Below are 114953 nucleotides of genomic sequence, written 5' to 3' on the forward strand. Positions count from 1 at the left end.
TTGACTACCATATAAAATGTCAATGCTGCTTGCCATTGTAGTACCACTAATTTAACATGAACTAATGGTACACTTAAGTACAAACAGGTTTCCCCAATGTAATATTTTTAAGTAACAAAATAGATGTGTAAAAGCACAACTCAGTGATGTATTGCTTTAACTGAGCACAAAATTGGCAGTTAGTAGAGATACATAAATTAGCCAAACAGACAAAAAATATATATAAATAGGGTTGGTAAATTGGGTAAATATTCACTTCGGGTCAAATAGCGGCTACGTGTCTGCTGGTTTATTATATTTACAAAGGCAAAACGCAATATAAATCCGCTTACATACGTGCAGTGTATGAATCACGTCACGCTTTTGTCATTGGCAGTATTCCATGTTCTTTTCGGTTTCATTAAACTCTATAACCCACGATTCATAATTAAACACAGGCGTTGTTGGGGCTGTACAGGTTATGCAATACAGATTGAGATATGCCTCCTCAAGACTCACCTCTTCAGAAAGCACCTGTAGAACTCCTCTGTTCTTCGCCTGGGACACTTATCACCCTTCCTTAAATGCGCTTTACTTGCTCTTATCTGCCCCCTATTTTACTGCATTTAATCCTGTTCGTCAGAGTACTGTAATCTGCCAAGTGTTTAATCTGTAGTATTTTGTATTTAATCATATCCTGATTTAACTATCACTGACACTTATCTGCTGTATCATTGAATTGTATTTTGTCACACTTGTACTTGCTTGAACCAAAGTCATTGTATTTATCTTGCTCTTAATTGTATTATTACTTATACTGTGATACTTGAAATGTATTTGCTTTCGATTGTAAGTCGCACTGGATACGGCCGTCTTCTAAGAAATAAATAATAATAATAATAATAATAATAATAATAATAATAATAATAATAATAATAATAATAATAATAATGCCAGCAGAGATTATTTTTTTGTTTGTTTTGTTTTTTACTGTGTATTTGTTAACTAACCAAACTGTTCTGGGTCAAGAAGTGTGATGTGTTTCAACACCTCTGACAAATGTAATATCTACAAGAAACGCGCCGCTTGTGAGACCTGAAATACATTTTTTATAACGCAGCACAGCCCCTTTAAGAGCACTCGCCCGCCTCCTTCGCCGTGTTACAGTAACTGAGCAAGCCGCTTCATTTGTTGGGTAAGAAAAACAGGCAGCTTGTGCAGCATATGCTCTCATTTAATTATTACTCATATAGATCACATCGAAACCCATACTGCAGAATTACTGTATTCGTCTTAATCCCTTTGGAGGTTTTGGAGGAATAAACCATTCTTTCTGGAGAACACGGATCTAAGAGAAGGTGAGAACCAGAACAGACGTGTTTTTTTATTTTTTTATTCTAAGGCACAAATGGAGTGCTGCAGTGGATTTCACCCAGAATCAATGATTATTTCGACACTGAGATGAATGAAAGCAGTACAGTTTCGTAACAAAACAGAGACCGTTGTCTCAGTCTGTCTTCTGTATTCCGTTCCCTTCTCTTGTAGGGGTAACAAAAGCGTTCAAAACGGACGGGGTAGTGGAGCACAGGGGTAAAAACCGGGGTAATATGAAGGACAGGGACTTAATGCCCAATATGGAGAGGGGCAAACCTGCCACATACACTGGGGATAAAAAGGCAAAGATGGCAGCGAAGACCAACAAAAAGTGGGTGAGACTGGCCACTGTTTTTGCCTATGTTTTGTCCGTGTCACTGGCTGCTATTATCCTGGCAATTTATTACAGTCTGATTTGGAAGCCCGTTAGGTCACAAGACGCCACAACCACTTCTCTGAGGCCCGGTGGTTCAGACGGGACTGCCACCAACATTTCCAGTACGAATTCATCTCAGTCGAACCTATCACCTGCTAATGAAACCAGGTCGACTGGGGAAATGGGGAACAGAGAAGCCCAGCAGAGGAATTTACAGCAATGGGGGCTGAGCAGTCCTGAAATAATTTCAGACAAAATGTTGACCCAAAGTGCGCAGACTGGGCCACCTAGACACAAAGAAGTCGACACAACACATATGTATAAAGGCACTGTGACTAAAGGACTGGCTGCCCATTTAAACACACAAGAACATTTGATGATAACAGAGGCTTCCAACATCAAACACACAACTGCACAGGATACTGGAGAAACTGAGGTTTGGAAGCCAATAACTGTGGATCGAGTTCAGCAACAGCAGCTGGATAGGACGGGGTCGTTTCCTTCTGCCGATCCCGCTGCAGGTGGTCCTACACAAAGTCTACAAGACGCATCTAATGAGCACGCTGCTCTCACCGAAGCTCTGCAAGGCTTGCAACGTGCTGCAGAAGCGGACTAGGCTACTAAAAAGCAAGGGCTTCGGGTTTCACAGATCTGAACCGAGAAATCATGGATATAACAGAAAGGTCTTCCTCGTTATTAGAGGATCTAGCTTCGCAAGACTTAGTGGATGTATCAGAAACAGCTCCAGTGACTTCATACTCTACACTGAGTGAAACCGTATAGAATTAAAATATATATACCATAAATTCTTATACTTCTATAAACACCCTTCCTCCTCTGTTACGCCTTAAAACCATTTTTGACAGCTATCCTTCTTTCTGATTGACGGTTTGTTAGACGTTTCTACACCCAGCACCAAGGATAAAGAGGAATCGATTATAGCTATATTACATTTTATAATGTCTAAACAAACTTTGACATTTTAGAAGTCGAATGGGCCTGTCAATTGTCAACACAATACGCTGAAATGCAATTTTCTTTCCCTTAAATTATGAGTAGAGACTTGCATTTTGTTTGAAATAATTTTATAAATTTACCAGGATTCCACAGGCTTAAGAGGAACACCTTATATTGAGTTAAGCTCAGGTATGTGCATAACTAATTATAATAAATATGTAAATGTGAAAAATACTGTATGTGGGTATTGCGTACATATATAAGGAATATTGTAAATGCTCAGTACTGGGGTTCATTTTTAGCCTAGATACTTTGGTAACACTATTTTCAGTTACTTTAAACTAAAATATAATTGCACAAATATTTGTTTTTTGCATTAAGAAAATATTATTTAAATGATACATTACACACTATGTTTCTATCCCGTAAAATACAAATACGTTGTTCATTTAAACCGGTGATAGAGGTGCCTGAATCGCTAGGCCTATGTATATTTTGGTCAAACGTGAGAACCAAAAACTTTTGAACGTTTCCTTTTTTTATTTTTTATTTCCATTGATTTCTAAATCGTGTTTAAAATAAATAAATAAATAAATAAATAAATAAATAAATAATGAGTTTGAAATAATGCAGGTAGTGTAAAATGTATAATTACTTTAGGGATTCTTCGTGTAAATAAAAGAAAATAGTTGAAAGTAATTTGTTAAGTGTATATAACTATACACTGTTGTTAATGGAACCAAGGGTTTTATTAAAAGTAATAGCCATATAACAAATCCAGTCAATGTCTTGCTAATTGCATTGTTGTTTATAAAGGTTTTGTAAAGAGAAAATGGCAGGCAACGCTTCTTTCTGATAGACATTTCCTGAACCATTAAACTATTTTATTTATAGTTATCGAGTACCATTATTTCCAATGCAAATGTAATAATAATACTGCTACACGTGTTTGTGTCTACATTGGTAATTCATTTTGATGGTTCTGTATGAAAACATGTATTAAAATGCAGTTTGATATTTAAAAAAATTTTTTTAAAGTGAACGATTTTCGGCCACAGTGGACCTAAACTAAAAAGTAGGCTACATCATTTTAAATGCTAATCGTTCATGAAAACCGAATAAAAAAATGTTCGGCAATAAATGTTTAATAAAAACAACATTAACTGTATGCTTTGCCTAGAACATAACTTGTGTTTATATTTTACATATTAACGGTAATTTGGCAAATTCAATTTAAACCAACACAAGATCTTAAACGCGTCCTGTTTGACAAGACCCTTGCAAGACTCGTTAATATGAAAACCAGATTCCCGTCTACAGCAGGATAAAAGCATGCTAATTGTCTTTTTGAGGCTGGCTATGTTTTACACTACAATAAATTACATATCAAAGCGCTGGGGCGCAGCAATGACGTTAGCAATTTCAAAGGCAGCAACTGCATAATGTTGACAGCAGGATCAGATTCGAAAGGCCGGCGTGTCAATTAGTAAACAAAAATATATACAGTAGCTGTTTCAGGTTGTGCAGATATCTTTCAATGTGCATTTGTTATCAAAGTATATATTTTTTTCATGCGGAAAAGCCTGCAGAAAGCTTTTAGCATATGTTGGCCTATAAAAGAAGTTTGTGGCAAACATGCATGCGGCTATTACAACTGTGGAATTTCAAGCTCTATTACAGCACAAGAAGCACCTTTTATTTTACTGGTAACATTTTACAGGAAACACAAACACAGCCAAAATATTTAACATTGCCTTGTAAGGTAATAACCATGTAACACTTCTCATTTCATTACTTCGATTTTTTTAGAGATGGCAATTGAAGCAGATCTCATAACAGTAATGGTTGTAAGAAAATATAATACATTATTATAACAATGCATAAACCAACACCCCTTTAATGGCTTCTACTGATGTTGCCAGGCTGCAACTAATTACAGAGATATGTTTTTATCTTTTTAAAAACAGCCTGTCATAAGAAGAAGTAAAATATTGATTAAATAAGAACATCTGTTAAGTAAATTAATATTAATAAATGTTCTGCTGAGTGAACACATCTTTAAATGTAATCACTTCCACCTTTAGTAAGGTGCAGACGTGTATATCAATAGAAACCTATACTCAAAATGGGAAATTACATGTAACAATGATGGGCTCAGAAGCCCCACATCGTTTCCGGTTTTCTAACCCCATCCACACACTGTATTTGGAATGCATTGACGATCCTGAGATTAAGATGCATCGAAACTCACGAGGAAGAGGAGAACAATCTCTGGAAATGCACCATCAACCATTTCTACAATTATATTTCCATAATTTCCATATTATATTTTCCTCAACCTGATCAGCTACATTATTCTGTGACTTGAATCATGCTTCATACTGACACATTTGTTGTTCTTAGCCACCTGGTGCCTTTGAATCACCAGATTTATGTTAAAATACCTACTGTGCAGTTTAGTCAGAAGCAACCTGCTGGAGGGCTGCTACGTCCTTCAAACAGTAGTCAGAGAAAGACACTGCAGTATTAACTAAATGTTATTTAAGAAACAAGCATGTTTTTATCATAAAAAAGTGTGACTTCAGTTACATTTTGCCACCATCCTGTTTAATCTCTTAACCGCCAAAGTGTCCCATCTGAATGTGTGCATTTCCTGTAATGCACCCTGCTCTCTTTAAAATCATGATCTCTCATGCAAACTGTTCATAAATCTGTACAAGATGTGGGTCCCAATTCATTAAGCGTTTATCATGTTACAACATACTGTAAGCATTTGACTAGGAAAAACAAACTGGTAATGCTACAGATCTAGCAAGAAACTACAAGGGTACAGTATAGTTATGAACACACAGTAGTGGGTTATTTCATTAGTGATGCAGCAGATGCAGAAATGGTTGCAGATTAATGACATTGTATTGATGTTGAACTTGGTTCAGGAAAGACATTTTATTGAACGGTTTAAAAAATGGTTGCAACACTTATTGAACACTTAATGTTTCAAACAACCAATATCCACTGAAGCACCTACGAGTTTTTACATAATGTCCAAATATGTTTCAATATTTTAATGTACAGCATTTCTTTAAAAAAATGTCTAAATCGTATACAACTTCAAAGATCTATAATATAACACATTATGTAACTTGTAAAGCACAATGGTTTTTAAAGCTGTCAACGTTTTTACTGTAGGGACACATGCTGTCTGGTACATACTTTAACTTCAAAAACACTCAAGTATAGATCCTTAGGTAAAACTTCCCTTACAAACATTTAGGTGGTAGAAGTATGGTAAAGTGTATTGTAAAGCATTGCCAAAGCATAGTGGTAGCAAGGCAAAGGTAAATAATAGATGAGCATGATGTCATTCCAGCTTTAAAATGATACTAACATGGAGAAGAATACGGTCCAAGGTTATCAAAATGTGCATTTATGCAGTGCACACAATACCTACCCTGGGACTCTTTTCACCTTCATGTATCATCAACCACAAATACAGGGGGGGGGGGGGGGGACTGAATATCGTCCACTTGAGCTGGAATGACCCTGTGGTAAAGAACCACGGTCTAGCACAGTGAAAGCCAAGCATACACATGGGAAACTCATTTAGTTGAGCACTCATATCACAACAAGCTGCAGGCAACAATAACTGATCTTGTTTCTCTTTGTTTCACCACTGCTGCAGATAATTCACCCCATTGTAAAACACATTGAGGTTACTGGAAAACACTGATATGGATCGATTCGCTTTTAATGATTTAAAACATATGTCAGGTACATATTTTTAAATGTGGATCAGGTGCATTCTGGTCTTGTGTTTAAAGTAAATATTAGTGGAGTATCAGTACAGTATCAGAAGTTAAGCTGAAGTTTTCTTTTGTATAATGGGAGTGTTCCCCAAACTCAGTGACACAGCTCAGAAGAGTTGCCGTGGTGATTTTGAAGGCCACATCCTGCCCCAAAACATGTACACGGAGGGTTGGGAAGAAAGCACGTCTAATGCTTGCCACCTGAACACACAGACAGGGGTAGATAAAAAACAGGCCTATATACAGTATATACTATATTAATATGATTGGGTTTAATTTTTAGTAAACAAAGGCTGCATGTTTTTTTAATACAAAGGTGTTAATGTTTTTGTACTCAAAAAGGAGGGATAATCGTACTGCTGACAGTGCCAATAATACATTGACAGCTTCCCCTCCTAGGACCAATCTGTCCAGGTCCTTTTCAATTAAATTAATTATTGTTTGACTATGATAAGCAGCCCACAGGGTCCTGCATCTCATTTACAACTGGGTCCTGGAAGACAGCTTCCAGACACAACCACACTCGAGTATAAAGGACTATAATTACATTGTTAACCTTACACTATCAAGAATATACAAATTTGGCTCAAGTCACCAACTCATTTATAACCCGAACTGGATTCAATCCCCAGCTTTTAGAGGTGAAGGCATGAGAGACTCATTAATCTTCCTTCCCCATCACAGTATTACATTCTACCCTACATGAGCAACCCTATTGCACACTTTCATTAAATGATGCTTTCTTTCTACAGTACTCATATTAATAATTTAATTCCTGGAATATTATACAATTAGAATACATGATGGTCCACCACTGTGACGTTTAAAAATGGTTATATCACGTACCAGCTTCTAATGGTACAGAAACGCATCTCTCTGTACTCTGTTTAAACTTCAAAGCACATTGTATATTGGTGGTCATATTTGATTAGACAGACATTACACAACTAAGACTTAGACCTCGATATTGCAGTTACCGGTAATATGTATCAGATTTCTTTAAATAATAATAATAATAATAATAATAATAATAATACAAAAAATTAACCAGCCTTTATATATCTTTTTTTGTTTTTGTTTTTTTAATTGTGATGGAGTTTAGCGGTCCATGTCACTGCAATGCTATGCTTGTACACTACATCGTTGTTTACAGTCTATATACACTTGCAAATTAACAATTTAAATTTAGAATTGAAAATGTGTTTTCCTTCGAACGCAGTCTTCCAAAAGGCACTGCTCAGTGCAGGTGCAATCTTGATGTGCAGCAATAAAAAGAACACGGTGGCGCTTTAATTGTAATCTACAACTCACCGTTTGCTTTCTTTAGGCACAGGTGTATTTTAATTGACAGAATGGAAGGTCACTCAACCTGGGCGCTTGGGGCAGAAATTAGAAATCGTTGCGATTTGTCCACGATTTACACCGTAGAGTTGTTTAGTGTGCATAATTAACGTTTCATGAGGGGAAAGTGACTTTGGCGGGTGCTTTAGGCACCTGCCTATTTTTTTTTAGTTCACCATTTTTTGTTGTAGAAGACATAACTTTACGGAAACAATTTGCAACGTTTTTAAAATGTATACTTGCATGTAAACATAATGCTATAATATAATAAATACATTGCTATCAATATTCACAACTTAGTTGGGTTAAAAGGTGAACAATACAAAATTAAACAACAAATAGTAACATTTAAAATGCTGTTGGACAATAATGGTGCGGAAGTGGTTTTTGATGTTAACCTAACGATGCCCCTGCAGATTCAGGTAGGTGTGAACAGAAGGCGTCCTGACTAATTGTGTGTTTGGCGTGAACCTAATTGAGCATCTTAATTTATATTTGCAAGTGTGAACCACGGGGAAACATTAGATTCAAATGTGTTGCATGGTAAACTATAGCAAAGCATGGTAAACTATGTTAACTGCTTAGTATAACCATTGGGAATTGCACTGTGCAAATGTAAACCTTTATAAGGGAAGTGCCAGCACTAACTAGTGCGCAGCTGTGTTTAGCCAATACTGTAGGAAACAATTGGATGGCACCATCTTTTACTTCTATGAAGACATGCTGGCTGATCTAACCTTGGTTACAGTACATGGATCAATGGCAGGAACTGGAACTGAAGAGCAGCTCCTGAACTCAGGTGAAAGAACTTTGACACATCCTTAATAAACACAATATTTGAGTAATTACAACCACATACTAAAATATAATAAGCAGGGAAGGAGGGACCTCTCTCTCATTTTTATAATGTTGAATACTATTTATACACTACAGCATGGGACAGATGGAATACTTAGCAAAATTAGCAGAGCTCTTAAAAAAACACTAGTACAACTGACACAAAACCGTTCCTTTGATCCTTTGTTCTCTTTGTCAAATCAGCTGTTAAGGAAAAACAAAACAAAAAGCATGTCTCCCACGGTTTCTGTTGAATTGTTATGCCCCTGGTCATAAGCTACTGATACAGCAAGTTTCATCTTTGCAGTGCTAGCTAACTGCTATAGACAAATGTAGTCCGGATGTGTTAATATGCATGTTAATAAGCACCAGCACCATCTCGTGCTCAACTATGTACTGTATTTTCATCAATACAATACGAAACTTAACCCAAAATAACTGATCACTAGATGGAACTGGCTCCTCCTTCTATAAACACATAACTTGATGTAGGTTATGTTATGTTGCACATGTATATGACAGGAAATGTGAACTTAAGAGCAGCTCAGGACACAAAGCACTTTGACACAAGAATAAAAAAAAATAAAAAAATCTGCAAAAAGAACGATTGCAAACATTATAAAAAGGAAAATGAAATTTAAAGGTACTTATTCTTTAAATGACATAGTGGAAGGACACACAATGAGATAACACTAGAGAGACAGATGGTAGCCAATGTTAGAAGACTACAGGGTGTTTAAACAGTTCTGGAGGAACATATAATAATTACTCAATGGTTACCACTTCTACAGCAAAGAAGATAGGTTACCCCTTTTGTTACTGTTCCTTGTCAATAGTCATTTGTGCAGTCTTGTGTAGAGAAGCACCTGCCAACTGAGCACTTGTGATCAGCCCTCTCGAAGTCCTTCAAATATGCTGCCTGGCTTGCATTAAAAATTAACCAGCCATTTGATGGACAACCCATTTACACAAAAACAAAAGTGTGACCTTCATATCCCTGGGTTTTTCTTTTCATGAGAAATTGCTTTTAGCAGTACATGTCTAAGTCATCTGCAAAATGTGTTTTTAAAGCATCTTTATTTCCACATGGGGAATTTTAGGTTTCATTGTGAGGGTTTAGTTCAAATCCCAATGGAATCTTTAATTGGAAAAAAAAAAACCTTGCTTGTGAAAGAACCTGGAATATACGTGCTGTTGGGAAGTCAGGGATTTAAAAAGAAAAATGATATTTGTGCAGTTTACTGTAGAACAGTCCCCCCTCTGTCTGATCTGTTTACATCAAGCTGCTTTCTGCCTCGTCTGCATTAAACAGCAACTTGGTTTGCATCTGAATATCACAGTTTTCTAATGAATTATTCTTCTTGATTAGATTCACTTTGCATATAATCTTTTGTTTCAGTCAGCACATCCTGGTGGCTTTCTAAAAGTTTAAAGCACCCCAGTGGTCTCTCTAGTGATCTCAAACATGTATTCTAAGTTCTCTTGTCAGTGTAACCATTAACCCTGCAACACTCTGCCTCCCAGTGGATGCACTCATGTATTTATGCAGGGTTAGGGTTAATGGTGTACCAACTGTGCTTGGAGAGAAGACATGTTTTAGTCCTTTTGAGGCCACAGGGGCACTAAAAGTCTGAGTTTTAAAAAGTATGGGACGATTGAAACAGAAGCTGACATACAAAGTAAATCTAAATATTTACTATAATGCATTAGTTAAGATAACTGTAAAATCTCAGACCTACTGTATACCAAGTTACAATTATTGGTGAGATTAATTATATATATATATACAATCAACTTTTTTTTTTTTTAAACATATAATTTTATAATTATTTTATAATTATTTTTAAAGTAATGTTTTCTATCTGCACCCTTTGATCCAAGGGATGGAGAATTGTATTATACATAAAGAGACTGTATGGTCCCCAACTGGGTATTTCAAATTGGGCAACAAAAAGGTATTCTTTGGAGCAACACACTTCTAAAAACATCTTGGTGAATGAGATTATTGGATTTCCTATAGAATCTAACAGCTCTAACATTTTGAACCAATTCAGTGTTCCCCATGCCTTTCCAGGGACAATGGGAAACATTTCCCTGGAAAGATGTTATTGTAATATGCATATACCTAACATGGTTTTGTTACTTATTGCAATATTCCTAATACGTCTCCCAAGTGGCTTCATAACAGGGGAGTATAGAAACAATACAACAGGTTGGAATGAGCTGCAAGATGAATCATGTGAGACAGGCAGATGTCATTTCAAGTACTGGCACATAAAATCTGGTGTTTTAAATCCCCAAAGAGATTTTGTTTTTTGCTTGATTAACAGCAGCCAGAAATCTTTAGTTATTTTAGTTTCTAAAATTAAAAACAACTTTGTGCAACTTCTCTAGGTCTATTAAAAAAAAAAATACAACTTTTTTTTGTGGTTTTAGTTGGTAAAACAGATTATTTTATAAATACAAAATAACACCAGAGATAATACCTGTTTGTCTTCAAACTTGTGTTGTGTTCTGTCTGTTTCCCTTACACCAAATAGCGAGACAATCTTTGATTTATTAAACGTGCTTCCAAGCCACTGCATTGGATTTACTTGCAGTTCTGTTGAAGTCAGAGTGCTATCCTGGCTCATCCATGTCTTGCAACAGCACTTCTTTGATTCCCGGCAGATTTGAAATGGACATGCCCTTTTCAGCTTTTATCGACTTTGATCTTCTTGCTTCTTTGATCTGAAAAGGTTCCAGCAACTTGAAATCTACTTTTCAGCTGTGTTTTGCCTTTTATTTTCAAAGTTTAAATGTGTTGTGCCTGTACAGTTTTAAAAACATGTTTCACGTATTTAAATCAATATATTTGTGTTTTCCTGAATGACAGACATATTTGCATAACCTTCTGCTGCTGCAGGTAAAAGCATGTCTGTTTAGTTCACAGCAGAAGTTTTGTGTGTCTGGGTTTTTGTTACAATTGTTTGCTGTGTTGATTTGATATGTTTTAGTTTTCAGAGAAAAAGTCACAAACATTGTATTATTTGACAGAAACAATGGGCTTGATTTTCCACTGGGGGGAAATTGCCCATGTAATACATTTACATGTGATTTGCCCATGAGGGGGAAAATATAGGCCATTCTTCTGAAGAATCAAATTAATTCGACACATATTTTGATCTAGGCACCAGCAAAAACAATACAGTTGCAATCTAGTTTAAATCATTTTCCAGATATGGTACAAATTAAACAGCAGCCTCTTAGTGTTTTAAGCTTACACATAGAATAATGTAGTCAGTTTACATTTCTGGGCTCCAGGGTCAAACAGAGTATGATTAGAGCATTGTGAAGTACATGATTTGTTCCCACTGGCTAATTTCCCAGATATGCCTGTCTAACACAATTCTCCAAGAGCAAGACATAACTCCCACTGGGTCAGGGTTAATGTCTCAATCCTACCACACATCCTGTTTTCCAGTAACTGCACAGTTCAAGATGATGGGCAATACCATGTATAAAGTAAATACTTGTCACAAAATGCTGGAGTATGAACTCTGCCATTAATTTCCCTACCATATCATAAGGGGATACTTTATATAATTGTCAGAATATTTAATATTGGACCTGTTTAATAATCTATAACATGTGTGCTGTTAATCTATTTTGATGGTTCTGCTTCGATCATTGCCTGCTATTCCAGTAACCACTAGGGTTTCTTCTGGAAAGCCTGAATTGGTGACATTTCTGTTATAGATCAAAGTAGTGCTAATATATGCAGGTATGAGAGTGAATCTGGACTATACTGGATTGCTGTGCATATTGAAATAAATCCAGTTCACACCATGGCTGATAAACTTCTGCAAGACAGGAGTGATTCATTCCCCTCTTTCTGCCTCAGTTACACCTTGACAAATCTGCTCCCGAGCATGAAATAACAGCTCCCAAGGTCAGATTTGGTGTGGCGTGCCCATCAGTTTAATAGATATACAGAAATAAAATGAGTCTTGATCGGTCATACTTTATATTAAAGAAGTTCTAACCAATCTTTTTAAATGTCATTATTAGCTTTATCAACACTAGAACTGCCCCTTTTGGTTCTTCAGCCTATGGAAATATTTCAAATACAACACTAGATTAACTGCTGAATCTTGATACTTTGGGTGAAGGTATTTTTTATTCATTTTTTTTTGCTGAATGCAAAAAAAAAAAGCAATTTTAAAATTACAATTAGGAATGGGGGACTACATTTAGTTCAGTTAAAAAGCAAGTTCAATAGAGAATTTTTTTTTTTTCAACCGGATGAAGGCTTAATGATCATAAAAGTTACATTTTTACCTCCGTGCAGCTGTGCTTTAACTGCTCATTTAAAGTAGAAATGCATGTTCTCCCAGAGGGAATTACTGTTTGCAGCACCGCTCTTTGTCACATAAAATGTTCTTTTTATGCACCCACGTATGTCATCCACACTAAAAATGTTTTTAAACGTTACACAGCTTATAGCCTTAGAAAGCTTTGAATCAAAGTCCAGTGTTAGAGAATGGAATACGTACCAACTTTCACTATCACTGGCCCCTCTGTCACTGTGATGAAAAGAGCTGGGGTACCTAATCTCAATTTACCAACAACCGGGAATCAACAGAAACATTTGATCTATAGTGTTATTTTAACTGAAAGTCCTGGCACTGTAGGTTTGTAATCGTGTTCTTGGAATTACCAAGAGACCACCATATGCAGATCTAAAAGTACAAGCCAGTTTATAGGGAATAAGTAACTCTTACAACTAGGCAGGGCCAGAAGCATGAATAGTGAGGAGCATAAAACTGTAGAAATATGGCAAATAGACTGTGTGTAAGTATTCTTGCTGCAGCATTTTGGGTTAGCTGCAACCTATTCAATGAGGCACCAGGGAGACTAGCAAAAAACAGGGTATACTGATGGGCAAATTAAACACAATTGAGGTTAACTTGCACCACACCTTTTTTATTCATAAATATAAATTTGGAAAGTCTTGGGGGAAAAAGATGTAAATGTTGGAGATATGTCTTGATCTGCACAGAAACACAAGAATACTGGAATTCTAGTAGAGATCTCATGGGGCCATAGTAGATGTTCTTCACTCTATACATGCCAGGTGATTCATAAACCATAGGGGGAAAAAAGACCCTTTCCTTTCAGGTTTAAAAATAGAATTTGACTGTGGATTACTAAAAAAAAATCCCTGATATGAAAACACTAAAAAAGATACTCATTACTGAAGGATAAGACACAATTAACACTTTGAAAAAAAACAAATCTTTAATACAAAATGCTCTACAAATGTCATGTACAGGAAATACAGATTTCAGAATGTCAAAACGGAACATCAGGTAACCCTTGTGCGATAGACTACATATAGACTGTGTAATAACGTACAATTAATATGAAGTCTATGGCCCCTTATCTTTCAATGAAAAATAGTCCACAAATCTGTAAGATGTGAAAAGAAAACTTTTTTCTTTTTTTTTTTTTATCACAATTAGACACATTTTTTCAAAATTCAGTTCTACATTATGAAAATAAAATTGCAGGTATCTGTAATTTAACTTATTTTGGAAGACATACTGTAGATAATCAACAACAGTAAATGTTCTAAGTAAAAAGGTAACACTTTCATAACAGAAAAACACTGCTATATACTAGAACACTGAAAATCAAAAAGTATGTTTTTTTAAACCATTTCCTTTGATACATGTATGTATGCATGTATGTGTACATTTGTCAATGTCTGATTGTGTGTGGTTTAGTGTATGGATACACATTTTTATGATTGTAATGAAAGGGACATTTCAATGTGCCCCACTACAACAAGATCCAACAACATGAACACATGCAGAATACGCCTGATTATAAACCAGTGGGTCACTTTGCACTGCCTATGTGAATACAATACTGTCCACAGAGCAATGGAACGTGTCAGAGGCACTAAATAGAGGACAACTACATTCTAGGGAAAAAGAGGAAGCGGTAACTACGGCTACAGAAAACATTCTGCATTAACCATCACCTTGTCTAGGTGGGGTTCCGTCATTACCCAACAATTTTAAACAGCAGAAAGCGTTTTTACTGAGAAACACGCCCTCAAGAAATGACATCCCTCAATTTGATTTGTCAATTTGTAAAAAAATAAATAAAATAAAATTGACATCCTTTTTGCAATCCAACTGCAATCCACTTGAGAACAAGCTGACTGAAGATCAGCAGGAGGCCTCCCTCTGTGTGCTGTCAGGCTAATAATCTTTCCATCCTCTGAACCTACAGGAGGCAGCGGATGTTACGAAGCTACTGAAACCTGGTGGCAGGTTCTCAGTGTACCATATAGGGGTTGATGGAGCATGATGAGGCAAACTAGCTTCATTCAATTTACTACCCGAAGCCTGCAGGCACCCAAAGGGTAATGAGGCTCTCCCTGTGGGTCCCAATCCAGGATCTAGCAGCTTAACACAAGCAGGACTCGAACCCTGAGCCAGTTTTTAAATGACACAATCTGCGTAAAGAGCCAAAGTAACTTTATAACCACCATTTATATTGCTCAGTTTTAAATTAGATACCACATGTCATACATACAGTGCCTATGGCTGTTTCAAGATTTCTTTTGTGCATCTTGTACTAAACACACATAAAAACGCACACCTCTGCCTGCCTCAGTCATTTCCAGTCATTCTGCTTTTCTACATGAAGCCTCGCTAAGGGATATTATTTCGCAGGGGGGGGCATGCTACATGTAAATCCAGAATTAATTAACTACCCCACCATTGCTTGTGCGCATTCAAGATATGTAAAACTTAGGAAGAGTAACTAATTCCAGAAAGAGGAAGAGAAAGAGAAATGGACATTCTGTTTCCTTTATGTATTTTTAACAAAGTAATATAGCATTCCACTCTAAACATCCTGAATTGTACAAACAGCCAGGCTTAATCACAAAGGCGACAAATAAGTTGCCTCCCTTTTCTATCGATGCACATAGACTCAGGGCAGCATCCAATAGCACTGGTTAAGCCATCAACAACAAGAACAACCAAACCATATGAGTAAGGCTGGTGGAACGTTGTCCAGTCTAAGAACCCTCGTGTTGGAAGAGCTACAGAATAATATTAGCCTTACGGCTCTGATTTGGTGGTAGAGGTCTCTATATTTTATGATACTAAACATTTTAAACTCAAATTAAGGAGGCGAGATAATTACTCCTTTAAAATAATAGTGTTTCTAGTGCAGCTGCATGATCCTGTTAACCATTTGCTTACCTTGACAAGAGTTACAGTACGTGGGCTCCGTAATGGAGTTATAAAAAGAAAAAAACAATGTACTAAACATTATTAAACATATTATTAGCAGGACTCAGAAGTTGGCAAATAAATTATTAAGTCACACTAGCTTGGTGTGGGCAGCAATGACATCCATCCAACCAACCTGTTCTTCCATCTGTAACATTATAACCAGCATTAGGCACTATTGAGCAATAAGGCTTTTTTAAAGGAGTTTCCAGTATACAGTATGTGGCACAATCATGTTTTTCTCTATTCTATTGGAAGTTTTACATTCATAAAATTGCATATAAAATTATTTTTAATCAAACAATATTTTTCTCCCCTTTTCTGAGCACTTATTAAGGCTCATTGTTAAAACAGGCTAACATGCAAAAAATAAGAATATAATAAATAGATAAATAAAATCCTATTTTGGACAGAAAGCCTTTACAGAAAAACAAAACAAAACAAAAAAATGCATTAATTTTATTCGAGGCAAATGTTACAATTAGTAACCTCAAAATGTGCTGTTTACAGTGGAGATAGCTGTTGTAGAATTGTGGTCAGCACTATGAAAACATTGTTTCCCCCCTTACACTGTCACCAGAACTGGCATTGACTATGTTGGATTTAATTGATCTTTCACCTCAGCCACTGACTCATTGTGTGACCCTGAGCAAGTCACTTAACCTCCTTGTGCTCCGTCTTTCGGGTGAGATGTAATTGTAAGTGACTGTGCAGCTGATGCATAGTTCACACACCCTAGTCTCTGTAAGTCGCCTTGGATAAAGGCGTCTGCTAAATAAACAAATAATAATTTAAACTTGTCCTGGCCTTTTCCCATGGGCTACCACCCCCAAAATTGACAGCTGGCTAGAGCACCAAACCTTCAACTCGCATATAAAATGATTTCTTTCTATGAACTTGTTAATGAGTTGTTGTTTGAAAAACAAAATGCTGACAGAGAAAATGGGGGATAACAAATATCTCCCCCTTAAACAGGGCTGACTAAAATGGTCCTTCAATTTTTACAAATGTTTCGGTTAATGCCTTCATCGGTGTTACAATCTGAAATGTTTGCATGTGACTCAAGGGATGATTTGATCCACCTATAAAATATTTGATAGCATTCGAAAATCACCCTGGATTCCATCAACCACTTATTTTTAGGATAACCTGGGTTAATGCCGGGTAGATTAAAATGCTCTAAAATAATCGATCTGTGGCTTGTCCCAGCAGGGTAAGGTTGACTAAATCTAATAGTTACTGTACCTATGACATCATACCTTTCACTCAACACCAGAAGAATTAGATATTGTTAGATATATCTGTTTAAAAGACTGTGTTAAATGTGTAGTTGTGAGACTGAAATAGTCCTACATTACTGAAATGCCATTGGAGGACAATTAAGTTATAGTAATGCTTTTAAGTTAGCATCTGCAAATCAACATGAATTCCAACAGAATAAGTGATACTACTGTGACATTCTATTGGAATTCATTAGGTACTTACAGTCACAAAAATAACTAAACTAACCCATTATCCTTCTGGTATTTTAATTAACCATATGAATTTGCCTTATAAAGTGTGAATGAAGAAACTTGATAATATACAATGCTCCCTCATTAAAATAGGTAATAATGATACCTAATAAACCTATAATGCCACACTAGCAATTGGAAAACAAAATACTCTTAACTACAATTTCACACTGTTGTTATAAAGGGGCAGCACTAAAACAAGATGCAGTTTCAATTAAAAAAAAAAAAGTATCCCTTAATATTCCACGTTTTATAGTAAAAAATAAATGTTTCCTACTTTTGTAAAATATAATAAATAAATAAATTTGTAGCAGTGTCAGCCAGAATGCTGTGCATTCAAAATAATGTTCTATGAAAAAGGGGTGTTACACTGTCACCAGAACTGGCATTGACTATGTTGGATTTAATAGATCTTTCAGCATTTTAAGTGCTTTTAGCCAAACCAAAAAGCCCCCAAAAAAGAAACAAAACAAACCATATACATTTCTCTCTTTTTGGTTTCACTTATATGTTGTGTTTAACTTTTTTTTTTCCTTTCACCAAAAGATAAATTAAAGAACAGTAGTTTTCAATTTCTTCACTTAAAAGACTTTCCCAAGTTTTCCACCTGAAAAAAGACAAAATAAAACAAACAAGAGAAATGAATTAAATGGTCTGGAACTTTTCAGTAGCCAGGAATGGGAAACCTCTGCAGTGACGCCAGTTCTGCTTGGGTCATTTACACAAGAGAAACAGCACCATCACTAGCACTGGTGTCAAGTGTTAAATTGGTATCTTAGTGATTTAGGTAGATCACAAAACCACCATATCCTAGTGCCACGCATAGCAACCTTTTTGTTCAAAAGGTAAACCTTATGATTAATTGATATTCATGATAGAAAATAAGTCTCTATTGCACTAATATTGTAATTTGCACCACACAGTACATGTACAAAAAGGAAATTGGGCATTGAGAGAATATTCTCAATGTGTCCTCCGTCTATTAATAAATATTTAAGCCTAGAGTCAAAGGTTGCTCATTGCTGTCCAAGACAAATTAGGGATACCTTAAAACAAAGTCTACCATAGTAAAAGCATAGCAAGTTGTAAAAGCATGTGAAAACATGGGTAAGCATTGTAAAACTCAGTATGGGGTATGGTAAAGCATATTAAAAACCATGGTAAACACACAGTATAACTGGGAAAATCATGGTAAAACTGTCAAATTACAGTGCAAATATACTATGGTAAACTTTAATAAAAGGCAAATAAAAATACATTTCAATATGTAAACTTTACTTCAGGTCCGCTACTACCCATTGGAGCCTTAAAAGCTGTGGGAAATGATGAGATAAATAAACTTCACTGCTCTGGCTATTATGAAAAGAGAAAACCATAAAGGCCAACTGTAGTAACTGGAGGGATTTCTACACACATTCCTTGTCTTAAACAGGAAATGTTATCTTATGAAATGGTCGTCATCAGACATTCTGCCATTCCATCTGACCACATTCAACACATTGAAGACCCCATAAAATATTAAAATATAAAAGGGGCTCCAACAGTTATTGGTATTCTAAATGTGGTAGACTAGTAAAAAAATGTATTGCAAGGTCATGTAAAGGCTTCTAACCCATTGAGAGATTAGTCGTGACTAATAAATTCTTCCCAATAACTTCAAAACTTAAACATTAATGTGAAATTCAGGTAATATAGTTAATTATGGCATTAGCTACTGTAGTAAAATTTGGGGGTGCAATAAATGTCCATGTTCTATTCTTTTTCATTAACATTGAGACCACTTTATAAAAGGCAATCTGCTCTAAAGCTACCTTCCCTATTGACTTTCTTAAAAAGTCCCATGTCTGAAATAATTGACCTCATGTTGATTCATACCTCGACACTGCTAGTCTCAGGGGCTATAAGTGGAGCTCCAGAGTCAGAACCCATCATGGAAACACTGGAATCAATACTGCCTTCTAAGAAAGAGAGATACAAACGACTAATTAAAAGAGTTTCCTAAGACAGTATCAATTAAGAAGAACTGCTAGGGGAGACAGCTCTGGTCTCTTCAGCATGGCTGGCATTATCAGCAACCGTTTCATCAATGAGTTCATACGTTCTGAGTTAAACTATCAGGTGAAAGCAGTAGCTGTGAAATGTTTGTCTACTTACTCATAGTTTCAGCTCTTCATATTTGAAAGAAAAGTAGGTGGAAAAGGAAGATTTAAAAAAATAATAATAATTTGCTGGCATTTAAACCAAGCAAAGTCAAGTCTGACCCTGTACTCCAGAATTATCTGGGGTTATTCTGGATCTACTTTAAATTAATTTTGAAAACACATACATGATCAACTACTACAACTATGAAGCTTTCCCTGAATATTGTGACAAAGCCAGTCTTTGTATATCTTATACAGTACAGTCATTATAACTAAAAATAACTGAACTGCAATTGGATACAGAATTATTATGCTTAAAAAATGAGGATTAAATTAGTATCAAATAATTAATAAAATATTTACCCGGACTTCTTGTATTATTCTTTTTATTAGCGTCTGGTTTCTCATCCTTGAGCAAGTGAAAGTGTGAATCGTCACTAGTACAATCCCTTCCTGGTTCTTCTGGAACTTCTATTTGAAATTCACAACTCTGCATTGCTTTTTCAGTTTCTGCAGTTCCGGTGAACACGGGAGCTTCCCCTGTCTCCTCATTCAACTTTCGGCTGCTTGTCAAGTCATCGTCTTGCACAGCACCCGAGGTAGCATTCTCCTGGATCTTACAGTCATGCAAGCTTTGTGGGTTTGGAGGTTCTTGAGCTTCCATTAAGGATTCACATCTAGTATTTAAATCGTTCTCCAATATCTTCACAATCCCAGTGTCTACAGAAGCATTGCCATGTGTCTTCTGGGCTGAGCCACCATCCACCATATAAGTTTCAGAAGGTGAACTGCCAACATTTCCCCCTCTTGTTTGCAGTAAAGCTTCACCATCCATCACACATCCATTTGCCTTGGCCTCCTCTTTGAGGACAGTGTTGCTTGAAGCCGAGTCCTCTATATCAAAAGCCAACTCTGTTAGGTTTTCACTAAAACCATTTTTAGGTTTTGGTATTCCTTGTACCAATTGTTCTTTATGAGTTTTACCATTGGAAAGGCCTGTAGTTTTCTCATGGAACAATTCATTCTCAGATGTTTCCCAGTCCTTACAGTCTGTATTCAGCTGCCACCCTTGCAGAATGTCATCTACTTCTGGATCTCCCCAAGCCTCCGGGTCTTCCTCTCCCTTGAAGTCTTTAGAAAACTTTTCAATAGACTTAATAGTAAACAACACAAAACATATGACGATGAAAAAACACACATATATATTTTAGTAACATACATATCGCCTGCAAAGCAAAGCTTTTCATAAAACTGGATCTACAAAATAGAAAAGCACATTGTAAGAAACAGCCATGTATCCGTAACACAATCCTGTATACTCTTTGGAGTAACATAGTTGCATCTGTATGCTCAGCAAATGGAGTCTGGCTCTTTTGGCATAATGGACTGTGAATGATATACAAAGTGATTCTAAACAACAAGAAGTTAAGATAACTGTGGTATTGTTGGTCAGTAGGGTCCCCGAGTGGTTGACCTGATGTGCAGGGTAAGGCATATAGTCAGGGGAGCACAGGTGCACGTCCTGGCTGTGTGAAGTCGCCAGTCTTCACTGGGGATTCCGGAGGGAGCATTTCATTGGCTCTGGCGCTCCCGGCAGGGACTTTCTCCTCATCGTGCTGCAGCGGACCCTACTGGCCAGGCAGCTAGTGAGCTCAGGCGGACACCTGCACCTGCAAGGTCAATAACTTACCACTGACAGAAAGCGCCAGCTTGTTTAATGAAGAGTTAAAGATTGGTGGTATTTAGATCCACCATTTTTTAGACAAATAAAATAGTCTTCAATAACATTGTACAGTATGTCTCTGTAAATTAAATTAATCTGTATTAACAAGACTAAATGCACTTAGCTAGAAATGTGTATATATTTAAAACATGAACATGGCTTCTTTACTGTTGAGATAAGCAAGAGCTGGTTTAAAACTTGCTTTTTTTATAAACAAATAAATACAGTCATAATAAATGTGTTCTTACCTGCAAATGTTCCTCTTCCTCTTTCGAATCCCACCTGAAACAAAAAAACAAACAAGGAATTATAGAAAAGATTTATTTTTACTATTCCTAGAACATTTTCATAGGGTCTCAACTCCCAAATTTTCAACAATAATAATAATAATAATAATAATAATAATAATAATAATAATAATAATAATAATAATAATAATAATAATAAAATGGGTGAACATTGAATAATTATCTTTTAGTAAAAAATACAAACAGTAATTTATGTCTAAATATAAATTACAGGTTTGCTTCTACTTTAAGACATTCATGTTTTCAGTATCTGTTTTTATTTTGGATGCTTCAAAATGCTTCTACAGTCAGGTGTGTCAAAGTCAATGTTAGGCAGACTTTGGCACTGTTTCTCAGAGCTGCTACAGCATGTTCACTATTGAAGGACGCATGTGTGAGCCTGGTGGGCCGCAAACTTCACAGTGCCCATCTTACTGCTCAACCTAAAGGACAAGGTCTATAAGATGGGAATGTTGCCTACAAATATTCACTATGGAAGCTTTAATGGAATATTACTATTTGCAGAAATAACCGTGACTATTGCCACATTCTTATTTTTTTCTATATTTATTGTATCCTATGTAGGCCCACTTGTAGGTCTTCTTTCATGCTTCTCACATCTCGTAATGCTACAACAAAATGAAGACTGACTTTAAAGATGGCAGTCTATTTTCACAAAAGTATATGCTACACATTGCAAATGTTACTAAACCCTGTATGGAGACAAGATGGTTTCAGTGATGAAAATGCTTACCAACTAGTATACTCTGCTAGACAGTTTTGTGTCTGAGCGTGCTGTGCTGACCCTTTACAGAGATGTGCCCTGTCCAAGTGGGAACAGGTATCACATTTAATCTGAGAAACACCCTGATGTTATTCAATCCTGACCTTCTCAAGAACAAAACAGTCAATTGTGCCAAACAGTACTGAATTTTGTTGCAGTTTTGTGATGTAGACTAACATTGACTCTGTACTACCAATTCTAGCCTCCCCATTTCCATTTTCTTGCAGTAATGATTTCCATTACATGAGAGTAGGTGTTAAAACTTCATGCTGATATTGGACTCAGTTTTCGCCAAAATAAGCACCAACTAAAACATAGCTTCTTTTACTGTAAACTAATGTGATCCATCTGCATTTCCTTCCATCTGATGATGTAGATATCCTTCTGCCTGGTGTTAATAACTGAAGTGTAATGCTGGCTCCAGGGATCAGCCTATTTTGCCTCCCTGGTGCACCAGCAATAAGTAATAACTGCAAATGGCCCTTGGGTGAAGATGTTTTGCAGCTTTTTGTCAACAGTTCTTCCCACACTTGTGGAGATCCACATTACCTCAGGTATTATTTGAGCCTTGAGATCGTCTTATTTAAGAAAGCATCAAGGTTTTTTAAACACTGCTTTAACCTAGTATGTGATTTCTGTATCCTACAGTAACACGTTGAGTTGCTTCACACATTTCCATTAGCCGACAGTCCTGTACTCATTATTAACAGGGCTGTTCATCCGTACCAACAAGAATTAAGTGCGCTCCATGTGCTGTCATTGGGGGCAGGGGAATACTATGAGAGCGATGAACAAAACAAAAAATAATATCATTGGGTTTTTGTTGTGAACAAAAAGAAAGCATGTAAGTGGAATGGCAGCTCAGATGGAATATTTTGTAAACAATAAGTAAAATCAATTTGGTAAAAGAGGTCATGTTCACGGTCCCCTACACATTTATCAAGTGAATTACAGAATTCAGTTGTGTACCGAGTATGAAGCCAATAACCTGAAAGCTTCAGGTCTTTATCATCTGGTAACCAAAAAGTCCTCAGTTCGTCATTCATCTTAGATCACGGGTCAAGGTTACGGTTAGATTTTGTCTGAGTTTCCATAACAACGGAAATATGAATCAGGCATCTCAAATGTTTTACGAGGTAAAATAGTTGCAACATTGGCAGACTGATGATATATATATTTTAAGCTTCTCTCATGGGGATGCTTAATAGCATTCCTTTTTATCAAAAAAATATAGGAATCTATGAATTCACAGAAAAACATTGTTTAGAGTTGATTCACAGAAGCAAAACAGATCCTTTATACTTCTCTTGAGGTACATCTGATTTCATACTAAAACACTTCAGTGTATCCGTGTAAATGATTGGGTAGGTAACAAATTATTAGTAGCTAGAAAATGCTTAAAAAAAAAAAAAAAAGATCAGTCTGTCTTTATTTTTTCATGGTATTGCGCTCTTTAATATCTGCATTTACAAATGCAGTGCAAGCTCAGCACACAGGAGGCCTATCCCTAAGTAAATGCTTATCTCATTCTGTTAAAGTGAACAGAATGTTTTTTTTTCAGGGAGTGGGGGGGGTTCTCTTATATGGGTTCTGGATTCTAATTACATTTAATCTCCTCCGGGAAGCCGAGGACAGCTGCACGCTCACATCGGCTATGAGTCACAGCACGAGGCACGAATGTAGTTAAGTCTTCCATCAACCAAGACCTGTCCCCCAATGATCTGGATCTTAGAAATAAAACTGTCTGCGTATTTAAAGGACTAAAGTCCATTTCATTTGGTAAATCTTATACGGGATGGGGGTGGTGCTGGGCACTGAAAGTCTGGTGGGGACCCAGTAACACAAGAGGACTATCTTTATTTTTGTTTTTTTACAAGTACAAAGTAGGGGGATAGTGGCGACTGTATGCTGGATACCAGGTACAGCCCCAACAGAAGCAAATAGACAATGTGCGTACGCAATGCCCCGGAAGCAGCAACGTTCACATGACCACCCTTTCATCTGTTCAGCTTCTCTGGATTGAATCGTCGGCCCAAGTGTTGATTAGAGCAAATGTTTCTTCATCCCTGCAGCAATCTATCTCATGGTGTGTCTTGATCAACAGAAATATGGCTGAACAGAGTAAACCGAAATGTTCCCTGTGGAAGTGAAACCTTCATGCAGGCGTGGCTGTCTGCTTACGAACACCCATCATGCATTTTGTCTCACTCGACCTGGGTCAAGGCGTGTAAACCCACATCCTGAGGTTGGTCACTGCCAACCCGGGTTATGACCCAGGTACGTGGTTTCACACTACACAGGATTGTGACCCGGGTAGCCAGAACCCAGGTAGGAGCGCCAGTGTGAAAGGGGCTTACTATTTTTTATATATATATATATATATATATATATATATATATATATATATATATATATATATATATATATATATACTATTTATATTTACTATTTTATATATATATATATATATATATATATATATATATTTTTTTTTTTTTTGTATATGGGGGGAGAAGCGCAAGTGTTTTTCTTTTTGAATGCATTTGAGTTAATGTGTCACACCAACAAAATGGCAGCATTTTTAGACATGTTGTATTTTGTCTGCTGCAAACCAGCATCTGTGCTTTATACCGAGCCTGGGTAATGTGCCTTCATTGACAAGTTTTCTGTTGGTTATTTATGTATGTTTATTGTTGATTTACATGCCATGCAATAATAAAAAAAAAATATGCCATGCAATAAAAAAAATAAAAAAAATTACCTTTGTTTTGTATACAATAACGAGCACTTACTTCAAAATATGCAGAATAGAAAGTGCAATTTAAAAATCATTCCAGAAGTTCAAAATATATTGTATAAATATTTATAAACATGTATTTTGTTTCGATTTATTTTGTAATTTATCCAAGGTGTCTTACCTCTTTGCCCTGCCTGTCAGCCGGTCCTTTCCCTTGGCTTTGCTGCTTACTGTCGGCACACCTCTCCAACCCTTCCCTCCACTGCGCTGCATGCCACCTGTAACACGGACAGCAAAGAGCATTTATTACCTAAATAAAAAAATGAAAGATCCTGCAACGCATCTTGAAAACAACCAGTCAAAGCTTCATTAGAACTGTACCATAACACACTTTGAATATAGTAAAACTGAATTATCTTACAGTTAAAAAAACTGTGAAATATCAAGAGCATGAATTAGTGAAGAGTCCCTTATACAAGTCAGAAAGTTATGCAGTTCATGTAAAATATAACAAGGGAACAGGGTATAAACAAAATACAGCTTTAAGAAGTTACTTTTCAATGAGACAGCACAGGGATTAAGAAATTTGAGGTACTGTGGCCTATATTCCAATTGTGTCATTTCAATAGTACTGGACTTTTTGGTTGACGAAGGGTTAGTGACTCGAAGCAACAGCCTCCCCTCCTTGAGAGTAAACACTCCTGTGCTGTGAACTAGCCTTTTACCTCTAGAAGCTTGAGTCCAAATCCGGTTAACAAGAAAAAGGAAGCCCACAACAAAACTGCTGAAAAGCTTGTCCTGACCTGGCACTGCAGTGTCCAATCAATATGCTTTTAGCATGAAAGGGGATTCCTTTTTCTCTGATGAGAACCACCACCTGAGATTTATTATTTTGCCTGTGGGGTCCAGCTTTTGTAAGGTCAACTGGTGATTTAGTGACTAGGAAGGTTAGCTTCAGTTACAGTTGATTTACTTCTATTGAAGCACCCAGAACATTTCTCATTGGCTACTTAGTAGAAAGCTATCACCGAGTAAACGTTTTATATTTAAAATAAATCACCCAGTAAACAATGGGATTGTCATGTCTTACAGCAATATTGAGAAACAGCCCTCGAGTCTGAATGATCTCTCAAAACAATTAACTTGAGCACCAACATTAGAGTATTGTTTCTGAATGGCTGTCAGTACCTCTTTAATTTCAAGAAAGCCATTCTCTCAAAAGCAACCCAGAAACTGAACTCTGACATGCACGCACACCTTAAAGCAAGGGAGTGAAATAGTTAGGGCTCAAGTAGGAATATGTAATCTGTGTGGCTCTTTACAAAAGAATTAGCTGCACAGGACATTACTCTATTTTTTCCGGGCTGTTTTTGTAGATAATGTCTTTGCCCTTGGGAGCAAGGTGTCACTACAATAATGTTTGTAAGTACTGACTTAATTAATGCTAGCAATTACATCACTGTATCTCTCATAATACTAATACTTAGAGGCCTTTATTTCATACTATTTCGCAAATACGAAATAGCATGAAATAAAACGAAATGTAACACATAAAACGATATGCAAATATAAAACGAAATAAAACGAAAAATCATTATAAAGCAAACACAGAAATACATTTTTAAGTTAGAAGGTTTATGCAAAAAATACTTTAGATTTTGCAACTGTCTGCTGGAATGGGAGTCGAAAGATACAGTTGTTTAGCATTCGCTGTTTATTCCTTTGGGGGAAAATATGGCTTGTTTGCTTGTGTTTTGTATTAGTATGGTAATTCTTTGTTTTATTTCAAGTGGTGCAAACTTTGCACTGTAGCAAATGCTGTTTTGGTTTTGAATGGATTTGAATGAATGAATCTGCTTTGCTTAGTGTTTAAATACTGAGAAACCCTAAGCTTGTTGTATACTGCTTCAGTGCAATGGGATTGAAATACAAATCCTATTGTTTCTTTTTATGGGTAGATTGGTGTATGTGCAATTATTAGGACAGCCCCACAATAGTAGGGCAGTGTAAATATATATATATATATTTTTAGACTCCTTTAGAGTTGTTTTATTAACGTGTATCTGTAATAAAACAATGTGAGAAATAAAACAAAAAATATATAAAAAATAAAAAGAATTTCACAGGGCTCTACCAATACTTAACCCACTCATACTTGGGCCAGATAAATATATAATGGCATGAACATTTTTGCTGGTACTTACACCTTGCTTCACAGTTGGGAAATCTTGTTCTAAATTTGCTTGCATTTCTTCCCACTGAATAAGTAAAATAAAAGATCTGTCAACATTTAGGAAGTGTTTTACCTGTGTTTCTAGACAGGGGTGATCCAAATTGACACACCCAAGAGTTTCAGCAAACCAAGGAGGTCACAACTCTTACATACAATAAACAAGATGTACAAAATTAACCCTACATATCATTCAAGTTTTTTGGTTTCCATTTTTCCTTTCCTTTTTTAAAAGAGATTTCAAGAACGGAATTTAAAAAAGCAAGCAATATAAGAAAGGAAAACTAAATAACATGAATGATACGAGGTTAAGAACATTTCTAATTTACTCAATGTGGCACAATCGTATTAGATGTTGTCAGAACGATAAGATTACCTTTAACACTGTTTTATGGTGCTATTCAATCAATTTACCACACACTGGACGCCGGTCGACTTTCCTCCCTACCCTGCAGGAATACAAAGCCCCATGCAGTGCTCCCTGTCATCGCTGCATTTTTTTTTCCCCTGAATCTGTTAATTGACCTTTTTCTGAAAAATCAATCTGAAAAACTCAAAACAAGTGCTCATGCTGATCAGTTTGGGTTTGGCCAAAAGTTTAGGTCCAAGTTCAAACCACCCGTTACTGTATTTAGATGCATGTTTCTACTCTCGTGAACTTGTAAGTCATATACAGTATACTGCTCTCCATCAAGTATTGTCCCAATACCTGTTGACAGTGTATATTTCTGAAAATAAACATATCTGACACACAGACTTCAGCCAAATTGGGTTAAAAGCCTGTGGCATCACCACATTTGAAATACCAAAACACATTTAATGGTTACATAAAAACTAATACCACCAACATAAATACATATTTATATAGAATTAATGTGAAAATGTGTCATTTGGGATTCAACATGCTCGAACTACCTCATACATCAACTTAAAACAAATAAACATCCAAGAAGTTATTATGTAATTATACCAAACACTTTCTGCTTTTAATCTCTGAATTATTTAAGGGTATGTTTAAAATATGTCATTTCTGGGGAATGCAAGACAAGTTCGAAGTACTGGACTGTAAAAAGTGATAGAAGATACAATACAAGTTTATAAAGTGCCTTCTGTGAAACACCTCAAAACACTGTTCATATAATAATAAATAAAATTAACAAAAGACACTATTGTATTGTAAATAGTGATGCATACAATAAAAAAAAAAAAATTGAGCAGTTTCATGTCAGTATATGATGTCCCATCAACTTGTCTGATCAAACCTTGAATGAATCACAACTAGTCCCATATTCACTTTGACAGCATTCGACATTTGGAATTTAGCAGAGCTTGATCTTGTTAAGCGTGTTGGTCCTCGATTGGATTAACAATGCAAAGTATGATCAGCACTGACACACACAGTCCTGGAATAAATACGAGTCAAACAGTGTGCTGGTTTCAAAGAATAGCACTTATCTTGCACTATCCACTAGGTAAGGTAGTCCAAGTTTAGAGTCCGTGATATCCGTTCTTTTTACATATGGGCACCAAACTACCCTTTCAGCTTTTTCAGAGTACGGTCCCTTCAGGGCAGGGCAGTAGGAAGCTTGCACTAGATGGCTGTGCCAAGCCTGCACTACGGATCTGCTTTGTCTCCACTGCAGTCAATCAGACACTTTTTCACTATCAATAAATGCATGTTTATCCATTACACAAGTCTTAGGTAATAGCCGAGGGTTGATATTTTTTTCAGATAAACAACCATCACTCCTATACTGTAAATTGCGGAAAATTGCATTTGCCTTCGCTACATACTGTACAAAATAGCCCAAATTTACAGGGTTTTGCTAGAACAGTATGATGCATGTGTAATGTCACTTTAGGTGGACACAGGCTTTAGGAAGATATAATTAGATGTTGCTCATTTCAGCACACTGTTTAAACTGAAATGGGCCCAACTTCTAAACTGGCATGTGTTTTTTTAAAGATGTCTCAGTCACACAGTTGTTTCGGTGCAGCTAAGGGTCCCCTAAACTGTTGTTGCTGAACTATACCTTTACCTGAATGACTAGTACTGTGTTGGTTTGTCACCAGGTTGGTATTATTTGTCACAATCACAATGTTTGTACCGAAGCTAAAGCCAATATAATTGCTCACTAAACACTTCTGTGCCTAAGAGCAATATTCTTCTGATGCGCCGGATTACTGTAGATTCATCCATATAGTAGCTATAAAATACTAAAATGTAACAAGTTGAAATACTAATAGAATTTGTAAAAGACTGGAAGTCTTGATAAAAAAATTTTCAGCGGCCAGTAAATGTCACCTGGCAGAGTTCAGGCATTAAATTAAATTGATAAAAAAAAGATATTAAAGTCACTGCCTAGAAAAAGGTGTAATTATGTCAATGCAGCTGCATGCTTGTTGTATTAATATCACAATGAATCACTCACCTCTAGGGTCAACCTCCTCAAGAAATTGTTCTCCATACCTAGGGAACGAAACAGAGAATTAAAGTACATCAATTCAAAAGAACAGACTCCAGTAACACTTTAACCTTTTATTAAAATGGAGGGGAAAAAAAACATCCACCAAAATGAAATGTATTAACAAACTTATTAATACATTTAAAATGGAAGTCTTCATTCAATTTTTAATTATTTTGTATTACCTTTGGGTAACGTCAGGAAGTTTTGATTTAGAGTTTCAATATCTTCTGTACATTCTTACATTTGCTCCAAATAAGGAATGGTAGTCATTCAAACCAAAAGCTAAAAATACACCTAAACACTTCAATACAGAACATTTGCTGCACAACTGTTGACAATTAAAAAGTAGTTGATGTCTTCCAGAAATGTAGCCCCCTCAACAATCATGATGGTTTCTAATACTTTGGCTGCAACTACATATTTGTATGTGCATGCTAGGGATTATGATGCCAACCAAAAAAGGCCAAAATCCTGACACTCTGCACAACATGAAAGCCTATGAATTTTATCTAGTACAGATAAAACAAGAGGAGTATGTCTTGATTCTGACAAATGACAGCAATGTGCTTTGTGTCAACAGCTATGGTCTGCTCTTTTATCTTTTATCAGAAACAGGCACAGTAGAGTTACTGGCAGTGACCAACTACCAATGACGTTTTCTGATTGAATAGAAATATTTTATTATTAGGTCAGCAGGATAAGTTCATAGAGCTCCAAACCATCTTAGTTACAAAAGCACCCCAGGGAAGAAGAGGTTCAATATTACCACTGTGCATTGGCGTCTGCTTGCAAAATGGACCCGACACATTCAATGAACCCTAGTACAGTACATTATTCAATTATGCAGGTGTATTCAAACTGGAATTAATGCATTGCAAGTCTAGTTTTGCTTTTAGATTTGGTTCTGTCCATAGCATGGTGATTTCTTGATGGATTGAAATTAATGTTATAATAACCGTTTCCATAAATACTGTTTCTGTAGTCAGCTTACTGGAGAGGGAAGTTTAGACTAGAGTAGCCTAATGTCTGACAGCAGGTAGCCGACGCTCCAATTCCCATACCATACAGAAACAATAAATGGTGTTCATGTTTGCTACACTACAGTACACTATTCCGAGGTATGAACAGCTAACATGAGGTTTCCCTGGCTTCTCCACCTCTAGCCCTTTGGTCAGGGGGCTTGACTACTTCAAGCCTAAAAAAATTAAAAAAAATAAATCCACAGGAGCACACAGGGCCTTGATTTAATGTCTCATCCAACAGCCCCTAAATGATTATGTTGTATGGATAGAAATAAGACTCATTTCATAGCAGTTTTATGCAATTCTAGTCTAATAAGACACACATGAACTTGTTAAAATACCTATACACTGTGGATAATCAAGCTCGTAGTAAAATCTGGAAAGGGTGAAACTGTTCTGCATTAAGTCTTATTTCCATCCCTGATGTTGGGCACCGAGTGTCTGGATACAAGGGAGAGGTCTCCCTGCAAAGCTGTGAACACCACTTCATACACTGCAGCACCTGGTGTTCAGTGCAGGTCTCTGTCATTGAAATACTGATCTGGTCCAACCCTACATTGGAGACTGTATGACAGGATCAGGTCCCAAAGTGGCGACGGTGCAAAAGAAGGAAGAGCAACCTTACTAGGTTATCCCTAAAAGTGTAGATAGTGTTATTGTCTCATATTTATTGGGTGTATGATAAACTGTTTCTCAAAGCCACCAGTAAGTTTATTGTTTAAGTTAACATCTAATCTTAATCTCTCTTTTTTTGCATTACTAGACTGTACAGCACTGCTGCAATCTGATATCAACATTAGTCATATTAATGTCAGGCTCCATCAATTGCAGTATGTACTTGCTGTCTGGTGGAAAATATCTCTTGCATGCTTCTTTAAATGCCCTGTGCTACTGCACTCATTCATCTGCTTGGTTTTGCTGAACCTGCAATGTGTTCACCCATATTCGATTTAAATTGGGATAGATTGAATTATAAAATTGCCCCAGTCTTGGATAAGGCAGCTGGTTAATGTTCCAAAGTTCCTTCTTCAAAGCGCTGTCTGGAGTACCCTGTATTAAAGATAGTATGTAATAGATCTAACATTAAACAAATGCAAGTTTTAAAATACAAATACACAAATGGCCATTCTGTTTTGTGGGTCATTAAAGAAACGAAGAGTTGAGAAAAAGAAAAATGGCCAAACATAAGATTGCAATTCTGTAGTCAAGACTTTATTCACACTACGGCCATAGGGATGTTACACATACACAGAACAACATTGTGTATTCAAAATATTTAAGGAAATGTTTACGTATGAAAGACAATTATTTTTTATTTTTTTACAAACAATACAGCATTTTTTAACTTGCAGGGATTGATTGTTGTAATAGTATGCTGTTTACAGTTGTAGAACAGCAGAGGGACCCTTTACATTTCTAAGGCTGCTTTGAACAGCCATGAGAAGCTGCAGATCTGCCAAAATCCTCATTACTGATGATCAACTGGTGAAGCCAAAATGTCAATCGGGGGATAGTAGGATGCACTAAAAAGAAAAAAAAAAGCCAACAATCTGGTTGAAAACCTAGAGTAGCTTAGGAGTTGATTTGAACGACCGATTCCTTACTGGGAAGCCACAGCTCTTGTGTTTTGTTTAGAGCATTTTACAGTACCAGGGAATCCACAATTTCCCAGTGCTGTATAATGCTCTAATAAAATCAGCTCTGGCTTATCCCAGCGTGGTCTAGGTTGTCAAATCAACCCCTTACTATTAGTGCAAGTAATACATATATTACTTATATTATATATAATGCAATATTTATTTATTTATTGAAAATTACCCAAACCACATTTTTTAAATTATACAAAGGCATAAAAAATAACGTGCAATAGTGCATTTTTTTATTTTTGGGATGAATATATACAGTACTGTGCAAAAGTTTTAGGCAGGTGTGAAAAAATGCTGTAAAGTAAGAATGCTTTCAAAAATAGACATGTTAATAGATTATATTTATCAATTAACTATATGCAAAGTGAGTGAACAGAAGAAAAATCTAAATCAAATCCATATTTGGTTTGACCACCCTTTGCCATCAAAACAGCATCAATTCTTCTAGGTACACTTGCACAAAGTCAGGGATTTTGTAGGCATATAGTCAGGTGTATGATTAAACAATTATACCAAACAGGTGCTAATGATCATCAATTCAATATGTAGGTTGAAACACAATCATTAACTGAAACAGAAACAGCTGTGTAGGAGGAATAAAACTGGGTGAGGAACAGCCAAACTCAGCTAACAAGGTGAGGTTGCTGAAGACAGTTTACTGTCAAAAGTCATACACCATGGCAAGAGCACAGCAACAAGACACAAGGTAGTTATACTGCATCAGCAAGGTCTCTCCCAGGCAGAAATTTCAAGGCAGACAGGGGTTTCCAGATGTGCTGTCCAAGCTCTTTTGAAGAAGCACAAAGAAACGGGCAACGTTGAGGACCGTAGACACAGTGGTCGGCCAAGGAAACTTACTGCAGCAGATGAAAGACACATCATGCTTACTTCCCTTCGCAATCGGAAGATGTCCAGCAGTGCCATCAGCTCAGAATTGGCAGAAAACAGTGGGACCCTGGTACACCCATCTACTGTCCGGAGAAGTCTGGTCAGAAGTGGCCTTCATGGAAGACTTGCGGCCAAAAAGCCATACCTCCGACGTGGAAACAAGGCCAAGCGACTCAACTATGCACGAAAACACAGGAACTGGGGTGCAGAAAAATGGCAGCAGGTGCTCTGGACTGATGAGTCAAAATTTGAAGTATTTGGCTGTAGCAGAAGGCAGTTTGTTCGCCGAAGGGCTGGACAGCGGTACACGAATGAGTGTCTGCAGGCAACAGTGAAGCATGGTGGAGGTTCCTTGCAAGTTTGGGGCTGCATTTCTGCAAATGGAGTTGGGGATTTGGTCAGAATTAATGGTCTCCTCAATGCTGAGAAGTTCAGGCAGATACTTATCCATCATGCAATACCATCAGGGAGGCATCTGATTGGCCCCAAATTTATTCTGCAGCATGACAACGACCCCAAACATACAGCGAAAGTCATTAAGAACTATCTTCAGCGTAAAGAAGAACAAGGAGTCCTGGAAGTGATGGTATGGCCCCCACAGAGCCCTGATCTCAACATCATCGAGTCTGTCTGGGATTACATGAAGAGAGAGAAGCAACTGAGGCTGCCTAAATCCACAGAAGAACTGTGGTTAGTTCTCCAAGATGTTTGGGCCAACCTACCTGCCGAGTTCCTTCAAAAACTGTGTGCAAGTGTACCTAGAAGAATTGATGCTGTTTTGAAGGCAAAGGGTGGTCACACCAAATATTGATTTGATGTAGGTTTTTCTTCTGTTCACTCACTTTGCATTTTGTTAATTGATAAATATAAACTATTAACATGTCTATTTTTGAAAGTATTCTTACTTTACAGCATTTTTTCACAAATGCCTAAAACTTTTGCACAGTACTGTATATATTATATATATATATATATATATATATATATATATATATATATATATATATATATATATATAGTATATATTCATTCTAACGTCATAGGTTCTTGTGAATTTAGTGATAATGAAAGATGAGGGATGGTGCCAACAGAAGTCTGCAATCAAACTTCAATCCTGACCAAAAGAGGGGGCACCCAGGGCCCTTTATAACAAAGACATAAAATTGTCCTCAATTAGAGAGTATGTCAATTAGTCACCAAACTCATTTCACTCATTGCTAAGACTGCCATCTTTAAATGTGCAAACGCCTCAGTTTAGTTTACTAATAATGAACGTTTAGAAAATCCATAATCTAACATTAAGCAGCTGACAAGTCCATCACTTCCCCACAATATATTTTGCATTATGTTGCAATCGCATACTGACTCAATGGCAATCTGGTTCATTATTAAGCAACCTATCCTTTTTCTTGCAAAGACTGGCTGTAGATGTTTTTTTTTTATTATTTAAAGCTCCTGAGAAGACTTCCAGCCAAATGAATACTCAGAGGCTGACACTTGTAGAGTAAATTGCGTTGCTGTACACCATGAGTCACTCAGTGTCAACATTTTAAAATAATTATTTTCGTCCCCATTGGGAAAAGGTAGGCAGTTAAATTAAGAGTTATTGTTTCAAATGATGATACATAACCAACCTTCAAGACCTCGCTAATAATATTTAAGTATGTATATTTGTCAATCTAAAGCACTTTAACCAAAATAAGATTATTTGTATTCTTAGTTTGCTTGTATAAGTTACCTGTAGATTTGCAGAATGTTTGATAAAAGTGCAACATAACCAGCAGTTGGGGTGTGCTTAAGAGCCTGCTTTAAGTTACTATGTATCCATTACGTTTTCCAAATGCTCTGCATTCCAACACAGAAGCACATGTGTGCAAATAACTTTTTTTCTACTTTAAAAGAAGAGTATTTTGTACTGCTTAGTACAAGGCCTATAGTAAATGTGAAATGCCCTATTAAAACTATACTGTTTTTTTATACTAATTTAATGTACCACTATTGTTTTTCTTGAATAAGCCCCACCCATCATTTTAAATGGTGTGGTTTAGTTTACTGCAGGCAGTTTGTAAACGTGGCAGCCGTGCTCTTTACCCAAGCCACATTTGAACCCAAGCCTCCAGATGTAAATTGCATGAAAGGAGACTGTATTCCCTGCTGCAGAACCTATAGGCCCTTCTGAATTAGGATTTTCAATAAACATTTCCAGGACTCTTCAAGGTGTGTTCTGCATAGTTTGTGGTACAGGAGCTTTGTAAAAGCAGATGATCCTCGTCTACAAGTTTTGTAAGATTGTGTAACCCACAAAAGACCAGCTTGTGACAGGAAGGCATGCTAATTAATGTAACTGCACCTGGAAGCACAACTGCTTTAGATGGAAATGTAGAACAGCATTAGTTTCCGATTTGCCACAGAGCCGAATCAATCCTGGCAAGGAATCTAACTCACTTCATATAGATCCACATTTATTCATATCGCTGAAAACTTCCTAAGACTTTATTACCCTAAGGGGGAAGAGTATTGCAAATGTAAAATAAATACATGAATAAAACAGGCAATACAGAAATGTTACAAAAAGATAAATGTGGCAGAAATGTAATGCTTAAATCAGTGCCAGTTCCTGACAAATGACAAAAAATTTCTATTTTGAACTACTGCATGTGGTTTCTGTGTTACTCTATGTTACTGCTGGGACCTTGATTTGAATAGCAAACGCAATCTATTACAGACAGAAAGCATGGAGTGTATTTTCAAAGCTACATTTATTCATTAATATTTAAAGATTAATAACCTTTAAAATAATACTTTGAGCTGCTGATGCAATACGGGTTGCAATGTTATCATGGGTTATTACTTTTTGATTAGATCAAAAAAAATAAAAAACTGCATTTCCTCTAATTTTCTGCTAACTATTCCCTGCCCTGTGTTTTAAAGAATAACTCAATCACAGCTGCACTAATATGTGCTATTGGCTTTTTCTTTTCTCAAATTTCCTTCTTGATTTATCATACACATTAAGTTTTAAAAAAATACAAACTGGTTGTTTCTACAGTGCTTTGGTAATGGTTAACCTATCGTAATTAACTATACAACACGGTTACACCTTCAGATTCTAGTAACTTTTTCACTGGAATTCACCACACTACTATGTGCCTCCTCTGACTGAGACAAGGTCCAAAGGGAACGAGTCATTTGTACAGTGGTTGACATTTGTTTGGGAACCATGGGGTTGCAACTTTGAGAACCGCTTGCTGCTTTTACATCAGTGCCATGATCTGGATTCAAATGTTGTGGATCTCGGAGGTCTCAAGAGGGAGCCCTGAATGATTGTTATTCAGGGCTAGAATCTCACACTATTACTGCACCTAGTTCTGCTTTTCAGGACTACACTCAATTAGTTACCAGTATATCATTCTGATCAGGAGCCACAAGTCTGAGCAATCAGGCCCCCGTTAAATAAACTGTTCCTCTCTTATAGCAGAATGAAGAACACCTAATGGTGAACCTACACTCATGCAAGACCTCCTCATGCTGTGATAAGTGTGTACAGTGCAGATTTAGCAGAGGGAGATTGCCCAAATTCATGGCTCATGGTCAGGACTGGAGCAAGTTTTTAACCCTGGTATTGAATACATGTTTCTTCACTTCAGACCCCCTTATCAACATGTAGGAGCCACTGTCAAAATCCAGTTACATAAATGTTTGGTTTCATTTCTGTCCAAGGAAAAGTTAAGATTATCAATCCATTTTGACCAAGAAAAAGCAACAATAGAAATGCAATACTGGACAAGAAAAGAAGAATATGATAACCACACTGAGATAACTCCTGTTATATCAACTATGCCAGATTTAGAAGACAGAAGAATATAAGAAGGGACAGAAGATCACCAGACTCAAGCAAAAAGAAAAGTCAAAACACACATCTTCTGGGTACTTCATCACAAGGCACTGCCTAGATGGCAGTTCGGTTGGTTTACAGGCATCTTTCTGCCCCCTAAAAAAACTGCTTGTGACTGACTCTCTACATTAATATGCAAGCCAAAAAAAGGAAGTGTGATACACATACAGACAGACAGTTTCCTACATATAATCCCCCAGTTCTAATATTGTGAAACCAGTAGAAACTGCTGGGCAGGATCAAATGTATTCATGGCACATTTCTCCCCCCTGCTATCTTGTCAACATGTTCAATCGTGGTAAATGCCAAGTTATTTTATTACTCTAACTTGCACTTCAGATATACGCTTTTCATCTGCAGCCTTCCTTAGAGTATGATTCTTCTAGCCGTACCAAATGTATGATCAAATGGTTTACAATGTATGGATCACAAGATCCACTCAAAACATGAGAATAAACTTCAGACACAATACATTATCTGAAAGCTTGTCTACTTGATGTACTTCCTAAGTTTTACCTGGAAAGAAACTAGCCTATATAAGCAAACATCTGTTTGGTGGTCACCCTACACTTCATAAATGGTGCATTTTTCAACTTTTCATGCAGCTAGAGCCAGTTCTCAATCATAACCTCCCCATCAACTTACATGTTTTCTGCTTTATCTACATCCCAGGCACGTTTCCATTCACCCTTGGTATTCTTGTGGCGTGCCACGCGTTCTCTATCGATCTGTTCTCGCTCTTTTTTCCAGCGACTGTACTCCTCTTGTTCCTGCCTGGACGTGGGTACAGACAGGTCTGCAGGGCTCTTAGGTTCATGCCACCTTGCATCCTAAAGGGAACATTAAATACCCAAATCAAGCTGGGCACTATTGGGTTTTCCTGCCATATGGATTCTGAAAACCAAGCAATGCAAACACTTTAAAAATGAGGCACATTCCAACAGTTGTAGCACTATGAACATTTGAACACATGCAATTAAAACAACAAGTCGTACTGAAAAAGCCAATTGAAGCTTTCTTTTGCACCACAATTTCAGAAAATTTACACACATTTCTTTTTTTCCCTTTTGGTATTACTGTATAACTTTACTATTATGTATGAGTGGCACCTTGGCTAAAAAACTAATATGATCGAGGTCATTTGAATATGGTCATTTGGGTTTTCTTAAAGAGCATGAAAACAACATTGAAATGTACCACACTCTGATTAAAACACAAACCTTGTGATTCCACTCTAAGATTGGTCTTTCAAACACTTTCAAATTCACAAAGGGCTTTTTGTGGGGGTTTACTTTTACAAATGAAAACCTGGATTTTGTGGATTTCAGCAGTCCGTTCCATTGTGGCCTGTCGAGGCAACTAAACTCACTGCACTCAATGCCAGATTTCAGAACTGCTATTTAAGATGTTAACTACCGCAGTTTTTCACTCTTGAGTGTTTTATCCTTACTTGAAAACAGAATACAATCTACGATTCCAACAGAAATACATAAACACAACAGGTCAAAGGATGACAGTCCTAGTAAGTTAGACAGCGAAGAAACACTATTAAGACCAAATAGAACAGATGCTAAAATTACAAACAAACCAGCATACCAACAAATGGGATGGATGTTATTAATATAAATTGGCATCATTATCCAAATGCAAAGGTCCCACATTTTTATCCTAATTTCCAGATCATTACAGAGCCAGAAGCAGACCCCTGGTTGACCTTATTTTACCATCCATTACCAGATTCTAACGATCAGTGAACCCCTCATGACCTCTTGTATTTCATGACAGACATGAATATGAAGAGAGATGTGCTCTGGCAGACAGCCTAGAGACAATACTCCCACACACTCTCTGCTTTCACAGATCATATAACACTATGCTTTACCATGGAAAAAAATGGTAAACTGGATAAGAGCCCCTCACTAGTTTAATGAGTTCAAGAGGACATGTTTTTTGCAAAATAAACCGGATGCACTGTATTCAGTAAAGGTAGTCTTCCTCAAAGCCTCATCGCTCAATGGCAACACAGGTAGCTGGGATGTGTCCAGGATACATCTTAAGGCAGGAATACATGTGGTTCCTGGTCTGGAGGTGAGAGGAACACCAGCAGAGACACCAGCACCCTAATAATAACATAATTAAAACCAGCCATGCTGCTGTGAAGCACTGTCTATGTGAGGCTTGAGCATTCTAAAATTACCATGGGAAGAGTGTTCTTTTGATTCTGGTAAGATGATTCACTAAGAGATTTTGAGGTTTATTTTTGGATGTTATTTTAACACTCATGACTGCAGAATGTATAATGCTTTGAGAGAACATGACCTTGACAACAGAAGCAAATTGAAACATTTAAAATTACAGAAGCATCTCATTGTTTGACCTGTCACCCAAGTCTTAGTGATTTACACTACATTCCAATTTCTAGCATTCCATTGTACCCCTTTCAATACACAGAGAGGCACGATTTGTTCCCCCCCCCCCTCGAACATGGTCACATTAATTATCTAAACTTTTACTAACGTTGTTACTCAGACCACCTGGTATGCTGTCATGTGGTGTACAATATATTTCAGGTATGAATATTACTTCTGGAAAAGGAATGTCATATTAACAACTTTACAGTCATAAGTAGATGATCTCAACACACTGATTTTACAAACATATATATTTTTAAACCGCTGTCACATGAGGTATCATTATATTCCCACCCCACCATTTTAACATGCAGCCATCTGCTTTCAAACAGTGTGCTAGTGGCTCCTATACTAGCTAACCACATACCTGTTGCTCCCTGTCCAGGTTCAGTTTCTGGAATTCCTGTGCAATATTGTCAATGTTGGAACCTCCCCTATTTCGCGCATTCCCTCTCCCGCGTTTTTTCTTATCGCTTTCCACTTCAGGTTGCTGTAGGTCGTCTGAGAATCCACATCCTGGACCCTTCTCAGCTCTGCCATGCTGAAATCAACAGCAAGGTTAGTCAAACGAGTCGGAAGTCTAGACTAAAATGTACTAAACAGGCGCAATCCTGTTAGCGACTTTAGGGAATGCTTTGCGGCAGCAGTTTTTCAGCCGTAGATTAACATGTAATTATGGGCGCTCCTGCATAACTTCGCAAAAAGGAGGTGGAGACAGTGTAAATGAGGGTTCTCAAATATTATAATGAGATGTACTAAAGCTGCTGGCAATTGCAACACTTACAATTACATCAATTTGTTAAGAACTTTTGAAAGCATGTTTTAAAACAGTCGCAATTGTTGCTGCCATTTCCCAGTCCGCTTTTTCTCGTGCGTTGCCAGTTGTGCTCAATGCATGAGGTGAACACCCAAATACCTATTTTTCCCTAAAAGCAGGGTGTATGTACAAGCCTTGAAAACAGATTTCTAGTTTCCCCCAACATGTTAGGGGCAATAGACTGCACACATGTGCCGCTAACCCCTCCAGCTCATTCCGAACATCTGTAGGATATGTGCTTTATGTGGGGTAACTACAACAAAATGCTATAATGATATATTAGTAATTGAGACATTTTGTTTTGTTTTTTGAGCATTAGGTGAAAGCAGGCATAAGTATAGGTTCAATACAAGTTTCTTGCATACAGTATACAATGCACAAGAGACACAATATTGTGCCCAAAACTTAATAGCTGGACCTTGGAGGAGGAGAGGAGAACAAGTCTAGGCCCGAAGGTCCCTGAATTACTGAACAAATACCATGCAGTATATTTATACAACTCAACCACAAAATGAACACACAATTCAAAAGCCCACAGGAGAAGGAAAAAAATAAAATACATGTCCTCGTAACTACATAAAGCCTGAAAAGGTTAAATATTTGTTTAACAGTTTACCGGATTACAGCCAAATTCAATCTAAAAGGTGTAGGAGGCTAGGAGTTTATGATGAGTTTCGTGAAGATGCTAAATTAAGTAAGTAATCGCATTTACCATGTTGAGTATGACATAAAACAGACAGATACAAATCAGTGCATAAGAGTCCCTATTTTTTTTTTTAAAAACGAGGACACTATAAATGAAGAGATGTGGTTAAACTAGCGCACTGGGTCTTATGCAATAGATACTAAACATTTCTTTCTCCTTGCAAGCCTTTGAAACTTGCACATATTTATGACGGTTTAGCATCTCAAAAACCAGACCATCAGAGAAAAGGATCTCCAGTTCACAGATCAAAGCAAACAAACTTTTTCATACTTTAAAAATGATAAACAAAACTGGGCTTGACACTTCTCACTTACCAAATGTTTTGTTTTTTTTTGCCAGTCCTGCTGTGCTTGAGACAGGACAGATGCAGTTTGATCTCCTAATATACAACCACAACCAATTGTATTTGTCTCAGAACTTAATTAAATGGGCAAGGAGGATGCTAATCAATCAATCTGCCTAAAACAAACCTAATTTTCAAAACCTATCCGTCAAAGTTTATGCAACATACGATTGCAAGTACCGATTGGATATTGACTACTTTTGATCAGGTCATTATTCTGTATTTTTTTTTTTTTTGCTTTTTATTTTTGTGTATGTTCATAACTTTTACTGGACAGAGAGCTGCCTAATATGTTCCGACAACAAGGTTGCAGCTGTTGCTAAGGTAACTAAGATACCATCTTGATGTATGGAAAACCTTTGATAATTATATATAAAAACCTAAATAAAAAAAGGTATTTCATAGAAGGGTAAAGTCTGTTACTTATACAAAAAAACTACAGCTACTGAATAGCACAATATTTTAATTTACATTAATTTCTGGCTCTCATCAGATAATGATGAAGTCAGATGCGAGTGTCATCTTAACAAATCTGTTGAATCTTTCTGTCCATAACAGTATTTTGTAATTGAAACTGCAACTATGCTGACATATATATCAGCTGAGTATTATCTGCAATGCAGGCTTTCCTTAAATGTAACAAAGTACAAGGAATGAATATTTTTGAAGCAGCAAAAGGATGAAAACATCCACTACTGTTTCTTCACAGCGCATTCTCCTGGGTTTCATTAAATTGTGTGAACATTTGTATTCTCTGGGGCGTTCTCCACACCTGTGCCACACTCCTTTTTTATTAGCTTCACCATATGCGAGTTCAGGTGATGCTGTAACAAGCTCCTAATTGCCACAAGACAGCGATACTGTGATGTTGTTTTGTTCGGAGGTGACAATACTTATGACGCTGTCCAACGGGGGACTTCCCACCCAGAGGCCCAACGTGCTGGTTGAGAACACATCACCTGCATGCAATACAGTGTTTTTCATTAGTACCTAGTAATGGTCTCAGTGTGGGACTACTCATTTGTTTTGCGAGTAAACCACTAAAGATGTACCAGATCTCTGATTAATTAACACTATCCATTTGCTCTTGTGGGAGCAACAGCAGCCTGTATTTCTCTTTCAATAAGTGGAACTGCATCTTTACGCATAAGCAGCCAATTCTACAGCTAAATAATAATTCATAAGACTGTTTTACAGAATTGGCCATAAAGTATTGTGAAAACTAGAAAATAAATAAGGAAGCATTTAGCTAGCTAGCTTAGCTAGAAATAGCTCTCTATAACTAGCTCTCTTGTAACTAAAAGCCTTGCAACAGGGAGGAGCAGCGTTTATACAGAGAAGTGAATAGAAAATCAGTGAATATAAGTCATTTGCAAAAAAAATAAATAAAAAAAACCCAAAAAATTATGCGAGAGACTTGTGTATTATAAACCTTTCTTTAAAACAGAAATGAAATAATGCTAGCAGTATGTCTGTATAAAAATACCACACCATGGGGTTCTTACCTTATAATAAGGGTGACACTGTGCAAACCATTCAGATTCATCATTCAGGTCCTTTGGGCATTCCAATAAAAACAAAAAAAGCTTTAATTATAATTCTGTTAACAAGGATGAGCATGTCACCGTACAAAGCCATACTGAAGAAAACATCAGGAACAATTAACAAGGCTATTTCTTTATTAGCCCCAAGGATAACCACCGCTAATTAACTCAAGACATGAATGACATGAATCAGGGAACAAAGTTTTTGTAAAAAAACAAAAACAAAAGGATGCAAATGCATTTATAAAATCAATACAATAAAAACAAACATAGTTGCTCCTATGGCAGATGATACGGTCTTGAAAACTAGTGCATTATAATGCAATAATAAATACTGTATACAATTTACTGAAGTTATTTTGTACTTGGGTTTGTCGAATGTTCTCACTCAACTTTTATGCCACCAATGAAGTACCAAAACCCACTACAGTGTATGGAGTAAAGTTGCTTACTACCAGAAGTTAAATATGTTGTTTATTACATCCTACTGATGCAAGTAGTAAAAGGAGCATACCTCTTTTGGCATGCATAGTCATCTTGTGACAAGCACGTTTTAAAAGGGTGAGGTTGCTGGTTTACCTCTGCCAAATCTTAGGATAATGTAAAAGTAATTTTTAATCCAATGTAATGTCATTTTTAATGTAAAAAAAAATATTTTGGGACATTGCCCCTTTAACAGAGTAAAAAATAAATTAAAAAAAATAATAATTGCTAGTACTAAATCATGATATCAGATCTCATTGCTGAAATAACACATCAAATCAAAGACTAACATGGACACGGATATACAGCACACAATGCATCCGATTTATCTGTGGATATCTGAGGTTTGTTTTTCTAATGGTTCCAGCGAACCACCAGTTTTATCCAAACATGGTAATGCAATGCTTCAGTGCTTTAGGAAAGCAGAGTGATCAAAGTGTTTCAGTTCTGGCAACATTTCCATACAGAGCTAAAGGGTGCCACCTTGTGGCTGATACACCAGTGTGTCATTTGTTATGAAACTATTTTAAATGACAATTAAAAAAAATATTTACGTAAATAATGTCCCTCATCTCCAAGCTTACATCAAGCACCGATTAGGATTATTTAATTTCATAACAATGTAAGAAGTACAGTACATGCACATCAGTCTACCGTAAACAATACAAAGCAGTAGTTGGCCAGTCAATCTACTTCCCCTGCTCGTGTCTTAAGCCTTAACTAATAAGCAAAATGCTGCCTCTTTATTCCAGCAACGGCTAGAATGCTTTTTGAGGCTGGCACACAATGAAAGCAGGAATTGACCATCAATTATACTGGAAAAAATATTCTGTTCCCTATTCACTTAATGAAAGAATTCACAGGGTATAGGGAGATATCTACGGTAGATTTCAGTATTGTCTGGGAACAAATTTAATAATAATGTACATGAACAAAAAAAAAAGGTGTGATTAACAGACATGCTTAAACAGTCCTGTCAGTGTTCTACAATCAAGCTTGCCAGAATTAATTGCAATCCCCCAGAATTATTTCGTGCAATATTCCATTGTTTGTGGGCTGCAGTCTTTGTTCTGCTGTAACAGTGATTCTACAAGGGGCCCTGGCACTCTGCCAGTCTGGATCCATGGCATAATGGAGCAAGTAGCAATAAACAGTGCAAAATGTTAATTAGATTGAATTCTTTTCAGCATAATGGGAAATAGAGTACTGAAATACATTCAAGTGTAAGGGCTAGGTAAAAAAAATATGCATGCAAGTGACACAAGCCTTTGCAACGGGCTTTGTTCTCCCTATTCTGCTATTATTCTTCATACCCATGCATCCTTTTTCAGATAACTAATGAGTCACACACCTTCACACAGACTAACATACGCTAAATATTTTGTGCTAAAAAAATGCCATTGCCAAGTTGCATCAAACTTGGCTAAGTAGAACTCTAAATACATTTTTTTTTTTAAATATATTATAATAATAAAAATATTATTCATGGGCACATTTCTATATTCCTTGGGTATACATTTATAACAAAGATTCTATATCCATAAATAATAATTGATTTAGGCAACTAGAGAACAGGACATCTTAAATATTGAGGAAGATAGTATGGCTTTTTTTTTTTTTTTTAAGCCAGCATGCAAAGTGCAGACAAAGAAAAACATAAACTGGGTCGATGCAATAAATGAGTGTAAAAACAGGATTTTAGATTGCGATTAATCAAGGTAATTTTTAGCCGATAACTGATAACCTGGCATAAGGGAAGACAGTGAATTAAGATAGAAAAAGAGTGGAACTACCTAACCACTGCACAGTGTTTCTGTGTGCATGCTGACCCTTGTTAAAGCCACAGCAAAAAGTCTGCAGGGTTACAGCACCTGCAGTACAGGTGCAGACCTGTATTTAAATAGAATCCTGTGATCAAAAGGTTAACTAATGCAACAATTGATGGACTTGGGAATTGTTAATAGGACTGTGAACTTAGAGGAACTGATAATTGACAAAACAACCTATAAATGTAATTTCAGAACAATGTGTTCTTGTTTTATGGAGATGTCTGCGGCAACTGTAACTTAACTAATTTAATGAAATCAATGGAGTTTTATGGAGTTGAAAATTGTCATGTGACCTCCATTACTGAAAAAAAGTCACTGTTCTCCAGATGCACAGCTTTCCTAACAAGTCTGCAGAACTCATGTTTAAGATATTCACCTATAAAAAGTTACAATTGGCCACAGGCAGCGTTCTTATCTACAGCAGTTACTGTCAGCCTACACCTCATGCATCTCCCCATGATCAGATAAGGATGGTCTACCCCGGTTCTCCAGCTCCAAACCAGATGTGCTGTAAAGTAGTGAATGCTTCTTTATTTTTCTAGAATACCCAGTAATGTGATGGATGCAGGCACACAGCCAAGTGCATTTTTCTGTGCTACCTAATTATGCAAAAAAGACAATCTGTTTGCTAACACTGCATGCCATACAATAGGCATCACTGAAGACACTTATGTTTGTTTTTCTACCTGAATGAGAGTCATTTTCATCAGTTGCCTCAATTGGCAGTTTAGCCTTCATCCCAGGTCTACACCCTTCACTGGTCCTTTATCTGAAGTACAAAGTTTCGTATTGAGGGAAAGTACAACAGATTGCAATGATGCCCCCACTTTGGCATCTTTTTACAGGTTTTACCTTTGCTCTGTGGTTCGGTGTCTTTGTGAGCTGGATTTGTTTTCCTCTACCGATAGACAGTCTGTGTTCCTCTTCGTCACTGAAGTCTTTTAGACCCCCTGGGCTGGGAGGACAGTTTAGGCCTTGTTTCTCACTTACGATTCTTTTACCCTGCATTCAGCAAATACAAAAAAAATACAAACCACTTGCATTCTGACAAACAAAAACAACTCCCCCACCCCAACAACACACATGTTTAGAAGCTGTATTCAAAAGCCAGTAAATACTGTGACCCTGAGGCCACGTCATACCTTACAGTCAAGCCTCCCACATTCACTCAAGCATTGCTTCCCCACGTGAACAATTCGTTTTAATAGTTTTGGGACAACCTTGGGAACAATTTTTCATGTTTTATGAATATCCTGTTATTCTTTTCAGGGCAAAACTGCTTTTTGAGATATTTTCAGGTTATGAGATTCTCAGTTTTCTGAGCATTGCATTATTGGTTTGTTTTCTTGAAAGTGACATATTATGTTATATAGCTCTGTATGAAACGAGAAATATATTGAGAGGAGAATGGAACCCTATACCTAACAAAATGAATGTGTATAAGACAGAAACAGTTCTGTAAAGGAAAATCTGTTATTTATTTCAGCAGGGATATCTACTTTAAATTATGTTTGACACTAATGGTAATTTGTGCTTTGAAACACATTTCAAGCAATATTAATAAGGTGCACCAATCCTTACCTTTGTCTTGTTCGCCATCGTCACCAGCAGCTGCATCCTCTTCCCTCTGCCCAGAGTCAAAAGGTCTCTAACATCAGCATCCTCAAGCTCATTCACACCTCTCGGACTGGGAGGACACCCTGTCCCCTGCTTCTTCTTCACAACTCGGGTCTCCTGTTCATTTGAGAAGCAACTAATGAAACTACTGATCTAAGACATCCTGAATTCATTTTCACATCCGAAAGGAGATGTGGCAGTAAATGGCCTTCTCTCTTTTTTTTTTCTTTTTTTTCCCCCAATACCTTTTAATAGGATCCGGAATACGTGAATAAAAAAAGGTGTTAAAATAATGGCACACAAAAAAACAGTGTAATAAAGTATCAATGCAAATAGGATTGTTGAGAAAACACGTTATGTACAGCACAGGAGGCATTCATTACAGGTACACAATCAGCTTATGCTAAACACTTTACAGTTTTAAGAAATACCCCAGAGCTGAGCCCATATTATTAAAACAAATAGGATTTTAAAATGATTTCCAAATGGCTTGCATGCAAAGCATATCGTCTTTGCAGCTGTATTGTCTGTGTCACAATCCCAATACAGGTCACAACTTACATGGGGAGACTTTTTAATAGTTATTGTCAGGTCCTCTGCTTTATTTTTTCGAGGGGTGTAAGACATTCCCTCCTGTTCTGCCCTCTTCTTGTCCTCTTCTACTTCCTGTAAAGGGTCAATATTTCAGTGTTAGTGAGATGAACACAGCACCCAGTTCAAGGTATAGGATACAAATATAATACAGTATGTTAGAAACAGCAAAAGATTAAGACCCACTTTACATTAATACTACTGAACCATCACATTTTCAACCATCGTAATTCAACACCCCCTCAAATTCTGGTAGTCATACTCCAAAACCTACAAATGCACAATCAAAACAAGGTTCAGTTAGTTAGCTTTTTTATTAAGCAGTCAATATAATGCATTTGCTAAAGTTAGCCTACCAAAAGCATTGTCAAACTTTAGATTTAACTGAGACAGAATTATGATATTGCTGGACCATATAACATACAATTCCCTTAATTGGGGGTATCTAGATTTGATGGCCTATAGTACATTTGTATACGTTTTCCAAGATTGTCTCAGACACTGACTAAACATGAAAAGCCTACTTGATATCTCTTCATCAAGGCCTCGTTCTTTTTCCTTAATGCCACAATCTTCTTGTCCAGTTCTGCATCCTTCTGGTCTTTCTGTTTTAGCATGACATCCGCTGGATTATTCTGAAAAGGAGTGAACACAACTGTAAACCAAGAACCCAGGAATGCTGTACTCATCCAAAGTCCACAGGGATGTTATTTTTTTTTACAGTACTACCCATGTCAGATGACTTGTCGAGATGTGCTTCTTCCTTTTATCCCGAATAACGAGTGTCTATTCACTTTAGCTGTAGCCTTTAACCCAAATGATCACAATATGGCAATCACATTAGGTTAAAAGACAAATGTTGCCCATAGTGTTTTATATAACTGCAAATATGAAGTCTGTATCTCAAACACTTTCTAAACTACTGTATCGCAAGGTGCTGAATTTTTACTTAAAAAAAAAAAAAAAAAACAACAAGCCACAACACATAAAAGTGGTTAATTCAGAAAAATTAAACCGGTTTTCATTATTTGGTTAATTCAAGCAAGCAGAAATTTTAAATTTCAAGAAACAAGACACTTAAATATTAGAGTGTGTCAGGTTACTAGGATCTAAAGATTCTTGCAAAATTGCACTTATTTTCATTCTTTGTGGACAAATCAGATGTACAGTATATTAGAATTCAAACCCATTATATTAAACATGTAATAATTCAATACTATAGTCAATTGTTATTACTGGGACACAGTGCAGAAGTATATGGAACACAACAATGCCAGCACATTAATTTACATTTTTATGAAATCATTAGGCTAAGGGATAACTGCAGTTGCAAAATGATTCTGCCCCAAACCTACACACTCAGGAGAGAACACCAAGCTGTCAGTGCTGATGTATCAATCACCAGAGAATCCACCTAGAACAGATATGTCATAGTATGAAATGTCTTAATTCATTTGATAAATGTAAATTCAGAACCAGTACCATATTACAGAACTGAACTTCAGGTGCTACAGTAAGTTGCCTTGGCAGTCACATATATTCACACAGGGAAGATTGGAGGGCTGGGAATTAATTTAAATCAGGAAAATATTGGAGGAGGTAGGTGCATTCATTTATAAAATTATAGAAATGTGCAATACAGACAACAGCAGCCCAGTTTGATAAAGGAATGAAAAATTGAGTATATATATATATATATATATATATATATATATATATATATATAAAAGAAAAAAAAGAGTAGCCTAGTTTCATGGTGTAAATGGAAACATGGCATTTGTGAACAAAGAAGTGGATCAATTTCCATGGGAAGAGAACCCCCTCTTGATGGAAAAACAATAGCGTCTGTCCCTTTCTAGAATCAATATTCACCTCTCATTTACATGAAGAATGTGTTGTTACAAGAGACATTTTTCACATTATTTGGCGATTCAAATTACCTACCAAGGGAGAAACGAGGTAAATTACACTTTTTAGCAAGGAAATAAAGTGAACTCTGTTCTTGTAGGGAGAACTGTAATAACAAAAAATGTATTGTGTGAAGATCATTTTCTTTTCACTGCATGCAGGGAAATGCTTAGAGGGAATTTTAAGATGCAGAAGAGAAGACACAGTTGTATGCATTTACAAAAGATGCAGACAAAGTAGAGGCCTACTTGTGAATTCGTAATTGAACGTTTTTGAACTAAATGTATGTTACTGAGTAGTACAAACAAAACAAGTAGATTCACTGCATTATTTAGGTTTATACACTTTTGGGAAAAAAGCAAAGCATCTACTGTGGTACTGCATAGAACTTTGCAACATATTTACAGATGTATGTGCACAACTTAGAAAAACCTTAAAACAAATGTCCATTCATGTTTAAACTGTGCTTCCCAAGGTGTAGCCTTCGACAGAGCTCAATCAGGGGTCAGTACTGTCAAAAAATAGGTGGCCATGACTCCTATGATATACATTCACAATTCCATTGTTTGGTCTCCGTCAATCATCTGAAAGTCACAACTGATATTAATGGTGTTGAAATGCAAGTCTCTCTGTATGCGAATTCATTTACCAGGTACTTCAGAGCAGGGAAAAATGCTAGGATTACAATAAAATAGGTACAGTGAGTGTACTTTTATTTAGTGGCCAAGGCAAGAGCTTAAAAGTGTTGTACTGTATCTATCCAGTCACATGATTTTGCCCAATATGTTTCTATAACTGTGAAAATATGAAGACAGCATCTCAAATAAATTATGATACAGTGACAGTAGCAGTAGTGACCCAGATTGACAATTACATAGCTTCCTTTACTCGGATACTTAATTACCAGAGTGATTTGAGCAGGTTGCTTAATTAAAAGTACAACACAGAGATGATACCAGTGCGCTGTGGTAAGAGAACACTGAAACATTGCTATTTTAAGTATTGAGATTAGTCACCTCTACTGAAGCCCACTCATACCATTATTGCTCATAAGCAGCAAGACTGTTAGCAACAAATGTCCCCCGCCACAGTCGTACTGTAAATACAAAATTAGAACTATTCGCATCACGAAAAAGTAGACAACCATGTTGATCTACATCGTTTGCACATGTAAAAAGGGAGACATCTGGGCACACAGGTTCCTCCATTACACCCTACTGATTCTGATGCTCTTAAAAAAAAAAAAAAAAAACATTCTTTTAAAAAACACAGTTGGACAAGTGATTCCCTAGCAGATATAGTTACAGTAAAAATGCAAGTCTGACATGCATATGCTTGCCTCTACTATATCTCCGTCGCGGGGAATGTATCCTCAGTTGGGGACAATTAAGGATTGTTTTGTATCTGTGTATATGGGAAAATAAATCATAATTTCTAATTAACCACCAACTGTGCATTTACTAGTAAGGCAAACCTACAGCTGTGCCTACCCCACCTCTTCCCACAAGTGTTAGTTGTGAGAATTGCCAGGATGAGGAATCAAATCTTTTTAACAAGCATTGCGCGAACATGCATAGAATTCACACTAACTAAATAACGTCACTACAGTGCTGTTTAATAGATGTTGACTATGCATTTTAAAACCAGTAAACCAAACATAATTCTATAAAGATTTAAATAAATATGCAATGCAAGGTAATAAAATTAAGTGTTCCGATGGTTAAAGTTTAAAAAGGGAAGATTTACTATTTTTTTACTCCAATGCAAAGCTTGTGGAATAGTGCAATAGTAACCCTAAATCTTTTTAAAAAGAATGCATTCTCTTTTAGCCCCTGAAAAACAAGGCAACTGCCGGTGAAAAAGTTGACGACACTGTATTCTTCTCATGCAAGTTACTCTGCCAAAAAATAGTACCTTCATGAGATACAGAACTCTTACCAAATTAGCAAGACATCCTACAGATATTGTCCCCTCTCTATACCACCAAGTACTCCCCAAGTCAATGGGGAGTGCTATCGAGTCTGCTGGTACTACAGAAAGCCTAGGACACCTGCCTCTTGCCTGCTACCAGTACAACAAAAACACCACAATAACTACTTATTAAAACGCTTCCCCAACTTTGTAATGACTGTCAAGCTTCACTCTTTAACAATATAAAACACTGCATAGCACTGTTACTGTATGGGCACAATATTGATGGCCTTACCACTCTAACCTTTAGATTACTTCTAGTGTTTCAATGTGCGTCTTTGTACTGGCCGGAGGTTGTGGTTTAATTTCCATGCCGGGGGATAACCTAGAAACTGGTCTGATGTACCTATCTGGTCTTACAATTGAAAATGAAAAGCATCTGTTGTAGCAAAAACTACACTGTGGAATTTGCCACTAGGTTCCTGAGGATGAAAACAATAAAGGCTTTAAAATTCAGCAAGCGAAACTGCATCTCAGAGCGACAGAGGAATAAAGAAAAAAATAAGACCTTGACTGCCGCCTTTGTTGCCTAATTGCAGAAACAGAATCCCATCTGTGCCATTGAGCAGTTAAACTATGTTTAGGTATATGCACAATGTTTTCTAACTTCTGGCAAATGTTTTTCAATAACCCCTTTCTTTTGCAACCACAGTACTTAAGGCTTATAAAGCAGTCACCAATTTAATTCCTTATTGAATATATAAATATAAATGTGTGTAAAAACATTTACCAGCAGGTTTAATCCAAAGACGTCCAGCGCTATAAAAAAAATAAATAAAACTTTATGGAATGTGCAGGGGGAAAGGTTTAGGTAGACAAACTTTCACTGGAACTCTTGTTTTTACAGTTAAAAAACTGAGATTTTGCCAATGTTTTGCAGTCAGAACAATTAGGCCTCTGCGTGGTAAAACACACAAAATGACAGCAAGGTAGCTGTGTCTACTGACACATGGTTACATCAAGACGATATCACCAATGTTGAAAGGAAGAGTGACGCTTTTCTGGGCGAATGGCATCCCTCCCTACAGCGCTAGATACTTTCACAGTCAGCTGTTACTAAAGTAAAGAAGCCGAGAGACATAAAAGCACGTCTTGAACTAACATCGGTTGGCTAAAACACACAGAGGTGCTTGCAGTCCGACATTCCCAACATTCAGCAGAACAGCTGTGGGCAAAAAAAAAAAAAAACAACCAGCTCGGAAAGGCCACTCTAGACATGGCTGGCATAACCACTCCCCTCCCCTCCCATATGTAGCTATCCGACATTTAAAAATGAAGACACAAATTGCAAATGAAAATAAAAAGAGAGCTCATAAATGCCTCCCTGTGCCTTTCTAAATCTCTATTGGTACAATCTTTAAGATTTACGAAAAAAAAAAATAGAGTAGCACTCACAGCTCTGTGCATTTGAGATGTCAGCGGCGAAAACTGGGCTTCTTCCAAATGAGAGCTAGCCGGGAGAGACATCAGGCAGGCTTTTGCACAGCTTGCTGCATGGAGTCCAGGAACATGCTTTGATTACAAAAAGCCAAGTTGGGCTGGCAGCCAAGAGCCCAGGCTGGCTTTGACAAATGTACGAAGTCCTGTGAGCATATTTCACACTGCCTGCCACTCCTGCAAATGCTCTCGGTTAAAATTACCCCCAACCACACCCCCCTCCCCAGCTACGTTTTAAAGGGACACTGAATAATTCAATCCTTAAATTAAAAGTTGTCTCTCAGAGATGACTCATAATGAAATGGTTGCATTCCTGATAAAAATGTGTTATAATATTTCTATTACACATCAATAAAACATGCCTTAAAATACCTTCAAGACCACTCAAATTCAGAGACAAAAGTGGTTTACTTACAGTATTACTTGAAATGTGTATTTCTTTTACGACTTGAACAGGTTATTAATACACAGGCAATAAATACATACTGTACTTGGTTCCTAGAAGAAATCCAATGTATGTCCTGGAAGCTGGTTTCCCATCATTTGTATGTTTGTCAGCTACCTAAATACACTATAAACAATCATGCATTTATTTGATTAGAATAGCTTGCTTTCCCTTCAAAGGCATTTTAGGTGGTCTAAGCACAAGGGGGCTTTTGCTGTCTGTCTGTCTCCCAGGAGACACAAAGTGTTGATGAACTGGGTCACACAGGATTTCCCATAATAGCACAAACACAGTTGCATAGCAGTTTGATCCATTTCTGGTTTTACTACGGGTTTAATCAGACATACCTGATCTTGTTATCTATAAAGTAGCTACACTTTGGCTAATCAAGCTCAAAGTAAATCCTAAAATGGGTGAAACTGCTACTTTCCATCCCTGCCAAAATCAAACAGTAACATGACCAAAGTGTGCATCTGTATTAGGTCACATGTATACAAAAATGAATAAAAAAATGTAATAAAAAAAGTTAAAATTCAAGGGTACTGTTAAATGAAGAGTGTGAAGTTTGAATCACAAAGATTTAATTCTAAAGAATATCAGTTAACCCAGGCAGAGAAACAGATTACAGATGATAGAGGGATTTGGTAGAATTTCAATCTTAATATTTGCTTTTCATTTAAAAGGTCTCCACTGGATCTTCAACTGGAAGCTTGTTCTTAATATAAATCCTCATGCATGGTTTCTGATTTCCACAGGGGTGCATTCATTTTAAATACGAATGTCTTTCAGATCTGCCATGGCAGGAAAAAGGTCTTGTGGCTCCTCAGTCTATTTAAACCCCTGAAGAACCAGGCTGATGAAAAACAGGTCAATTGTATAGCTCTTTGAACCATTGCAGGCTTTACTTTGAGCTTGACAGTGAAAAATCAAATAACTACACAAGTTACAAGCTAGGTTTGTGATTTAGCTTACATTACAATCTGGAGTGGTTCAAACTGCTCTGCAATGGTCATCCCTCACATAGAGAAACATTTGGTCAATAAAAATGGGTATTTCACTACATTTTAACAAGTGTACTGCTCTTTTTATGACTGGCCTCTGTTTTGTTAATCCTGATGGCGTACGGAACTGAAAGGTTGATTTGACTTACTATTTTTTTAACCTTGACATTGCAAAATAAAAAATATTTTGGTGAACAAATCCTGAGTGAGGATATTCTTTGTTGCATATATATATATATATATATATATATATATATATATATATATATATATATATATATATATATATCGAGCACCAGATTCTAGCGAGTGTTGCAATGTACCTTGACTTTACTACTTTTTAACAAAATGAAAGTATATTTTGAAAGAGCAGGAGATTTTGTATGCTACAAAAAAAAAAAAAAAAAAAAAAAAGACTACTGTAAATGGCAATATCATCAGAACGATACCTGCATAATAAACCTTTTCTCAGGCATGGTCAGCTCCTTTGTCCACACCGCTGTCTGATCTATGGGGAGGGGAAAAAAAATACATTTGCAATTATAATGGCTAAAACTTTACAGAAAGCAAATACTCTAGGTCCATTTAAATGCATAAATTGTATTTTTTTGTTAATAGAGATTTAACTGCCATTTCTAAGAACTGTAAGTCTTAATTAATGTCATTCAGATACATACTGTATGACTTTACTGTGACATGTTACAGTATAGCCTCATCAATCAATCAAATTTACTTTATATAGCACCTTTCATGGCAAGGCATCCCAAAGCGCTGCACAGTAAAAACAAGTATACAACATAAAAATAAAAAAACATTAATACTAAAACATTTTTTTAAAAAGTACAAAAAAAAAATACATTTTATATTAAAAAAAAAAATCTAAAAACAATCCAATACACAATACAACAATATAACTGACCACGTAAACAGCCTTATACACAAAGCAGTTCAATAGACCATCCCAGTCTACAAACAGGCCTTTGTGTAAAAATGCTGGAATTAATTTCAGCATCAGATTCATCAGCAAGATACGGACGGAATTGAGCAATGTTCCGCAGATGGTAATGTTACAGACTTAACTACAGCCGATACATGAGGCTTCATCAACAAAACGCCAAGACTTTTCACAGTTTGTAGTCATGTAAAATATTGGGTGGAAATGCCGCTTTGGCAATAACAGTCAAATCTATAATGGCCACTCATAGGACAGTGTGAAGCCAAGGAATCACCAATCACTAGCAGTTTTCAGCAAGTTGCTTTAATAAAGAGTATTTTAGCACTCTCACATCGGCAATTTATTTTTTAAAGTCTGAAATAACGGTCCTGTGTTTCATGGGCTTAAAATGTTCTGAAATTGTAGACGTTTAATGAAAGACGCATCATATTACAAAATTAAAAAATCCAATCGTCATTACACTACTTACCCATTGAGATGGACATGGGCCATGTTGTTTGGGGCAATATCAGTGCAAACTACTTACAGTAAAACGCACTTATAAAAGAGAACCGATCAACGACCAACATAAAGGTTGGCTTTAAAATATTTCTATCAACTCCTGCTTGGTTTTGCTTGCGTCAAATACATCACGGCCCTTGGAAAATCGAGCTGTAAATAAAATATATTCTGTATCAATGCTCTAATGTACTTCAAGGGTTCGGAATTTTTTTTAATTTTTTTTTTTTTTTTTGGGGGGGGGGGGGGGGGAAGCTGGTCAGATGGATGCATTTCCCCCAATTTGTAAATGCATTTTTATTTTATGCGGCGTTGTATGCTGCTAAGGTCTTTTAGGCCACGGTTGCTCGTGCAGAAAAAAAAAGTTTTTATATATATTTTTTTATCCTTATTAAAAAATGAATTTTAAAACGGTATGCTTATTTACCTGGCTGCCAATAACCCACGTAGTCGTAAGGCATGGAGACGTAATGCTGAAAAGCACCAGGCCCCGCTTTCAAATGCGCGTACATTTTTTTCTCTAACGACTCGCTCGTGTTCTTGCTTTTTTGAATTTGCCTGGCAGTGCTGAGTGTTAGTGTGCACTATTGGGTATTTAAAGGTGCAGTGCCCCACTCTCATGCACGAATTGACACTGAAATGATGCATTCTTCTATAGTTTAGTCACATGGGCACTCAAACGATGCACATTTTGTTGAGCTCGTTATAATTACCAATCCCATTCTATAGTATTGCCTACATCATCAGGGTTACTGTACAGCTCAAAGCTCTTTCCAGCTCAGGTCGCAATTAATTATACATTGTACAGGAAATACGTTTTTGTTTTGCTTAAAATACACTACTAGCGCACTAGTATGGTGATGACGCTTTCTAGTAAAATAATTAATAATCAGTACTTGACAATGGCAATAAAAAAAAAACATGCATAATGTCGATTGCAAACGTCGTATAAATGCAAGGGGACAGTACAAAAAACAATAACAATAATTATAAAAGCTGAAATGGTTTTGAAACAGTAAAATTACAGCTTAGTAAATATGTACATTCTTTGTTTTGTTTTCTCAACATACCTCAAATTTAAATCAATTTTGAACAACACGCAGTTACTGATGTGTTACACTTTTAAAAAACAGGTCTTAACATCCCTTTTCCACAAGGTGGCGCTTGATCAATCTTTGTTTGCAGCTGAAAAAAATTGCATTATGGGGTGCCATTTAAAAAACATGTGAGTAAAGAAACAAGAGACCTGAAACTCTGAGGTAGGGTCTAATGATATAAACAGCCCCTGTCATTCACTTTTGCCACAGCTCTAGTTCAGTAAGCATTTTCTAATGACGTCTGCCATTTTTTTGTTGCTTCATAAAATACACTTTACTGTTAACACACATAAGACATGTTTGTATAAAAGCCATGTGTCCCAGTATATTGAATTGTGTGAATTGGAAAGCTGAGGCCCCTTTTTCAGTGTAAGCCCTGATAGGCCACTTGCCCCTAGAAAGATTATGGAGGATCTATTTCTATCTGTAAATATTTTTGGTCGCTATGCCAACAGTCACAAGGCAGGTGGGAGTGACTCTACAGCAACATCACCAGATTCTTCACTGACTTCACAATAAGAAGTTATATAGTATGATGAGGACATATCCAGAGGAGAATTATCTCTCACAATTCCAACAAGCAAACAGAAACTGAGAAGAAAACACTTTCAATCACTCCCAACAATTATACACAGACCAGGAGGCTGAATGAAGATTTGAACTGTGTTTTGAAAGGTAACTGAAGGTAACTGCACCGTTTCATGCCCTTCCATTTACAATATGCCATTGTCCCGAACCCAATCGGGGGGGGGGGGGGGTCGTGTAGGCGTTTCTCTTGACAGCTTTATTTAGTTCACAGACTGCATTCTGTAGAGACAGCACTTTTGTCACAAGGCTCTTGGGCATTGTTAACAGAACAATGCTGCTTTCTTATAAGAGGCTCTCTGCTGTCCTCCAGTTCATTGGATAGATTTGAAATGTTAGTCCACTTGTCAGAAACACTGGTTTCATTTCAATAATGTTGTCATTTTTCTTAAGTGATTCATTCTAAATCTCAACTTAATTCTGCAAAATCATATTTAGACAGGATTTAATACAGGAATGACCTTATACGTTATACTGTGGCGTTATACTGTGGCGTACTATGTTCAAGCACAGCAAATCACAGATAGAGAAAGTATGGTCAACCATGTAACTACACTTCAGAAAATGGTTAATTGCATATTAATTAAATACTTATTTATGACACTCAAAATTAAAAGCTACCACGTGGTTAACTGCAGCAAAGCACTTAAAAAATAATAATAATCCATAGTTAACAACCTGCCTGTCCATCTTTAAATGATTATTCTTGAGGCACACTAGGGAGTGATGGGATCGAGTTATTTATCCTGAAAGATAAATTCATACTGGTACTAAGATTAATGAAAGCACATGCAGAAAGGAGCTTGACCGTCTTGTCTTTATGAGTGAAATCATTGCAGTTTACATACCACAGTGGGATGGAAAGCCCTAAAATTGGGTTATCAGTTAGATCTGAAATTCAAGGCTGGAACATGAAAAGAGAACTCCACCTAGTTAGTGTCTGTAAAATGATCACGTTGAATTGTTTTCTCAGTGCTTGTCTAGTTCCTCCAATATATAAAGACCTGGGGCACCTGGCACAGTGAATCATGCAAATAATATTTAGAGACTTGGTAAAAGAGCCCTAAATAGCATATTGTTGCTGATGTGTTTTTGCCAAACTTTATAAGCCAAGATATGAGGATGTGGAAACACCTGCTGTAGTTTTTTCATCATTCAATGGAATGAGTAAAGGGTCATTCTCTTATAGTTTGTCTCAGAGGATTAAGATTTTCATGGTAAGTGATGTGTGCATTCTTGTTGACGCATGTGTTTGAACTGTATGAGTAGATGCTGTGTACCTTGTTTTGCTCTATCTTTTTCTTTTACCACTAAACTGAACTTGACCGCTGTTCTTCAGTCCATCTTTTTTCAGATGAAGACAATTACTCTTACAGATGGTTTTAGATTTAAAAAATCCATAGCACATAAAATATGAATACAAATAAGACTTATAATAATAATAATAATAGAAAGAACATCTTTGAATGGCTACTGTAAGTGACCAAATGATGAAAACAGCAGCACTATTTAATTATCCCCTATCTTGAGACCTCATTAAAAAAAGATGACGTTGGTCAGAGGATGCACTGTAGAGAGAAGTTAAAATATTTTGCTCATACTTCAATGGTGGATGACATTGCCAGGTGAACCCAGGACAGGGACAGGCACGCATTAAAATGTAGATCATCTAACTGGGAGATGAAGGCTGCATGGTGCAGCTTCACCTAAATGCAAAACATACTACAGGGCACTGGTGCTATCATCAAGCAGGGACATAGCAATACCATTTTCACAAATATTTAACTCATGTACTATTTAAAAACTTCATTAATAAAGAAACTGTCGAAGACTCTAGCCTTCTTAAACACCAGTCAATGGTTGTTTCATGATGATCAGCCTTTACTGATTTTAATCATAAAAGCAGGTTTTGAAAAAAAACATTCAAATTACTCCTGAGTTAAAGCTTAGTGAAAGGGGAGCTATTTGTTCAAATTGGTTTTAACCCACCATCTAATATGCATGCTGTTAAACTGCACTATTTAGCAAATGTGAACCTTTACATAAGCCACAGATTTTTGTTTTTTAACATGACTACTGTGTACCGTACAACTGGCTGGTGCATCTCTTGTAAATGTCACTTGGTACCAAAAAATGACCGTAACTTTCAATGCCCATATGTCTATATATTGCAGTTTATAAATCGCATATGAGAAATCAACCAATCACCATTAAGGTGTCAAAATTCTTGTACATCTTATCTTGTATCAGTGCATAGAAAATACAACTCAATTAAAAAGTGAAAAAATAAAATGTTCCTGTCCAGTACCAGCTTCGATTTGCTGTCCTCTCCTTCCAACTGCACAAAAGGACTCCTTTGCTGCAGTAAGAGGCACCCTACACATGATGTACAATGATAACTTATTATTTATTGTAATGTCTACATTTTCAGAAAAGAACAAAAAAACGATTCTTTATGAGGAGGTTGACAGCTGTGTAACATAGCTTGTTACATACTTAACCATGCAGTACTTTCCTGGTTATGCTTTACAGCATTTATACCATGCTGCTCTATGCATTACTATGGTTTTTTTTTTTTTAAAGTAAACTTATAACCTGTTTCATGATGTTATGTACTTTTTACACAAATATAGCTTTATAATACACAAAAAATGTAAATAAGCAAACCCACTTTTAAAATGTGTTTCTTTGAAGTATATCGACTGAGTTTGAATATCTTTGAATATGCCGTGCCAGGCTTCCACAAAACATTGTTTGTCTAGTTTTTAGAACGAGTTACTGTACTCATCCTCAATCATTTGAACTGCATGTGATAAAAAATGAATAATGACCTCTGTGGTAAACTTTTCATCCTTGCCATGCTGCTCTGAAAGTGAATTTAGAAAACAAACCGCTTATTGAAAAACACCAAAAAAACAGAAGTGAGCTGTGCTTTTAGGAAAGCATTAGCACTTTGACATACCAGTGACTTGAACTCTTGTGTTTGTTAACATTCAAAAGCCAGTTTGCCACAGTAAATGTGCATGGTAACCTTGCAGTTTGCCAAGTTTATTACTTTGCTTTATCATACCTGTCTATGCTTTACCATGCTTTCATTATGCATTATTACACTTTGCTGTGCTTTTACTACGGGAAACTTTTATAAGGGCATTGATATTAATGTATTCTATTTATTTTTCCTTATATTCCATTTAATTTTTTGCTTGCTCATGTCACAGTGTGAGGAGAGCTTAATTCTTAAGAATATGTGCAAATGTACTGTATTATAGGATAAAAAGAAAACATGACTGCATAATGCAAAAATATTACTTTTGGAGTAAAGATGTAAAACACTTGTGATTATATCCCTTGCTGGCATATGATTTAACTTTCCATCAGACATTGTTCTTTGTTTATTCTCTTAGAACCATCGCATGTCCGCTTTTTTATCTACTCAAGATCCTGCTGGTGTTAAAAGTGTTTACTGGAGTTTGAGAACGTGTTCCAAAATGGTCAGAGATATACTGCTTCAAAGAGCAACATTTCTCAATTACAGAAAATGATGAAAATTGTGGTCACATTTGCAAATGGTTTTATGGGTTTTGATTAGCAGCTGAACACTCAAGACTGCTTGACAATTGTAACCACAGCATATGCTCTGTTTCTCCCAACTGGTCCCCTTGCTTCTCAGGCTAAATATCTCACTGCCTTGTGACCAGCGGGCGGCCTCCCTCTTTGACAGACCCTCTGGGAACAAGCGCTGTCTCCCACAACTGAGGTTCATTTTAGGACATCAGCACCACCCACAGAAAGAATGAGAAACTTTACTAGCAAAGAAAAAAAAACCCTCATACTCAACTTGTGAGATACATGCCACAATGCTTTGGAGGAAGAACATTGTATTGCAGGCAGGGTTCAAAAACTGTATTGCACCGCCTAATTGATTTTGCTAGTGACACGTTTACCCAAGGGGAGGGCTATTCAAATTCCACAACAACTCTTCAGATGCTCTGCGACATGTATAAATACAAGAGAGAAACCTGGCACAAACTAAATCTAACCAGTTTTCAGGAACAGGTAAGACATCTATCTCATAGCACTTCAGCCACTGTTGTTAGGATTTTTTTTTTGTTGTATTTTTTACATGATAAGAATGTATTGTCAATTTGTAGCCTGAAGTTTTTTGCATGCAACTCAACTGTTCTATAACTACAAATATAATTTTGTAATACTAATCTGAAATTAGAGTTTGTGATTGGGTATGGGTTCGAAATGTGTGAACTCCAGCAATGAACAGCACTGTTTTTTTTCCTGGTCAATTGGTCATGTTGATTTAAGAGACAGTATTGTTTATCAAAGTGTTGATAAATTGGACAGTTTGAATTTAGTGTTTGTTCTCTTCTCTACACTTGTGTAAACTTGTGCTAGGGTTTTAAATCCCAGCTGGGTATCCAGTAAGAAACAGTATTGGGGAAGTTACTTTTAAAAAGTAATCTGTTACAGTTACAAGTTACTGGAACACAATTGGAACTAGTTACAGTTACAAATAGTTACTTTTTAGGCACAGTTTACATTTTACAGACACATTTAATTCTGGCTGTAGCTTGAATTATTCTTTGAAGATCCAGCTATGAAAACTCACCTGTTCCTTCCTCTGATGCCGTTTTCTAGAAACATGATAGGAAAAGCGTGTTCATGTTACAGTATGGGTTGTCTTGCACTGTTGAAACGCTTTCTGATTCCCATGTCATGCATTAGACATTTTTTAAATGTCTGAAAAGGCAACCATTAAAGTAACGCATTACATAGGCTGTCTTGAGATAAGTTGAAATAAGCTTATAAGTTTATTGAGGGTTTAAAGCATATGAAACATTCAATATACCAAAACCCCTCAAGATACAGCAAGAAATACAAAATAACAAGGGATATCCATCAAAATGACGTATATCTGTTTTAACTCACCGTGGGACCACAAAATGGTATACCAAATACAACACAAAATAATTTTCAGCAAAAAAAGTGAATGTGAACATCACAAGGTCTCTTTCATTACAAAAACTAAAGACCACTTTTTATATTTGAAATATATATGATTACAAAACATATGCTTCAGGAGAACCCCTGAGTTTGTACCATATGCAGCTGCCTGAAATCTGGGTGTGGCATGCATCTGAAAGAAAACAAATGTCAAACTCTCAAACATCCCCATGTAAAAGACATCTGTAAAAGACATCTAATCTATCAATCTATCTATCGATATATATATATATATATATATATATATATATATATATATATATATATGCAGTATCAACTATAAGAAATGTATTAACATTTATTTTATTTCCACTGTTGCGTAATCACTAGAAAAATGATCGATGAGTTAAAATGGAACAGTAAACAGAACAATCACTATATGATTAGGCACTGTATATACAGTCCTACTAGTTATTCAATAACTGCTGAATGCTTGAAAACAGCCCAACCTGCATCCACTGTGTCGCAGTCAGTGTTGGGGAGTAACGCATTACTGTAATCTGATTCTATTGTTCAGTAAAATGTACTGTAATGGTTACTTTTTCATACAGGCAATGAAATGTGGTAACATATTACATTTTATGTGAAAAAGTCACATTTGCAAAAAAAAAAAAAGGAAATCAGAAAGTGCTTCAACAGTGCAAGTCAAACCTTACATGTCACATGTATGTGCTTTTCATATCATCTTGCTAGAAAATGGTGTCAGAGAAGGGAACAAGTGAGTTTGATAGCTGGGTGTTCAAATAATATTTCGAGCTGCAGCCTGACAAAACTGAAGAAAAAGATCTCTGTAAAATGTGAACTGTGCCTGAGAAGTATGTAACTATTTATTTTCAAAGTAATAAGTTACTGTATCTAGTTGCAATTTTGTTCAAGAAACTTTAATTTTAAAAGTAACTTGGTGGCACTGGTGGCAGTACAGAACAGCTCCAGGATATTAGCAGGCAAAATCCAAACACTGGGAGACACCTCCGAACTGCTCTTCTGTTTCAGTTTTGGGGAATTTGTATTGGAGTGGCACATCTATCATACAAATATCCCCTGGCCTGCCCTTGTCTGAATGATATTTAACACTGACAGTTTAAACATGCCTTTTCTCTTTCTCTTGCCCTGCAGAATACTTCTTTATTTGTTGTAAACCCCAACTAGCAAGTCAAAATGAGCGACGCACCAGGTAGGTGTGAGTTGCCGTCATTTTAGTTTGCCTCACTGAACTTTTAAAGGGGTAGATCTAATTAAATAAATGCATAGCTCTTAGTTGTTGTGCGGTTTCATTCGTGGTTTCATTCGCTATGTACTGTAGGTCTCACATATACAGGTTTGAACACGTTATAACCGCGTTGTTGATGCTAAATCATTGGCATACGTTTAAGTACAGACTTGACAACGTTTTTGGATCAATCCGCGACTATGAACTGGATGAGCATTGATGGGCCGACTGACCTAAATTTGTAAATTATGTTTCTTATAGCAATTTTTTTTTACTATTATATCTGGTACCCCTGGGCAAAGACAGCTCTCAGTTTGGATCCCATACTTTCAGAAAGTCTGTTTCTTTTGAACTTCATAGGTAATTTTTTCTGAGCAGTGTCTTTGGGATAAAAAACATGTTTTATACATTGAATATATGCAAAAAATGCCTTGGAGCAGGATACCAAAGAGGTTTGGTACCATGTAGACTTTGCTTGTAACATCACTCCATGAGCACTAACTCTCAAGAGTTGTTACAGAAAATGGTGGATAATCTTAAAACAACACAAGGTGTTGTGGCTTGCATTAAGCCTCTAAAGTGAGGTTACCTGCTTCAAGCACTGAGAGAGACCCAACCCTCCCAGTCTCTTATATTCACATCAAAAAGTTTTAAAATGATTATGAATGAAGTGAATGGCAATCATGTGGTTCCAACGTGTGTTGATCGCCCATTATATCGGTAGTGTGGCTCGGAATCAGCACACTATACTTAGAAATACTATATTTTTTCATTTTGATTCCTTGCTGGTGTCTATAACTCCTAGTTTCAAATATTACTGTCACTATCAGAAAAGAGAACCACTGTGATGTAGTGCACTTGTGCATAATGTGTAAATATTGCTATACAAGCCTGCATCCTTATCAGACTACTGAAGACCATTTTGGTGATTAATTTAAAAAGTAAATAAACATATGTATCATACAGGTACTTGAATATATTAGTTGTTGTTTTTTTGTTTTTTTTTTAAAGAAAGTTAATTGCGTCTCTCACTTTTGTATTTACAGAACTCCCAAAAGCGGAACAAATAGTAAGACGATTTAAAAAATCTTTGTGCAGATTGTTTGTTATTATTTTTTATTTTTTTTTGTCACAAGCATCTAATCGTGTCTGTCTCACTGCATCATTACACAGACTTTGGCTCATCTTCTTTTCTTTAATGCTAACAACTGTTCTTATTTTTTTTTCTTCAAAGAAGGAGGAGGAAAGTCATGAAAAAAAGGTAATTTTCTTTGTTATCTGTATTGCTAATACAGGACATGAAAAAAAACCAATAGCTGTCTACAGTAAAACAAAATAGTTTATTTAGTCTGGAGTAAATGCTTGGAAAATACAGCCATTAATGTATTCCTGTTTTACCCTGGCATTGTTATGTACTGGGTGTGCATTATTCTTGATTCCCTATTTTTATGCTTTTATAGAAGGGAAAAGGAGAGCACGGACATGGGCCTGGTGAGCACAAACACGGGAGTGGTGAACACAAACATGAGCACGGGGTAGGGGGACACGATCATAGTGAACATGGAAAGGGAAAAGGATGCTGCAAAGACTAATGAAGACAGCAGGAATAAACCACCCCACTGCACCCCTACACTCAACAATGCACTCTCTGTACCTGCCTCCTCTCAGTACTTCACAACTTTGGTCACCAAAACTGAATGGAAATGGCATGTTTAAAAAGAAAAATAATAAATATTTAACTATGGCTGGTGTAACGGTACAATAAACTTCATAAATCCTTATCTTAAAAATAAAAAAATCTGCTGTGGGTTTGAAGGTTTTTTTTTTTTCCTTTGGCAGGACTGTCTTCATTTTTGCATTTATGCACCACATTTTAAAATAGCGATATGTATTTCCACTCCACCTGCTGGTAATTTAACAAAATGACTCGCTGGCATTACTTACTTCAAGAAGGAACAAAGCATGTAAATCTTCCCAATCCAGTCTCAATCCCAATCTGAATGCTCTATTCATACTCAAGAGGATTGGCTATTTATTGTAACATGACAAGTGTGTTCAAAGCACCTACAGTAACTGTTGAATAGCAGTGGCAGATAAAAACTGCATAAAACATGGCAAATCACAACAATGTGTGGAAATGATTTTGTCTTAATTAGTGGGTAGATGTTGTTGCCTTATTGTACCAATCTGCAATTGTACTTTCATACTTTCTCCCCCGTTATAAAATATTCAAATCAAGCCAACATATCATTCACAAGTTACTGTATAAGCATCACATGCTTTCGCAGATACAAACGTACACATATCTATACAAGAAAACACATAACAACAGTGCATGCTTTGAAATGTAATAATCTCAAAATTGTCAGCTCATTTTACAGTTCAGTGGTATTAATTATCTCTTCAAAAACGTGGCGGTGTCGGTCTGTTAGGATATTGTCTCCACATTCCATAATGGGGTGGTGAAAGGCTACATAACATGATTAAAAATCCTTATTGGACATGTGTAAAATTCTTGAATGCATTGCTTCTTGGATAAGTTTAACCTCATTCTACACATAAAAGCCAGTTAACTAAACGTCCTGGTTTACATCCAGCTGCCACAATATCAATCAATCAATATTTATTTTATATAGCGCCTATCATAGTGGACCACCATCACAAAGTGCTTTACAAGATAGTGAGGAACAAAGCACAATACATTAAATACAAACAGTAAAAAACAATGCAAATACATTAAATACAGGCATACGACATTAAATAAAAGGCTAGGATGTGAATTCTAAACATTGTGGATGCGTGTGTCATATAGAATCATACGAATAAGATGGAGTGAAAAACTGGAAATAGCAATTTAGACAACAGTTAGTAACAGATATCAGGCTTAAAGAGCATTGAATGCAAGAGAGAATAAGTGGGTCTTGAGAGTTGATTTGAAGCGAGCGACTGTGGGAGCACACACACTAAAGCTGGGAGAGAGTTTCAGAGAGTAGGGGCCATGAAGCTAAAACTCGTTAAAATAAGGGTTGGAATGCAATAATGGAGCAACAAGGTGGGTATCTGGTGCAGCAATACAACACACAGAACCACAGGCCACATAATTACCAGCATGCAGCATAGCACACTAAATTATTTCGAAATTCATAAAAAAGGTAAGGGAAAGGTGGTGAAACAAAATAAAATGACATTTGAATCGGTAAAGTTTATGTTAACCCATCGAGGTTCATTATTGGTAGCAGACCATTTGCCCCACTGCAAGTACATTATAACCTTGCTTTAAGGTCTTAGTAAAAAGGCCACCTTTCAATTAAGAGCACTTTTTTACCACTCACCATTGGTAACCATATAAGCCACCTTCAATATTAAAGCTATCCATGTATTAGTAATTAGGCCTTCATCAGTTGTCCCCAACATAGCAAACCACTGTCGAAGAACATTGCTGTAAACAATAAAATTAAAGTCACGATGGAGCATGGTACTAAGCAACTTTATCACAGTACAAAGCACAGGTAATTGCAAATAAATCCTGTTTTAGCCCGAGATTTTACAGTATTCTAAAACTGTAGCACAGATTAGTAAATGTGGTAAGTTTTTGGCTCACAGCTGGCTTGAAAAGTGAAACTTCTATAAAAACCTGAAATATTTAAGTCAACTCATAGCTGACAATATGCCCTTCGCTGAATTCGTATTCATTTGACACTTGTCTAAGAAATATCTGTAGCATTGTACCTAAAACATTTCATTTATTTTTAAATTACATTTCTTGAATTTCAGTGACCTCTTTTTCCTATCACAACTGAACCTATTGGTACAAGTACTTGCTGCCATTTTATTAAACAAACCAACAAAACAGTCTGAAGTTTCTGACCAGCTGCGACTTCGGTAAGAGGTACCGGGTTCTTGGTCTGACATAATTACATGAATACTGAAGGCCTCAGAAGGCCTTATGTTATGCAGCTGCACTTGAAGCCTTAATTTGCATTAACTACATAAAATGGCCATCGTTCGTTGCAAATTGGGACTCGAATATCCCAAAATGTTTTTAGAAAATCCAAATGTAGCATTTTCACAGGTACATACAATACTTCTTGGTGAATGACATCCTCCATTTTGGAGAGATACACAGTGGTGGTACAGTACCGCTGTTTACGGCTGCTACTCTTATCATTTCAGTGCTGTATGAAGTTTCTTTGAGGGTGGTGTCCCGTTGGTACAGGGCCATGCATCGATTACACTTTATTAAGTATTTTAGATTTCAGCATAGATATTACAAAATGTAAAAAATATATAAACAGGAAACTGAGGGCACTTTTCAACTGAAATCTTTATTGACATTTTTCAACCAAATTGTATTTTCACAATAATTTACAGTAATATTATTATTATTATTATTTGTTTATTTAGCAGACGCCTTTATCCAAGGCGACTTACAGAGACTAGGGTGGGTGAACTATGCGTCAGCTGCAGAGTCACTTACAACTACGTCTCACCCGAAAGACGGAGCACAAGACTTGCTCAGGGTCACACAATGAGTCAGTGGCTGAGGTGGGATTTTAACCAGGGACCTCCTGGTTACAAACCCTTTTCTTTAACCACTGGGCCACACTATGTAAGTGCATAGCAACACCTTGAAACTTCCAATATATAGTGAGTTTTTAGAACATTCAAAAGGTTAGTGGGTCTAGTATTAAAAATTACAGTTGAGTGTTCTAATAATTAGCTGGTCACTCTCAATCTGCTTCCACAGCAAATAAACCTACAAGCACAGATGGTTTAAAAGTTGCAAAGCAGTTTTCTTTTAGAGTTTTGGTTTTTTTTTTTTATTAATATAAATAATTTAATCTGGTCTGGATATGTCTTTCTTGGGGGCCATGTCCAGAATATCTTACTAGCCTCTGTAAGAGTTTGTAAGTACAGTAACACTTACAAACCAGTACTAACCATGTTTATAATTATTTGTACATCTTGCTATTTCCAGAATTACGTATATCCTTGCTGGGAGACATAGAGGAGGTGGGCATACATACATAGTATATCACAGTTTTGCATATCAAGAGAATGGCTTGTCTTACTTTAATACTTGCAAAGGACCTTAATTAGTTCCAAGTTATTAACTGCCTTAAACCTCAGGGTATGCAGAGGCCAGTTATTATGATGAAAAGAACGATTATCAAAATGTGGGGAGACTGTATGTGAAAGCTTATATATATTTTTTTACATGTGCACACAGTGGACTTAGGTCATGGTAGTCTAGTTTTTTCCTGTTACTAATATTGTATCTACAGCTATACTGTCACCGACACACATTTCAACACCAGCAACATTATCACTAAAAGACTTTCATCACAATGAAAGGGGGTCCAGCGTTGAGGTTAAGAAAAGAACAGAATTTAAAGCATTGGTTATTAGCACTGCTAGGTTGTTTCCTTGCACAACAACTTTCTTGCAAGTGTTTTTATTTTTTTCTGAGTCTTTATTTTAACTTTGATGAAGCTCATTCATCCGGCCCCCACGCTACAGATTCACTTACTTTACTCCATTTTTTAATAATGATTCCATTTACAAAACTAGACATAAGCAAAATAAATTCACAGCAAAATGACAAGGAACCTGTGATAAAGTTGTTTTTGTTAATGAGGACATTTGTTTTGTTTGGTTATTAAGTGGGATGACATTCAACTACAATATTCATTTATTTGACCTCTTTAGCAGGCTTCAACGTCACATTTAATAGTTGACATTATGGCCTTCATAGAAAATAATTATTGACGCTTGTCTACAGCTCTTAAGGCCTTATTGGAAACAATCTTTTGCCCATGATCACAAGAATCTCCCCAATGACCAATATCGTCTAACGTCATTTGGTTTCATAACATAAATACATCTCTGTATACATCACTAAAATACAATTTAGTATATATTTGATATGAAGTGTAAACAACCAACCCAGAAAAATAAAACTACTATTTATAAAAAAGAGAAATCCTCCTCAGACATACTGTATAATAAACCAGAATATTGTGGTCTATATCTTCTCCTTTTGCTGTAACATGTCCCTGTCTGTGCTGTTGCCACCCAAATATATCCTTGAGAACAAAGAGCTTGCATCTCATTGGCACTCTTAAAATAATTCTATAAACAGGAAAAATAATGACAACTGTAATAAACAAGTGCTGCGTTGGCTTGCATACGTACAGCTATAGCCAAAAGTTTTGCATCAACTAGAATTTTAGGATTTAGACAACATTATTTCACAAGTAAATGTACCAGTAGGGCCTCACAAAATATATTTGACAACAATGTAAAGATTGTTTTATAATTCAGACAAGCTGTTTTGAGGAAATAGCTACAAGTATATTTCCTTTCTAATTTTTAAAATAAAAAGTTACCAAAAAACACTAAAGCAAATGCAGCTCAACAGCAGAAAATTTGTTTGGACTTCCCTAAGGGGAGTTTATTATGTTTATCTTCTTTAGATCACTGTAGTTTCCTTATATGAATTTAAATATTAATTAAGTTTGTTTCAAAGAAATTTAACAGCTTAAACATCAAAGTATGTGAAATATTTTCTATTTTTTGACCTGTACCAAGTATTAGACTGCACATTTAAATACAAAATATTGTGTACTTTTTTCCCTACTAGGGATGTGCAATAAATCCTACTACTATGCCTGTGAAATATCAATCAAAGCAGTTTGATTCTACAGTGTCAGAGGGCTACATATGCATTCACCAATTTCAATATCATACAAGTGTTCTGTTTACATTCTTATCATCTCACCAGCACCATATACACATTTCCCACAGGGACAAAATATTAAATAACTGTAAAAGTGAGCACATCACAAATGAATATATAGTATTATATACAGTACAGACACAAATTATGGAAACAACAAATTATTTACAGAACGACTGGGGGTGGCAATTGTATTGCCCATTCTTCCTCACTCAGACCCTTTACTTACTCAACAGTCTATTGATCAAGACATTATACACGTAGATCATATTTAGGGTAACACAGACTGCTTATTAAAATATTTTGAATATTTTTAAAGAGGAGATTATCTATTCAGGGATACATAGATATTTAGTGAGCAAGTAGCCGAAGTAAAAGTTATCCGGCAACCAGCTCGCCATCCCCAGTTGGAACAATTTAGGGTACTATTATACTTGTGAGATGAATTGTTCATTAAAATCTTTTGCATACGTTTTAAAGAGATGATTCTCTATTCAGAGATACCAAGGTAAGTAAGGGGTCTGGGGGTAAGTATGGAAAAATGGGCGATGCAATCACCACCTCTAGTCTTGCTATAAATCATTTCTTGTTTCCATCATTTGTGAAGACTGAAATGTTACATTTTAGAACTATATCAAAGCTTCTGGCACAAAACCCTCTACTTAAATGTCATGAATCCAAAGATCCTCTCCATATTATAATATGCCTAATATATATATATTTTTTGGTGTATTTTTTAGGATTATCTTTTCACATCTATGGCTTCTACATACAACACATGACTCTTTCTCTATCATAATTTGTGTTTAGAGTTATAGTGGATTCTCATGTCTTTCCTCAATCTGAACTTCTCCCCACAAACCCCACAAATGTACAAATGCACATCCATGTGCTGCTCTAGTTGATCACTGTTGGAGAATATCTGGAAGCACACCTGGCATATAGTCTCCCCGGCAGACAGGTGGGAGATCATGTGTCGCACGTGATCATGCTTAAGAAAAGTCCCCTGATCGCAGACAGGGCAAATGTACCTGGCCATGCCTTTGTGCATATCGTTGTGCAGCCGCAGCTGCCGCTCTCGTAGGAACTGCTTCCCACATGTCACGCAGGAGAACTGCTTCTGCTTGGTGTGAACTGTATAGTGTTCCCGAAGGTGACAGCGCTGGTAAAACCCCTTCCCACAGATGCTGCAGAAATGCTTCCGCCTGTGGTCTTGTTCCCTTTGCTCTGCCAAGGTGCTTTTGAACATGTTTTGCTTTGCGCACTTGGCCATGTGGTCTACTACTAACTTCTCGTTCTCGAAACGCAGACTGCAGTGTGGGCAACGGAAGGTGAAACAAGCGTCCTTGTACATCTGGCAAGACCTGGCGACGTCACTCTCGAACTGTACGTCGCTTTCTGATAGGCCTTCGTCCAATAACTGTTTCTCCTCGTCGACTGACTCATCTCCTATACCGTCAGTTTCCAAATCAGTTGTTTCCCCACATCTCTGTGCGTGTTCTTGTAACTGCTGGCCTTTGATTAATATTTGGCCACACTTACCGCAAGCACAAATATGTCCCATATGACTCGATATATAATGGGAAGACTGGTCTTCCTCTGTTAAAGATATCCCACATAGCTCGCAAGTGATATACACAGTGTCCAGCCTTTCCTCTTTTATGGCTTTGGTTAAAGTGCCTTTATTGTCTCGTTTTCCCAAATGAATCTCGAAAGAACCCTTACTGTTCTCCTTCCCAGACATGGCTGCTTCATCATCCTTAACATGAAAAACTGACTCTCTCACCCTGTCCTCATATACATCGCTCAGAACACAATTGTCCACACTGTTATCGCTAACCTGGACCACTTTAATGCCGTTTAGCTCTAAAGCAGAACTTTCCTCTGGCTCAATTTTGATAATGGTGGCATTCCTTGTTGCAGGCTGTTTACAGTCTACCCCCACTGTTTTGATCACAGTTTCGTTATTAAAGCTTTCGGTATCCAATTTCTGCTCCGGCCAGTCTGTGTCCATTTTACAAATGTCGTTCTGGTCCTCTGATGACTCTGAGACAGAGCTTTCAGTCTTACTAAATCCGTTGTCTCTTCCAGCGCTCTGTTTGGGTGCCTGAAATGCCTTTCTGTTAGTGCAGGTCAGGATATGTTCAATTAATAGTTTTTCACAGCTGAACACAAACCCACAATCATCGCAGGTGTACGTTCTTCCAAAACGTGGGCGCTCTTTAATGTGTGAAACTTTACTGCAGGGTTTCTTGCGCAGGTCACATGGCTGTTCAGAAACAGTGTCTACATTAGACATAACATGAGACACCAGGATATCGTCAGGCTGCCTGTTGCTGCTGCTGCTACTACTACTACTACTACTTTGCACAGCTGGTGTTGAGCTGGTGGCTTGCTGCAACCTTTCAGCTTCTACAACGCTGCCGGTCTTCTGCTCATACATACGGACGCCGAATATCATTTTACTGCTACTCAAAGAAGGAGTCAGATTTGTACGACTGACATCTTTAAGGTCCTCCAAAGATTCTGGAATATAATACATCTGCAAATAAACCATAGCAGCTTTGAGTTCCTCAAACTCGTACGGGCCCAAAGAGATTCTCCCAAGGTACATAAGCTGAAGAATGAGATCGAAACATTCTGCACTAATCTGCAAGTTGCTGAGATTCAGACGGGCTGTAACCGGCTGGTCTTTGATAAACATCATTCGGAAATAGGAACTGCAGGCTGCCAGGACCGCCCTGTGTGCCCGGAAGTAAATGTCTCCAATGGCAATACAGCAGTCACACAGGAAGCCCCATTCTCTCTGGTTATTCAGCTGCTGAAGGACATGGTCACTGTGGCTGGGCCTGGGCATTGTGTATAGTGAGAGGATGTATCCTAAGAGAGAGAAAACAAACAAAAATAACAAATATTTGCTTTAGTCTTGATACAATAGAAAAAAGTTGTATTTTGCAAAATGTTAACATTTTTGAACTCGTATTGCTTGAACTGTATACCACAAAAATGTGAAAATGTTTCAAGTTTCAATTTGATAATCTTCATTAAACTGAGCCTGACTGAGTGGGTGGAATCTGAGAGCCTGCAAGTCTGATATCAATCACATGTTACAACCTGTCTCATCTGCATAGTTCATTACTAAGATGTTTAGCAGGGCTCAGGTCTAACTTACAAACAGAAAGACCTGTAGTGATTTGGTCCTGTAAGTCTTTCTGATTCACCCCCTAGGTGCTTATTGGAGAACTGTAATTGTACCTATAAAATTGGCAAGTTGTACATAATTGACATCCAAATCACAAGCTCTCAGCTTCATTCAGACACACTTTTTGCTGCTGGTCAGATAGAAAGACCAAAAGTCTCACCTCATTAAGCACCAAGGCCTCTACAGCTTGTTGGACAAGCTTTCATGAAGAAGCTGAGTTGACTCTGAAAGGTGAGTAATGTATTAGGGTATTTTAGACACTCACCATACATATTCACTGAGAAGTTCAAGCCCTTGTGTAACAGTCTGAATAAATTAAACCAATTCTACTGTAAAGAAGTTTTCCTCTCATTTGTTTAGTAAAGGTCATACAAGCGTTTTCAGCTATTTACTAGAATCACACAAATAAAGAATATTGGAATGAAAAAAATCCACATTTCTCCCCATACTTAGGCATTTTAAATACTATTAGATATGTTGGTTTTCATAACCTTTATACATAAAAGTATATCATTATAAATTAATAAAATGTAAAAAATTGAGTTACTGAAATCCACTTCAAGAAACTACTTGTGCGTCTACTGAACCAAATATATATATATGTGTGTATATATACAGTATTGTGCAAAAGTTTTAGGCAGGTGTGAAAAAATTCTGTAAAGTAAGAATGCTTTCAAAAATAGACATGTTAATAGATTATATTTATCAATTAACTAAATGCAAAGTGAGTGAACAGAAGAAAAATCTAAATCAAATCCATATTTGGTGTGACCACCCTTTGCCTTCAAAACAGCATCAATTCTTCTAGGTACACTTGCACAAAGTCAGGGATTTTGTAGGCATATAGTCAGGTGTATGATTAAACAATTATACCAAACAGGTGCTAATGATCATCAATTCAATATGTAGGTTGAAACACAATCATTAACTGAAACAGAAACAGCTGTGTAGGAGGAATAAAACTGGGTGAGGAACAGCCAAACTCAGCTAACAAGGTGAGGTTGCTGAAGACAGTTTACTGTCAAAAGTCATACACCATGGCAAGACTGAGCACAGCAACAAGACACAAGGTAGTTATACTGCATCAGCAAGGTCTCTCCCAGGCAGAAATTTCAAGGCAGACAGGGGTTTCCAGATGTGCTGTCCAAGCTCTTTTGAAGAAGCACAAAGAAACGGGCAACATTGAGGACCGTAGACGCAGTGGTCGGCCAAGGAAACTTACTGCAGCAGATGAAAGACACATCATGCTTACTTCCCTTCGCAATCGGAAGATGTCCAGCAGTGCCATCAGCTCAGAATTGGCAGAAAACAGTGGGACCCTGGTACACCCATCTACTGTCCGGAGAAGTCTGGTCAGAAGTGGCCTTCATGGAAGACTTGCGGCCAAAAAGCCATACCTCCGACGTGGAAACAAGGCCAAGCGACTCAACTATGCACGAAAACACAGGAACTGGGGTGCAGAAAAATGGCAGCAGGTGCTCTGGACTGATGAGTCAAAATTTGAAATATTTGGCTGTAGCAGAAGGCAGTTTGTTCGCCAAAGGGCTGGAGAGCGGTACACAAATGAGTGTCTGCAGGCAACAGTGAAGCATGGTGGAGGTTCCTTGCAAGTTTGGGGCTGCATTTCTGCAAATGGAGTTGGGGATTTGGTCAGAATTAATGGTCTCCTCAATGCTGAGAAGTTCAGGCAGATACTTATCCATCATGCAATACCATCAGGGAGGCATCTGATTGACCCCAAATTTATTCTGCAGCATGACAACGACCCCAAACATACAGCGAAAGTCATTAAGAACTATCTTCAGCGTAAAGAAGAACAAGGAGTCCTGGACAGAGCCCTGATCTCAACATCATCGAGTCTGTCTGGGATTACATGAAGAGAGAGAAGCAACTGAGGCTGCCTAAATCCACAGAAGAACTGTGGTTAGTTCTCCAAGATGTTTGGGCCAACCTACCTGCCGAGTTCCTTCAAAAACTGTGTGCAAGTGTACCTAGAAGAATTGACGCTGTTTTGAAGGCAAAGGGTGGTCACACCAAATATTGATTTGATGTAGATTTTTCTTCTGTTCACCCACTTTGCATTTTGTTAATTGATAAATATAAACTATTAACATGTCTATTTTTGAAAGCATTCTTACTTTACAGCATTTTTTCACACCTGCCTAAAACTTTTGCACAGTACTGTATATATATATATATATATATATATATATATATATATATATATATATATATATATATATATATATATATATATATATATATATTATGATCACAGCATTTTACACATCAGTTTAATAAACAAATTATTCTTTATAAAATGCTGCACATATTAACGCTCCCCTCCCCCCCCTTTTTTCAAAAAGCCATTTGAACACAAACAAACAAACGAAGCATATCTGCTGAAACCCTTCCTGATGTACTGTAATACTAACTCTTACATTAGGGCTGGGAGAAGCATTTACACTGTCACAAGAGAGGATGAGTAATCATCAAACCGAAATGCATGCAAAATGCGGTGTGTTCCTCCCTTCCCTGGTCCCACTCCATTCCAGTGCACAGTAAGCAAATGCCATGTCTGCTACTGTACTACCACAAGTACAGCAATTACTGGAGACAGTACAGTGCTTTTCATGAAAACTAATTCCACTGGTGCAAACTACCCGACTGACAAAAACCATTGCTACTAAAGAATTTAAAAAACCCAGATATTTACAGCCCTTAAAATAAGCTTTAAAATGATACCAATGTTATTTGACTAGGTTATTCCCCGCTCGCTCGCTTATTTGGTGCTCCCGTTGGTGAAGGATGATTGTAAATCTTCACAGAGACAGATTTGTTAAAAGTGCCTAAAAACCATGAATTGTGGGTGTTGTCAAGTGATTGAAAACAAGACCTTTTGTGTTTGAAAGTGTTCTCAGGGTGTACAGGAGTCAAATATGGGTCAAAGGTTAAGTATAATCGACTAGACCAGTGGTTTTCAACCTTTTCATCTCAAGTACCAGTGTTTCCAGCAGGGACCAGCAAGAGCACACGTAACTATGTGCAATCTTAAACTGCTGTTGTAAAACCAAGACCTGCCCCATTACAAACAGGTTTGTTGTGTCTGTACTAACTTGTTTGTTGCCTCATTGTGCTGAATGGTTAATTTATACAGCTGATGACTGCAATGAACTCTGCATGTTTATATTTTTTATATTTTGTAAGTGTTGTGTATGGAATTGGTGACCACACCTTTAATTGTGTAGCTTTAATATGGGAAATAGCATGCTGCAGCTCCCATGCTCAATGTTAGTGAACTGAAGTCCTGATCTAACAACATGTAACACAGACAGCTCTGCAATACACAAACCTTAAGTGTATTTTTATTTGTTGCTGTTCTTGTTCTACGTTTCTTAAATGCAACTGTTCATTTTAATCTACTTTTTTACACAATAACTCACACAAGTTTGGTCACCATCACAACTGTTGCAAGATACTGGGGTTCCGTATTCTGCTGGTGTTAATATACCTCTGAATTTACAGGCATTTTTATTCGATCAAATTGTTACCGTCCTTCTCACACTTAAGTTTCTTAAAACATGTGATTTTTTTTTTTTTTTTTTTAATACAGACCGACGTCATGTCACATTCGTAAATACTGACACTTGGGTGGTGTTCGTGTATCCCAGAGCTGGCAGCGCTTGCTGCTCTTTGTTTTACGTCACACGCTGCTACTAGAGAAACGCCTTCCCAGAGCTTGCTGTTCGTGGCTGCTCTCTGTTTGACGTCACGTTGCTACTATTATTATTTATTTCTCAAGTAACGCCTTCTCCAAACCTTTGGGAAACTTACCAGCAACATCACCAATTTTACTTTAGTTGCACAATTAATGACTTATTCTATTTGATTCATGTATATAATTAAACGTAATTACATTTTTACTATTTTATATTCATTAATTCGTTTATTTATGTGGGTAACACTTTAAAATAAGTGTCTGTAATTCATGATGAATACACGTCTAATTCTAATAATTTAATTCCGTGTCTGCAATTCATTATGAATTACATACGAACAGACACTTATTTTAAAGTGTTACCATTTATTTAATACAGAGTTGACAAGGCTGTTCACCGTTCTTTGCATAAAGATAACAGGTCGTTCCCCTCCACTAACAAGGGGGCAGTAGTAGTTTTAGTAGCTATTTGAATTACGATTGGCAGGTCACTCATGATCTCTGCACCGTCTCTTTGGTTCACAGCCGCAGCCCACCTCCCGCAGCATCTTTTCAGAGCAGAGCTGTGCTATGCAGAATCTGCACAGATTTCAGCGGGTGGAACTTAGTGACGTCACGCAGCAGTCCTCGAAGAACGCGCAGCTGTGGAGAATTGCGGAAATCTGCGTTATAAGAACACGACCTTGCTTTTAAAGGGAGATGCAGCATTTTTGTGCCTAACGCCTAAAAACAGTAGTCAAAAGTATTTTTTGTTGTTGCATTTGTAACCATTTTAACCGCAGTCTGGCGCCCTGCATCATAATTTCTCATTTCTCTGTGATTCAGTGGTACAGATGGATTCATTACGATGGTGCGATTGACTGGGCATTGTGTTTTGAGACATATCGTCATAAAAAACTGTCGGTGCGTACCAGTAAGGTCACTGGCGTCACAAAGCCACGCACCCCCTACGTGCAGCAGCAGGAGATTATAAAAAATCTTCAAGCTCTGCTGTGGTTATATGAATAAAAACTTAAATTCACCTTCCAGGTTATGTTTGCGTAACGGCCTTAACACAAGTAAACCCTACTAAACGGCAAACCCATTTAAAAAATAGAAAAATACAACAAAACATTTTTGGGACACTACGCCTTTAAATAACGACAGGTCATTATAGAACACGCCTTTTAAAAATGTTCTATACACCCCGTTGGCATTCGAGATCTGTCAATAGAATACTGAAACAAAACTGAATTTAATGTACATTTCACATCACAAGCATATTTAGAAAAGAGTGAACTGTAGAATGTGCAATAACCGTTTCTCTTTGTGTTGCTGTAACACGTCAGAATAAATACAAAATAAATATACTGCACACTGATCCCATCTGCAATAGAAACACATTGCTTACTAGTTTCCAAAATGTACACAAATGCCGGAGAAACATCTTTGGGATTATGTTATATATATATATTTGCAGAGTACACATGAGTCAATACCTGTATATTCAGACGTCGCATTGGCAGGGCTTGTGTGTTGCACTCGATTTGTTTATTTTTTTTAATAAAATGTGTGTGCCTTAAATCTGCCCAACTGGAACAAACCACTCAATGAAACACGCCTGATTTTATATAATTATATATAAAAAGCGGATACTGTAACACATTCATTTAAGAAGTACCACTACTAAAATTACATACTGAATCTTTCACTAGAGTAAAAATACATGCAGCGGTGAACAGCCACAACTGTCAATATATACCACTGTCTGTGAAAACGATATATTATATAAAACTTAATTTCAAACTTTATTTCTGGTAGCTGTCAATTTAAAAGTGGGGTTGCTGTCCCGCCTACGCACAATTTATTGGCCTATTTCTAGAATCATGCGGGTTGTGTGGCTGTCAATCATACCGCACTGAAAAGCCATTAAAAGTGTACAGCTAATAATGGTGTTGAGCCTTTCTTTTTTTCAGAATTCACGTTACAAATCCTAATTCGATCTCTAAATAAAACGCAGTTATCGAATGGATGAAAGAAAGATAGAAAATGCTGACAGTTTAGAGATTCACGCATCGCCACCCCCGCGCTACTTCCCGCATTCACGTACATAAAAAAAAAACAAAAAAAAAACAGGAATAATGTTTCTGATGTGATCCCACGTACTACTTACCAACCGAAATGGTTGCTGAGGTAAAATTAGTATTATTCCAACTACGCCACTGTTTTGTGAGAGTTTTAAATCTTCTTGTTTTATCCCACGGTAAAGTTGTGGCGAGAATAATTGCTGAAAGACTAACCCCTACTGCAGCACGGATGAAAGAACTTCCGCACAGCCGCGTTCTGCAAACATCACCGCATTGAGGCTGCTGAAGACCAGCCCTGCTCACGCAATTCCACCCCTCCTGCAGCAGCCTGGAGATCTCAAACGAGAACGGGTCTCCCAAGCCCACCGGAACCTGAGAAAGATGCACATGTGTGTGTTTGTGATCCAACTGCAAGCAAATAAGTAGCAATAATTAATAAAACAAAACGTTACTCTAAAGTATCCAGTGTTTGCAACTCATTTCTAATTTATTCACAGTGAGTCTCATTAATACATCTGCTTTTAATGTAGCCAGAAACTTTTGCATTTTTTTCTCAATGTCTGCATTTTTTATTATTATTGAAACCGCGGTTTTATAATTCACGTTGGTGCTAATGAATCTGTGTTGTAACTGTTTCTTTTTACTTCTCAAGGTGCCACTACCTTTTCAACCAGTATGCATCTTGAGATTTACAAGGCTGTCATAAAACAACCTTTTTAAGACACATATATAGCTCGTTTTTATTGTTTTTTTATTATTAGTTTATTTAGCAGACGCCTTTATCCAAGGCGACTTACAAAGACTAGGGTGTGTGAACTATGCATCAGCTGCAGAGTCACTTACAATTACGTCTCACCCGAAAGACAGAGCACAAGGAGGTTAAGTGACTTGCTTAGGGTCACACAATGAGTCAGTGGCTGTGGTGGGATTTGAACCGAGGACCTTCTGGTTACAAGCCCTTTTCTTTAACCACTGGACCACACAGCCTTTTGGGTGTTTATTTCTCTGTTGCTGTTTTTAACTTTAGTTCATATCTTATTAGATCAAACAAAGTTAAGTCACAGTACAAGCTTCCCTGTATCCACTATCCTTATGTCTGTTTATTACATTCTTCCATAGTCTAGCCTTCTCTGCACTCATTTTCACAGGAAAGCAGATCTTGTTGACAGTTCAGTATGTTCTGTCAGCAGTCACAGGTTATAGATGGCAGCTTTGAGCTCTGCTATTGCCCAGTAAACAAAAACTGAAATTATTAAATTTGGTGGGCTACAAATATAAGGCAACAATTGTCTTCCAATAAGAAAAAACTAGGTACAACTATTTTTCAAACTATACACGGTAGCTTTAATAGTATCTTTGCTTTGCAGTGCACACACAGTATGGGCTTTGACTGACAGACAGGAGTAATTTCACACCTTCAGTCACTGCTAAACCAAGCTGGAACTAGACAGCCAACATGAAAGTGAATGGTGTGATATTTCATTGTCAGTTTAATCTGCTAAATTTAAGAGTAACATTATATATATATATATATATATATATATATATATATATATATATATATATATATATATATGTAATGGTATATAATTTATATCTCATGAAAAAATGAATCTGAAAAAAATATTAAAGATGCAAAATTATGAAGATTATTAAACTTTAGGGGAAACAAAAAGAAAATTGGTTTTGAAAAAAAGGAAATAGGTGTGTTTCTGTAATTTATTCAATAATAATTTGAATAATAAAATTAGTTGTGGCTGGATCATTTCACTGTGTGGAAGGAAACGGCTGTTAACTATTTAGCGTGGCTGCATACGCTTAACTCCAGATACTATGCTGGGGCAGTATGTGTTGCATGTTTATATGCGATGACAACCCATAGGCTTTGCGTGAAGTTAAAGTATAACCTTACCGCTAACGGTATCGATATAATGCTGTTACCAAGCTACAGTAATACAAAATTGTTAGAGATTCAGCAATCTTCAGGCTTGTTTGAAAATAACGTATTCGTTATTTTAGATACAATTGTAACTTATTGTCGTTATTTATTGATAATCCGTAGCTGTATTTTAAAACATTCTATATATTGGATGCAAAGCAAAATGTAATACTAGTGTATCATCATAATGCCTGTACAAGCACGTGACAACAAAACAAAGCTCACTGGAAAGAAACACCGCGAGACAGAACGAGAACGTCTGCACAGCAACAAATACAAGTCAACCCCAAGCTTTAGCGTATAGGGGGTAAGAAACAGTTTACACATTTACAACATTAATTGCTATGATGGCGTTAACTGCTAAATTAAATTGCATGCATACAGGTTTAGACTACATGGTTGAAGTTCAAGGGCAATATTTGGCTTTTTTTTTTCTTTTAGTAAGAGCTCTGGTCTGGATGCAGCCGTAAAATGGATGTTTTGCTTTGAAATTAGTTAGGCTAGTTGCATTGCAAAAAAGGAATTATACAAATAACGTTTCCTAAATAACAACAACAAAACAAGGATAGGTACTGCGGGTTGCGTGTTAAAGCAACCAATACACACTGTTGTCATATGTCTATATTCTTAACAACTGATAAATGTGTCCAATTATTTATATAATTGTTAATATATACTATGATAATTTGATTCAGTATGGGTCTGTGTTATGCTAAAAACCTCATGGTCTGTCGGTTACTAGTAGCAACAGCAACGTTCTCGCGGTATTTATTTATTTGGTCAGTCGGTGTTTGTAATGCTTTTGTAAATAGTATTTCTAAAATAGCAAAGATATATTATTATGCTATTGCATGTTGTGTTGTAAATGACGCCAATCACAACGGGCAATGCAGTGCACAAAACAATTGCTTACCGGTGTAGTGTTAGAAAGTAGTGCATCGTCAGAATGTGGTACGTGTCCCAAACACGACCTGTGTAATGTCAGAAAGTGGTACATTGCCACATTTTGGTACATGTGCAATCAATTGCTATCTGATGGGTGTTTTGCTGTTGTCAAAAAGAGGTACAAAAACGGTGTAAAAGACTGAAAACAGCATAACGTACCAGATTTGAATGGCTGTTTCCCTGCTTTCTTAGTGGAAGTTGTTTAGGCCTGCGCGACAAACCGCTTTTTAGAGCGTACCTGAAAATAACACTACACCGAAGGACTACTGGTGTTTAGTTTATGGAACTGAGTGACCTGAGAGTTGTTGTCAGTATTTCAGTGACTTTACTTTGAGTAACTTAGTTGCTATTAAAAGTAATGCCCCTATTAAGATCATCACAGTCTATTGCGTTTTAATAAACATTTCAAGAGATTGCATCACTATATATTTGTGACTCCAAAAGTACAGAGAAATGTGACTGTTTTTGAACTTCAGTATCATGTTCATATGCCACATGTCTCCTGTTGTTAACCCTTTTTGTATGCTAGCCTCCAAGTAACGGGATTCTCTACTTTAAAAACTACTACAGTGGTGATCCTACTTTATACTTTTGAAATCTATTCTTCAGTAGGGGTCATTGTAGTCTGTGAAACACCTGACTAACAGCTCTAAGCTGTATTAAACACATGAGCAGTTAACACTAATAATACACCAAATTTATTTCCTAATGAAATGATCACACCCTATAGAGTGAATGACACACAGTTTTATTTTTTGATACATATTATAACACCCTAAAAATGGTGGTACTGTAACTTTAATGGTCAGTTCCTTTAGGTCAGCGCTTCACATCTCTGAAAAGCTGCACAAAAGGACCAGAAACATGAGCAATTAAAGCATATACAACTGAAAAGGGTTATTTATAGTTTTGGCAATTCTGTTTCAAATGCTGTGAACTGGTAGCTGCTGTATTTTATTATTCCTTGCGCAGCTATAGTGCATAATTCTGCTCATCTGTAAGTATCTAGGTTAACTGGATGTATTTCGACAACCATCATCCAATTGTGATGAAACTTGGACTGGGCATTCATCAGCTCACGGTCTTGAGAACATGAGTTTGTGTTGAAGGTTAAATCTTTTCAGCTGTCAATAAAATAGTAGTATTTATTGTTGTATTTACATTTTACTTATTCTTTTTATTTAAAACAAAATAAACATTCATTTTACTTCTGTACTTCACAGGGTATTTGTTCGATACCTATAGTTTCTAGTTCAATGTATATTTTTACTGCAGGTCACCCTGGCAACATGGATGTGTCCAATCACAGTCTGGCTCTTTTGCAGCAGCTGAACATTCAGCGAGAGTTTGGCTTCCTGTGTGACTGCACAGTGGCGATAGGCAACGTTTACTTCAAGGCACACCGCGCTGTGCTCGCTGCTTTCTCCAACTACTTTAAGATGATATTTATTCATCAGACTAGGTAAGAAATTTAACTTCAGAATTATGTGGAGCAGTTTGAAATAAAGACTTTTTGACATGCCATTGAAACCCCAGAGGGACAGTCTGGTTTCAGTTAATCCCTCTAGGGTCAAAGCTATTGGAAGCAGTGAAATGAGTTGCTGTGGTTTGCTGTGAGGTGACAATAGATAAGTGAGTGTCATTTTAAAGTAACTAGGTAACACAGTAATTCCATAAGTCAGCCATTTTGCACAGGTGTGCAGTTTTGAAAGAAACACATATTTTCATTTTAAAACATGATAATATGGTACTATTCAAACTTTCAGTTTCTATGCCTTATTCTTTGCTTATCTGTTTACACTTGTACTCCCTAGGTCCTTTCACATCAGTAGTGCCTTCACGGTCAAAGCTTTACAGGTTGATAGAATGTCAGTAAATAAGGGAAGCAGCTTCACTCTACAGGTGCACTGACCAAGGAAGCACAAGACAGTTTAAAAGCATGGCTTGTAAACAGAGATTTATTTAACCTAGTGTAGAACCAGATATAACATTTTAAAATGAAAAAAACATTTTTGCTATAGCACATGTGTCTTTCAAAACTACACATTTGAGACCTACAAAATAAACGGATGTGTATGGTGGAGACATTTCATTGAACTATTTTGTTAGCTACAATGACTTTAGGTTAAACAAGACACAATTAGGGAAAACTTGTCCTCCACATTTTTATTCTTGTTGCTACTACTGTAGTTCCTACTACAATAACATGAGGGCCACGTTTCCCCAGTCTTGTTAAATCTGCCACTTTTACATTACATCTGTACTGGGCTGACCCTTATTTGTATATAAAATGAGTGCTTTTATATAATCTTTATCTGGCTATATCCTTTATGCTAACTTGACCATTCTTGTTCACTTGAAAGGGTTTTGGACAGATATAACTAACTGCATAAATACTTTCAGTATTTTATACTGGGTGAAACACATTTTATAAAGCTTTTGTAGTCTGCAATTTACTACTATTTTTGAAAGGCAGTGCCTGTTAATTAAAATCCCACAAAAGTAAAGTGACTCTTATTTCTGGCAGTCTGCCTATGTAGCTTTCTTTAAATTAAAGAAGTAATACATATACTGGTAAGACTGGTCTAGGAAGAAGCCATCCCACAGTACCACACCCAGTTAGAATGTATCACATTTTGTCTGGAGTTTGCCATAGTAAAAAAATAGCAAAGTGTGATAAAGCATAGTAAAACCATAGTTAAGAATTGCAAAGCCCAGAGAGGTATGGTAAAGTATATAAAAAATACGGCAAACTATGGTAGCATAGTTTGCCATGGGAAAAACATTGTAAAACTGCAAAATTACAATGCAAGAATATGATGTTAAGCTTTTATAACGGTAAATCATGGATAATTAAGCTTATAGATCACATACCTTTCTATTTGAAGTCTGTATTAATTGTAAGGCTGCTGACATGAATTCCCTCATCACTGTGTTCCTGGCGGAGTAAGAAGATAACCATGGTTAATCAATACAGGAAGCAGCCTGTTGGTAATTGGAAAGTGGTTGGGGATGATGGAAAGCAAGTTGAATGACATGTTTCCCTGACGCAGTTGTACGTGCAGAGTAATCAACTTGCTGTTTCCTAGAACACCAAGTCTGTATGAGCTATAGCATGATCCAGTTGACACAACTGGTATGAGCTACACATTGTGTCTAAAAAGAGAATTCTGGTGTGCCTGTCATTCAAAAGAAAGACAGGGGGTTGATGGTTTCAAAAAGTTCCGCTTTCTTTGTTCCAATTTCTTCCCTTTTGTTCTTATCACAGCGAATGCATTAAAATACAACCTACCGATATCCAGCCAGATGTATTCAGTTACCTGCTCCACATCATGTACACTGGAATGGGCCCAAAGCAGCAAGTCGACCAGAGCCGCTTACAGGAAGGGATTCAATTCCTTCACGCCTTTCAGCTTTACCGTAACGTAAGCACAGCAAACCAGGAGGCTGCTTTGGATGCAGTAAAAATGTCAAACCTCTACGGGATCCAGATATCATCGCAGATGACAGCCAAAGAAACCCTGGGGCTGAAGGACAGTCAGTCGAGGGGCTTGGAGGTAGAGAGAGCTAGCGCTCCAGATGATCACTCACAGATCCGGCTGCCCCTCGCTGTTGGGCTGGAGGGAGCCTCTTCAGACTTGCAGCTGTCTAACGTCCACCGCCCTGCTTCTGCAACCTCCAGAGAGGAGACGGAAGTCTCAAACATCTTTGTGACAATAAAGCAGGAAAAGGTGGAGCATGAGTTGGCCAGTGAGCCCCAAACCAGTTCTCCCCATAGCCAGGAAAATCAAAGCCCCAGTGTCTTTAAAGGCGGCTTAAAATCGTTGTTTTGTCACTATTGTGGAGAGCGATGCAGTTCCCGTAGCAGTCTGTGGGAACACCTTCACACGCACGCGACCGTCTCACTTCCTTTGGAAGTGCCGGGAGCCGTTTTGGAAAATAACAACCTGGGGGTGGTGCAGAAAATCAGTGAAGACTTTGACAGTCTGGAAGATCGTCCACTACAGAGTTACCTCACCAGCAAGAACCCTCTTCTGCTTGAGCAGGCAGACGCTGGCAGCATAGAGGAGGCAATGTGCCACAGTCAGTCCCTGGCATTATCTTCAGAGGAACTGGCAGCAGAACTAAAAAACAGCAGTCCATACTCTCGTAAACGAAAGATTGCTTGTGTGATCTGCAGCCTTAGGTTTGCGCAAAAGAGCCAATTGCAGGAACACATGTACACCCATACCGGTAAACATTCCCGCTGTCACAGGTACAACAGAGTTTGCAGTCAGCTGATTCAAACATCCCATCAGTACTGTGAAAACCAGGCTGAATATACAGTAGAAGAAACTACTAGGGACACTCAAGACAACCTCAGTTCTTGCTATTCTTTAGACTCTGAGGTTTCTCAAGAAAGTATCGATACTGTTCTCGTAGATTAAACCCAATCCTGGGACTTTTTCTTAGATGGTATGTGTTGATTCTTTTGCCAATGCATCATTTTTATTTATTTTTTTTCTTGCTTCCCATTGTGTGTCTCATAATGCAGCTCTTCAGTTTGGTGTGACGTCTATTCTTGAAGCTGCTCTGTTGGTTCCAGTGTCTGTGAAGCTGTTTGTTTATTAATAGACTCTTCTGAATTGAAAAGGAAAATATTGGTGTGACAAAATTAGAAATGACAAGAGTCTCTTAACTTTCGTAGGCTTTACTGCAGCTGCATGTTAAATCTCTCCTCCGAGGTCACCAGGGATCAATGCATACTGTAATGCAATATCCACCATGAAATGATTAGAGAATTGCAACAGTAGTAATAACCAAGGTTGAGATTTTAGATAATCTGCTTTCCTCTTATTCTAGCTCAAGTGGACCAAATTCAGTGGAGGTGTTTCCTCCATTTGTTGTTGATGGTACAAATGGTTGCAGGGTAGGTGCTGTGTGCATACATAAGAAAGCTGCTCCACTTGGTCATAACATGTCTACAGTTAGCAAAAATGACCATTTTGATTTCTCCATGTGAGGGAGAACCGTGCCACAACGGGCTCTTAAAGAGACAGAAAATGGAATAAAATGGAATAGACTGTAACCTTAAAAAGGTTTTGTGTACTAAAACAAAAAAAAAGCTTAATTAAACGGTAGACTAAATAGGGTGTACAAAATTAAACAATTATCTCATAAATGTTATTTGTTTTTTTAATTCTTGTCTTGTTTCCGTTTTTCACAACCTTTCGACTTGTTTTTTAAACCCATTATCAGCCTTAAAAGGCTTGTTATAAGGGCTTTCCCACAACGAAAAGCAATAGACGTAAACAATTGATGCAAATCATTGATGTAAGGGGTCGAGCAAAATTTTTTTATTTTATATATAGGTTACTGTGTAGAAATCTTGCAAAACTACTTTTTACTGCTTTTACAGTAATTGTGTAATTTTAAAATGGTGGTGTTCATGACATGTGAAACAAAAAAAAAAACAAATGTGTGTTTTGTAACACACAGAAGTGGATTTAGAGAGACATACAGAAATGCAACTTCCTCAAAAGTTTATCTGAATACAATTCGAAAAAAAAAAGTGCTATCGGGCCTAAAAGTAGTTTTCTAGATCCATTCTACAGATTACAGCTCTTCCAGATTGTATCAATTTAAAATTTTGGATACATTTTGGGTTTAATCTAAATATACAGGTGCAGTGTACCCATAAATATTTTAGACCCGATGTAGTGTTAGAAAGTGGTACAACGTCAGAATGTGGTACACATACCAAAACACGACCCATGTAATGTCAGAGTGGTAAGTGGTCATGTTAAAAGTAGTACGCTGTCAAATTTTGGTACAGGTGCAATCAATTGCGATCTGATGGGTGTTTTCCTATTGTCAAAAAGAGGAGAATTTACCATTAATTATACTTTTTTTTTTTTTGTAAACTTAAACTGCAAACAGACAATCAATTTATCTAAAAAGAAAAAATAATTCACAACAAACAAGACAAAATGAGAAGTCCACCGCAAAATTGCACAAGTAAAAAAATGTAAAAGGCCCAATGTATAGCATATGATACATATTTGCATAATATTTTCTTAATGGTGAAAAAATATGATAAATTCAATTAAAAAAAAGATGTAAAAGACTGAAAACAGCATAACATACCAGATTTGAATAGGCGCTTCCCTGCTTTCTTAGCGGAAGTTTTTTAGACAAGTGTAGTGAGCTGCATACCTGAAAATAACAATACACCGGTTCTAGTCAGACTTTTTTCTTTACAATTAAACATATATAAATAAAAACTAGATATACAAAATGTACAGTAGTAGCAGAAAAAACACAGGCTCATCTACTCAAGCAACTACTCCACATGGCTCCTGCTTTGTTGCTCCTAAACATTAGGGCATCGTGTGTACATGAAATAGCCTGAACACTTGGATGCGTAAACAAACAATAATACAATATACCAATATAGCAGTAATGTCTCACCGCCACTAGAGGGCCTCTAGGGACTGCAAAAGCGTTATTGATACATACTTTTTGCTTCTTTTTTTAACTGACAACTTTACAGTCTTTAAACTCTGTTACTATACAACATTATTATTACATATCTCAGTTATGCTCTTTCTCTTCTATACAGATGTATACAGATTCATCTAAGAGAAAAAAAAAACGGTTTATTAAAATCCACAATTAAAAAATAATATATTATTCAAAGAGTTTATTTATTTAACCCTTTCAGTCCTGGCGGGACAACAAGGTCCAGCCTTATCGTAGCGCCGTAAATTAACATATGCCGTCGGAAACTAGGTTGGAACCTCCCGCGACAGTCCCAGTCTAAGGCAGTGTACTGCCCGCGTCAGACGGCTGAGGCGTCTTCTTAGGAAGTACCACCCACACGTATGTCCACTTCCTGTAATCGCATTCTTCAGCTCGACAGAAGTAATTGAGGACTGAAAGGGTTAAAGAGTGATCCGCTACACTCCACATGGCTGGCCAGGCTTCTATAGCAGAACCTATTCCTTCACTGTATGTGCCATAAAGCAGTTACGTTAAGCCTTGTAACACCAGTGCTGTACATACATATTTTTTAGACATATTGTGAAGGGACTTTGGAATACAAAATAGATCTGATTCTGTGACTATCAATAGGAATATTACAGCTTTTAAGAAGAATATCAATTTTCTACAGTCATCTCCAGCAAGAAACAAAAAAAAAAAACCAATTTGGACGCAAAAGTAGGAAAATTGCTCTCAGCAGTCATCAGATATTTCAAAGAAATATGTTACTATGGAAACTAGATGGCATTTGAAAGCTACATTAGAGAGTTTATTAACACATATCTTTCTATAAAAGAATTGTGTTCAAGTTCAAAGTCAAATTAACATGTCAGAAATAATAATTGACACAGGCTGTGGCCACATTATTAGGGACATTCTGGTACACTCCACTCTGATTTTCAGCACACTGTTTTGGTCTATGCAGCTTGCGCACAACCTACATTAAGTGTATGGATTATTTCACCTATTGATTTACTGCTCTTCTGGTTTTGTTTAAATTAATCAGTAGTGTAAAAATCACGAAAAATCAACAAAAGAAATACAATTTAACAGTAAAACAGTGCTAAATGTATGGTTGCAGTGTTTTATTCCTCTCAGAAAAGGGGAATGATCTATACAATGGGTATTGTGACTATAAGTGACGGATACATATTGAAACATGTACTATGGAAGTTGTTTCACCTTTAATGAAACTACCATACGGGTACATTTGCAAAACATAACTTTTCTATTGCCACATTCTTATTTTTCCCACATTTTGCTCTACAGTAATCTTTTCTACTTTGCATTTATTTTGTAATGCAAGTGCCATCTTTAAACAATATTCACCCCATCTCATACTGAAGTTGTTAAATGGTGTTCAAATTTAAAAATAGGGAAAAAAAGTTTTAATACACATAAAATAAAATGCGGCAATAAACAAGTTATGTAAATATACCCTATGGTAGTATAATTATAGGTGAAACAAGATGCATAGTAAATATTTAATTTTTGTCTGTCAACTGTAGGCAAACTTCCCAGCAAATAGATCCTTGTCTCTTGCTTTATAGGGCCCTATGGACTATCAATATAGTCCATTTCATCCATCAAGGCATTATTGAAGAGACTGATTAGTTCTGTCAGACCCAGTGTGGATTGATTGAGTCTCAATTCAATTGATTTATTCTGCTACTGAGGGGTGCTGTAATGAGAGTTGAACCGGAGACCTTCTAGTTACAAGCTCTGGACTTTAACCACTGGACCACACTGCCTCACAAGCCACTCTGAAAGAAGCGACTGCAAACTGGACAGCCTTCATTCAGTTGACATGCTAGCACTCCAAGCACATTCAGTGATTGTTTCCACCTGTACAACCATCCTCAAATGCACTGCCACTGCAAGTGCATGCTAATGAACTGTTACACTATCCCGTCTGATAACTGGAAAGGAGACAAATCTGCCCACATGACTATTGGACAAAGTGGTGGTTTGTTGCTAGAGGACAGGGATATAATAGCTTCTGCTCAAGGAAGGACAAGGTATGTACTGCTACCTGGTCCAGAAGCATGGCGCATACAACAAACAAAACAGCCAAAGCTAGCCAAGGAAGAGAATCCCACAGCCAAGCTAGTTCCTCTCCGAAGGATGATGACGGACCCTGCTCTTCACCACAACTGAATCATCAATTACACAATACACCAACTGAACAAGGTGAAGATCAGAAAAGGTCTGATCGAGAAGCTCACAGCTGATATTTCAGAAGGAGGGCGAATAGCCACAGCCGGAATCCCTTTAAATTCTAAAGAAGAAACTGATGTGGTCTGCATCTCAGAAGGATACAGAGGTGGTGTCAAAAACAACCTCTACACTCAGGCCTTCCTCTTTATTTCTGGGTTTTCCATATTTAAACTCTTGCTGGTGCAGCCACCAGAGTCACCAGCCTGTGGATAATGTGGGCTGCAGGAGATTAAAGTACAAGCCAATCACATCTATGGGGATGCAGGAGTAGCTGAAGGAAGAATGGTCTAAGCTAAAGTTTGACCTGGTTAACTGGAAGAGCTGCATCCCTTACATCGTCCAGACAGGAACGGTTATGACTGTGGTTGAGTGATGCATAAGCATTTGTTTACATTGAAGAGTGAGATGAACCCTATCCTGCTTTGCAGCACTCGTCTGAGTACCAGCAAAGTGGATACATAAAGGAGTTTGTGATGTAACCAAGTCTGAGCTTTTAGTCGGTTTGTTGAAGAGGACCATTAACAGTCCACAGTTTGGCACACCAGAGGCTTTCCTACAGAAGAGGAGAAAAGCACAATTTCATAATTCTAGCAAATTAAAGGAGGCAGGGGGGTCTGTCGAATCTGAAAGAAATGATGCCTCGACTGATAACACTATGTAACACAATTTTTGTTCCTGGGTAGTAAGTGTTATTTCCTAATTGCTTATGCCTCAAAAGTATAGAAAATGGCTATTATTCCCCACAAACTTTGCTTTTGTGACCAGGACAGTGATATTTTGAAATTTACCTATTTCCAATGAGAAAACGGGCAAATTTGTGTCTTTTCGTTCACATAAAGTCAGAAAAAACAACATATGAATCCAAATTAACATGTATTTATACTAAAGTAATACAAAAATGACTACAAAAGATTTAGAAGTGAGTAGTTTTTCGATATTTACGATTATACTGTAAATCACTTTCACGAATCAGCCCCCAAATGTAGTCTCCCACCATGTTCTTGTTATACTGTCCTTGGTAGCGGCGTTCAAAGTCCAGTATATCCTGGTGGAAGCGCTCGCCTTGCTCCTCCGAGTACGCTCCCATGTTCTCCTTGAATTTATCAAGATGAGCATCAAGGATATGGACTTTGAGGGACATCCTACAGCCCATTGTGCCGTAGTTCTTCACCAGAGTCTCAACCAGCTCCACATAGTTTTCGGCCTTGTGATTGCCCAGGAAGCCCCGAACCACTGCGACAAAGCTGTTCCAAGCCACTTTCTCCTTACTAGTGAGCTTCTTGGGGAATTCATTGCACTCCAGGATCTTCTTTATCTGTGGTCCGACGAAGACGCCGGCTTTGACCTTTGCCTCAGACAGCTTAGGGAAGAAGTCTTGAAGGTACTTGAAGGCTGCCGACTCCTTATCTAGAGCTCTGACAAATTGTTTCGTAAGGCCCAATTTGATGTGCAGTGGTGGCATCAGCACCTTCCGGGGGTCCCAGCCGTACTCATCGTACTTCAAGGCATCCAGCAAGGTCTTGATGCTGTTGTAATCCTCTTTGAGGTGCACCGAGTGAGCCAGGGGAAGAGACGGGTACTTGTTACCATTATGGAGCAGCACGGCTTTGAGGCTCCTGGATGAGCTGTCAATGAAGGACAGTATAACGAGAACATGATGGGAGACTACATTTGGGGGCTGATTCGTGAAAGTGATTTACAGTATAATCGTAAATCTCGAAAAACTACTGACTTCTAAATCTTTTGTAGTCATTTTTGTATTACTTTAGTATAAATACATGTTAATTTGGATTCATATGTTGTTTTTTTCTGACTTTATGTGAACGAAAAGACACAAATTTGCCCGTTTTCTCATTGGAAATAGGTAAATTTCAAAATATCACTGTCCTGGTCACAAAAGCAAAGTTTGTGGGGAATAATAGCCATTTTCTATACTTTTGAGGCATAAGCAATTAGGAAATAACACTTACTACCCAGGAACCAAAAAAAAAAATAATTTGTTACACGGTGTAATGGTCTGGACTTCTGAGAAAAAGTGACTGAAATAGCAAAAGCTCTCTGGCTTCCTGCGGCTAATAACAGTCTGAGGAAAGTTTATCAGTAGCATGGCAGAAAGTACCAGTCATGCAGACCACAAGCACAGTTTGATTATCATAATATGAAGAAATAAAAATCCCACTGACTAAGCTCAAGACAAAATCATATAAAATGTGTTTTCAAGGTCTTACCACTCGCTGTTTTTAAGTAAAAAGGGAAAGAGGCATTTGTAACATATTGATGCTGGGGAGTGCTTCACTTCATTCCAAAATCCCAGTTAATACTGTATTATTTTATTCTACAGTTTATTTAACCTTCTTGAAGAGACACGTAAGTTATTAACATTGAAATTAGCAAATGAAGGTCAAGTTTAAGGACTTGATCAACAAAGATTCCTGGTTACGTGGGTGAGTAACATTGTCCACAAACTTATTCAGGAGTGTAATACTTACAGATTACTCACAGATTTTTTGAATAAAATATAAGCTGTTAAATGTCAATTCTCTTTGTATTTTTAAAAACTATTGGTGGCATTGATATTTGAGCTAAAGTAACAAAAAAAACAACTTTGTGTTTTTTCTTTATAAATAGGCATAAATGAGCAACTAAGAGGGCTCCATCTCCAACAATGTAGATTTAATTCTAATTTTGGACAGAAACAATTAATTTGCATAGTACTTCAGTGTGCAAGGGTGTGTTAGGCTTTGTAAATGGAGTATATATTCAACTGGATGCAATTGCGGCCTACTATAGAATGCCGTTCAACTTTAAATACTACTTGTTAATATTTACATTCTATTTGCCATTGATCCCAGCACTGGAAATGTTTAAATACACATCAAGTGCCTCTGCGCCTAATAAAGGGTGAAGGGCCTCTCTTTATAAAAAGCATTTCAAACTGACTGAAATTTCCCTGTTAAAAGCATTGTTCAAAGTCAAGTAAAATCACGGCTCACAAAATGTCAATTACAGTCCTTGCAGAACAGATTTTTTTTTTATTATTCTCTAGAATGGAAAAAACAGCTTTTTTAATAAAGAACTGTGTAATCTTAACAGAATTACAGTACTTGTGTTGTTCACAAGCCAGTTGATAACACTGGTGAGCCTATAACACTCCTTTATATTACTCATACTAATGTAGAGTTTTTCAAGCAGTTCGGAGGACCTTCAGATTTGTTTGTGTAGCAAATAACATTGTTAATGATTTAAATTACTCTCCAGAATACTTTAATCGCCCCTCTGGAGTGTGAGTTTCATTGTTGCTGGAATTGCATTTTAATCATCTTAATTATTATTATAGATTTTTTTTAGTTTAAAAATCAAATTTCAAAATATCGCTGTCCTGGTCACAAAAGCAAAGTTTGTGGGGAATAATAGCCATTTTCTATACTTTTGAGGCATAAGCAATTAGGAAATAACACTTACTACCCAGGAACAAAAAAAAAAAAAAAATTGTTACACAGTGTTATCTTCATCACAGCTTTTGATTGTTTTATTATTATGTATGTCTTTGACTATTTCAACACAGTGTACTGGAAAGATAACTGCTCCTAACATGGAAGTCTTGATTATGCTCAGAAAAGATTAAAACGACTTTTCCATCTCCACCATGAAACGAGTCTGTAAAACTCAATCTCATTTTGTTCCAATATCAAAATGGGGCTGCTGCTGGTTTGATCTGCAGTCTGCAATTCAATCTGTAACAGAACATTTCACCAAGGTCAAAGATGTATGGATCACGTATTGTATTATTGACAGTTAAATCATTTCTGATCACCTCTATTCTGTCTACATATATATTTTTTTCCTTCTGCAATACAAGGTTTTAAACCCGCCTCTCATGCCCTTCACATTGGATGCTCATTAGGTACAGTAGTCATCTTCCAAGTGGGAGTTGGGGAGATGGGTGCTGCCATGCCGCAGTCCTAAGTCCCAGCTGAAATCAGTTTGATGTCTTGAGAATGAATGGGACGGCTTTCAAAACTTTCCGTAGTTGGTGTGCTGGCTCTTAAACTTACCAGACAATTTGCTGATCTAGCATGTGAAACGCCACAGTGAAAGAGAATGAGCAGCTCAAGAACTACTCATGGATTTAGGTAAAAGCACCTTAGGACAATTTGAGTAATTACAATAAGCAGCACTCAGAACGACTGTTTTGTATATTTAATAGAAATGCACAATTTAGACATTGTACTGCACATAGCCTATATATAATATTGACTTGAATACAGACATGTGTTACAACCATTACAACACCTGATAGTAGCTAGTGTCATTATGCATTTAAATAGTACAAGAAAGGGCAAAAATATCTATACCAAGAAAAAGTTGGCCCATACTGTATAGATATACTGTATTCTGAATAATTAAAAAATTACAAGTATTGTACCTGTAATCTTTTTTTTTTAAAACTGGCAAATTGTCTATTGCACATATTTGCATTAAAAGTGTGAAAAACAAGAGGTCTCCAGGGTTTAAAAAGAGTATCATGACCTTGGTAAAAAAAAAAAAAAAAATACAAAATCCAGATATACCACATTCAAAAGGCATGCAAAAAAGGCTAATCTGCCCTTCAGTCACGGCATGGCATCATTTCCTATAGGGTCACCCACAAGCATCATATTACTTTCTTCAGCCATGTGCAACTCGTTTTACAACAGAAATATAGTTTCAAAGACGTACTGAATATAAAATATATAAATAGAGTTATCACTTATTTCAATATAATACAATGCATTGGTGATGCGGTGCATCGGTGAAGATGTACTGTTGGGATACTGCTATATGATTTTTATCAAGTGTGCAACACAAAAATAAACAACAAGTGAAGAACTAATTAATGAGGGACATTTAAAAAAAGAAAATTGCTGCAGGAGTAGGCAACCTTGTCTCTAAGATCTTCAGCTATTTCCTTATCAGAAAATTGTCCAAAAGTCCTGTCATTTATTTCTATCTATTAAACTTGGAGTGGGATGATTATTTAGTTCCCTTACACTTGCTCTTCAGTATTTTAAATTTGGTTTCAAACTTGGAATTTTTTAGAGCATATCTATTAAGAAATGTTGCTTTCTTATTCACAGCTGAAGCTTCTAAAAGAGTCATTGGAATTCAAAATGTAACAGTCTAATAGGAATGAATACATTGAGGGCCTATATATGAGTATTTAAGTCCAGACATCAAGAACTTCTCCCTCAAACGGCCACCCCCTTGTCACAGAGCTTGCATGCCTGTTATTAACAGTTCACAGGAGTGTCTTCAAGGTCCTCTGTTACTTGATCTAGGGCTGCCCGCATTGCTGCCTGCACCAGTGAGCAAGCAGTTTGCATTAACCGGAACTCATCAGACTGTAAATCTACATGCTCTTCTGAAACACACTCTGGAAGGACACAATTTTCTTCCAGGTGTGTACTCTTTGGAGACAGTAAGCAGTGGTCAGCCTTCTCACCTGGTTTCTCAATATCAGTTGGTACTCCAACACTAGAATTAACCAAACAATCTGAGACACTGTTTTCTACTTTGTGGAACACAAGTGTGTCATTGACGGGCATTGTTTCGTTCATTAAAGATTCTTTTGTCTTGTTGCTATCTGGTTCAGGGGCATAACCTGGCTCAGGTTCTGCTCCGTTTCCAATTGTTTCCAACCTGCTGCTGCTTATATTTATGTGACTTAAGTCATTACAATCAGTAACTCTTGTGTTCACCTGAAACATAAGTGATTTGTGAGAATCCACATCAGGATTAAATGAGGGATCATATTTTGAAAAGTTTGAATCCATGCAATGATTCTCTGGTGACACCGTGTCAGCTTCTTTATTAGGTTTGTCTTCTTCTACAGTGGTTGTTTCTGTTTTTGAAAAACCTGATGATGTCCCAGCTTCCAGTGAACCACAGGAAACCTCTTCATCACCTGCTTTGCATCCTACAAGCATATTCTGAGCTGCAGCTTGGATCATCTTGCTGTCTTCACACATCCCCTCAACAGTCTTTTCTGAATGAGCATCACCTTTTATCCCTTTGGTGTTTAGTTCACTCACTTCAACATTCACTGTTAAGAGCTCGGAGGGCAATGCATTGCCACCATCTTTATTACGACTTCCATAGACATCATCTGGACTGTTATGGATTCCCTCCACATTTCTGTTTGATCGCACCCCCTTGGTGTCATTTCCAGACTTGTCTAATGCAGTCTGCTGTCTCTTATCCTTGCAAGTGTCTTCATGGAAAGAATCAGATGTTTGCTTGGTCTTGTGTTTGAAAAAAGCTGTAATGGAGTATTTTTTCTTGCAGGTTGCTTCTGTCTCTTCATGACCAAAGCAATAGTTTAACCGTCCTTCTTTGGACTTCTGTGATTTACTTTGTAGGGACACAAGCTTCTTGAATGAGGTCCACATTCCACTTGGGAATTTTCCTTTCACCTTGGGTAGTTGCTCAGTACTGGTACCAGCAGGACTTACCAACTCTGCATGGCTGAAAGTCTTATCAGAGTTTTGCTTGTCATCTTCAATCGATGCTGTTTTTTCCAGTTTACTTCTTTTTTTTCTTAGACAGAGTAGGGAAGGTTGGATGGAATGTTCCTGTCCACCTCTCAACTGTTTACTTTTATTTCTCATCTTGACTTCTAAATGCTCATCCCTTTCCAATTCTGTTTCTGTTGACTGAACTCCGCTGCTCCCTAATGTATGCTCTCCCTCATCGACCCAAGAGCTTCTTTTCACCCTGGTGTCTGTGTCCATGTCTGCATCTTCTTGGAGTTTTGAGTTTTCTGAATCTTCCCAAGGCATTTCATCCTTTGCTTGTAACACGTGGTGGTTCTCATGGCTGCTTGTCCGGTTCCCATTGCTGTTCTCCCTCCCTTTGACTCTCTTGGCTTGAGCTTCAGTCCTCTTCTCGAGTTGCCTCTTGGCCTTGGCTTTTCCAAGAAGCAGTCTGGGAGGACCAGTCAGCTTCCGTTTGAGACCCACAGTCCCCTTGCTCTGTCCACACGACTGTGATGATGCAGGGCCTTCCCGCACAGACATATTTTGAAAGTCTCAAATTGGCTTAAGCCCTTCTGATTCAAAACCAGCTTCCTTTTGATGAAAATGATCAACAAATAAATGTAGCAATAAAAACAATTAGGGCCAGCTCCAAGAGAAGCCTTGAACCTTAAAAAAGAAGAAAAAATATTTTTCAGTAACAAAAAGAGCATTGCATTATTATTATTATTAGAAGATAAACATAACCAGGGGTATATGTAACCCAGGAATCTAGGGTTAATCTGTTTGCACAATAAGTATTCAATTGGCTACGTGCAATACATGAAGCCGTCCTGTTCCACTTGATGTGTTTAATGTTTAATTTTCTTCTGAAACTTCTATCTTGATTTCTGAGAAAATAGTCTACTCATTCAATGTGTTCTTATTTCATTATACCAATTAACTCCATGTGACATGTTTGTTGGCTTTTGGTGAAAAAATAAAATAAATAATCCTCTTTGCTCTTTAATGTCAATGCAACGGCACTACAATGGACTGCCAGTGGTAACATTTTCATATTTTGACTTAACAATAGTATCATAATGGTATGTACTTATACACAAAGGTAAACCATTGCCTTACTTTATCAGGATCACTAGCCAAATCCATTGCGCTTCCATTGCTGGTAATGACATGCTTGGGTTCCTTTTGGGTGTTATCTTTGTGATTTGTTTTTTTTACTTTTCTGTGGGGTTCAAATATCTAAAGCCAGATCATAAATGCAGATAGAAAAAAGGCATTTTGAGCTCTGGGATGAAAAATGTGGAATGGAAAGGGAATATTAATAAGGAAGAAAGTAAATGGAAAAGGAGGTGAGAATCTCAACAGCACAGTCATCCTTGAAGACCCCACACTAAAATGGGCAGGGACACTATCTCCAAAAATATCACACACTGTTATGTGTTAATGATACAGCAGGTGGCTAGAATTTATACTGAGTGTAGATCAATGCTACTTAATTGCAGAACGTTGCTACTTGTCTCAATGTTATTACGAAGGAAGCAGGCATATCCTTCTGACATTGTTTTGTTTTTTCAATCATCAGTATTGAATATTGTATTGGTCCAGTTTTGCTAGCTTATTTGAAATCCAGATAAAAATAGAAGGAAGTATTTGCTTATGTTTAGCTCTGTATTATCTTTTCATTTTGCAGCTGTTGACAAAAGATCTCCATTTTGTTACAAGACACAGACAAGGTGGACTTGGCACATGTTACTTAAGGTTCTGTAAAAAAAAAAATCACAGATTTGGTGCCAGTATGTCATGGGTTTACGGTTGAACAGGTGCTATAATAAGTAATGCTGATTTCAGAAATAGTAGTCCATTGTGTTTGTAATTATAATAAATTAGCAAATTTACTTTGAGCAGAAGTAAATTAGACTCAGCTGAAGAAAGTTAGTGTGCAGCAGTGGCAGAGTGTGAATGCATAATTAGCTGATTCTGGCTCATTGGTCCCATGTGACTGTATGAGTCAGGAATCATACTCACAAAGCACACTGCATTTTAAAATCATTCAAGTACTTTACTGTACAGCTAACACAAAATCATGGGTGCTGATGATGTAGTAAAGTTACCATATTTACCATTTGTTTTTTTGTAATTAAAAAGTGTTTTGTTTCAGAATCTATACATGTTCATATATAATGTATTTCTCTTATTTTATGTATTTTTCTTTGACAGCTTAAAGTAGAAAATAAGTTTTTGACAGGGTTTGTTCACCTGGAGCGTAAAGGTTACAATCCTCTCCCAATTCCCTTTCTGAGAAATCATGGGTCACTACAGGTACTTAAGACAATATTTTAATATTGTCTTAATCCTACCTGTGTGCTGTGTTGAAAGAAGCAAATCCAATTGATGTAAGAACACTGAGATTTCAAACTGGACTGAATTCAAACACAAATAGAGACCTGAGACAGACAGTAAGCTAGACAAACTTGTTCTTTCCAATTAGATCCCATTGAAAATTGCATTGAATTAGATGCTAGACTTAGAAAATTGTATGAAGAACATTCAGACAAAAAGAATTGGAGGTAAGCTAATTGATGGAGGATGGGTATTTAGGGGCTGCCCAAATGTGGGTACGGGGGGGCAATAGAATGGGGAACAGGAACAGACCCCCTTTCCAGAACCACAAGTCTGAACCAAACAAGGCTATAATTAAACCAATACAAATGTTGTGTTTCTTTGGTTTTGTTTTTAGTGGCAAATTAGGGGAGGAATACACTCCAGCTTTAAATTGTTTCAAATCAATTATCAACTATCAATCAGTGACCATCAATTAGCGTGACATTTTACCTCTGTAGTTGAAAACTTCCATTCAGTTGATCCTCTCCTAAGGCTATTAGCCATATTTAGCCACATCGCTCAATAAGCCATCTGTAAATCTGTCACATTGGTTTTGTACTGATAAGAAACTGCTAAATGCATGTTCCAGACATTATTGAGCTATTCTACTGTTTTTGTGTCAATTAAGGATGTTAACAGTTCAGAGTTAAAAGTTTAAAATGTTGTGTTATTTTGCTTAAAACATTTTATAAAAATATGCATGTCAAATATGCATGTTATCCTAAGTGATTATACAGCAGTAAGTGTGCAGTGTAAGTCTTATTTATTTCATATTCAATATGAATATAATTTTATACACATGAATGTTGCATTAAAGTAGGAGGGAGGAAAACACTGCTCTTATTAAAGTCTTATTTAAAGTCTTTATTCTTAAGTTTAATCTTTTAAATAAACAAACAATCTAACACTCCTTTCATTTTGCTGTTGACATTTTAAGGCAACAATATCAAAGTCTCTGATTTGGTTCCCACCCATTTCACATCCTGGCACAAGGAAGTTGAGCAGAGGGAGGATGTTAAATAAGTGTAAGAGCTTTCTGCTTCACCAGCACTAAGCACAGGGCAGCTCCTAAGCTTGTAGAATCATATGTTGCAGCTGCACATTTCCTCTAGCCAGGGATTTAACCCTCTATCTCCTCACATAAAAAATAAATAAAAACCAAAAAGCAGAGGAACTACTGTACTGTACCAGCTCTTAAACCGACTGTAGCAAATAGTGTTGAAAACATCCACCCATTTTAAAGGTAGATAACATATATTTAATGGAAATTACAGTACATTATTGGACACATAATCAGTGTTCACATATCTGTACAGCCATTTTTTAATTTTATAAACCTTTGGAAAACATTCTAAACAAAATTGAAGGCGACAGCATGCCGACTACTTTAATATACATTTTCTGTATTAAAAGGCACAGGGTTGACAGGATGGAAAATGTTTGTGACATTCAACAAAAGTGCTTACAGTTACAATAGATACACATTCAAACTTATTTTTATTTAATAAATAAAATAGCTATAATAATGTGCTGTATTCAATTTGAGTATAGAAGTGAATTAAAAATGGTTCTACTCACCAGTGCTAATGATATTTCCAAACTACTTTGCTCCGTATATAGTATGGGATATACAGCTCCCACTAGCTCATTGCATGCTTCCTTCACGCCAGGTCTCAGCGTTCTGCCAGCTCAGACAGTTACCAAGAATGGATTTGAGTTGAAGGGAGGTAGCTACACTGTTTCCATAGTAACCAAGGGATTGACAGTCAAGGAGAAATATTTAAAATAAAAGGGGAGGGGAAAGTAGAAAATAATGTATGAATACATTAAAAGAGCAGATAATGGCTTGATAAGCTGTGTTTTACATCTATTTTTTTTTTCTTAAATGGACCCCAGCCTGCAATACTAACAGTTGAAGTTATATGAGAGTAAAAAGCAAACAGACAAAAAACCAGGTTGCTTAGAACACATCAATGTGATCTGGCAACAAATTCAATCAGCTAAAAAGGAGAGGAAGGAGCGCCATGTGACATTCCTGGATTTGGCTAATGCATATGGTTCAGTGCCACATGAACTACTTTGGGCAGCATTTGATTTTTTCAGTGTACCGATGACAATAACAAATTTAGTGAAAGCCTATTTTGGAGATTTGCAATTCAGTTTTTCAACTTCAGAATTCAGCACTACATGGCAATGCCTAGAGGTTGGAATAATGGCAGGATGCACCATTTCTCCACTGGCTTTTACCATGGCAATGGAAGTAATCATTAGGGCATCAAAATGGGTAGTAGGAGGAGAGCGCTTGGCTTCTGGAATGCGACTACCACCAATTCGAGCATACATGGATGACATGACAACCATGACTACAACAGTAGCCTGCACTAATCGATTATTGGGCAAATTAACCAATAACATTGAATGGGCACGAATGCAATTCAAGCCCACTAAATCAAGGAGCATCTCTATAATTAAAGGCAAAGTAGTAGATAAAACATTCTTCATTAATGGTGAGGCAATACCAACAGTGTCTGAGAAGCCAGTGAAGAGTCTTGGGAGATGGTACGACGGGGATCTAAAGGACACAGTTCGTGTGGGAGAAGTTAGACAACAAGCAGTGGAAGGGTTGAAGAGCATAGACAGCTGCGCTCTACCAGGTAAACTAAAACTCTGGTGCTTTCAGTTTGGTCTACTGCCAAGGTTGCTGTGGCCACTGACACAGCTTTAATCAGTTCATACATCAGGAAATGGTTGGGAGTTCCACGCTGCCTCAGCAGAGTGGGACTTTATGGTAAAGGAATACTGCAGCTACCAGTCTCTGCTCTAACCGAGGAGTTTAAGTGCGCCAAGGTCAGACTGGAAATGACATTAGTAGAGTCACGCGATAAATGCGTAAGGGAGGCAGCACCTGTGTTGAAAACTGGAAGAAAGTGGGCGGCAAAGAAAGCTGTGGAAGATGCAAAGGCTGCCCTTCGAATTGGTGATATCATGGGGCAAGTTCAGCATGGAAGAGGGGGTCTTGGTTTCAGTTCAACTCCTCCTACATGGCACAAGGCGGCCCCAGCTCAAAGGAGGAAGCTGGTAGTCAACGAGGTGCAAAAGCAGGAGGAGAGGATGAGGTGTATAAAGGCCATTTCCCAGGCCAAGCAGGGAGAATGGATGAGATGGGAGAGTGTGGCACAACGCAAGATTGGCTGGCAAGACCTATGGTCAATGGAACAGAGCAGGATCAGTTTCCTCATCAGGTCAACATATGATGTTCTCCCATCACCACAGAACCTAAACCTCTGGGTAGGAGAGGATCCCTCATGTCCTTTGTGTTCATCACCTGCAACATTAAGGCACATTTTGACAGGATGTAAGGTGGCTCTTAGCCAAGGACGGTTTACTTGGCGCCATGACCAGGTGCTGCGATGTTTGGCCTTAGCATTGGAAGACAAGCGTAACATGACCAATAAGTTGTCACCTGTTCCATCAAAACATTACACACAAAAGACAACATTCCTCCGCCCAGGAGAGCAACCACCAAGAAAAGGTGTTAAAACCAATCCTCGCCCAGGACAACTGGAAGCTGCTAGAGACTGGAAAATGCTGGCAGATGTTGGTCAACGGCTTATTTTTCCACCTGAGATTGCCACCACTAACCTTCGACCAGATATTGTCTTGTGGTCTGGATCAGCACGCCTTGTTCACCTGGTAGAGTTAACAGTGCCATGGGAGGATGCTGTAGATGAGGCGTATGAGAGGAAGAAACTGCGGTATGCTCAACTAGCCACTGAAGCGGAACAGCGAGGATGGAGAGTTCGGGTTTACCCAGTGGAAGTGGGTTGTCGAGGATTTGTGGCACACTCTACAACCCGGTTTCTCAGAGACATCGGATTCAGTGGCCAAGAGTTGCGTTGCACAGTGAAGAACTTATCTGAAGCAGCAGAGAGGAGCAGCAACTGGCTGTGGTTGAGACGGAAAGATTCTGGCTGGGGACAGGTAAGTAAGCTGGGCTGAGTTGAGTGGGGGACGGAGGGGGGTGATGCTGGGACGCCAGAATCACCGTCGAGCCCTCTTGAGGTGTCGTGGGCTAATCGACAAAACACTGAGGATGGAAGGTGCCCACTTGAAAACCCTAGAGATGTACCCTACTTAGCTCAATCCAGACGGTTGTCATGCTGATGCGCTGGGGAGGCCGCACTTTGGTTGATCCCTGGAGCCAGCATCGCAGCCGTTGTGTGTGCTGATGCGCCAGGGAGGCAAAATAAGCTGATCCCTGGAGCCAGCATTACACTTCAGCCATTAACACCAGACAGAAGGATATCTACATCATCATATGGAAGGAAACGTAAATGGATGGAGACACATATGGATCACATTAGTTTACTGTAAAGCTACGTCTTAGTTGGTGCTTATCTTGGCGAGAGCCGAGTTCAAATCAGCATGAAGTTTTAACATCTACTCTCGTGTAATGGAAATCATGTGTCTGCTTCTTCTGCTACTTGAATGCAGAAAGTATCTGAGGTACCAGGCATGATCAAGTGGTGCCCATGTTGACACTCTTGATGTTTCAGACTCAATAAATAATTTCCCTGTCTGAATGTATGGACAGGGCCATATGACAAAGAGGTTACAATTTTGTAGACCTCTCTTCAAGAATTAAGATTGGCTGTTTTGTTGTTTTTCATTAGTTTAGTAACTGTGAGTGTTCAGAGTTCATTGACCTAGGGGAATGCTGTCAAACTACCCTTCCGGGCATTATCGTTCTTCAGATAAGACTAAAAAAAAAGTTCTAAACACACCTAACACAGAACTTACGCCTACCTGATTGTTGTTGCACTTTGAACATCCTACAGTTTATTTCAAATATTTAAATGTACTTCATTTTGCCAAAAATGAACAATACTTGATAAAGACAATGCATGAACTACACCCAACTAAATGTGCAACTGAGACATCAAGGACTTCTGAGTGGTCTGTATGTGGTCGGAAATGTCCCTGCAAGTGAATTAGAAGATGCGATTATCGTTAGTCACTACATACAATGACTAACTCCATCAATTAAAGTATCAGCACAAAGGATGGAGGGATTAAAATGCATAAGCAGCCCTTCATCTTGACTGTCTTATGTCAACTATTCAAACATGCTCTTCATTCCATTGGAGGGCATGTCTATGCATATCTGAGCATTGTAACCAATCAGTTGCCTCACTTTTACTCTGGTGGATGAGGTGTGCTTCAAGACGACAATGCAATTCTGGCTTTTCAGTGGTTCATGGAACATGAGCCATGGCAAACAGAATCTTTGGTTGCATAGCCCAGCGGTTAGACCTCAATCTGAATATAGTTCTAGGTCACCTTAGTAAGTTACAGAAAAGGCCTACCAGGCTACTTCTAGGGTGTATAAGAGGATTTCATTGATGGTCATAAAATCTTTAATGGTAGATAGTTAACCCAAGTCACTTTCATCCCCTTCAGAGTATACAGTAATCAGATTCACTTTCTTATCCCAATTCTCCTTTCCATCATCCCTAGTGATGAACTGTTCCCTTGGCAACCACAGTCAAGATGACAGTAGGAGATATTTATTTCTGAGGTTGGTATAGTTAAAACCTGCTAAAACCTGGTACTTCTACAGGAGAGAGACCCATTATACTAGCTATGAACAAACAGTACATGAAATGAAAAATAAATCCTACGGAGGGAACTTTTTTTTTTTTGTATCTTCACTGAAAACACTGTCCAACTTTAACATCCCGAAATATAATTATCTCTTCACAGCCGACTGCTTTACTGTGATTCAGTGCCTAAAACAGGCCACGCAAATGGTGCAAACCTTAATTGAGAATTCATTTTATTTAAAAATGTATCTGTTCCTTATTTTGTTAAATGCATAAATTACTTTTGCATGTCTGCACTATTCTGTGAAAACCCAACCAAAGCATACTTTAGTTTGGAATATTCTGCATAGCCCAAATTGGAGTTTTAAAATACAAAAAAGAGCTAAAAGATCTTCAATAGAAGAAAAGTGGGACCAGTGATAGTATTGCAGATGCTAACATGTTTCAGGGACACATACAATTATAACATAAGTGTCACTTACATGACACGAGATGCATTGCATTTTCAATTTAGCCAGTAGGTTAATTTCCATTGACAGTCCCCAGGCAGACATTGATGACAACTGTAATAAATCTCTCTAGATTTATGTAAAAATGTAAACAGACATACAGATGGACAAAGAGGGTACCTCCATACACCAATCTCCATACTTTTACTCAGAACATTTCATCCAAAATTAACAAGCAGTTTTACAGATCGATGGAAACATTTTTCCATCTAGCTATAAAACTGCTTGTTAATTTTGGATGAAATTTTCTGAGGAAAAGTATGGAGATTTGAGTATCAAACTTAGTGAAAAACCACATGTGATCACATGTAAATTTGCACAAGGTTTTCGGACAGTCTTGTGTGATTATTCACATGTTAATGTGAATTAATTAATTTGTAAATCCTGTAATCACATGTGATCAGGAAGCAGTCACGTGTTATACTAGCCAACCACATGTTGTAGCAGGGTCAAGAATGCCCTGTTCACATTTATTTTACACTTGTATGTTATTATTATTTTTATAATTGTATCCATTGATTTGATTAGTGCACATTTTATGTTGTCCAACACTTTATAATTGATTTGTATCATGTTATGTTGGCTTCTCCACTCGTTTTCCTTGATTCACGCACCTGAATATAAATAACCCATGTTTTTACAAATGGGATGGCCATCCTGGGGTGGGTCTGTCTTTCTGTCTGTCTCTGAGTGAGTGAGTGAGTGGGAACACAGCGTTTGGAGTGTGGAACGGCAAGTAAGAGAGTGAAATGGACCAGTAAACCAAGTTTCCCGACAATATTGGGCTGATTGTATGCCAGTGTTGAATAATGGACGTGAGCGACTGTAGTGTTTTTAGCCTCTCAGCAGCTGACCGGAATTTAAGAACTGAAACCAAAGAAATATATTGTGATGATCGTCTCTCTCCCTCTCCCTCTCCCTCTCCCTCTCCCTCTCCCTCTCCCTCTCCCTCCCTGTACGGATATTGTGTGTGATGTTTAGACTGCTGCTTTATCAATGTAAATCTGCTATCTCTATAGGCTTTTTTTTTTTACAAGTGAAGTGTTTTAGGTCAAATAATAGTATAGTTAACAAAATATATTTTTGACAGCACAGGGCATCTAAGAAATGGCTAAAGGAACATCAGCTGGTAAAAAATATTCAAGATCTGGTGATCTTGAGCTTTACAAAGCTCCAGACTGCCTCAAGGCAATTTGCACAGAAACGTGCTGCCCATACCTAAAAAAAAAAAAAAAAAAAAAAAGAGACAAAAAGAAAAATAGAAGAGAAAATACCACTCCATCAAGATAATATAGAGCAACCAATACAGAAGCTTATCTCAACCTTTTAGACACCTCTATTGACTAATCCAACTGAAAACACAAAATAAAGAAGAAAGAAAAGGTTTACATAGCCGCTCATCAAAAAATAAAGAAAATACTTGATGGGAAGTTTTCAATGACATTATGCCACTCAGTATTCTTTAAATAAGATGCGGTGGCAATGACTATTGCCACATTCATTATTTTGTTGGTCATTTTTCCTACTTTGCATTCATTTTTTTTAAAATGCGGACGCCATCTTAAAACAGTATCAGAATCTTTCAATGATATTTATCACATCTCATAATGCTAAACAACATAATGAAATCTGAAGTTGTTCATATAAAAAAAATAGGTACAGAGTTAAAAGAAGAGCAACAGACAAGCTCATTTCTGAAAATATACCCTGTGGTAGTTCCATTAAAGATGAAACACTGCCATAATAAATATTTCATTTTTGCCAATCACTTGTCACCATCTTACAGCTCTTGTCCTTCAGTACATCATTGTTCAGCTACTTCTGTAGTTTAAGATGACTGTGTTAAACTCTGGACGATGCAGTACAGTATCATCTGCACCCCAGTCACTTGCTTATCAACCATCTTTCCCAAAGCATTGAAGACAAGTGTAGCTAAGCTCAACCATTATGTCTATGGATTCCTATTAAACCCCCTTTCAAAGAGAACACTATAGAAGTAAATGTTGCTTCTACAAAATCACTGTGTGGCTCAGTGTCACTCCAATGGTCTGGTCTGCCTTTTGACCTATAGAAAGTGACCCTTATACAAGTTTACTATCGTAAAAGCATAACAAAGTATAACAGAGCACAGTGAAAGCAAGGTAAAGCATAGGTAAGCATTATAAAGCCCAGAGCAGTATGGTAAAGCATATTAAACATGGCAAACATGGTATGGCATATTCAAAACATGGGAAAAGCATTGGAAAACTTCAAAATTACCATGCAAAATACTTTTTAAAAGTATTTTGTAATACTTTGTACCACACTTTGGTGATATCAGGTGAAATATGACACCATTCCTCCATCACAGCAAGTGCCAGTTCAGCAGTGGATCATGATCTGTTGACTCTGGCACACAGGTGGTGTGCCAAGACATCCCACAGTGGTTCGATTGGTTTTCAGTCAGGGCTCTGGGCTGGCCACTACACATTTTCAATGTTGTTGTCCTCAACCCAATTCCTAACAGACACAGCAGTATGACAAGATGTATTGTCATGCTGGTAGATGTAAGGGCCCTCACCATAGTATTGCATCAAAGCTGTAGTGCAGCGTTGTCCAACATGGCACTATAGGATGAGGCATTCATCCTTCCCTTCACTACAACCAAGAGACTCAGGCCATACTATGAAAAACAGCCCCAAACCATTATGCTTCCCCCACCACTTTTCACAGTTGGGATAACCCCTCCCCTCCATCTACAATTTTTAAAAGGTTTAGGTTACTGGTCACATACGAATTGGCTGCACTCCTGCAATATGTAATTACAGTCTTGATACATCTTATGTTCTTACAGCATTTGGGACACCTGGTAAATGTAACTCAGCCTGTGATGGAAATACATAATTGAATCAATCCGAACAACAGCTTCACAAGGTTTTCTTTATGAAGGACGAGGAAAGGACACAGAACTCTAACACTTCCTTTAATATAATGCAGGTCGCTCTTAACTTCCACTGCAACAAAGCATGCCAGGTAGAAATGTAATAAAATGACTCAATGTTTCAGTCTTGTCAAAGTAAATTGTGTTATTCAAATATAATAAAAACAGGAACTCGGGTCTTGTGAAGGACAGAAAACAATTTTTCTTTTCCTGCAAGTTAATATATCCCTATGATATTTGACACTCTTATAATGTGTTGATAACTGTTGTAGCCAGAAGTTAAGCTAATGAGGAACACTGTTTGCAAATGTTGGATTCATTAATTTGTAATGAATCACCCCGACGAGTCACGCACGCTCACGACTTATCGGACTATCTTAGTAAAGCTGACTTATCTTTCTGCTCTGTGCCTATTAACCACAACAACTGCCATCTGACTCAATGGTGGCCAGCAGAAATGTATACCATTAGGATACTATTAGTGTACAACTCTGAACATGTCACAGCAAAACCGTAAGCAGACCAGTGTTAATTAGCAACATGATGGACTTTGAACAAACATTGTGCAGTCGTCAAGATATGACAGTCTAATGGCAGCCACACTGATATAGCATTGTGGTACTGTAAAGGGTTACAAGTGTGTATCGATTCTACCCAGGGAAAGGGCTCTAGTTTTGTACTGCAGTTTAGTTTTGAGCCAACTGATTCTACATTAAAGCCTAGCCTTTTGTTCACAATATGGAGTAAAGGCACTGAATCATTTGTGTAATTTGCAGGCTTCTTTTTAAATCAAAAGTTATCAATTACACCTTGAATCTTAATATTGTGACCAAACGGTAATTTCTCGGTAAGTGTTAATGATCAGGCAGAACCACTGCAAATTTAGTTTTAAATCATGAGCTGTTTAAAAACTTGAATCAAAGTCTGCTTTGTTGAATTAAAAAGGGCTTCACCTTTTCATTTTGGTAGCGGTTTTTCTGCAACTGTTACTATAATATATCATGAATTATTAAGTTCCGTAATGGTGCTCCCTAGTATTTCACAAATTACACATCACAGGGCAAGACTATATTTTCTACAGCATAAAAGAGTTTAGAGGAAATTGTTATACAAATATGTATGAATCTTTTCTAGACGGTTCTGGATTGCACCAAATGTTATTTCTAGTTCAAGGTTCAAGAAACAGACTTTTAAAAACTGTTTGGTTAAAGCTCTATGAAGAGAGTTTGATGATGACTGATGCTGCAGTCTTACCTCTGTGACATCTTTCTGCCAATCGCTTATACCAGGGGTAGGAAACCGTGGCTCTCCAGCTCATTATTGAATGAATCCTTAGCTGGGTCACAGGGTCAATTAAATAATAATGTAACTGGTTGGAACAGTCCTACAATAGAATGCAATAGAAAACCCAAGATACCCCATGCCTATACCAGTAGCTGGCCATGTACTTCAAAAGCTTTAGAAACATTTGGACAATTCCCTTAACTAATACTGTACAACTAATGCTTGCTTTGAATGACCACTTATGCCATCTTCAGTCACCATTTTAAAATTGATATTAATCTATTTTGCATATTAAACAATTCCTGTCTGTAAAAGTTAATCTTTTTAAACCACCAGCGCTTCAATGATTTAAACTCCAACATCCACAATTCTGTGAGGACATGTGGTGAAATGTTTAGTGACAATGAATCCCACAGGAGAAAGACACCTCCACCGCATGACTTTAAAACCTTCGCCTGTCAGTCTCACTTTCCAGTCAGTCAAGCAGAAACAGACTTGTGGGACTTTTGCCTGAGAAGCACACAGACATAATACAAACAGCGTTGCTCACAGAATGTTCAGGACACCACTGTAAGGTTAGCAAGCAGGAGATATGTAACGACTACTGTAAAACAATGCTAAAAAAAAAAAAAAAGAAAAATCATAAATATAGGACAAAAAAAGGACCAATAAGAAACTTTTCCAATTCGGTTGTCCTAGAATTGAATTGCACACTCGCACATCGGCCAGACATTGCTAGACTGTCTTGATGGTTATATGGCCAATGCAGCTGGTTGCACAAGCAGCCGCTATAATACCCCTTGTCATGAGATTCTGATTTCCCATTGTTGTTCCTGAATAGAAAATGTGAACAGGGTCTGTCTATATAACTTCAGCAATACTACAGCTACAGCAACAAAACCCCTTTTTACCATTCACACACACACACAGTTATTCTGGTCCAACCAGAAAGTAAGTGACTCAGGCAATGTTTAGAGACAGCTTTCTGAAGATTCGTGACAGGATACAAGTCCAGCTGAAGAGATCTCTTTCATGTGGAAATTGCACAGTTGCACTCAAAAAATAATGTATTCAATAACCGGAATACAAAAATAAAACAAAATAACTTGTTTTTATATAAAGACTGGGCGACTGTTAATGAGCAGTACTTCATAAAGGCAGCTGAAGCAAAGTGTCACACAAAACACAGAATAGGCTAAACCAAGAGGCACGGGTAGAAAATCTGTAATCTTTTAGGTAATTGCATAATGTTTTCCTCCTTTTACAGCCCCTTTGGTACAGGACACTTAATTTTAACTGGCCCAGCAGCAGAAATGTTAAGCAGGAAGAACTGGCTGGTAAAACCGATGACCGAGCAGAGAGACCTTTTTTTTTTTTTTTTTGTCCAGTGGTGTACTTAAGTCATGAGTCCAAAGCAAAATGTTGCTGCTTTCCTCTGCTTGATATGGTGTAGAAAATCCTGAAACGATCAAAGGTACACCAATGGCAGAATATCACAATGAAATACACAGGGAAGAATTTGCTGAAAAATATAGCTTTTTTCATATAATTGTTTAAATATATTTCATTTACAATACCCACGATCGAGGGCACATGTTGTATAACTACAGTACAATTAGAGAAAGCAAAACACTCAAGTGTTGTATTTATGATTGGAACCAGATGTTATCCACTTCTAATTACATCTTAAAACACATCGTCATCCACCATGCATGCCATTCCTGTTATGTGGTTCATGTTGTCGCAAGGATGCTGGATTACGCAAAATGACAACCACACCATGCTCTTCCCCATGGTCTACTGTTACTACCCCACAAGTAGTCAAGGGCATAGGAATGACCACCCATCTAATGTAGATATTAGAAGAATTCAGTCTTTAGTGTTCTCTATACAACACATCCATTAGCACAACTCTCATCTTTTTAAAAATAAAATGTCATCATGTATACTCATCTCATAATGGCACCTGTACATATAAACAAGATGCAACCTCCATTTAAAAAACACAATTTGAAATGCAAAACTCTATTTTGTTCCCAATTATGGTAAATAGAAGAGAAGAGCCACTCCATTGATGCACACATCCTCTTGGCCTTGCCGCTATAGCAACCCAGTGGAGTTTCAAGGTCGACTAAAATATTCGCTTATTTAAATGGAGGAAAATAAGGACTTTTATTGCTCATCCCAGCAAATGCCATCCATTATAGGATGAGAGAGATTCAGACTCTATTAGGGTTGAAGTCGATGATGAAGGTGGCGAGGAACAGAGGATTTGAACCCTGTCAGAATATAGCAATGTCAACCTTTTAAAAATAGGAATACAAATAAATCCCTACTGGGAGGTCTTGGTTGCTTTTTCAGCACATTCATGCAGTATGCAATAAGAACTACTTATCTACCTATTACCCTTTCATAAGCATGATGAAAAGGTCAGTAAAATACACGAAGATGATGAAGCTCCATGGCCTAAAATATCTACAATCATTTTGTTATTAATAATCCAACTCCCACCACCCCGGTGGGAGTTGGATTGTAATTATTATAGAAGCGTAGTCAAGAATAAAAGATATATATATATATATATATATATATATATATATATATATATATATATATATATATATATATATATATATATATATATATTTTTCCTCTGTTGGCTATAACTGAAGTAAACTCTCAGTTTAATGTTTAGAAAGATCTACATGGTAACCGTTGTTGTTGCTTATGGCAACCAAGACAGTAGCTATCGATTATGGATCACATTTCTGCGGTCCCATTTTTTAATAACGTGTAACCGATGTACCGTTGACATTTAAGGCTACGGTACTTGGAAAACAAAGTGGTGGGTGCAGAAAATAACTTTAAATGTATACCTTTTGTTTGCAACTCTCATTTATACAGTACAAAAAAACATGCTTGAAATGATTTAGTTGTATTTACTCATTAGTAATCACCACAACAGTTTTGAACCTAATGACTTTTATTGCGTTGCCAGGACAACATCCTCAGAGTTCCTGCTTATTACAGCAATAAAACAAACTCAAAACTGAACTGATAACAGGACCCAGATTTCATAAATGTCGAATAAAGCCGTGTCCTTTTCATTACAACTAACATGGCTGTCTCCCCCTGGAGGCAAGACAATGACAACAACAATTTGGCAACAAAAAACAGCAAAGAAAAAAAAAGAAAAACAAAGAAAACAAAAAATCCAACGAAGCGCTTCCTGTGCACCTGATCACAGACAGGAAATTGCTCCATCAGTTTTGACTGGGAGCCGCCTAGGAAAGACCTCTGCCCAGCAACTGGAAAAAAAAAAAAAAACAAGAAAGAAAATTAAATCAGCTCCTAAAATCCAACTCGGAAAAAAACAGGCAGAGTAACAGTGGGGGTTCAGAACTGCACATTTTAATTGAACAGCTGTTTAGTAAAAATGTCAGCAACACACTTCCCCTGCCATGACTGAACAAGCAAAAACAGTATAACGAGAACGTACGTCACCATGACGATTATCCACTATTTAATGCTACAGAAACAGTGCTGTTAAATTCTCTACTAATATCTGCTGTGACTTATCCAGGCGGGGTATAGGTTGAGTCAAGCAGATAAATGTTTCGGCAAGTGCCCTCCCCACTGAGCAAAAGGTTTGTCCGCTTGTAAGTTTTAGCCACAACACGTACATGTAAAAATGTATGCGGGCTAACATGAATACAGTATTGTACCTTCAGAAAGTATATTAGAAGGAAAAATTCAACTACACAATGGATAGTGGAGCATTTCTAATGGTAAGCTAACAATGGAACATGTATATTTAGGTTGCTTTAAATTTGACCCCACTTCTACCATTCGTTGCAGATGAACCGTGTACTGCAAGGATTGTTCATTACTAACCTTTAGTTCCATTTAGAACAGTCCGTTCACCTGCTCAGTCGTGGGATCCAGGTCAATGTCGTAAAAACAGGGTCTAGTGGGAAGTCCAGGCATTGTACTCATCTGAAAGCAATGAGAAACACGTCAGCCTGCAGTGAATCAATGTGTCACACAACTGATTATCAACTGTAAGCAAGTGCCACCAACTAAGACTAGCAGTCACTAAATAAGTGATCAACTATTAAGGCAAGCGCACTGCAAAGATATAAATCCATAGCAACCTGATTTCATAGCAACACCCGATCACTTATTGAGGGGAGGCTTATCATTTAACTAGGATGGAATCCCTTCTGAGACCTGTGGTCCTTACAATATACAACATTCTTAAATGTCATCAATAAAAACCTAATTACAGTCACAATTACATTTTCAGCAGACAAGCACTTATTTAACAGTGATTTTGTTAAACTCTCAAGCAAGCAGTCAATGTATTCCAAGCACGACTCTACAGAGGGATTATCCAGCCAGGATATTTATGGTAAACTGTAAACCATTAGATCTTAACCCCTACTGTGTCTGATTCTGGATAGCACTGGGATGCCTTGTTGAAGCATGTAATACAAATAAAAATGCTTTCTAGTTATATCCACTTCTAGCATGATGACTGAGGGCAACCACCCTGCGCAGAATCCCATATTAAATTTAAAGGATGGTTGTCAAAAAGGCTTTTTTTCCCCCCACACATAGATCATTTG

General features: G+C 37.3%; 6 protein-coding genes and 1 long non-coding RNA gene across 18 annotated transcripts in view; 3 read left to right on the plus strand and 4 right to left on the minus strand.

Annotated features, from left to right (window-relative positions):
• Positions 1-1138: 1138 nt before the first annotated feature.
• On the plus strand, positions 1139-6112 carry LOC117422187 (uncharacterized). The gene has a single exon (XM_058987458.1). It carries the CDS (start codon positions 1587-1589, stop codon positions 2343-2345), a length of 759 nt encoding a protein of 252 aa, XP_058843441.1. The 5' UTR covers positions 1139-1586; the 3' UTR covers positions 2346-6112.
• Positions 6113-13931: 7819 nt separating this feature from the next.
• LOC117422184 (coiled-coil domain-containing protein 9-like) lies at positions 13932-56464 on the minus strand. Of its 5 annotated transcripts, XM_058987462.1 has the most exons (17): positions 56284-56463; positions 54853-54911; positions 48166-48276; positions 47612-47716; positions 47015-47167; positions 46286-46435; positions 43083-43133; positions 40079-40252; positions 37946-38130; positions 29814-29851; positions 27356-27409; positions 25333-25429; positions 21592-21625; positions 20605-20773; positions 19984-20514; positions 19355-19437; positions 13932-18086 (listed from the first exon to the last, which is right to left on the minus strand). In XM_058987462.1, exons 1-17 carry the CDS (start codon positions 56366-56368, stop codon positions 18057-18059), a joined length of 2109 nt encoding a protein of 702 aa, XP_058843445.1. In that variant the 5' UTR covers positions 56369-56463; the 3' UTR covers positions 13932-18056. The 5 variants fall into 5 exon arrangements, with proteins under 5 accessions (XP_058843445.1, XP_058843443.1, XP_058843446.1 ...); XM_058987460.1 differs by having other exon boundaries at positions 19984-20773; positions 56284-56464; XM_058987463.1 differs by lacking the exon at positions 56284-56463 and adding an exon at positions 55323-55396 and having other exon boundaries at positions 19984-20773.
• Positions 56465-57458: 994 nt separating this feature from the next.
• LOC117422539 (uncharacterized) lies at positions 57459-65573 on the plus strand. Of its 4 annotated transcripts, XR_009307389.1 has the most exons (7): positions 57459-57638; positions 58728-58755; positions 61209-61594; positions 63671-63728; positions 64811-64833; positions 64999-65025; positions 65225-65573. It is a non-coding gene; the product is annotated as an uncharacterized LOC117422539 (long non-coding RNA). The 4 variants fall into 4 exon arrangements; XR_009307387.1 differs by lacking the exon at positions 58728-58755 and having other exon boundaries at positions 57460-57638; XR_004547635.3 differs by lacking the exons at positions 58728-58755; positions 61209-61594 and having other exon boundaries at positions 57486-57638.
• Positions 65574-71213: 5640 nt separating this feature from the next.
• Positions 71214-79884, minus strand: LOC117419117 (zinc finger and BTB domain-containing protein 1). 4 transcript variants are annotated; one of them, XM_058987464.1, is made up of 3 exons: positions 79703-79884; positions 73866-73929; positions 71214-73383 (listed from the first exon to the last, which is right to left on the minus strand). In XM_058987464.1, the coding sequence occupies exon 3, from the start codon at positions 73358-73360 to the stop codon at positions 71297-71299; it is 2064 nt and encodes a 687-aa protein (XP_058843447.1). In that variant the 5' UTR covers positions 73361-73383; positions 73866-73929; positions 79703-79884; the 3' UTR covers positions 71214-71296. The 4 variants fall into 4 exon arrangements, with proteins under 4 accessions (XP_058843447.1, XP_033887795.3, XP_033887796.3 ...); XM_034031904.3 differs by having other exon boundaries at positions 79576-79884; XM_034031905.3 differs by lacking the exon at positions 73866-73929.
• Positions 79885-81594: 1710 nt separating this feature from the next.
• Positions 81595-91833, plus strand: LOC131697574 (zinc finger and BTB domain-containing protein 25-like). The gene is made up of 3 exons (XM_058987466.1): positions 81595-81735; positions 83649-83835; positions 85642-91833. The coding sequence occupies exons 2-3, from the start codon at positions 83663-83665 to the stop codon at positions 86798-86800; spliced, it is 1332 nt and encodes a 443-aa protein (XP_058843449.1). The 5' UTR covers positions 81595-81735; positions 83649-83662; the 3' UTR covers positions 86801-91833.
• A 3497-nt stretch (positions 91834-95330) lies between these two features.
• On the minus strand, positions 95331-101691 carry LOC117418867 (uncharacterized). The gene is made up of 2 exons (XM_034031883.3): positions 101588-101691; positions 95331-98293 (listed from the first exon to the last, which is right to left on the minus strand). Exon 2 carries the CDS (start codon positions 98165-98167, stop codon positions 96383-96385), a length of 1785 nt encoding a protein of 594 aa, XP_033887774.3. The 5' UTR covers positions 98168-98293; positions 101588-101691; the 3' UTR covers positions 95331-96382.
• Positions 101692-113290: 11599 nt separating this feature from the next.
• Positions 113291-114953, minus strand: part of LOC117973988 (C-1-tetrahydrofolate synthase, cytoplasmic-like) — a 33696-nt gene continuing 32033 nt past the window's right edge. For both annotated transcript variants that reach the window (XM_058987468.1, XM_058987467.1), the window contains exons 27-28: positions 114220-114321; positions 113291-113633 (exon numbers count right to left, since the gene is read on the minus strand). In XM_058987468.1, the coding sequence (XP_058843451.1) occupies positions 114232-114321 (90 nt within the window). In that variant the 3' untranslated portion in view covers positions 113291-113633; positions 114220-114231. The remainder of the gene's footprint in view (positions 113634-114219; positions 114322-114953) is intronic.

This window comes from Acipenser ruthenus, chromosome 15, assembly GCF_902713425.1.
Source record: "Acipenser ruthenus chromosome 15, fAciRut3.2 maternal haplotype, whole genome shotgun sequence".
Taxonomy (NCBI): domain Eukaryota; kingdom Metazoa; phylum Chordata; class Actinopteri; order Acipenseriformes; family Acipenseridae; genus Acipenser; species Acipenser ruthenus.

Bases quoted from the DNA above. Each gene is read 5' to 3' on its own strand.
- LOC117422187 (XM_058987458.1), top strand. From the start codon at position 1,587: ATGAAGGACAGGGACTTAATGCCCAATATGGAGAGGGGCAAACCTGCC.
- LOC117422184 (XM_058987460.1), bottom strand. From the start codon at position 56,368: ATGTACGCGCATTTGAAAGCGGGGCCTGGTGCTTTTCAGCATTACGTC. The intron at 54,912-56,283 runs GTAAATAAGCAT...CCCTCCCCATAG, and splicing joins CGTGGGTTATTGGCAGCCAG to ATCAGACAGCGGTGTGGACA. The intron at 38,131-40,078 runs GTATGTGGTTAG...TGTTCCCTTTAG, and splicing joins ACCTGGACAGGGAGCAACAG to GATGCAAGGTGGCATGAACC.
- LOC117419117 (XM_034031905.3), bottom strand. From the start codon at position 73,360: ATGCCCAGGCCCAGCCACAGTGACCATGTCCTTCAGCAGCTGAATAAC.
- LOC131697574 (XM_058987466.1), top strand. From the start codon at position 83,663: ATGGATGTGTCCAATCACAGTCTGGCTCTTTTGCAGCAGCTGAACATT. The intron at 83,836-85,641 runs GTAAGAAATTTA...TTCTTATCACAG, and splicing joins ATATTTATTCATCAGACTAG to CGAATGCATTAAAATACAAC.
- LOC117418867 (XM_034031883.3), bottom strand. From the start codon at position 98,167: ATGTCTGTGCGGGAAGGCCCTGCATCATCACAGTCGTGTGGACAGAGC.